The 122,190-nt window shown below is 47.5% G+C and overlaps 4 protein-coding genes and 1 long non-coding RNA gene across 12 annotated transcripts; 3 read left to right on the top strand and 2 right to left on the bottom strand.

Moving 5' to 3' along the window:
* The first annotated feature begins 4,636 nt into the window (after positions 1-4,636).
* Positions 4,637-41,634, top strand: USP45 (ubiquitin specific peptidase 45). Of its 2 annotated transcripts, none has more exons than XM_029047324.2 (19): positions 4,637-4,728; positions 7,874-7,983; positions 8,462-8,478; positions 9,677-9,780; positions 10,181-10,281; positions 14,317-14,465; positions 15,599-15,694; positions 16,711-16,841; positions 20,948-21,035; positions 26,910-26,991; positions 28,527-28,618; positions 29,933-29,989; positions 30,682-30,828; positions 31,945-32,554; positions 34,133-34,230; positions 35,035-35,121; positions 36,830-36,983; positions 38,619-38,786; positions 40,246-41,634. In XM_029047324.2, exons 2-18 carry the CDS (start codon positions 7,884-7,886, stop codon positions 38,747-38,749), a joined length of 2,244 nt encoding a protein of 747 aa, XP_028903157.1. In that variant the 5' UTR covers positions 4,637-4,728; positions 7,874-7,883; the 3' UTR covers positions 38,750-38,786; positions 40,246-41,634. The 2 variants fall into 2 exon arrangements, with proteins under 2 accessions (XP_028903157.1, XP_028903155.1); XM_029047322.2 differs by having other exon boundaries at positions 8,462-8,631.
* A 5,340-nt stretch (positions 41,635-46,974) lies between these two features.
* PNISR (PNN interacting serine and arginine rich protein) lies at positions 46,975-69,071 on the bottom strand. Of its 6 annotated transcripts, XM_029046884.2 has the most exons (14): positions 68,953-69,066; positions 62,771-62,850; positions 62,288-62,353; positions 62,083-62,194; positions 60,720-60,902; positions 58,953-59,176; positions 57,336-57,504; positions 56,121-56,311; positions 53,628-53,765; positions 52,076-52,175; positions 51,286-51,339; positions 49,953-50,123; positions 47,623-48,754; positions 46,975-47,322 (listed from the first exon to the last, which is right to left on the bottom strand). In XM_029046884.2, exons 4-14 carry the CDS (start codon positions 62,168-62,170, stop codon positions 47,292-47,294), a joined length of 2,481 nt encoding a protein of 826 aa, XP_028902717.1. In that variant the 5' UTR covers positions 62,171-62,194; positions 62,288-62,353; positions 62,771-62,850; positions 68,953-69,066; the 3' UTR covers positions 46,975-47,291. The 6 variants fall into 6 exon arrangements, with proteins under 6 accessions (XP_028902717.1, XP_028902716.1, XP_028902718.1 ...); XM_029046883.2 differs by lacking the exon at positions 62,288-62,353 and having other exon boundaries at positions 68,953-69,071; XM_029046885.2 differs by lacking the exon at positions 62,288-62,353 and having other exon boundaries at positions 60,765-60,902; positions 68,953-69,070.
* Positions 69,072-72,851: 3,780 nt separating this feature from the next.
* COQ3 (coenzyme Q3, methyltransferase) lies at positions 72,852-79,980 on the top strand. The gene is made up of 7 exons (XM_001506904.4): positions 72,852-72,975; positions 74,559-74,682; positions 76,014-76,163; positions 77,024-77,123; positions 77,693-77,935; positions 78,865-79,024; positions 79,471-79,980. Exons 1-7 carry the CDS (start codon positions 72,888-72,890, stop codon positions 79,680-79,682), a joined length of 1,077 nt encoding a protein of 358 aa, XP_001506954.3. The 5' UTR covers positions 72,852-72,887; the 3' UTR covers positions 79,683-79,980.
* Positions 79,981-80,992: 1,012 nt separating this feature from the next.
* On the bottom strand, positions 80,993-87,586 carry LOC114805732. 2 transcript variants are annotated; one of them, XR_005661127.1, is made up of 3 exons: positions 87,531-87,586; positions 82,893-82,997; positions 80,993-81,535 (listed from the first exon to the last, which is right to left on the bottom strand). It is a non-coding gene; the product is annotated as an uncharacterized LOC114805732 (long non-coding RNA). The 2 variants fall into 2 exon arrangements; XR_003753760.1 differs by lacking the exon at positions 80,993-81,535 and adding an exon at positions 82,174-82,213.
* A 7,472-nt stretch (positions 87,587-95,058) lies between these two features.
* Positions 95,059-110,540, top strand: FAXC (failed axon connections homolog, metaxin like GST domain containing). Its single transcript, XM_029047626.2, has 6 exons — positions 95,059-95,079; positions 97,638-97,773; positions 100,190-100,386; positions 102,901-103,118; positions 105,340-105,456; positions 109,465-110,540. The coding sequence occupies exons 2-6, from the start codon at positions 97,735-97,737 to the stop codon at positions 109,755-109,757; spliced, it is 864 nt and encodes a 287-aa protein (XP_028903459.1). The 5' UTR covers positions 95,059-95,079; positions 97,638-97,734; the 3' UTR covers positions 109,758-110,540.
* The last annotated feature ends 11,650 nt before the right edge of the window (positions 110,541-122,190 follow it).

Below are 122,190 nucleotides of genomic sequence, written 5' to 3'. Positions count from 1 at the left end.
TCCCTGCCCATTGACGGTTTTACAGTCTAATCGGGGGAGACAGATGGACAAAAACAAGACAACTTAATCACGATAAATAGAATCAAGGGGATGGACACCTCATTAACAAAATAAATAGGGTCATAAAAATATAGACAAATGAACACAGTGCGGAGGGGAGGGGAAGGGAGAGGGGGAGGAGCAGAGGGAAAGGGGGGAAAGGAGGCTTAGCTGAGGGGAGTTGAGGGGGGGCAGAGGGAAAGGGAGGGCTCTGCTGAGGTCTGGGAAGGCCTCCTGGAGGAGGTGAGCTCTCGGCTGCCCTTCTGCCTCTTCCACGTTTTCCCTGGATATCTCCTACCGTTAGTGTCTTCTCCAGAGAATTAGTCCTCCCGATTATGTGTCCAAAATATGCTCATCCAATTCCTTAATTTGCTCTAAAATCCAAGGAAGCAGCATAGCTTGATGAATAGAGAACGGGCCTGGGAGTCAGTGAGTCGTTGGTTCGAATTCTGCTCTGCCACTTGTCTGCTCTGTGGCCTTGGGCAAGTCACTTAACCTCTCTGCCTTGGTTTCCTCATCTGCACAAGGGAGATGAAGACTGTGAACACTATGTGGGACAGGTCCTGTGTTCATCCTTGTTTGCTTGTGCTAGCAAATATCATAATTATTATTGCTCTAAACAAAGGTCATACGATAAAACCATACGCAGGGATCAAAAGATGTAAGATCTATCAAAAGATGTAAGATCCCAACTACGCCTTCATTTTTAGAAAGTTGATGTATTACCAAGGAATAAGTGAAACCCTATGGTCTGAGGAAGCTTTTCTGTGAAGTTCTTAGTCAGTAAGACTGTCTCCTTAATGCCATTTCTGTAGCTTTTGCCTGAATCTGCTTTTTCTCTGAAATTCCATCACCGCCTCCACATGTTCTAGTCCTCTGTCCCTGAAATAGGTACCTCAGTGATAGTTCCATGTCAAATGGAAGAAAGCAGCTGATTTCATTATCGCCGATTTCATTATTTCATTTTTATTTTATTTTTTGCCGTTTCAGACAATGGCAAAGCGGTTGCTCCAAGTGATCAGTTCCAAAATGATTCAGCAGGTTGACGATCCATTTCTACTTAATTCATCTCCATTACCTGATTGTAAACCCCTTGAGGGCAAGGGATCATCTCTACGGACCTTACTATATTCTCCTAAACACTTAGGACAGTGTTTTGCCCACAGTAGGTGCTCAGTAAATATTATTGATTGATTGAAGCAAGTACCGATTGATAAGCGCTTAACAAATACCAACATTATCATTATTACCAGAAAACTATAATTACATGAATTCACCAAACTGGCTTCTATTGCTCTGAATCACATTCAACAGAACTTCAGAAAGGCAAACCCCGATGTGGAAGGCTTTGCGAGTCACTCAAACAATCGTGCTTTATTGAGTGCCTATTCTGTGCAGAGCACTGTACTAAGTACTTGGGAACATAGAATCCGAGCAAAAGACCTTGTCTTTACTCTCAAAGACCTCTCAGTTTAATGGATAAAAATCTCACTGTGCGTAGCATCAGTGTCTGATTTTGAAAGGTGGTTCATACTCTTATTCTCCCGCTCACGTTCTGTCGATTTTTGTCTTTCGTTTTCCATATGTATCCATGAGAATGTAGCCATTCCATTATTTTAGGCACCCGAATTGTAATACACAGGGAGTTTGAGTTTGGCAACACATCTTTAATAATAATAATAATAATAATAATGTTGGTATTTGTTAAGCGCTTACTATGTGCCGAGCACTGTTCTAAGCGCTGGGGTAGACACAGGGGAATCAGGTTGTCCCACATGGGGCTCACAGTCTTAATCCCCATTTTACAGATGAGGGAACTGAGGCACAGAGAAGTTAAGTGACTTGCCCACAGTCACACAGCCGACAAGTGGCAGAGCTGGGATTCGAACTCATGAGCCCTGACTCCAAACCCGTGCTCTTTCCACTGAGCCACGCTGCTTTTTTTAGCAGGTGACTAAGTTGCCGATGATGTACTTGGTGATGAGTGCAGCGTGGCTCAGGGGAAAGATCCCGGGCTTGGGAGTCAGAGGTCATGGGTTCGAATCCCGGCTCTGCCACTTGTCAGCTGTGTGACTGTGGGCAGGTCACTTCACTTCTCTGTGCTTCAGTTCCCTCATCTGTAAAATGGGCTGAAGACTGCGAGCCTCATGTGGGACAACCTGATTACCCTGTATCTACCCCAGCGCTTAGAACAATGCTCTGCATGTAGTAAGAGCTTAACAAATCCCAACATTATTATTATTATTATTATTATTATTATTCTCTGTGCCTCCGTTCCCTCATCTGTAAAATGGGCTGAAGACTGTGAGCCTCATGTGGGACAACCTGATTACCCTGTATCTACCCCAGCGCTTAGAACAGTGCTCTGCACATAGTAAGCGCTTAACAAATACAAACCTTAAAATAGATGACTAGAAAACATGTTCCAAACAGAAGTGCTTAGCGCAGACATGAGGTTTTGGCCCTGTTCACCTGGAAACACCAAATGTGCGTGGAAAATGAAATGCCCCCATCAGTGTACGTTTATTGCCAAATAGGATTGCGTTCTCTGTAGTTTTCCTTAAAGTCACTCAGAGAGCCTGGCAGGAAGGGAAAACGGGAAAGTCAGTGAATATAGATCTTCCTCTTTGATATCTTCCTCTATGTCTTTCATCAAAGTCACATGGGTCCTGCCAGGTCTCATGGCTTTAGAGTTTCTTCTCGATGCGGGGGATCAACGAGTTACCACTGGAGGTTTTTGAGAAGGGTGTCGACACAATATATCAATCAATCAATCAGTAGTATTTATTGAGCGCTTACTATGTGCAGAGCACTGTACTAAGCACTTGGAATGGACAAATCGGTACCAGACAGAGACAGTCCCTGCCCTTTGACGGGCTTACAGTCTAATCAAATCAGTCATATCAAATCTATATCATGTCAAGTCAATCAAATCTAATCGGTCATATTAATTGAACGTTTGCTGTGTGCAGAGCGCTGTACTAAGCGCTTGGGATAGCCCGATATAACAGTAACAGACACAGCTCCATCCCTATTTTACAGATGAGGTAACAGAGGCTTAGAGAAGTGAAATGACTCGCCCAAGGCCACACAGCAGAATAATCATAATACTAATTAAGGTATTTGTGAGGCGCTTACTCCATGCCAAGTTCTGTTCTAAACGGTGGGGTAGACACAAGGTAATCCGGTTGCTCCATGTGGGGCTCACAGTCTTAATTCCCATTTTACAGATGAGGGACCTGAGGCCAGGGAATCATCATCATAATAATAATAGTGGCATTTGTTAAGCGCTTACTCTACGCCAAGCACTGTTCTAAGCGCTGGGGTAGACACAAGGTAATCAGGTTGGCCCACCTGGGGCTCATAACCTTAATTCCTATTTTACAGAGGAGGGAACTGAGGCCCAGAGAAGTGAAGTGACCTGCCCAAAGTCACACAGGAGACAAGTGGCAGAGGCAGGATTAGAACCCATGATCTTCTTACTGCCAGGCCCGGGCTCTTCCCACTACACCATGCTGGGAAGGAAGGAAGGAAGGAAGGAAGGAAGGAAGGAAGGAAGGAAGGAAGGAAGGAAGGAAGGAAGGAAGGAAGGAAGGAAGGAAGGAAGGAAGGAAGGAAGGAAGGAAGGAAGGAACAAACGGACGAATGCGTGAACGAATGAATGAACAAATGAATGCATGAACGGACGAATGAATGAATGAATGATCGAACGAATGAATGCATGAACGGACGAACGAATGAACGAAAGAATGAAAGAATTAACGAATGAATGAATTAACGAATGAATGAATGAATGAACGAATGAATGCATGCATGCATGAACGGACGAATGAATGAACGAACGAATGAATGAACGTATGCATGCATAACGAATGAATGAATGAAGGGACGAATGAATGAGTGAACGAATGAATGCCTGAAGGGACGAATGACTAAGCGAATGAATGAATGCCTGAAGGGACGAATGAATAAGCGAATGAATGAATGCCTGAAGGGACGAATGAATGACCGAATGAATTCATGATCCGATGAATGAATGAACGAATGAATGCCTGAAGGGACGAATGAATGAGTGAGTGAACGAATGAATGAACGAATGAGTGAGTGAACGAATGAAAGAATGAACGGGTGAACGAATGAATGCACGATCCGATGAATGAATGAACGCATGAATGCCTGAAGGGACGAATGAATGAGTGAACGGATGAATGCATGAGCAGATGAACGAATGAACGAAGGAATGCTTGAAGGGACGAACGGACGAATGAACGAATGACGAATGAACGATGGCGGGCGGGCGGGCGCGCAGGCGCGGTCCTCGGCGGCGTGTGCGCAGGCGCGGTCCTCGGCGGCGTGTGCGCAGGCGCGGTCCTCGGCGGCGTGTGCGCAGGCGCGGGGGTCGGGGCGGGGCTGGCGGGGGCGGCGGAGGACGGTGGCCGGCGCGGGCCTTTCCGGCGGGGGGCGCATGCGCGCGGGGAGCATGCGCGCGGGGGGCGGGGCCTCGGGCCCCCCGCCCCGCCCCCTCGGCCCGCCCTCGCCCTGCCCGCGCGCCCTGCGCTCTTCCCGTCCGGGCCCGTCCGCCCTCCGCCGCTCTTCCCGCCGCTCTTCCCGCGCGGAGCCGCCGCCCTCCCTGCCTCCTTGCTCTGCTCTGCTCTGCTCTGCGGCCGAAGCGTGGGGCGCTGGCCGGGGGTAAGGGTCGCCGGAGGAGGTCCTCGCTCCTCTTCCTCCGCCCCCTCTCCTCTCTCCTTCCTTCCCTCTCCCGCCCCCCCCCCCCCCCGCTGCACCCCTTTCCCCTCCCCGATCGCCCGCTGCACCCCTTCCCCTCGCTGGGGTCACCCGCTGCACCCCCTTCCCTTCCTAAGGTCACCGACTGCACCCTTTTCCTTTCCTGGGATCACCGACTGCACCCCCTTCTCCTCCCTGGATCGTCAACAGCACTCCCTCCCCTTCCTGGGGTCACCGGCTGCACCCCCTTTCCTTGCTGGGATCACCCACTGCACCCCCTTTCCTTGCTGGGGTCACCGACTGCACCCCTCCCCTTCCTGGGGTCACCGACTGCACCCCCTTCCCTTCCTGGGGTCACCGACTGCACCCCCTCTCCTTCCTGGGGTCACCGACTGCACCCCCTTCCCTTGCTGGGATCACCCACTGCACCCCCTTTCCTTGCTGGGCTCACCCACTGCACTCCCTCCCCTTCCTGGGATCACCAACTGCACTCCCTCCCCTTCCTGGAGTCACCGGATGCACCCCCTTCCCTTGCTGGGATCACCCACTGCACCCCCTTTCCTTGCTGGGATCACCGACTGCACCCCCCTCCCCTTCCTGGGGTCACCGACTGCACCCCCTTCCCTTGCTGGGATCACCCACTGCACCCCCTTCCCTTCCTGGGGTCACCGACTGCACCCCCTTCCCCTCCCTGGATCATCGACTGCATGTCCTTTCCCGTCCTGGGGTCACCAACTCTACCCCCTTCCTTTCCTAAGGTCACCGACTATACCCGCTTCCCTTCCCGAGGTCACCAACTGCACCCCTTTCCTTTCCTGGGTCACCAACTGCACCCCTTCCCTTGCTGGATTCACCAGCTGCACCCCCTTCCCTTGCTGGGGTCACCAGCTGCACCCCCTTCCCTTGCTGGGTTCACCAACTGCACCCCCTTCCCTTGCTGGGGTCACTAACTGTATCCCCTTTCCTTGCTGAGGTCACCAACTGCACCCCTTTTTCCCTTGTTGGGGTCACTAACTTTATCCCCTTCCTGAGGTCACCAACTGCACCCCTTTCCCTTGCTGGGGTCACCAACTGCACCCCTTTCCCTTCCTGGGGTCACCAACTGTACCCCCTTCCCCGGATGGCCGACTTGCACCCCTTCTCCCCGGGTCGCCAGTTGCACCCGTCTCTTCCGCCCCTAGATCACCAGCTTCACCCCTCATCCCAACCCCAGGATCATCACCTGCACCCCTCTGCCCAACCCTGGGATCAATAATAATAATGATAGTATTTGTTAAGCACTTACTATGTGCCAAGCACTGTTCTAAACACTGGGGAGATACAAGGTAATTAGGTTGTCCCACGCGGGGCTCACAGTCTTCATCCCTCTTTTACAGATGAGGTAACTGAGGCACAGCGAAGTGAAGTGACTTACCCAAAGTCATTCATTCAATAGTATTTATTGAGCGCTTACTATGTGCAGAGCACTGTACTAAGCGCTTGGAATGAACGAGTCGGCAACAGATAGAGACAGTCCCTGCCGTTTGACGGGCTTACAGTCACACAGCTGACAAGTGGCGGAGCCGGGATTAGAACCCAGAACCCCTGACTCCCAAGCCCGGGCTCTTCTCACTGAGCCACGAGATTCCTGGTTAGATTATTTTACCAACAGAAGACATACTTTTTTTTTAAAAATAGTATTTGTTAAGCCCTTACTAATGTGCCAGGCACTGTACTAAGCCCTGGGTTAGATACAAGCTAATCAAGTTGGACATAGACCAGGTCCCACCTGGGGCTCACAGTCTTAATCCCCATTTTACAGATGAGGGAACTGAAACCCAGAGAAGTGATTTGCCCAAGATTACAGAGCAGAAAAGTAGCGGAGTGGGATTAGAACTCAGGTCCTTCTGACTCCCGGGCCCGTGTCCTATCCATTAGGCTCTGCTGCTTCTCCACCTGTACTGATTTCCTACGGTTTCAAAAGTGTAACTTTAACCTAAAACATATTTTTTTTTTTGCGGCAGATGGTAGCCTTCAAAGTACATCCCGAAAGGGGTCGCCGGCCAGCGAGGAGGTGGCCTCTCTGTTAGATCTCCGGGGGCTTAAGGAGTCGTTAATAGCTTAGTCGCTGACCCTATAATTTACGGGCGATAAATCAGTGGAGATACACCCTCGGAAAAAGCGGTGGTACTAGGTGGTGGGATTTAGTGAGGTCGGAACCGATCAGCTGGGAAGATTATCTGTCAGCCTGCACGTAAGAGGTGATAGATGCAATCCCTCCCCTTCAAGGAGTTTATAATCTCAGAAGAGGGAACGTTGCAGTCAGGGCAGTGTACCGTTAAAGTTAGACGCTAGTATTTTTTATTTACCCTATTAGCAGTTGTTGGGTATTTCTAAGGTCAGGATGCTTTCCTGAGGTTTCCTTTCTGGTGACAGTTGAACCTGATGATTGATAAGGGCCCAGTTCTTAGCCCTGGTTAACACTCTCCCCTTGGAATCGAGTGACTTTTGGTCTTTTATTTCAACCACGAAACAGGCCGTGGGTAGCAGCAATAATCTCTGTCGCCTAGACTTCACATTCAGTTGAGAAAAAACACATAGAAAAGTTGTCATTTGAGGACCCCTTGGATTGGTAAATAAAGGTCTGTTCAAGAAGCTGATCATCCTAGTGTACCTTGGGTGAAACTATTGAACATATCTATTAATCAATAGTATTTATTGAGTGCCTACTGTACTAAGTGCTTGGGAGAGTGTAATAGAATGAATATTGGGGTCCTTGCTGTAAAGGATTTTGGAATCTAGCAGGGGAGATAGACATTAAACTCCAGGTGGGAGGAAGTTTGAATGTCCATCTCCCCTTCCAGACTGTATGATTGCTGTGGTCCAGGACTGTCTACCAGCTCCTACTGTAGTCTACCGAGCACTTAGTACAGTGTTTTGCACAGGGTAGGAAGTCCGAAAATACTTTTATTGGTAGATGAATTTACATATCTGCTCTAGGGATTCAAAGAAACATCCAGAAGGTAATAATGATAACTGTGGTACTTGTTAAGTGTTTACTCTGTACTAAACGCTGGGGGAGGTAGAATGCGCTGAGATCGGTTAGTGCCAAGTTTCTGTCCTTTCCCAGTAAATCCCAGATGAGGGTGAAAGCCCCATCCAGAGCTGTCCCTGAGAAGGCCAAGAGGAACAAGAGGCCCAACACACCCCAGGATGAAGACTCCTCCGATGATATTGCAGGTAGAATCCTGGGATTATATTATAAATTATTTATATTCACATCTGTTTCTGTGTCCCCCTCCATCTCCCCTCTGAAACCGCCCCACCCCCCCCAAACGGAAGCTTGTTGTGGGGAGGGAACATGTATGTCAACTCTGTTGCATCTTATTCTCCCAAGCGCTTAGTACAGTGCTCTGCACACAGCGTTCACTAAATACCTTGGATTGGGGTTTTTGGACACCGTAATGAGGGTGGGGAGGAGGAGGCTGGAAGGAGAGGAGGAAAGAATAATATCCACATGACTTGATCCACAGGCCAGAAGCCACTCACAGCCAATGTGGGTGTCACCCTTGTGCCAATCCCACAGTCAGTTGGTGACCCTTCCTCAGACCCTGCAGGCGTTCCTTAGACACGCAAAGACTGCTGAAATAGGGCTTCAGAAAGCAGTTTTTAATGTGCACCCCAAAATGCCAAAACAATACCTCTGTCCCTTTCCTAGGCTTAACCTGTCAACACGTAAGTCAAGCTGTGAACGTGCACCATGTGAAGAGAGCAGTAGCTCAGAGCGTATGGTCAGTTTGTTCAGAATGTTTAAAAGAAAGAAGACTCTCGGATGGGGAGCCGGTAACGCCTTCCGATACTTGGTTATGCCTCAAGTGTGGTTTTCAGGTGAGATGGTGTTTGATGCACAGGTAGAGACCTCTTCTTCCTGTTCTTCCCATGGAAATGAATAAAAGAGGCTGGTTGGGCTTAACCTGCTTATTCCTAATCGTAAGAATAATAATTGTGGCATTTAAGTGCTTCCTGTGTGCCAAGCGTTGTACTAAGCGTTGGGGTAGATAGCAGATAAGTTTGGATCCGGTCCTTCTCCCATGTTGGGGCTCACAGTCTATGTAGGAGGGAGAACAGATATTGAATCCCCATTTTACAGATGAGGAAACTGAGGCCCAGAGAAATGATGTGACTAAGGCCACCTGGCAGGCAAGTGACAGGGCTGGAATTAGAACCCAGATCCTCTGACTCCCAGACCCGTGCCCTTTCCACCAAACCACGCTGCCTCTCTACCCATTCCTCTTGGTAGAACTCGGGCAGTTTGCACAGTGCCGGCAGGTCATTTCCCTGTTTCCTCTTGGGCCTGCTTGGTTAGGGGAAACAGTCTCCCTGAGGTTCAGGAAGCGCGTATGCAGTTAAACCAGGCAGAACTAAACCAGATGACCCGTCTATCCAAGAAAACCCAGAACAAAATGAAAACTTGGATTTGCACAACCGATTCCGCCCCTTGCCAACCAGTCAGCCCGTCTCCCTTCCTAATTCTTAGCAGTCATGTTAGGTGTCTTCTATGCCCACACGGGCCTTCACTAGTCTTTCTAGAGTGGCCAAAAAACTAATCCTGTTGATGGTGAGGTGGGGCTGGGGGGGATGCTTGCCTTCTTTCCCATAGAACTTTGGCCCAAAGGGGTGTGAGAACACAGGGGATAATAAATATAATTGATGCTCAGTGCTAACGCCTTTTAAATGTCACTTCTGATTTCTACTTTAGGTCAGTGCTAAATAACAATCAGCAAATGCCCAATCTGGGCCTGTGTGCTAGAGGGAATTCTGCTTTTTTGAAGTTGACTGCTTTTCTAGAGTATTTTAAATAAAACCTGCCTAACAGGCTTGATTTCAACCTGACTCTTGGTTTCAAGGAAGTGTATTTTGTGTCGCTGCTCAGGGCTGCAGCCAGAACTCAGAGAGCCAGCATTCCCTGAAGCACTCTCGAACTGCACGCGCGGAGCCCCACTGTATTGTCATTAGTCTCAGCACGTGGATTATCTGGTAAGTTAATAATAAAAGTGATAACGATAATCATCATGATGGTGATGAGTTCACCAAGTGCTTACCATGTGCCAAGCACTGGGGTAAGGGCTGAGATAAAATAATCAGATTGGACACAGCTCCTGTCCAACATGAGGCTTGGAATCAAGAGAGGGAGTCCCAGAACTTCATCAGACTCCACAGCTTGCTGGAACTCTTCCCTGAAGTGGAATTTGAACCCAAATTAGTGTGGTGCTATTCTGTTTAGAACCGAAAGGTCGACTGGGTACCTGCATCACGTTTTTCTCTCTTCAGATTACATTACACATATCTGTTTCTGTATCACGCCTTCATTCTAGATACATGCAAACTATTTGGAGGGTCTTTGTTCTGTAATTCTTCCTCCGCTTTAATTTAATAGGTGTTATGAATGTAATGAAGAACTATCCACCCATTGTAATAAGAAGGTTTTGGCTCAGATAGTTGATTTTCTCCAGAAGCATGTTTCTAAGACAGAAGCAAGTAAGTTACCATTCTTATCCATTCTTATTTCAGGAACTGTCTCCCTTCCTTTTTTTTTTCCGATCAATTGTCTGTATAAATCACGTCACATATTTCAGGACAGTTAATCACATGAAACAGTTTGGTCCTAATTGATGTATTTAAGGAGATGTAGAGGATATACTTTCCTGGGTTGTGTCTTCTATCTCTAGTTCTACACTCCTAAGGGTTTAGTAGTCGGACCATTAGTAGTAATAGGATATATTAAGTGCTTACTGTGTGCAGAGCACTGTATTAAGGTACATAGGTGGGAATTTGCCACAGTCCCTTGTCCCTCAAGCTCTGCACACAGTAGGTGAACAAGAAACGCTATTGATTGATCAAACAGAATGAAATAATGCTGAATATTGGGTTTATGCAGCATTTTTCTTTGAAGCAGAGAGATGGGTGGGAGGTGTGGAAGAATGTTAAGAGGATACAGCTATATTTTATAACTTTGTAATTGTGAGGCAGTACAATTATGAGTAATAAAGTCCTTCAGGAGCAATCATCAGTGTTTTATAGTTCTTGTTACCATCTTTTGATTTCAGAGACCAAAATTTAAAGACTGTTTTTCTGTCCTTCTAGTGGGAGACAGTATTCTCTTGAATTTATTTTGCATGATGAAACTAATGTAGCAGATATCTGTCCTAATGACACAACCCTTTGCCAAATGGAAATTCTATCTAGGTGTTGTGTCAAGGTGGACATTAAACATTACAACTGGCTTGCCAATCAAATAAAACCTTTACAAACTAGGGATGGTTGACAAGGGATTAATGCTTCTTGGGAATAATTCAGGCACCTGGGGAATAAAGATCAATGAAATGCTCGTCATGGGCAGCGAGCACGTCTGCCAACTCTGTTGTAGTGTACTCTCTCAGGCACTTAGTACAGTGCTCTGCACACAGTAAGCACTCAGTAAGTACCACTGATTGATTGCTCACTAATGAGATGAACTTGCTGGCTTCAGGATCCCTGCTTGTTGCTCAGCGTCTCCCAAAGCCCCAACTTCACTTCAGCTGCAAATATGTGCAAATGACATTATCACTGCATGACTGGCTTGAGTAATTACATTAAGCAGTCGAGATGAGCCCTGAGTGACGGGTTCCCTAAAGAACGCTTGCAGCTGGGTGGATTTTACATCTGATCCCTGGGTTGGAGGTACTCAAAGGCGGTTGGAAAAAAGAAAAATCCGGCTAGGAGGTTGTGTTGGGCCCGGGCCCGCTGTCTTCCATAGGCCGTCTTTCCGGGGAGAAGGTACCCCGAAGTCGGGATTGTGGAGAGGCCAGAAGGCCATCCACGCTGTCGTTAAGGCAGGTGCACGATTATCACATGGCACACTTGGGAGCTTCTCATGCAAACACAGAGATTGTGCTGAAGCTGTATCCCTAGGGTGGTTTTCTCAGAAACAGGATGCTCACTCCTGTGTCGACTTGCGGTCCTAAGTGGGCCGCTTTTCATAGGAAGAATCAGGCAATCAATCAAGTGGTATTTACTGAGCACTTACTGTGGGCAGAGCAATGTCCTAAGCCTTGGGAGGGTACAATACAGCAGTGTCGGCAGACGTGTTCCCTGCCCACAACGAGCTTAAAGTCTAGAGTGGGAGAAGACATTAATAATATAAACAAATACCTTTCCAGATGCGTATATAAGTGCTGTGGGGCTGAGGGAGAGGCAAATCCCAAATGGCCAAAGGGTAGGGCTCTAAGTGCATAACACCCAGGGCCTGGTTCAAGTGAGGTTTTGAGGACCAGCTACAATGGTTGTTGAGGGATTTTTTTCCTCCATAATTTTTTGAAGACTCTCTTCACGCTTCTCGTGTAAAGGACTGCTGGCTGGGCCAGGGCTTTGGGATACACTTTCAGCTGCCCTTGCACAGGTAAAAAAAAAAAAAAAGGGAATTTAGGGAGGGAAAAATAGAGGAGTGAGGTTTTCCCGGTATACATGCTTCGAGTCTGTTTCAGGCAATTTAAAAGTTGGGGGAGTTGCATGCTCCTGAAAGCGACACCATGCTATGGAATTTATGTGGTGCTCGCTTGAAAATTTTGAAATCCCCTTAACTATATGAAAAGAACCAAAAAAAAAATATTAGCAAGCGTGTGTCATTCGATTAGAAGCGCATAATAGGATTTTGGTTGAAACAAATCAACATCTCCTGCTTGGGTGAACTTTGGTTCTCTCCTCCCCAGGATAGCAGGCTGACCAGGCTGGCTGGCCAGCTATGGCAGCCGGTGGGAGTGTGGATTGTTGAGCCTGCGGGAGCCTGGACACAGCAAGCCCAACCGATCTCCCTCAGCAGCACCAAGAACGAACAAATGTCCCCAGATTGAGGCCTTAGAGTCCTATGATGTCAATTTAGAAATTAACTGCTCTTCTTCCTAGACACCGAAGGCTTTGAGTTGTGAATAGTGGTGATTAGTGATATCGCTCTGACAGGCTTTTCATCTTTCTCTCGGAGTCGTTAAGTAAAGATGAAATGCCTGAACCAGATTTTTTTAAATTTTCGGAAATACCATCTATCAAATGGTAAAGGGCTGAAAAAGAAAACCATTCGATAGATGAAAATCCCGTTTTTGGTCAGGAAGCTGATAGGTACTTTCATTTTGTGACTGTAGTATGCTGTAATTCCGGTACAGACAGAAATTCTTACTGCCGATATCTAAGTAGTATGCAATATGTCTTTGCTGAAGATACATTTATGTCAGGACCCAAAACCAAGTGTTCAGATGTAATTATTCCTAGGCAGATTTGCCCCCAACCCCATCATCTCCCCCTCCACCCCCACCCCCTCCCCATTTCAAATTGACACATGAGAATCAGCAAAGGGAATCTTGCTACTTGTGTGAAGCCGCCATTTAGCCATGAAGCGAAATGCTTTTATCGAGTCTGCCCTGCAGGCATGGACCGCTGTGGAAACGCTGTCCATATTTGGTGGCTCTTCAGAGACAGCCAGGTGGTGCTGCAAAGCATCGCACAGTGAAGCGTGGCCAGATCTAAGTTTGACATTTGTCATCCTAGACTGCTACAGGGAAGAGAAAAATCTGTGTTTCCATATGTTTGTGCTTTCATTTGTGCCCGCAGTTTTGTCCAGATGGCCTTGTGAACATTGTTTACTTTAAGATGCTAGGCCAGATGTTTCCGAATGCCAGTGGATAAATGCCCAATTGTGGTACAGCGGTAGACACATTATTTACCCATTTTAGTTTTTTATACCATCCATTTTCTATTTGCACCCGGTTCTACCTTTTTCTGGTTCTGACAGCGAACAGCACACTGAGCTTACCATTCTACCACTCTTATCTGGGGATTCAATCAGATAATTATCTAAGGCGAAGAATCAAACAGGCGTCGATCGATGGAATGAAATCGGAAAATGCAACGGCAGTTTATTATTAATTCCGTTTAGAAATGGTGTCTGAATTTCCACTGACCCTCAAACTTTACCAGCACCATCTTTGCTGGATCTAGTTTGGTGTTCAACCCTCCCCATTCTCCCCATTTCCCTCCCTTCCACCCCCAGCCTACTCTCAATGAGTGGTATCACATGACCTTTATTTAACCCTTTTTAGAAAAATGTCAGCAAATTTTAGGGAAATGATTATCTTCAAAAATCACAAAAGGAGGTATATTATACTTTATCAGTTCTCTGTCAGTTGGCCTTGAGATCAGGAATGAGGACAGTTGATATTTTGTTTTTAATCCGGCTTGAACCAAATTGGGTGACTAGTTTAATTCCGTGACTTCAAGGTTCTGCTATCTTCTATTGCATTTGGGTTTTTTCCTGTTACATTTGGAAGGTGCCTTACACCTCTGGGTCTGTTTAAGCAGTTTTTAATGTACTGGTGAGGAAGTAGCCACCATAGTTCTGGGGGACTACTGCACAGATTGGCCTGTACAGGGGAATTGCTTCTTTAGTATACTTCAGTATGCTTGCGTTATGGAACAGAGATTCATTGATGTAATAGTTCAGGCTTTACCTATGGTTTCTGGTGGTAATTTAGAGTCTCTCTGCAGGTTCACTGTCTAAAGTAATAAGGCTTCGAGAAGAAAAATGCGAAGCTAGCGAAATCTGGAAAGGAAAATATCTGGTCAACAGTGCGCCGCTTTCTGTGAAAGGAATTAATAATTTGGGAAACACCTGCTTTTTCAATGCAGTCATGCAGGTAAGTAGGAAATAATCACCTGAAAACCCTGCTTCAGTTTTTCACTCAAGAAGGTTTTTCAGATTTTTGTGGCATATTGATCTCTGACTGAAATTGAAAGGGTTTCCTTCTAAAAGAAGGACAATCCAGTTCCTGCACAGAAAAGAGATTGTATTTCTAAATGTAGGTTATCAGCACCTAGATGCGTGCTCAAGGACTGCCTGAGTCCAGGTACCATAAAGTTGTCGAAACGCAGCATGGCCTAGTGGATAAGAGCCTGAGCCTGGGAGTCTGAAGGACGTGGGTCCTAATCCTGGCTCCGCTCCCTGTCTGGTGTGTGACCTTGGACAAGTCACTTCACTTCTCTGTGCCTCAGTTATCTCATCTGGAAAATGGGGATTAAGACTGTGAGCCCTATGTTGGACAGGGAGCGCTTCCAACGTGATGATCTTCTCTCTACCCCAGTGCTTAGAACAGTGCTTGACACATAGTAAGCGCTTAACAAATACAATTATTCAAGGGTCAGGGGATAAAGATGGCTTTAAACCCTGACCCCATCTCAAACATATAATGGGAAGGACTCTTAGGCCTGGGACACTCTTGAGCTCGGACATATTCGAGCAAGATCATTCGACCAAGTGTATAGGCACTTCTCAGCAGGCGCTAAGAGGGTTGTACTTATAGTATGTATTAGGTGTCTGCTCTGTGCAAAGCTGAGCGCTGGGAAAATTACACTGGTGAGAATGACTTGGTCATAGCCCCCAAGAGGCTCACAGTGTAAGAGTAAAGCTGAGATGGGATTAGCATCAGACCAATGAAGAAAGATAAGACACTGGAAACACAGAAATGAAATGAAATACAAGGTCAAAGATGAATAGAATAAGAGTAATAGGGTACTGGTGCTAAGCATGGCCTGAGAATGTAGGAAATTTTAAAAACGTCCAATAGTCCTTTGTATGTATGCTTTTCAATTTTGGTGCAGGTGACAAACATTATGCAAATTATTTGCAAAAATTCAAATACTTTATTAAAAATATGCATTTTAAATCTTTGATTGGAGCAAGAATTTGCCTGAAGAAATGAAGTATCGTTTCAGTTGGTCAAGTTAAATGTAAATTGAGATGTTGTCTTTTACTCTTTCCATTTCCTTTAAGAATTTGGCCCAGACTCACAAGTTAAATGAACTGATGTATGAGATAAAGGAAAAGGGAGCAAAGCTAAAAATATTTCATTCTTCAGACACTGAATCGGTAAGTATATATGAGGAATACAACCTCTAGGTTTTAAAACCCGCATCGGGTAAGCTTCTGTTGAATTCCCGCTAGTCAAAATTGAGTTCTGGGTGGCTCAGTCCGCATCCCAAATTCGCGATCCTTGGACTGCCTCGGACTTTTGGGGCAGTGACCAGCTCTGGCCTGGGATTCAGGGGGTGGGGCAGGGCCGGCCGGCTCAGTCTGACCTGTTCCTCCCAGTTCAAGTGAACCCAGCGGGGGTGGGGTAATTTCCGGGGACCCCGGGGGGGTTCACTAGACCAGAAGTTCCTTGTGGGCAGGAAACCGGTCCCAGGTTCTCTGTTGTAATTTCCCAAGTGCTCAGTACAATGCGCTGCACCCGGGGGCCTGCAATAAATAGCATTATGACCACTTGGCAACCGGAGAGAGTCTGGGTGGAACTGAGACCCCCCCCCCCAGAGTCTGGGTGGAACTGAGACCCCCCCCCCTGGAGTTGTGCTGCTGTTCGGGACCACTGCCTGGGGTCCTGAGGTGGTCCGGGCGTCCTCTGCACCCCCGGGAGCCCTCACGGCTCCAGAACGTCTCCGGGTTAGGAGTGTAGGCTGGGTTCCCTCCCACCGCCCCCTCACTGCTTGGCGATGCTGCAGCGTTTCCCTATGGCAAGTCCCAGCCCCAGGGAGAAGCCTTCTAGGCTGTGAGCCTATCATTGGCAGGGAACATGTCTACCAGCTCTGTCGTATTGTACTCTCCCAAGTGCTTAGTACAGTGTTCTGCACATGGGAAACACTCAGTAAATTGCCAACAAAGCCAGGGGCAGCAGCCACAGATGTATCCATACTGGTGCATCTTTTCCTAAAAGCTGGAAGGTTGGGCTCTCTCCACAGCACAGGGGTAAGGAAGGCAAACGTCCTGGGCTATGCAAACCCTCCCTTAGTCGTAGCGCATGACCAATTCTGACCAGGGCTGCTTTGGGGTTTGTTTCTGACGCTTCCTGTACTCAGATGACTGACACATAGTTTAACTTCTTTTTGAAGGATTCCTTGATGGTGACCCTGTCGAGCCCCGGACCTCTGACTTCAGCTATGTTTTTGTTTCTTCACAGCATGAAGGAGGCTGGAAAAGGACCCCTATCTCCTAAGGCTCTCTTTAGCCAGCTTTGTCAGAAGTAAGTGCCACTGCCTGTTCATTTATTCATTCAATCGTATTTATTGAGCACTCACTGTGTGTAGAGCTCTGTACTAAGCACTTGGAAAGTACATTTCAGCAACAGAGAGAGACACTCCCTGCCCACAACGGGCTCACAGTCTAGAAGTGGGGAGAAATACATCAAAACAAGTAAAACAGGCATCCACAGCATCAATATAAGTAAAAAGAATTATAAATATATATGGATATCAAAATAAGTAAACAGGCATTAATATAAATAAGTAGAATTATAGATATGTACATATATACACAAGTGCTGTGGGGCGGGGGGTAGAGCAGAGGGAGCAAGTCGGGGTAATGGGGAAAGGAGAGGGCCCTGAGGAAAAGAGGGGCTTAGTCGGAGATTTTGTGGGCTTGCTGAGATGTTAACGAGAGCTTAACAGGCCTTCAGGGTTAAACTGTATCTGCCAGCTTACCTGGTAGTGTTCCAGGAGTGGATATGTGTTAAATTTTTAAATCCATCAATCAGTGGTATTTATTGATTGCTTACTGTGTGCAGTGCACTGTTCTCAGGGGGTACAGTTGGTAGATTCTCTGCCCTGAAAGGGCTTACATTCTAGTGGATTTTGTAAATGTTATAAATGTTTACAACTCTAAAGTTCTGTGCTTTCCCAAGCGCTGAGTGCAGTGCTTTGCCTGCAGTAAGTGCTCAATAAATATTGATGGTGGTGATGATGTTTATAAAATGTTGCAGTAAATTTAAAATTTATGGCCTAAAAATCAGTAGTATAGATTTGATATATTTTTCTGTGCAAAGCACTCTACTAAGGGTTTGGGAGAATACAATAGAAGCAAAACATGTCCCCGTCCCTCAAGGAACTTATATTCTAATGGGATGGGGGTGGGGGAGAGAGGCCAAAAGTAATTATTTAGAAATAATGGGAGCTGAAGGAAAAAGAGGAAAACATTCCCTAAGAACGGTTATTGAATTTTAAACTACTGAGGAATTAGCACGATAGGAAAGAATAAGAATATTAGGAATATATCATTGAATAGCTGTGACCCAAAATGTTCATTCTAAGCCTTGATGAGGTGTACTTAACTTTTAAGAACAAGGAGCATTGTTAGCATGTCATATGGCTTCAGACTGAAGAAACCAAGCAAGCCCCAGAGATGCATGTGCTTCTCAAGATGGAAAATGTTCGCAGTGCTGTTCTTTATGTGTGTATCACGTTGTGGCACAGATAGTTTTGTTTTGTACCAGGCAGATTTGAGAACATCTCTTGTTTTCTTCTTTTCCCTGCGATTTGATGATGGTATTTGCTAAGCTCTTCCTATGTGCCAGATACTGTACTAAGTGCTGGGGTGGATACCGGCAAATCAGGTTGGACATAAGCTGCTGTGTGACCTTGGGCAAATCACTTCATTTCTCTGTGCCTCAGTTACCTCATCTCTAAAATGAGGATTGAGACTTTGAGCCCCATGTAGGTTAGGGCCTACATCCAATTTGATTTGCTTGTATCCACCCCAGCACTTAGTACAGTGCCTGGCACGGAGTAAGCGCTTAATAAACAGCACTAATATTATCATTATTATTCCTTGTCCCTGCTAGTCATGTTCCCGCTGGGACATTGAGGCAGCGAGCTGAGTGGGTAGGCGGGTTGAGATGCACCACATTAGCGAGTGTGGAGAACTCTATGTTACCATCTGTCCATTGCTAACTTTAAACCCAAGAGGAGGCCTAAATAATGAGGAAAATGGCAATGTGCTCGCTGCCTGATGTTTATCATCACCTGTGGAACCCCCTTGCATTTTGACATATTTCTGAAGCAACCAGGGTAGGAATGCGTGTCTTTTGAGAAGGGGGTTGGAGAAGGTAAATTAAAGGGAAAGAGAAAGGAAGGGGTGATTGCTTGCCATAGCAACTGCTAAGCGTCTGGTACTAATTCATCCACTGTTAATTTTGTTAGTGTTGCAGCTGTCAAGCGTTTGCTCGGACAGATTGGGAGCATAGCTACAGGGCCCTTCTGTTTGTTTTCCACTATTCTGGATATTAAGACTGCGGACTTCTGACTTCTGGAGACTTTATGACTGATAAAATGTACTAAGAGGATGAACATCTTTTGTTTATTTCAGCCGAGTGGTTGTACCTCAGGCAGCAAGTTGTTGCCACTGCTTTGTCATTGATCAGTCAGTCAGTAGTATTTATCAAGCCCTTCCTGCTTGCTGAGACTGTTTTAAGCACCTGGGACAGTAGAAAAGGCTTTAGATATGATCCCTCTCCTCCAGAAGCGTTCCATCTAGTGGGGAAGATAGACACTTAATAAAGGGTAGGTGGGGGTGGTAATATAGTTGAGAAGATGGCAAGTAAATGTCCGGTAAGAGCAGTAATATAGTGTGGGAGATATATGTACCTAGGGGATATACAGTCGGCTCAGATTACTGAAGTGCTTAGGTGGTACGGTAGGTCTCAGGCAGTCTGTTGGGAAATACAAAGAGAAAAGATTAGAGATTATCCGTGACGACCTCCTTCAGGAGACGTGATCTCAGAGGGGCGATGAAGATGAGAGGAGCAGTGGTTTGTCAGCTATGAAGGGGGAGGACGATAGCTTTGGGAAGCACGAGAATGAGACACGACGCGTAGGTTAGTTTGAGAGGAACGGAGAATGCGAGCTGGGGAGTAGTGGATGAAGGGTGTGGATAATTCGGGAGAGCACCAGTTGAGGGTGTTAAATCCAATGGACAAGAGCTTTTTAAAAAAAACCTTCCCTGGAAAAACCTTTCGAGGAAAAAATCTGAGATTTAAATGTTTAAAACTAAATTGGCAGGCGAATTTTGGCCTTCCTGTGCTCCCCATGAGTCTCTCTCAGTTGTCCTTCACTACTTACGGTCAACCTGTTCCTAGCTCATTATACTGCTGACACAGAACAACAGGTTGTGGTGCTTTGGCACTGGCTCCCATATGGCGACACAGCTGTGAGCGGCCAACTCAACGAACCGTCCAAGAGCCCTCCATCTTTGCCAAGGATCTTGCCCGCAAGCATGTTTTCAAGGAGAGAAGCGCACGTCTTTTAGCCGTCAGATTTGTCCCTGACAAGGGGCATTCATTTTCCTGCTCCCAATTTGGAGGCGAGCTTATGTGAAAAGTTTTTGTGGAGTTCAACAGCCATGAACTACTGGGATCTTTGCTGATGGATGGAAACTGTGGGGAAAAAAAATGTCCTTGAAGAAGAGATAGAATGATAATTCTTTCAGTATTGAGAACTTTGGCTGTGGATACAAGAAAAGTTGTACCTACAGGTCACACTCCATATCAAATGGCAAGACAAGGTCACAAAGTGAAGTTTTGGAACGTAGTCCATCTCCTAGCATTACCCTGCTAACACAGCTACTCTGGGTGGGCTTAAGAGGGAAATGAGCAAAAGTAGGCTCACTCACTCAATTATATTCACTGAGTGCTTACTGTGTGCAGAGCGCTGACCTAAAAGCTTGGGAGAGTATCACACGGCAATATAACAGAGACATTCCCTGCCTACAGTGAGCTTACAGTCTAGAGGGGGAGATTACCCCTTGATGTAAGTGCTGGGATAATACTTCCCGGTTGACAGATGACAGCTACACATATTAGTAAACTTGATTTTAATATACAGGAGGTGATTTTAATGGTTCTGGAAGATTTATTTTTTGCCTGAAGTAGAATTCTCTTGGTATCATTGTGAACTTTTATTGTGACTTGAAGCCAAAGAAACATATTAGATGCTGTTTCAAGGTGTTTTATTGCAGTTGGTCCTCTTGAAAGAAAAGGCATTTCACTTTGTGAGGAAATTGCAAATTGGTTTCTAAGGGGGAATTTGGCAAATACCCTTCAAATGCCACCTGGGATATAAAATGTTGTGATCTCCTCCTTTCAGACTTTTAATCATGTACTAACTGTTCATTTCCTTTTTCTTCCATTTCTTTGGTATGGTGTTGAGATTTTTCCTTTCCTCCTTGTGGAATAATTGGGGAAGTGTTTTAGGATTTGGGAGTGCCTTACTGTATTTCAAAGTGGTTTTGATTCAGAGCAGTGGCAAGTTGGTGAAAAACCTTCAAATAACCACTCAACATTTGTCCTCTCTTTCATAGGGCCCCCCGATTTAAAGGATTCCAGCAGCAGGACAGCCAGGAACTCCTCCACTACCTGCTGGATGCTATGAGAACAGAAGAAACCAAGGTCATATCAATTATCGGTGACAGATTCAAACTATTACATTTATCAGTCCATCAATCAATGGTATTTATTGAGTGCTTACTGTCAGAACAGTGGTCCATCTAACCCTGTCTCTGACAGCAGCAATGGAAGCTTTGAAGAACAGAGTGATAATTGCCCTCCTGGACATCCAGTTGAGTAATTAGAGAGAGAGAGCATCTCTTTAGAACCTGTGGAAACCTCTTGTCCCTGAATTTTTCTAGTCACCTCTTGAATCTATTTAGATTTCTGGCCTGCATCACTTCCAGTAGGAACAAATTCCATTTGTTACCAATCCACTGTACAAAGAAGTGTTTCCTTTTGTATGTTAGGAAACTGCCCCCTTGCCCTATTGCTGTGGAGTTTGGGGATTAATGACCCCCTTTCTATCTTGTCCACAGCCTTCGAGATTTTCATGCTTTGACTGAATCTCCTCTCAGCGTTTCCTTTCCCAGAGTGAAGAGTCTTTCCAGGGTCCCTTCACACAGAAGACTGTCCCCTTCCTGGTTTACCTCTATTCCACTTCTCTGTACGGTCTTCAGCTCCATTATGTCCTTCCTAAAATATAATGACCACTCAATCAATTGGTAGCATTTTAATCAACAGAACAGCACGCAGTGCATGAGGTGTGGGCAGTCCTTGGGTTTGTATAGGGCACAACTCTGCCTTTTGGTTGGTTTTTTTCTGTCCTCTTCCCAATGATGTCAGGATGAGGAGAAACCCATTGGAGTTTGATGATGGTAGATTCAAAACAATCAAAGGGAGACATTGTTTAATGCAGAGTGGTCAGCTAATCAGTCAATCAGTGGTTTTTATTGCATGCTTACTATGTGCAGAACACTATACCAAGTGCTTGGGAGACTACAGTACCACAGAATTAGCTGACACATCACCTGCCCATAATGAGTTTACAATCTAAACCTTATGATAGTCATTGCTACAGGAAGCAGTTCAGGTAGAGAAAATCAGATCCAAGAGAGGTTTGAATAAATCAGTAAGTGAGTGGGAAATAATGAGCTATGAGAGGGAAAGTTAGGAATACATAGGGAAAAGTTAGAGGTGTTAGAGGATATGTCCCTAATTCTGCTATTGGCAGTGCCATTTCATGATTCCTCCAAATATTGTCTGGAACCACTGGAGACTGGATAGACCATTGTGGTCTAACCCAAAAGTGACCTTTCTAATGTTCTATCTCAATGGGAAAAACATCTGTCACACTATCTTTGGCTCTGAAATAAGACTGGAGTCACACTTGAACTTCGTGCTCTATGCAATAACTTAATCCCCCAATAGTGAACGTTTGTAATTTAGGTACCTTAAAGAACCGTTTCTTTGCAAGATACTCTAGTCAGCAGTATTTCTACTATGCCAGCGGTGAGAGTTTAATTTGGAAACAGTTCTCACAGCAATTTACATCGAGCAGAATCTCACAAAGAATGGAAACCAAGTCAACGATTTGAGGAGCCGCATGGCCTATGGATAGAAAATGGGCTTAAGAGTCAGAAGGACCTGGGTTCTAATCCTGGCTCCACCACTTGTTTGTTGTGTGACCTTGGGCAAGTCACCTAACTTCTATATGCCTCAATTACTTCATCTGTTAAATGGAGATTGAGACTGAGAGTCCTATGTGGGACAGGGACTATGTCCAACCTGGTTTGCTTGTATCCACCCCAGCGGTGTATAGTGCCTGGCATATAGTAAGGACTTAACAAATACCATAACAAAACACACACACACACACACACACTCTCCCCCTGCCCACAGTATCCCTAGTGCTAGATGAAGAGAAAAGGCAGGATTTTGTTTGCAGTTTTATTGTGTTGTGAAGGTGTGCCTGGAATTCCTGCCAAAACTGTAGCTGAAAGATGATCCCCAGGAAGGAGAGATGGGCTGTAAAGGGAAAAGAACTAAGTTCATAGTATTCGCCAAGCTACCCAAGAAATGAGAAGTGCTGAGAAAATGGAGATTCTCCTTTCTTGATGCCAAGAGCTTGTTTGCAGTTGGCTTTGCCTGATAATATTCAAAGCTGCATCCTTAGATATCCTTAGTCCATCAGGGCAAAAGACACATTAAAACCTCTTTTCTGATTCAACCGGACCATGTTGAACATGATTAAAGTGAAATAATCCCTTAGCTTCTAAGAAACCTCTAGATAAGAGTCTGCATCGTCTAAACTTTCATGTTCTCTCATTAGGAGTCCCATGTATTTTTAATAGCATCAATAGGTTTTAATAGGTCTGGAGAGATGAAGAAATGAGAATATTACAATCCAAGGCATGCTAATTTGAATTGCAAGATTTCTGCAGGGAGATAGGAGTTTAATGAACTAGTTTGAGATTATCCAAGAATAGTTGATTCGATCAATATTGGAATAATGAGGTTTTAATATACTTAGTTTTTCTGCTCCTTGATGTAAAAAGGTGCTGGGGTAGATAAGAGATAATCAAGTTGGGCACAGTCCCTGTCCCATATGGGACTCACATTCTAAGTAGAAGAGAGTAGGATTAAATCCCCATTTTGCAGGTAAAGAAACTGAGGCACAGAGAAATGAAGTGATTTGCCCAAGGTCACAGAGCAGACAAGCAGTGGTCAGGATTAGAACCCAGGTCCTCTGACTCCCAGACCTCTTTCCACAGGTCATGCTATTTTTGTAGGATAATTGTTCATCTAGAGAACTAAGATTATAAAAATCAAATAAAATGTGTAGTGACCTCCAAAACCGGAAGACTTCCAGTTAGAGTTAGTCATCTGTCCCCTGGCAGGGATGTTACAAGAGTTTGTATTTTGGAATCCCGAAGACATATCAGGAGTGGCAGTCATTCATTTTCCCTTTTAGCTAGTGCAGCATTTACTCTGGGAAAGCATTAACTGATCATATTCATTGAGCACTTACTGTGTGCAGAGCACTGTACTGAGCCCTTGGGAGAGTACAGTATAACAGAGTGGTAAATGCATTTCCTGCCCACAATGAGCTTAGAGTTTAGAGGGGAGCTTACTCTGCTGAAGACTAAATCTGAGAGCAATAGATACAGCTACATTTAACATCTGTCCAGCCAACAATAGGTATTTTAGAGCCACACACAATACCCACCTCCCCAGTCATGACACAGCCCCGGAATGAAAGAAAATCAGAGGAATTCAGATCGCAAACCATTAGAAGAGCTACCTTGTCTTCTGGGTGTAGTTAATTCACATTCTCTGTGGGTTGAAAATACGAGTCTTTCGACTGACCGTTTTCCCCGGTGTTCTACGGTTAAATAAATGTGAAAGCGCTTTCCTGCCACTTTCATTTCAGGCCTAGCGAAGTGCAATCCCACCCTTTGCCTGCGATTAAACCCCTGTTTTGCCATAATGGTGCATTAGTGTGAACAGTGACTTTATCACCTCAGGCTGCACAGCAAGAGACGCAACTAGTAAAAGCCCTTTTTTTCTCTTTCCCCCTTTCAGGGCAATAGATGGTGTGACAGAATTAGAATGTCAGGTCTGTGGATCTATTCAATCTTGTGAGCAATGACAGTTGTGCCAGTCAGATACAGTGAGCAGCCCAGCAGTAGCAGTATTGTCTAGCCTGGGAACCGCACAGCTGTTGATTGGGCTATTGTCATGGAGTGTCACAACCATGTGCTTTTTGATTGAAGAAAGCCCTCAGCAATATGTCTGCCACCAGAATCCTTTAGAAACCATGGCGGTTCCGGGCCTTCCTCTTTCATGCTGTTTTTAAATGTCTCCTTTGGAGGGTAAAGTTTAGGGGCAGCATTGCTGCTGAATGTAAAATTTAAGGGATCGCACCTGCTGACCAGGAATCTGACAGGCTGGCCCTCTCTTAAGCTGAATACTCTTCTTCTTGGAAAAACGGAAACAGAGCCATCAGGTGATTTTGCTACGCTAGCCGTTTGGAGTTTCATACTTCAGGCTCTTCTAACTTCTCCTTGAAATAATACTGAAGTTTTCTGTTAAAAATCTATCAGCCACCTTACTCGTTCTTGGTTTTTTAAAAAAACATTCTGTCTTTTCGGACAAAAGTTGTTGCATGAGGAATTCCAAGTTCCTTGGTTTGCCGGTCCCTTCTTGGTATTGGTAAGACTGATGTCTCCCTTGTTTGGGTCTTCCTGAAATATACCTCCATAGAGGAGAACTTTTATGGAAAATCCCAAACTGTCAATGATGCAGTCAAAATTACACCCCATCAGGACTTTGCAGTGACTGTCAAGGGACTGTTGAACATAGGGATGAAAAGTAGTTGAACCCTGCTGCTAATTGATTAATGTCTGCTGCCATTGTTAGCAATACCCTGACCATTCAAAGACTATGTCTTTCTTTGACCTAAATAAATGGTTCAACGCACAAATCCCAACAAAAGGGCTTGCTGCTTATGGCCCTAAACCCATTTATGGCATTCAACTTGAGTGAATTACCTATTGATTAGCCCTCTTAGTATATTGTCAGCTTTAAGATGAACAAAGGGGAGCTCAAAGCAGACAGTGTTCATTCACAAGCCGGGTCACATATGCAAAAGGTGGGCGTATGACTTAATGTGGGAAATGACACCCCAGAGCTATCTTTCACGATATTTCCTCCGAGAAGGGCCAAAGGGTTTGAGAAGAGCGTGAAATCGAATCGGTAGAGATTTCAAAATATTAACGTTTCCTTTATCTTCGGAGTGGCCATTTAAGCGACTGTTTTCTTGCATAGCAGGCTCAATGAAAAATAACCCCCTCTTGGCATAGGAAAAAGCCTCTAGGAGATGGGATGGCGTGAGGGGCCGTCTTTTTATTATTTGTCATTCTTCAAGTCCCATTAATATAAGTTCACGTCTGTCATTTTAGAATGGGTTGTTTTTCTTCCTCAGGCTTAGCGACAGATTAAAATAATATAGGAATGACTGGAAAAAATCATCCACCTATCATTTTAAGCCCTGCAGTGGGAGGGAGGATAACAAGAAGGTGGCATTTTAGAGGTACATTAAAACTTTCATGCTGTAGAAATAACTTGCAAAATGGTTATTTTGCAGTAGCCCGAAGAAGTCTGGTAGCCCAAAGAAGATCATGCACTCACCAAAAGTGAGCTTCCATCAGAAGAACAAGATTCAACATTTCTTACAGTTCTTTATAATTTTAAATTACAATTGCCGTTATTGAAGAATGGGTCTTTATTCAGTGCAGAGACAATATATTGACATTGAGGCACTCAGTCTGTTCTCTCTCTCTCCTTCTCCCTATCTCCTACTTTACCTTGCTGAGCTCCATTCCAACTCGGTCTGCACACTTGGCTCCTTTATGCCAACCTACTCCCTGTACCTCGATCTCATCTATGCCGCTGCTGACCCTTTGTCCACATCCTTCCTCTGGTCTGGAACTCCCTCTCCCATCATAACAGACAGTCTAAAACTGTCCCCTTCCCCCCCGCCCTCCATCTTCAAAAACCTCCTAACATCACAGCTCCAAGAGGCCTTCCCTGACTGAGCCCTCATTTTCCATACCCGCCCTCGGTGTCATGAGCACTTGATTGTGTATCCCTTAAGCGCTCTGTTGCTGCCTGTAGCCCCACAGCACTTAGGTACATATCCTTATCCTCTTCCATTTCCCCTATCCCTGATAATGTCTGTCTCCCCTTGTAGACAGTAAGCTTCTTGAGGGTGGGGATCATGCAGGGATTTTAATGGTATTTCCCCAAACTCTTAGTAGAATGCAGAGCACACTGCAAGTGCTCAGTAAATACCACTGATCGATCGATTGATGTCTGGGTAAGGGTCACATCTCACTACATTCGATTTTGAAACTGGTTAGGTGCCCCTTTCTGAAAGAGGATTTGAGTTTTTCAGTCTCATTTAAAAATACATTCATTGCCTCTGTTTTGCAGAGAATACAAGCTGGCATCCTAAAAGCATTCAACAACCCCACCACTAAAACTGCAGATGAGGAAACCCGAAAAAAGGTCAAAGGTAGGTTGAGTCTGTCCCCAAGACTGTATTTACAATGTCTAGAAGTTCTGTTTTAAAGGAAAATCCGATTGTCCCTTTCCGGGGGAATTTCTGATCTGTAAAGTTGTGCTTTCTTCAAAACTTGGTATTTTCAGCCTGAAGTGACAGAGTTGGGGTTTGATGTTGTGGTAGTGCCATCTACTGCTAATGGAGGGCAACACACTAGCCTTTCTTTTGTCCCCAAACTGCCCTTCCAACCCTGAATGTGTATAAATTCCCCCGTCTAACCAAGATTTCCTGACTCTAAAACATTTCATGTTGCACTTTCATACCTCCTTGATCCCCACCTAGAAAGTCCAACTGCCTTTTTTTAGGTTATCTTAAGTAACCTCCTTTAACTATATATGGTATCTGTTAAGCACTTACTATGTGCCAGGCAGCATACTAAGTGCTGGGGTAGGTACAAGCCAATCGGGTTGGACACGGTCCCTGTCCCACGTGGGGCTCACAGTCTTATTCCCCACACTTAGTCCAGTGCTCTGCACACAGTAAGCACTCGATAAATACGATTGATTGAATGAAGAAGTTAACTGATGCACAGAGAAGTGAAATGATTTGCCCAAGGTCACCCAGCAGACAAGTGGCAGGCCTTAATTACTAAGGTATCAGCCATCCATTATTCCCCCATTCAGTGGTATTTATTGAGCGCTTACTCTGCAGACCACTGTACTAAGAGCTTCAAAGAATACATTAGACTAAGTAGACACCATTCCATTAACTTGAACAAATCCTGTCCCTAGACTACAATGCCAGAAAAGCCTCAGCCACTCTATTTCCCTAACAGTACTTGCTTAATGTATTGCCTTTTACCATGAGTCAATCAGTGGTATTTATTGAGCATTTATTACATGCAGAGCCCTGTACTGGGACAATACAAATCAGTAGAGTGGGTGGACATGATCCCACTCCACAAGGAGCTTCCATTCTAGTGGAAGAGCTTATTTTCTCAGAACCAAATTTCATTAGTGAAGCCCTCCTTTTGTAATACCCAGAAATACCCTTTGAGTGCCATAGGAAGTTGAGTTTTGTTTGGAAAGGACTCCTGCTCAGACCTTGGTTTCTCAGAGAGTTTGGTTTCAAAAAGTTTCTCCTTGAACACTGACATGCCAACATTTTGAATGTCCATCACAGTAGGATGCTATTTTTAAGCCCATTGTCTGCCATTCTGTATTTCCAAAGATGGGCAGCTCAAGTCATCTTTTAAAGATAACTGCTTATAGATGCTAGCAAAATGAAGCTCACTGATGCTTGTGTGAAATTTTATGAGGATCCAGTTGGAAAGTGGGGGTGGGGGATCTGTTATAAAGAACTATTAAAAGATTATTGCATAATAATGACAATGTATATTTCAGGGTGTGTCTTTTTGGGTGGCTAGCAGACTGTTGAATATTTCCTATATTGTTCAGATCACTTTTGAATAAACTGCAGAAAATATGTTGTACTTTATAGTTAACCTTGGACATATTTTTCACATTAAAAAAGCACTGTTTTTGCAGCATATGGAAGAGAGGGTGTGAAGATGAACTTCATAGATAGGATCTTTGTTGGTGAATTGACTAGCACTGTCATGTGTGAGGAATGTGAAAATGTAGGTATTTTGGAATGCACTTTCCTGTGGAAAAGATCACAATCCCATATTGGTTTGATTGTTTTGTCTTGTTTGAGTTTTACCGTTGCCAAGCATTTCTATTTGATTTCTGCTGGATTTATAATTCCATAGTGGTTGTAAATCCCTTCCAACTGTGATATTCCCCACCGTTGGAGGAAGAAATGTTGTTTCCTTGAGTGTGAGCATGCTAATTTTAGCACGCTGGCTCAAAGTTACTATAGCTTAAACAGAATGTGCTTGCTATGCATTTTATGAATTGGAGGAAGAAAGGGGGTTTTTTTTGCATGAAATATCAGGGCTATGCCATCATGATGTCTTAAACCACACTTTGATATTCTAAGTAAATGTTATCCTCCAATGCAATTTTCCAGCAGTTCCAATCCAATATTGATTTAGAATGTTGACTTGCAAGCTAAATTCTTGATTGGTTGAGCCTGATTAAATGACTTTTCCTGAAGCTTTTCTCTTGAATTCTGTGGCTATCACTCTAAATGCTATCCTTGCTCCAGTCAGCTAGTCAGTGCAAAGAACAGATGCACTGTGCTAATTGCCTTTTGCTTGATGTTATGAGTTTTTCCAAATTTTGAAATACCAATAAGGTACCTGACCCTTGAACGCCTGTCTGTCTGCCCGCCCCTGTCAAGAGGGAAACAGGAAGGAATTCTGTATCACTTCTCCCTTGACCTCTCTGTCTTCTCATCCCATGTCTTCTCTAGTGTGTCTCGAGACAAGCAGCAAATCTTAAATATCCTCTTTGGCCTTTAATCTTTTCCGCCTACTTTGCCGTCAGTTTCTTTGGTGAGCTTCAGCTTAACATTCCCCACCACTACAGTGGTTGTGGCCAAAGAAGCGTTGAGCATTTCTAATCGGGGGCTAGTGGGTTTTATTAAATGTAACTTTTCTCAAGCCAACTTCCATTGTCCCAGGCAAAAATATACTCTAACTGGGTGAGGCACTGCATTTGTTTTGTGTTTTAGTTTGCTCAATCAGACCGCAACATAGAGTCAAACTTAATGAAAGCTAATCCCAGTATTATTGTGAAAATTAGTTATGGTAGCTAATTAATTAACTGTATTAGCGCTTCCATTCATATTTGTTAAGCATTTATATATTTTGTGGTTTAGCATCCTAATATAGAAAACCCAGAGTAAATCATAGCTTGCTCCAGGAAAAATTGGAAATTTTCAATTTTACTATAAGGCCATTTTCTTGGATCATTGAAAATCTTAGCATTAAGTGGTGTTTGTTATTAAGATTCTTGTTCTGGTTTAATCTCTTTCTTTTCTTTCAAAGATATCTACCATGAAGGAACCTTTCCTTGATCTTTCACTTCCGATAATAGAGGAAAGGGTAAGGAAAACAAGTAACAAATGGGATCTTCCAAGTTCTTTCTTAGTATTTCATCAAATGTTGCAGGTTATCATTTCCCCAGCCCTTAGGTTTAATTATAGTGATGGCATTTATTTAGGGCTTACTATGCGCTAAGCCTTGGAGGTAGATGGAAAGTTATCAGATGGGACACACAGTTGATCTTAATCCCATTTTACAGGTGAGGAAACTGAGGTCCCGAGAAGTGAAGTGATTCCCTCAAGGTCACACAAATAGGCCAGCGGTAGAGCTGGCCAGGTCCCCTACCTATTAGTCCCATGTTTTTTCCATTAGATCACGGATTTTATTTAATAAAATATTTTCAGCAATGTGCTAGGTGCTGCCCAAAATGTGAAATTGGCCCCATGCCCATCAGCTGCTTGCCTTTTCCGAGTCAGACTGCAATATAAAGCTTTGCAAATGAAAACACAGGAATTTTTCCTGTTTACTCTGTTGTACTCTCCCAAGCCTTAATATAGTGCTCTGCACATAATAATAATAATAATAATGTTGGTATTTGTTAAGCGCTTACTATGTGCCGAGCACTGTTCTACATAGTAAGTGCTCAATAAATATCATGATTGAAGAAATGCAAGTATCAGGAGTTTCTTGCCAAAGAGATTTTACTTTTTCTTTTCTCCCTTTTTTTGGTGGCTTGTGGGGTGGGTGACTAGGTCTCAAAGCCTGTGACTTGGGGAAGAATGAGTAAATGTAAGACTTTACAAGAGGCGGAGCTTGGTCAATATAGCTGTTCCGCTGTGACTGCTGTCAATCACCAGCAACCAAAAGACCCCAGGAAAAACTCTCTAACAAAAGATAAGGTAAGAGAGTGTGCACTTATTTTATGTCCGTTTTTGGTTAAACCCTGTGTAATTAAAAGTGCATGTCTGTTGTAATTTCTTCACCCAAGTAAGAGTTTTTAAGTACTAAGCGTCACGTCACCTTCCTTAGAGTGGGTGACTGGTAATTTTGGAATACAGTAAATGTAGTTTAGTGGTGGAAACAGGCCAGTGGACTTCTTCTCTTTGCCCTTAACGTTGTTGATGGCCCAAGTCACTGGAATAGGGAAGACAATCCGAGCAACTGAATTCTCTCCAAGCTCCTCTTCAGCTAGCTAACTGAGCCTGCCACCATCCCAACATCTATGATCTATGAAGGGGCTAAATCTGCCCTTAGCAATCAGGCAATTTGGTCTGTTACAGATCTTTGTAAATTCTTATTTTATTTCATTTTTTGCCCTTAGGGTTTATTTCAAAAAATCCTTTTCCAGCCCTAGACTGAAAACTCATTATGGGCAGGGGACATATCTGCTAATTCTGTGGAATAGTATTCTGCCAAGTGCTCAGTACAGTGCTCTGCACATGGTAAATGCTCAATAAATACCATTGATTGGCCAGTCATAAGGTCATGGGTTCTAATCCCGGCTCTGCCACTCTGCTGTGTGACCTTGGGCAAGTCACTTCAGTTCCCTGTGCGTCAGATACCTCATCTGTAAAATGAGGATTGAGGCTGTGAGCAACGTGGGACAGGGACTGTGTCCAATTTGATTTGCTTGTATTCACCCCAGCACGTAGTACAGTGCCTGGCATGTGGTAAGTGCTTAACAAATATCACAGTTATTATTATTGTTAACTCCCAGGGCATGCTAAATAGCCCCTTCCTTCACCTAGCCCCTGGTCTGAGCTGAACCCAGGAGGGGCAAACGATGGGTTTCCCCAGCCTCCCAGAGGGTCTCCGGCCCAAAGTAGGAACATGGATTTCTAAAATTTGGGGATCATCAACAGCCAGAAGAAGGAAGCCACCATTAACGGTTTTATGGCATCATTATGGTATTTATTGTATGCCGAAGCATTACGCTAAGCATAGGGGATGAAACTGGGCCTGGGGCTGCCTGAGTTAAAGAAGACCTTTAATGTGAAAACGATTTCCTATTTCAGAATCAACTAAATCAGGAAAGAAGGCTCACAAGAATACCTTCCTCCGGGGAGGAGAAAATTCCGGCCCTCCTAAACCCGAGAAGAGAGACAGTAGGAATGAACGGTGGCAGTGGCGGCCCTTCCATATTGACCCCCCAGGACGTCCATCGGGCCGAGGCGGCAGCGAACGGAAGTCAGACCGACTGCAGCGAGAGGGAAGTCAGCCATTCCGAGGGCAGCGTCGACGCCGACAGCGAGGCTTCCGAATGGGAGAGCGTCCCCAAGGGGGCCGGCGGCCCCCACCCCCTCGGCGAGGGACGGCTGCATGATAGCGCGGTGGTCGCCGCGGCCCTGTCCCAGCTCAGCCTGGGCGGCTTCGGACCCGGGGGGCGGCCGAGGGACGTGTCCAAGAACTGGCCGGTGGCGGCGGAGAAGGGGGCCCCGCCGCCGGGTCCCCAGCACGCTTTCCAGAGCCTTTCTCAGAGCTACACCCCCGCGTCCAAAGAATGCTCGGTGCAGTCCTGCCTCTATCAGTTCACATCTGTGGAGTTACTGATGGGCAATAACAAGCTCCTGTGCGAAAACTGCACGGAAAAGACACCGGCTGAGCATGCCAAGACCTATTCCTCCGGTGAGTGTGGGCCAGAAAGCGGTCCAGGGGCTCCAAGCCTTTGTGTTTCCCGAACGCTCGTGCTAACGGAGTCAAGGACGTTATCGTTTCTCATTCCTCTCTGACCTCTCTCACGTTTACCAAGCCGCTTCTTTTTAATGGTGTCTGTTAAGCACTTACTGTGTTGCCAAGCACCGTACTAAGCGTTGGAGTAGAAACAGCTAATCAAGTGTCACTCAATCTATGTCCCTCGTGGGACTCCCAGTCTTGATTGCCATTTTACAGATGAGGTAACTGAGGCATAGAGAAGTCAAGTGACTTGCCCCAAGTCCCACAGCAGACCAGTGGCCAGGGTTTAGGACCCACGTCCTCCTGACTTGGAGGTCTGTGCTCTCTCCACTAGGCCATTCCGTTTTAATGTCCTTAGCCAGGCACTTAGTACAGTAAGAATTATTGATCACACAGTAAATGCTCAATGCATCCTACTAATTATTGATTGATTCATGGCTACCAATCCCTGAGAGTGCAGTTACTAAAGACCTGAATCCAGAGTTGAGTGTTTTCTCGGCTCGACATTTTTAGCTTTGGGATTGTGTGAGGTACTCAGCCCAGATAGTAAATGTGGAATCTGTTAAGCGCTTACAGTGTGCCAAGCACTGCACTGAGCCCTGGATTAATACAGGTTAATCAATTCAGACACAGTCCCTGTGCCACTTGGGCTCCACAGTTTAAGTAGGATGGAGAACAGGTACTTAAACCTCATTTTATCAATAAGGAAGCTGAGGAAGTTAAGTGACTTACTCAAGATCATCCACCCGGTAATTGTAGAGGTAGAATTAGAACCCAGGTCCTGTGACTCCCTGGCCCGTGCTCGTTAGAGAGAGAGAGAGCTCTGTCTAAGTTTCAGGAAGGACAGGTATTAAATCCTCATGGTACAATTGAGGGAAACTGAGGCACAGAGAAGTTAAGTAACTCTCCTAAAGTCACACAACAGGCAAGTGGTGGAGCTGGGATTAGAACCTTGGTCCCCTGACTCCCAGGTAATAATAATAATAATAATGTTGGTATTTGTTAAGCGCTTACTATGTGCTGAGCACTGTTCTAAGCGCTGGGGTAGACACAGGGGAATCAGGTTGTCCCACGTGGGGCTCACAGTCTTCATCCCCATTTTACAGATGAGGGAACTGAGGCACCGAGAAGTTAAGTGACTTGCCCAAAGTCACACAGCTGACAAGTGGCAGTCCCAGGTCCCATGCTTTTTCCACTAGGCCATGCTGCTTCCACACTGCATTTGATCCATTAATATCTTTGGTTTCTCTCACGATAATAAGGTTCACTTTTTGCACCTTATTTCTCACAGCAAGTTTCCAGCTGGATTTCTAAAGACTTTCACTCTAAGTGTAATCATTCACTGAGTACACTGTTTAATATGCCTCGAAGGTTTTGTGTTTGCATTGGGATAATGAACAGCATATATCGTGTTCCTTCTGAATCGATCATTCTTGGTGGCAGGCTGCATACTGTATGATAAGGTAATGTAATTTTCAGGGTGCAATCTTGTGAATAAGTTGACCCAGTATGAAATGTGATTCTTTGCAGAAAAGAAACCAGAGGGAGTGTATACCAATGCCAGGAAACAACTGCTCATTTCTGTGGTGCCGGCTGTCCTCATTCTCCATCTTAAACGGTTCCATCAGGTGAAGTCACTGTGGTTGCATCTCCAAGCTGCTATTTTTTGTGGGCACTTCATACCTCACTCACCCCCCCCAGCCTGACTGACACAGCTTTTCCTGGTAGCCAGTCAAACAAGGACTGGTTGAGGCCTGCCAGAGAAAATCCATCTCAGAAAACAAGAGAGCTCTTTCAGACTCTGGGCATTTGCTTAATATTTTTTTTTTAATTAAACCGTAAAATTGGATTTTTAGCTCAAGGGCTAAGATTTTTAAACTTTTTACATCAGATTTTATTGAGTAGTTAATTTCCATGGAGAATTTATATATAAAGTATCATCTGAGGATATCTCTCCTATTGCCATGCCTGCATAAGTAATATTTTTCAATAAACTAATGGATGCCAGCATATTTAGGAATGGGGTCTGTTTTTCTGCTTTGCTGTGGAAAAATGGAATTATCCAATTAGATGTAATAACAATAATAATGGTAATTGTGGTATTTAAGTGCTTACTTTGTGCCAGCCAATCACTGTACTAAGTACTGGGGAAGATACAACATTATGAGGTAGGACAAAGTCTGAGAGGAAGGGAGAACAGGCACTTACTTGCCACTTTACAGGTGAGGAAACTGAGAAGTTAAATGGCTCGCTCAGGGTCACCCAGCAGATAAGAGGCAGATCTGGGATTAGAACCCATGTCTTCTGACTCCCATCCCTGTGCTCTTTCCACTATAGGCCACGCTGCCTTTGTGGTTTTACTGTTTTGTTTTTTAGCAAAACAGGAGACTCTGGTGCTTCTGGAATATGCTTAACTGCTTTCTCTTTTGAAGGCTGGCCTGAGTCTTCGGAAGGTGAACAGACACGTGGATTTCCCCCTGGTTTTGGATTTAGCACCATTCAGTTCTGTTGCCTGCAAGGTACGGCATGCTGTGAGCACTTTTTTATCAGTTTTCCTGGTGGGATTAGTCTTGCAAATTAACATCCAGGTTCATCAGCTTTTCTAGTGGCCAACTATCCATGTGGGGTGTGGGGACAGAGGAGGTGGGCAGGCTCCAGAGAATCAGTAGTCCAGGAAGCCTCCATTTAGGTCTTTTCAGCCTCACTAGGAAACTCTCAGGTGTTTTGGGAGAGCTGGGATGAGCAAGGCAGGAGGGAATCCATCTGAGACAGCAGTTGAAGAGGTATTAGTGTTGGAGGTGGTTATTGGGGGGTCCGGGAAAGACAGTCCCAAAGGAGGGAGAGAGGACAGCGACAGGAACGTCCTCCTGCATGGATGAAGAAGGGGCTTGCTGCAGCTGGATTTGGGCCAGTTCAGGGTCCTGCTACCATCCAGGTTCCCAAGGAGAAGAGTTTGCCACCTCTTGATCAGGAGGGCTGTAGCTCTGTTAGATCCCTGCCCATGTCTCAGCCCAAGAAAGACCCCCATTCTGTGTTCCCACCCTGGGCCCCCGCACCTGAAACAGGTGTTTTTACCTCCAACAAGATGGGAAACTGTACCCCCAGATGCTGGCCACACTCTAATGACTTGAGTGCATGCTCTATCCCTTCAGATAAAGAATGCATTTATGGAAATTTTGCCCAGAGGATCTGCCACTGTGAATTGCTGAATGCTGTTTAGATTGCCATTTTAAAAATTTTACTTTCTTTTTCTTTATTTTTAGTTTTAGTTCATCTGTTTGTCCTCTTTGTGTGGATAATTAGTAAAGTGAAATCAATCAAGTCACTTTAAACACTCATCAATCAATCCATTGTATTTACTGAGGGCTTCCTGTGTGCAAAGCACTGTACTAAGCGCTTGGGAGTGTACAACAGAACAGAGTCAGGAGACACATTTTCTGGCCACAAGGAGCTTTCGGTCTAGAGTGGGGGACAGGCATTAAAGTAAACTTTGGATGTGTACATAAATGTGATGGGGCTGAAGATGGGGTAAACAAATGTGGAACACATTATTGCTCATTCTGGAAAAGTAAATTTTTCCAAACTGGCTAACAGGATAGATATCAAACTTCATAAATGTTGAAAGTGTACTGGCAGAAACTACCCTAGAGATTCCCTCTACCACTCAGTGTTTGAGAGTCAGGCCTCATGGTAGAGGTCACAGGAAAGGCAGACCAGTTGTAAATGCTTGCACTTCCCCAATTATTCCAGCTCCTACAAACACACTCACAAAGTTCTATAATTCACCAGTGGCTTTAAGGCTGAGGGTGGATAATCAGAGTTTACCATGTGAACAGGGGGGTCTGAAAGAAACCACACACCAAGGTCGCGACAGCAGTCAGCAAAAAAGTCTGTTCTCTCTCAAATTTAAAAGCTCTTCCAGGAAATTCCAGTCTCTGCCTGGCTTCTGGGAAATGTAGTCCTCCTGGGTTCTGGAAATGAAGTCTGGGGTAGAGAGAGAGCTGTGCAAATAGGTGTTTTTATCTCCAACAAGATGGGGAAGTTTACCCCCAGACTCTGGCCACACTCTAATGACTTGAGTGCATGCTGTATCCCTTCAGAGAAAGAATACATTAATGGAAATTTTGCCCAGAGGATCTACCACCGTGAAATGCTGATTGCTGTTTAGTTTGCTTTTTTAAAAATTTTACTTCATCTTTATTTTTCTCTTTGTTTCTGGGTGACAAGAATGCCCCCGGCAGCGGGAAGGTTCTGTACACTCTGTATGGGATAGTAGAGCATAGCGGTTCAATGAGAGGGGGCCATTATACAGCTTACGTGAAGGTCCGAGGGCCACCTAAGGCATCGCTGGAGCACGTTGCAGGCATTCAGAATGTCCAAGGTATGTGATGTTGAATGGCTATCTCCTTCCTGGTGGGCAAGATGGAAATCAAACAAGTTAAAGGACTTTACTGATGTGTGCAGTGAGGAATATTGATTTCAGAGAGACAATTTTCCTTGGGGAAGGGAAAGGGAAAGGCTGTGGCTGCCTTTGCTTATTTTTCATTCAGACAGCAGTATTTATCGAGTTCTTAATCTACAGATCATTGTACTGGATATATCAGAGAACAGAATAGAAAGTAGATAGAAACCCTATCCTCAAGGAGTTGACAGTTTAGCAGGGGGACAGATGCTAAAATAAATTCCAGGCAGGGGAAAGAAACCAAGTTTAAAGAAAGGTACTTTCTTGTGTATTGGGCACTGTGAAGGGAAATTCCTAGCTGAATTTGATAGCTCCACAGGTTGAGAGTTGTTTCATTGGTTTGGTGTTCTTAACCCTTTTCGCTTCTCTCAGCTATTCTTGGAAGTCACCTGGTCAGTTGCATTTGCTCTCCCAGGCTAGAAGTACCAGTAAGGGTGGCAATTTAATCACTATTTCTGAAATTCTACTGCAATAGATTTTGTAAAACTGGTTAAAAAGGTATATAAGCAAGTTGAATACAAGCTATATGGCAAGCTGCATAGCCTAGTGGAAAGAGCTTGGGCCTGGAAGTCAGGACCTAGATTTTAATCTCAACTTCACCACTTGTCTGCTGTGTGACCTTGGGGAAGTCATTTTACTTCTCTGTGGGTTGGGGATTCAGACTGTGAGCTCCATGAGGGCCAAAGACAGTGTCCAACCCGATTTGCTTGTATACACCCCACTGCTTAGTACAGTGCCTAGCACACAATAAACACTTAACAAATATCAGAATTATTATTATTATGTGCTGTGGGAGAAAGGGTGAAAAGAATACCACTAAAATCCTTAGGGGTTAAGGATTCAGGTGCATAGATGACACAGTAGAACAGGGGAATAGTCTGGAGAGATGAGAGATTAGTCATGGAAGACTTCCTGGAGGAGAGAAGATTTTAGCAGGGCTTTGAAGATGGGAAGACCAGTGGTCTGCTGGGCGTGAAAGGGGCGAGAGTTCCAGATGAGAAAGAAGCAGTAAGCAAGGAGTTTGGTATTTGGTATTTGGTATTTGTATTTGTTAAGCGCTTACTATGTGCCGAGCACTGTTCTAAGCGCTGGGGTAGACACAGGGGAATCAGGTTGTCCCACGTGGGGCTCACAGTCTTAATCCCCATTTTACAGATGAGGGAACTGAGGCACCGAGAAGTTAAGTGACTTGCCCAAAGTCACACAGCTGACAAGTGGTAGAGCCGGGGTTCGAACCCATGACCTCTGACTCCAAAGCCCATGCTCTTTCCAGTGAGCTACGAGTTGATAGTGAGAGACAAGATGGAGGCACAGTGAGCGGGTTGGTTTTCAAGGAGTGAAATGGGAGGACTGGATTGCTGTAGAAGGGGAGCATCGATAGTTAGGAGGGAGGATAGCTCATCAAGTGCCCTAAAGACAGTGGTGAGGCATTTCTGTTTGGGGCAGTATTGAAGAGGATCTTCTTTAAGCTTTAAAAATTGATTCATTCTTTGAAACGACACCCAGAAGATACACAAAAGGTGAAGGAGGTTCACTGGTTTTTTATTTTTCAAGGTTTAAAGGAAGCCATGGGTGCCTGTGGTGGACAGTGGGTTTATGTCAGCGACACCCATGTGCAGATGGTGCCGGAATCCAGAGCGCTCAGTGCCCAGGCTTACCTGCTGTTCTATGAAAGGATGCTGTGAAAGTGACCCCGCTCACCCCTCTGGCCATTACAGCAAGGTCAGTCACTCAGTCGTATTAACTGCAAGCGGTAAGGGACACTCAGACTACCTAATAGATTATCTCCCTTGCCTTTAGTCTCTCTCTCTAGCATACATCTCGCCTTCTCTCCCAAGGCTGTGGGTGACCCAGTTGAACCCCGGGAAACAAATGATGTCTTTTTAAAACAGGCCTATCACCTGTCCCAAAGATCCAAGTAGTGAAAAGTTTTTGACCCCAGAGATTAAACCAAAAATGACATGAGTGATATTTGGGATCTGATGTGCTTGAGGACCACAGTCACATTAGTAGAGAGTTAGACCCAGGAGTTGGTTTCTAAAGTTTCAACCTAAGTGCTGTTGTGTAAGTTGGGGGGAAAAGCATCCTTCACCAGTTCAAATTCTCAGCAGCTGTCCTCAGGCGACCTTTCCAAAATCCAGGGCCTCAAAGACCACTGTTACATTAAAAATCAGATTTTTTTTTCCAAGCTTAAAGTAGAAGTCTTAGCGGTAGTATTTATTTTCCGCTGAGATATTTGAGATATCACTATGTTCCTGCAAATCCAGATCAATCAAATGAATGGCATTTGAAACTTTACTGTGTGCAGAGTACCGTACTGAGCACTTGGGAGAGTACAGTACCACAGAGTTAGTGGACACATTCCCTGCCCATAATGACCTTACAGTCTAGAGGGGGGAAAACCTTGGCATGGCCCTCAAAGCAAAGGCGACCTAGTCAAGGCTGGTGGAAATTAGGCTGCATGAGGACGGAGCACGTTTTCAGCTGCCCGATGAGCCTCTTCCCCAGCCGCTGGTCTGTTGGCAGTCTCGCTGGCACCTCTCTCCGTCTAAGACTGTGTGCCAGACCTCTGCCCGTCATGCCGCCCAAGTCCCTGGAGAAAGCCACTCTTCATCGCCCAGGCCGAGGGCCCCGAAGGGGCACACTGCCACCCCATTCTCCACAGAAGCGAGTTCAGGAAGTCGAGCCCAGAGATCAGCTCCCCCTTCGGCTCTCCCTTCCCCCTCCAGAACCAGGCAGCACCAGCAGAGTGAGCTTCAGACCTCAGACTTACGGCCTGGCACAGATAATTTTCCAGTCTCCGAAAGAGCACCCCAAAATTTTGTCTAGGGAAGAGCCGAGCGTTTTGAATTGAACCCTTTGCCTCAGGCCCTGTCAGGTGGCCTTTTTGTTACGGTGCAGACATGAAGCACTTTGTAAAACGTCCTAAAGGGGTAAGGAAACAAGGTGGGTAGTTTTAGGGTGACCATGATGGTTTTCAAATAGACTTTGCTCCACCCTGGAATACTGTAGATGTCAGAGAGGGAGGCTTCCCTCGAGGGAATCAAGGTAGGAAAAAGGGAATTCACAGCAAAAGCAACTGAAACCCATCCCAGGGACTCCCCCTTCCCCTTCCTGAGCACGACGGTGTTTGAAATGGAATAACGATTCACAGATCATTTCCTCTCCACAAATCCTACAGGGTTTTTCTGATATCAGCGATGGAGCGAGAGACATAGAAATCCTAAATAGCGAGACCGACCCAGGCAAATGGAGATGGAAAGTGTCATTTCTGAAGCTCTGAACTATCAACGAGATCGTCAAATGACTCATGATGTGCGTTTGCCCTTCCCTTGGCATTCTTGTGGATTCCAGCGTTGTTGGCTATTAGCTGCATGACCCATTTCTTTTACCTAAACACTTGTTAAAAAGCAACAATGGGGTTGATTTTTTTTTAAAAAACATATTTTATGGTTTTTGTTAGGTACCTTGATTCTGTTGATTGGTGATGACTTTCACAGTAGGGAAAAGCATGTGTCTAGACCACAACACCAGCCTGTTATATTTTAAAAATACATATACTCTGAACATTGCCAAAATTAATTAGATTCATTAAAAAAAAAATTGACAAGTCTACAGAGGTGCCCAAAGGAGGTCACTGTAAATATAATAATTTCAAATTGACTTCAAGAAATAGAACAAGTCATTGGGAACATCTCAGGTTCCCCCACATAGCTACTGTGGCTTTTGGAGCTCTGGTGTCAGGGTGGATTTTGTAAACTGAGACAGAGAAGCCTCAGAAGCCAAGGTATGAGACTGCTCCTGGGTGGCTGACACATGCTTAATCATTGATGATTTTCTCAGTTAATGGGTCTAAGTACAATTGGAGAGGTCGAGCACTTCACTGGCTTTTTTCCTGTCAGAGAATCACATCTCTGTCCATTCCCCAGCTTTGGCCATCTAAAACAAAAGCTTTAAATGGTTCTGAAGATATCCTCCTTCAGAACAGGGAAATCAGAGGAGATCAAGAGTGACTAAAGGGAAAGGAGAGACAAGGAAGTATACATTTGGAGTACAGCATTGTGCATATTGAGCAATTTGGGCCAACTTGCCTCTTGTAGTATATATCATAATCATTTAACCTGGTTATTCACTATTCCATTTGTTAACCAGCTATGAGTGGTAATTGACATTAAGCCTCCCTTTCGGCAATGAAACCTGCCCCACTTTTTCTAAAGCTTGATATAAATGCTTTTCTTTGCATGATATTTAGTCAGAGCTAGATTTAAGATTTTGTGCAATTAAAATCGAACCCCCATCAATAAAAAGAACTGTATTTTTAGTCAATTGGAATGTGAACTGTCCCTTGCCAGTGGACATCTATGTATTTATAATTCAGCAGAGATGAAAATATATTTTTTTTCAAAAATAGATTGGTTGTAACTTCCTATCTTCCATTGCATCTGTAATATAAATATTCTGCAGTAAGTATTTTTAGAAGAAAATCATGCACCCTGTTTATAGTTATTTTGATGCCCTTGATGAAATGTATGTAAATTCCTAATTAAATATTGATTTGCTATTTCCCATATGTGCTATTATGACATTTGTCTTGGGGGATAGTTATGGTACTTGTTAAGCACTTACTATGTGCCAAGCACTGTTCTGAGTGCTGAAGGGGATCATCGGATAGAATACAGTTTATTTCCTGACATTTTCCCAGAATTACAGAACTGATCTCATATGACTTGCCCAGATGTCCAAATGAAGCAGGTGAGTCAGGAAACGGATCCTGCCCCATCCCGACCCCCTGGTGGGACCCCGCCAAGATTTCACTCCCTGCCCAAGGTAACAGCAGCTGGAGAGGCAGACAGCAGTGGCAGATTGGGAGAACCATTTGATGCAGCATCCTAAAGGCTATTAGGGCTGGGTCCACCAAGGCCCCTGCTGGCCCCTCCCACCCCTTGGCAGTAAGTGGGTTTCATTTATAAAATTGTGTGCATTTTGCAGTGTGCCGCACCCCTGTCTGGCTACTCGTTGCACTCTGTGCCCCGGCAACATACCATCGGCAGAGACGAGAGTGGGAGCGACACCGGGCAAAGTCCAAGCACTAGAATCGCTCCCTCGGCGCAGGCTCTGATCCTGAAAAGAGGGGTTCCTCCGACTGTTGTCTGATCTTTTGGTTTATCTTTAGAATTTTCTCTCAAGAACAAACCTGGGAAGGAGCAGAGCCAGGTTGGACCTGACCTGCTGGTTTTCCCTCAGTTCCAAGTGGAGGATGCTCAATTAGTACATATTAGTGGTGTAGTTAGCTAGAGACCTGCTTGACAGTGCTGTGTTTGGGTAGCTGCCATTTCCTAGAGTAAAACAGTCCTTAACCAGGTGCCTTCTTTGCCCTTCTGAACCCCAAAGTTGAACCAAAGATGGCCACAACCATAGGCTACAGCATCCCGGAATGGAAGAAATGGAGAACAGAATCCAGCGAGAGTATTTATTGAGCACCCATTGTGTGCAAAAACACTATGCCAGCCCTTGGGAGAGTGCAAGAGTTAGACAACATAATCCTTGCCCTCAAGAAGTGTGCAGACTAGGGACATATAAAAGTGAAGAGATCACGGGGTAGTTGTCACACTTCCTAAAGTGATCTGAAGGAGACAGGGAGCCCAGAACTTGCATTGGCTCTCTAAGCAGTGCATCAGTTTAAGTTGCTTGATCTGCGGTGGTTCTCAAGACGAGTATCTCACATTTTATCACAGCACAAGTTCCAGAATTACTCCAGATCCAGTAAGACAAGATGAGGTATTTGGGACCAGATGATTGTAAACTTGAGGGCAGAGACTTCATCTTTTGCACATGCAGTGCCTGGCACATAGTAAGTACTTAAATACCATTTAAAACAAACAAAACAAAAGGTGCTACCAAGCACCTAATGCAATGTTCCTCAGCCAGTAACTGCTCAATACAACCTACTTCAGTATCATCGTTATAGTGCTGATTCTCCATCCTTGGCCTTTTTGGTACAGGCATGGAGCTTGCACTTACCTCTCCAATTTAGAACACAGGAGAAAAAAATTGCTTGTGGCTAAAAATAAGGTTTAGCACAGTGCTGATAATGACAAACTTTATTTCACCTACTGATCTGGTTTTCCCCTATAAGCTAGTTGGAAAAATAATATTAAGTACTTGCCATTTATGTGCCAAGCACTGTGTTAAGCATTGGGGTTAATCTAAGATTGGACACAGTCCCCGTACCACAAGGTATTCGTGGCCAGGGAGGGGTAACAGTTCACCCTCTTTTTATAGATGAGGAAACTGAGGCAGAGAATAATAATAGTAATTGGGGCATTTGTTAAGCAATTATGTGTCAGGCACTGTACTAAGCCCTGGGATAGATAAAAGATAATCAGGTTGGACACAGAGAAGTTGAGGTGACTTGGCCCAGGCTTCAGAACAGGTAAGTGGCAGAAGTGGAATTATACCCTGGGGTTTGGTGGCTCTCGATCCATTAGGCCCTGCCACCAGACCTTTTCTGTACCTCCTTTCTGTGCTTGAGGGACTTGTTGCTATGACTGCACTCACCGAGCTTCAGCAGACACTGACTGTGACAAGGAAGAGAACGGTAAATTCGTAATTCAAGGGTGTGGAGATTTAGCTGCTGCCCAACCGCTGTTTTGCCACTTTTTTCTAACCTGGCAAGTTTTCTCTTTTGTAAAGTGATTCTCCATCTGCCTACCTTACGTATCGCTGCCAAAACACTACAAAGCAGTCTGCTTATTTTAGCAGCAGGATCTTGAGAGATCTTTACCTTTACGATCTACATCCTGTTGAATCTCAGGATCTGCCTTGCCGCAATATTTACTTCAATCATAGAAAGCTCTGAAATGCCACCACTAAGTTGAAGGGGGATATATTATTCAACCAAATCCACCATACAAAAATTAAGAAAAATGGCTTGAACGGTTAGAGGAGAATTGATTGCATTGCAGAAGCTTGGCGATTCCCCCAGTCCCCTAATCAGTCAACAGTATTAAATATCTACTCTGTGCAGGGCATTGTACTAAATGTACAACAGAATTAGTAGACATGATCCCTGCCCCCAAATTGGGGAAGCAGACACTAAGATAAATCTGGGTTCAATACAACAGTGTGTGTGTGCTTCAGAGCTATTCAACTCTTAACTCAGGCTTTGGTCTGGGATTGGGCAGTAGCTACCTTCTAATCTTTTATGAACACTATTAACCTATTGCAATTTCTCAACATTGGCCACATCCACACTGTATCAACAAGTGCACACGCTTTTAAGGTTCTCTAAAGGAGTGGAAGTTCATTAACTTGTGGGAAGTTCATTAACATGTCTTTTATATTGTACCCTACTAGTGCTTACTACAATGCTTTGCACACAGCAAGCACTCAATAAATGACTGATTTTTCAAAAGGTTCCAGTGACCCAGTCTCACCAGAAACTCCGGAGAACCTCAGCCAAGTGCCCACCACAACAGGCCAGTTTTGTCCAATATCACCTGCATCTCGGTCATGGGACCTGCTCCATGGAGCCCACGGTTTTCAGACTCATTCATCCCAGATCCCCAGTGACATCTAACTTTCCAATCCAGGTGGAAAAAGGCCCAAAATGGTGATTTTCTGACTCATTAGCTCTTGAAAGAAACCTGTTCCCCTTGCTTTCCCACTTTAAAATACCTGCCTCCACACTAAAAATGGATGATTGGTCATGCTGGCCTCAGGCTCAGACCCCCCAAAAGGCTCCTTTCTGTAGCCAAAGTTCAGATTCTGAAGTACATATTTTTCAAAGATTTCCAAGACTGCAGCAGAATTCTAAAATTCAGATAGACTCCCCCAGATTTCCATGGCAGAAAATGTATACACTACTGAGGTTCCATACCAGCTTTTATTTATAAATTTTGGCCCTAAAACAAACCTTTTAACACTCTGATTCCACGTTTTGTTAAAATGATGCAAGTGTACACCGACACAAACCTCTCTCTGAAGAGAACCTCCGACAAACGGGATTCCTATTTTAACTTTTTTTTTTTTTGGACTATTAAGCCAATGACCAAGCCAAGAATTGTTTGAATAGGAAATCCTTGCATTCAAAACTTACTGGCATCATTTAAGCCCAAAATTTGTAACCAAATTCTGTTTTCTCAAATTTTTAGAATGGACATCTTATTTTATATTTTCTCTTCAACAGCAATAGTTATCAGGAACCCTACGATTATTTGATGTGCTGAAAGGCCCAAGGTAAGCTATGTCACCACCAAAGGAGTGATGAAATTTTGGCTATAACAAGCTTAAAAAAATGAATGAAATGTATGAATTTATGAAGCTTAAATGCACAATATCACTGCATATTAAAATCATTATGCATTTATGTACATTTTAAGAAATGTAATTTCTGTAATTACAGCTGAAGAGAAACATTCAAACCATGGCAGAATATTACATTTTTCCATTTTTTTTAGTCTATCTTGCTGAAAAATGTGCAGTGAATTATGGGTAGCTGACACCTTAGAGTTTTTATTCTGAAAATAAACGCTGTTGACAAAAAATTTGATTTATAAGTATCTCCTGTGTGCAGAATACCTAGTGTACACTTGAAGTATGCAAGGCCTGTATAGCTGAGCTATAACAGTTTAACCAGAGAATAATTATTTTTTTAGCAAATTTTTATGTGGATGTTAAGTATTTTCGTACCGTATCAGTTGGATCTCATTATTCCACCCAACAGCTCCAAATATAAAAATGACACTGCACATTTTCCTTCTTTTTGATGTTGGGTGAGAGGAATGGCTTTGCTATGAATATAGCATTTGAAATCACTTTACAATTATATTATGAATTATAAATATGACCCAAAGTGGTCTAAAACAGTCATTCCAATAAACATGCATTTAATCACAGATGTATTCACTTTAGAATAAATGCATTCACTTTTGAGATTTCTTCGAGCCATAAACATTAGAGCACTATATAAATGCACTTCTCACCCGACAATTGATAAAACAATTGACCATGGCAATAATCTGATCTTTCTCTTTAGGTAGACCAAATGCTGACAGAAAACCACTCTTCCAACCCATTCTCTGGATAACCCCTTATCCCCTTTCTTTAGAGGGAAAAATGAAAACAACAATGATAAAAGACTCACTTGAGGAGTGTGCCAGACAAATGGCATCTCAAGAGGAGAGCTGGACTAGGTTGAACGCCCATACATCCCCTTTTGAACACCTCCTGTTCCCATTAACAGGTCCAGGGTTGGGTTTCACTTTGACTGCTCTCCCCGCATCACCGGCCGTGTTTTTTGGACACTGGCCGAAACAGACCATTGTTAAGGCAAACGAGCTGATGTAAATGCCGCTTTCCAAATGTATTCCTGTCCACTCAGGTCTCTGAAAGCGTGGTTATACTGCCAAAACAAAAACAAAAAAACAAAAACACCCCAAAAAACAGCAGCTCCTAGTTCAGCCCGTCTCTGTGATAACCCCAAAGCGTTCCAATTTCGCTTTGGGAAAAGCAGGGGTCTGGCAGAGGACACGGTTCCGAGACCGAATGCTTGTTCCGAAACGGTCGCTTTCTTGCCCGTAAATCCTAGCGGTGCGCCGGCGCGGTTGGCTTCGGCAAATTTCAATTTTCAGAGGGACCCAGGCTTTCTACGTGCACAGGGGATATTCTAAGTGGATCCAACCCGATCCCCCTAAGAGAAAAATCAAGTCTCTCTCTGCTCCTCCCCACACCCAGATCCGGGAGACTCCTCTTGACAGATCCGTGGACACAATTTACAAACTGTGATAAACCACTCGGGTTCAAACTGTTTTGAGTACTTCCTCTAAAACGGTTAGGCACACGCCCGGCTGTACTTTTCAGAAAAGGTACCTTCCTTAAGTTGAAAAACATAAAATTAAGGTACAAGAAGTTAACAAAAATGAACTAAAAAGCTTTATTGACATCACAGTACATTCAATAGTGATTTTTAAGAACATTACAGCTGAAAGAGAGAATGCATATTTATACTCGTAAGTACTATTTTTTGGAAAAAAAAAAAAAGTAATACAAAGAAATCCTATTACGTAACTCGGAGCAGCATTTGGAAAAGATACGTATATTTACAGATTAAAAAAAAAAAATCTGGTTTCACCTACATAGCCACAATGTGCCTCTATAATGAGACAAGCCCTTAAAACTCATGGAATTTTTTTAAACAACATCATGGCATGGGGGCCACATCATTCCTCAGCGTTTACGACGGGGAGGTGTTGTTGATCTGAAAAATAAAGGAAAAAGAAAAAGATTAAGGACCGGAGCCAAACTTCAGGTCAATGAATCTGCAATTAAAAAAAAAATAAATAAAAATATGTAGGTTTTCCCACAGTTAACTTTTTTAAATCTAGGATTATCTTTTATCAAATACTTCATTAATGAGAGAGTGTGTGAGAGAGAGAGAGAGAGAGAGAGAAAGAGAGAGAGAAGGGGACACTTTTATCTCTGGATCAATTCAATCAAGCCCCACCCCCCTCAAAAAAAAGGTTATTATTCAGACAGAGTACTTAAAAAAGTATACTACCTTGATCGGGACTTAGACTTGTGTTTGCGGCTTGCCTTCTTACCAGACCTTTGAGATTTCTCCACGGACTGAGACCGGCTATGCTTAGGCTTCTTAGCCTTCTTTTCTCGGCTACTTCCCGGAGACTCGGAAGTGCTCCTCGGGCTAGACTCGGAGCCTGAGTGTTTTTTACTATCTTTGGTAAAACTCCGCTTACTCTCCTGCCTGGGATCCTGACGCACGATTTTCACCGAGATGGAATCGCTGCGCGAAACGATCCTCTCGCTGTCCCTCTTTCTTTTCAACCTGTCGTCCTGGCTGCCCCCCTTACTCTCCTTGTCCTCCTTCCTCTGCTTCTCTTTCCTCCTGTCCTGCTCTCGCTCCCTCTCTTTCCTCTTCCTCTCTTTGTCTAGGCTCTTACTCCTCTCCTTTTTCCTCTCTTGCTCCTTGCCGTCCCCTTTGGCTCTGTGGCTCCTCCCTCCCAGGCCGGCCCGCTGCTCTCGCGGCTCTCTCTGCTCGTCGCTTTTCCGCTGCTCTCGACTCCGGCTGCGACTCCCCCGCCCGGCTCGCCTGTCCCTCGAGTGACTTCTGCTCCTCCGCCTGTCGCGGGGCGGGCTCCAGTTTCGGCGCCGGTCTCTCTCCAGGCTGTTCCTGGAGGCCCGTCTCCTGTCTCTTACCTTGTCCCTGGCCTGGCTACTCCCCGCCTTGAGCCTACGCCCGTAACTCCTACTCCTGCTGCGCCTCGCCTTGTGAGTGGGGGACCTGCTGGGGCTGGGCCTCTTCTTCCTCCTGGGTGAGGAAGAGAGGGAAGAGCTGCGGCTACTCCCTGAGCTAGAACTGTACGAGGAGCTGGAGTCGCTGCTGCTGCCGCTGCCGCTGCTGCTGCCGCCGGCGCCGCCGCTGCTGCTGCTGCTGCTGCTTCTGCTATTGCTGCTCGTGCTGCTCGAGCTCCCGGACCGACTCCTCCCGAGTCTCTCCTTGGCCTCCTTTTTGGCTTCTACGAGGGGGGCCGCTTCGCTCGGAGGGCGCTTCTTTTCGGCAACCGCCTCGCCCTCCGTCTCTCTGGCTTCCGGGAGCGACAGGCTGCTGTTCTGCTCTTTTGGGACAAATTCGTTCATCTCTCTGATCATCCTTTCGTTCTGTTGCTTCTCTTCTGAAAAGAACGCAGCGAGAAAGCCGGGACAGGGGAAGTCATCAGGACACCACAATATTTCTCACCTTGGGGATCAACAGATCGGGGCGATAAGGTAACGACGACGGCGACGGCCAAGATTCACAAAACGATTTGTCTTTTTGGAAATGATAATATAGTAGGCCACTGTTAATATCTTAGACGGGAAAACATTTTGTTGATCTAGCTCAAAACATCCCAGTCTCATCCTGAATCCTTTGAAGCTTTTCACCATGTAGGGTTTTTTTCCTCCATAAATCCAGCTGGTCCCAGCTCTTCCCTCATAAAAAAAAGAATCACCCCAATAATAACTACGGTATTTGTTAAGTGCTTACTATGTGCCACGCGCTGTTCTGAGCACTAGCGTGGATATAAGATAATCAAGTTGGACACGGTCCCTGTCCCACCCAGGGCTCACCGTCTTAATTCCCACTTAACAGATGGGGGACCTGAGGCCCAGAGAAGTGACTTGCCCAAGGTGACACAGCAGACAGGTGGTGGAGCCGGGACTAGAACCCAGGTCCTTCTGACTCCCTGACCCGGCTCTATCCACTAGGCCACTCTGCTTCTCTAACAAAAACTTGCTTCCATTTTTTGCGGTTGCCAGGCTATCATTGCTACAAACTCCCGATGGAAGGAAAGCTGGAAATCTAAGCAGCCCCAACTCCGGCCCACCTAGACGAACCGCCTCCTACATGTTCCCTAAAAGCCGAGACACAGAGCAGAATTTTATCTGGGGGGGAGGCGTGGGGGGTGGCGGGGAGAGAAGGGTAACTCTTGCTTTTGACCACTGTCTCCAACTGCAATTTTTATGGCATTTTAACTGTTCTTTCACTTTGTTGCCAGCAGACAGTGACGGCTTACAAAAAATAACCCTCGAGTCTCTGCTACCACCAGTCCTCCGGGCTGCTCTCTGCTCAGCGGGAAAGGTGGCACTCGCTCTCCCCCCTGGCCGTCAACGGGGCCAGCTGTGCCAGAAACAATCTTCAAGTTCCTGAACGTCTGCTCCGAGGGAGATTCAGGTACGAGAGTTTAAAATTTGGCAAACACATAAATGTGGGTTGTTCGGCGTGTTAGAGATCCTGGCTCTGAATTCCAGTCTTAAAACTGGTTTTGACCGCCTCGGGGGCCCGACTTTCAAAATCAGCCGATCGACCCCCGAGAGGACTAAAATACGAACCTTCCACCTGTTTGTCATACAACAGCTGCTGTTCCCTTTCTTTCCTCCAAAAGGCTTCCTGTTTTTGCCTGATCCGGTGGTGGAGCTCCTCGTCGTCGGTATCGGACGATTCGGAGCCTCTGTCGCTCCTCTCGTCTTCACTGTCTCCTGATCCATAACCACCCAGTCCACCTGCGTGCATAAAGCCCAGTCTATCACAGGGAAAGGCCATGTCTTCGTCTTAAGAAAAAAAAAATGTTCCTGGACAGTGCCCAGAGGAAAGTTTCCACTTTCCTCTCACTGCCTCTTTGATAGAAGCTGCATACTGGGGGTGGGGAGGCGTGGGCGGGATACTGCTGGAGGATCCCAGCCGGTGGAGAGAGTCAGGCCTCGGGATCCTGTTTTACCTAGGCCTTCGGGGCCATTTCGCCTATTTCTCAGCGCTCACGCCTGGCGATAATGGCACCGTTTCACTGTCCGTTATGGCCACGGCAGCTCTCCAGGGAGCCGGTGACAGTCAGTGCCGTACCCAAACTCGGCCTTCTCAAAGATCTCAAGATGCTCGGGGCCGCAGGCCCTGAAAACATCCCCCACAGGATGCTTTCCTCCTCCAAGCCCGAGAAATCCCATCATGCTAACTTTTCCGGAAATTTGGAAAACACTGGACTTCAGAGGTCCAGAGGTGACACTTGGAATGGGCCCACTCCCCATCTCTTGGTTCGTATCATCCAACCATCAATCAGCGTGACATGGGCACGCGGTCTCGAGACACTTCTCGCAACCTTTTCCGAGATCACTTTCAAGTGTGGATAGTTGATGGAAGAGAATGTGAAGGTCGGTGGCCACTGCCACCTTGTCATGCAAACAGCGCGATTCATTATCGGCATATCATGCTAACTAGAGGCTAGCAACGACAGTGTCTCTTTCCTACTGTGTCAAAATAATTCACGGCCTATATTCTAAGAGGCTTAGAAAAGTTCTTCCCTACTGAACAAATCAATCCACTTATTTTGGTTATTTTTTTTTTCAGCTGTTAAAAACAAAACAAAACAAAAAACTAAATGAACCTCGCACCAAAATAACTTCAGAGATAGGCTTTCTTTCTCACAGCTTCCCTCCGGATCTATATTATCCCAACAGGTTAAGGCTATTTGGCATATGTAAATTTTGCTCCAAAATGGAAAAACGGAAACCAAAAATGGAAACAAGACTTTCGCGGCTGCTGCAAAAATCTCTGAGCCTAGTTTCATAGACTGGATCTCTACAGCACAGTTTCAAAACAGAACATGTAGAAAAGCAAGAATGGTGAGCTTTTTCCCCTCTGAACCCTCTCCAGAAGAAGCGAAACACTTACCGAGTCCAGTAAGGGAAGCCAGTGCACTGGACTGTGCCAGCTGTTTTGCAGGAGCTTTGTATCACATCAACAACGGGAACAACATGTTAACACAAATAGCCACGATTTCATAGTCATGAGAGTCTATGGTATTGTTAAATCTACTACTATTGCTGCTTGGTGGGGAGAGAAGAAACATTAAAAACACAACATTCATTTAAAAAAACCAGTCTTAGAAGGTCTGGCTTTGAAACTTTAGCATTTTTCAATGTCAACTAACATAGGGTGACAGAGAGACAGACACCACACACACGATTCTATGCTATACCCGGAAATTTGTTTCGCTGCTAGGTCGTATTTAAAACTTTCAACCCATCTAATACGTTGTTGTTTCATACTTCTAACAAAAACCCAGGAGAGGGGAGAAAGGGGTGTCACCTTACGTTGGAAGGGTAGTAACTTGGAAAGAATGAAAGCACTATCGCCGAGTCACATTTCAGTTTTCATCAGTGCAGGATAAAAACACGATAAATGAGCACATCTCAATGATAGCTATGTATTACCGAGTGACAAATACACCCGTACCATCAGAGCTACGCAAGAAAGAGTTAGGTCCACAGCTCAAACAATGGGAATTTTCCACAATTCGTTGCACAGGACAATGGTATGTAATTTGTGCTCTAACAATTCTAGGAAACCAATTTAGACTGCCTTTAAAAAGTTGCTACAAATTTAAAATAAGAAAAAAAGGAGACATGCGAGAGTGTTCTCCAACAGCAACAATAATCCGATTTAAAACAACCACTTATACCTTTTGTTGCTTTCCGATGTGCATCTTTGGCAACATAATAAATTTCTTCATTTGTGACATCGAGGAGAATTTCAGTCAGTAGCGTTTTCGTCAACAACATCTATGGAAGACAATTTTGAATAATATACATGAGTTATCTCCATTTATTATTGATGAAAGCAACATTCTTCAAGCACATTTAAACAGTTGGCAGGGCAGACTTTCGTTTACTGAACGAAGAATAGATTTCAGTCGAATCACATTGCTTCAAACCGTCATTTCTACTTGCACTCTCAAAAGGTTCAATTTCCAGTAAAACACGGCAGTGGTGAACATTAAACCTTACAATTAGTCCCCCATACAACAGGAGTGTTTCTGATACAGAAATGCAATTCGATTCTGTTGGGGCCCCTATGCACAGTCCCAGTGCATCGTGGCCAATTCCAGGCCACGCCAGGGTACCTCTACCCAAACTGTGCTCAAAAATGCCAAGCTCTGGCTTGCGCGGACCCACGTTTCCAAACAACTGTGGATTCAGATTAGCTATTTGGGCAGCAGCTGGCGGCCTCGTTCAGACTGGTGGGTAGCCCGCTGGAGACTGGCTGCAGGCTAGATGTCTGGGCAACCTCCTCCTAGGCTCCCCTCTCCCCACTTCATAGAGAAGCAGCGTGGCTCAGTGGAAAGAGCACGGGCTTTGGAGTCAGAGGCCATGGGTTCGAATCCCTGCTCGGCCACATGTCAGCTGTGTGACTTTGGGCAAGTCACTTAACTTCTCCGTGCCTCAGTTACCTCATCTGTAAAATGGGGATTAAGACTGTGAGCCCCACGTGGGACAACCTGATTCCCCTGTGTCTACCCCAGCGCTTAGAACAGTGCTCGGCACATAGTAAGCGCTTAACAAATACCAACATTATTATTATTATCACTTCCTCCCACTTGCCCATGGCTTAAGAGATAGGCCCCTGGGGCCATTTGCTGGAGTTCTTGGGATTCACGTCCTGCCTCTGCAGCCTCCCATTCATTCAAACGTATTTATTCAGGCCTTACCGAGCACCGTATTAAGTGCTTGGGAAAGAGCAGTTCAACAGTGAACAGTGACCTTCCCTGTCCATAACGAGCTCACAGCCTAGAGTCACCAACCTGGCTGCTGAGTCCCCTTGCCTGAATGCAGAGGAAGGTTGGCAGGAACACAGCTTTTTGGCCTCAGGGACCACTGGGCGACACAGACAGTATACACTTCGACAGAGGCACTGTCAAACGCTTTAGGAGCACGGCATTCTATTCGGCTGCATATACGGCAGTTGGCCTTAAACCCCGACACGATAAAGACGCAGCACTGAACGGTGAACGGTATCTGAGCTTTGCTTTTGGCTGTTCTAAGCTGTAACCCTGAAGAATGAGCTGATTCAAACAAGATCCTCTTTTCTCCTACGAACAGAAGGCTGCAATGTAGAATTCAACTATTGATTCGTTTCATGTCATTGTGTAATAAGGTCACGACTGCAAAGCAACAGAGTGTTTTTCTCAAATAATACAAAAATCCATAAGGGGTAAGTAACTGTACGATCGATACCATCTGATACTCCTTCTCTTCTTCTGTCATCTCTGGTTCACTCTGCTCTTCTTGAGGAACCGGAGATGGACTTCTGGTCATTTTCCCACTGCTGGTCGCCTCAGCATTTTCCACGTCTTCATCTTCCTCATCACTGTCCTAAAAGAGAATGGCTTTCAGATTTCATTTACATCAGTCAAATGTAATGATTTGGGCGAGGGCCCTAATGTGTCCCCCTGGCTCCGGAGGGGCAAAAACACCCCTCTCTGAGCTTCCTCCCAGACGCTCCACTGCGGCTAAGCTTCCTATCTAGGAGTGATGCTGGGAACCGCCCGGTCACCACTGGAAGCTGCCACCCAACAGCCCATTTGGCGGAAGGCTGCAGGAAAGCAGGGGCAAAGGACTGCCTAAAACTTAGTTTCTTCTCCCCCCCAATCCCATCTTGGTGGAGGGGGGAGAGAGAAGAGAGAGGAAAATGAACCCAAAACCCTTTTGGGAGTGCACCAAAACCAAAACGCTAGAATTAAAATAGCAACAGAGAAGTGCAGATCCTTTTTCTGTCCTTTTGACAACCGTCACCTCCTCCTCGTCCCAGTTGGCTCCTACTCCTTCCACTGCTGCTGTCTACGCCTCCTCTTCCCTCTGGCACCATTGGAAGAAGAGCCAGTGGGAATGGAAAGGAGCAAGAGGAGGAGGAATAATTGAACTGCAGCAGCTTTGACTGGGACAGGAGGAATGGGAGCTGGTAGAAAACACAGTGGGGGAAAAAATCCTCCTTGCCCAACTCGGTAAACTACCCTTCAAATACTATAATAAATATTTATAGCCATGGTATTTATTAAACTCTTCATCATGTGCCAAGTTTGGGGATAGATACAAGGTTACAATATTGGACACAGAGGCCCAGAAAGGTTAAATGACTTGCCCAGGGTCACGTGGCAGGACAGTGGCAGAGCTGGGATTAAAACCTGGATTTCCTGACTTCCCATACTTTTCCCACTATGCCAAGCTGTCTCCCTATACCTGGAGGTTGGGGGTAGGTGTGGGGAAGTTGGGGGGAGAGGGAGAGAGAGAAAGAACGAGAGAGAAAGAGAGACAGACAGAATAGATTGTGCCTGACTGGGTGTTTGCAACTTCTTCAGCAGCAAAACAAACAAATGACTCAGATTTACAAGATCTACTGGCTTCAAAGCTAACAAACTTTTCTATTGAATTTCCAGCCAGTGCACCCATGTCTCACTTGAATGAGAGCAAATTGTTGGGGAATAGGCTATCTCGCTACCTGGCTGTGAATATTAACCCCCATTTTGACAGGTTGGGAAACAGGTCCAGAAGAAACAGCAAGGCCTAAAGGAAAGACCAGAGACCTGGGAGTCAGAGGACCTGGGCTCTAATCCTGGCTCCGTCACTCGTCTACCCTGTGACTGCGACCTTAGGTGAGTCACTTCATTTCTCTGTGCCTCAATTTCCTCATCTGTACAATGTGGATCAAACACTTGTAATCCCTACTTGGACTGTGAGCCCCTCTGTTGTAGTGTACTCTCCCAAGAATGGCTCACTGGGCGCTATAAGTGCTTATTAAATACCACTGATTGATTGTGGCCAAATTGATTATTCTGTACCCACCCCAGCACTTAGTACAGTGTTTGGTACACAGAAAGGACTTAATAACTCTTGTTACTATTAGTATCATTAGACCAAGTAGCCCAGAGAAAAATGTGCCAGACCTGCATGGCCCTGGAAGTTCAGGAAGTCAATTCCGATTTCCCTGACAGTCTTTTATGCAAAGCTCTTGAAATGTTTACCATGTCTACCTTGAAATGTCACAGGAACGTTTGTCCCGGATGTGGTGTGGCAGGAAGCGACTCTCTCCTTCCACCTAGCTCTGTTCAGCCCAACCTGTCCCCTCCGTCTCTGGAGGTGATCCATGGGAACCACTGCCTAGCCAGAATGGTTCTTAGGCTGAAAACTGTGTGGATACTGATCGACAGCAAAACAGAAGTCTCCACTGGGTCCTGTCGGCCCACCTTCTTGAAGCATCCCTGCCCCCAACCCTTTCTATTTGAAATGCTTAAACCTTGACTTCCAGAGCCCTCTCAAACGCCTCACCTACTTCTTCAATGCCAGCAGTGCCGCCCCTCAAGCCTACTCCCTGGCTCCGTGGCCCACACGGTTCACCCCTCACCAGCTACATCTCGTTACTTTCTTCTCTCTTGCTACTCGGAGGCACGTAATCATCCCACGCTGCCGGTAGCTAGGAAAACCTCCGAGGATGTACAACAGCGAGCTTTAGGAAACTCGAAGTTCATAAACATTTCTTCGTTTAGGAGGGCTTTTCTTCTTCCCTTCATCAGCTCCTGCAAATGATTCCTCTCTGGGCTGAGACAAATCAATGTTGGTACCAGGCTTTCCCTAATGCTTTCCCTAGGATGTGGGAGGGCTAAAGTGTCTGTCATCATTTAAATGACATTCTAGCCAAGTGAGTCATTTAACTGAAAAGGAGGACATACTTACAAATTTACTCTTCTGTGGTAACCGAGGGCCATCTCCTCCTTCAGCTTCCTCAATTGCCCTCTTCTCTTTTTTGGACAACTGGGAACGCTGATGTTCCATTCTCTCCTTCTCCAATTTCTTCTGCTTTTCCCGTTCCATCTTTTCCAGTCCTTCTCGAATCCAAGCAGGAAGGGTTCTGCGTTTCACCGCATCTACATTTCAAGAGGAAAATTTTTAAATTCTATCAAGAAAAGGATAACAACCCCCCAAACCAAAATAAACCCCATGCCTCACTGTGTTCCCCCTTTCCAGAAAATAATCTGTGACAGCAGCACTTACGGGTTTCGATATTTTGGGAATGACTATCGAAGGGCAAAAACAAGGAAAGCCTGAAAAGTCTAACTCTTTACGGTCTAGCTTAGTTATTCTTTTCCCCCACTATTAGATCCTTTTATGCTGCTACATTATCGAATGGAATTGGAAGAATGATCTAGAGTTGGTATTTTTTCCTCTGTGATTTCGACTAATGAAAGACTCAGTTGTACTGAGGGTGCAAGTAAGATCTCTCAACTTTCAAAATTTGGAATGGCTTAAAGTAATATGGAAGGGGAGAAACTGCACTCAAGGAGTTGTCGTTGAGAAAGATTTCCCCTGTGGGTTTTACTTTTTGGTGGGGCAAGACTGATTTTAAGTCTTTAGTATACGATTAAAGCTCAATGACCCCCTGAGAGGGGCTTTTAGAATTGGAGGTTATCATTCGCCACTTGTGAAGCTTTCACTGGGAAAGTTATCAGCGAGGGCCTAAATCGCATTGCTCCTTTTAGTGGGCATCACCAGGCAATGAATATCTTTCATATCAAGGTACAAACATCAGGTGACAAGTCATGCATATTTGTTTTATATGATAAAGCATTTTTCCAGGGGTTCAGGAAACCGAGGGGTGTGTGTGTATTATCTTCCTAAAAGGTAGCACAGAGGCTCTAGTACACCGTTCTCTCACTGGATAATTTGAAAACTAGCATGCTGTCAGGGCCAACCGTTTAGTCTGGCCAGCTCCCTTATCGTTAGCCTTACCCCAACCGAGCAACGAGTAAACCGTGAAAAGTGAAGGGACGGAGAAGGTTAAGCTACGGCTGAGGGCCCCATCTCAACGACACGGTAAATGGCGAAAGAAGACGTTTAGGCAGCGAACCAATCCCACTGATGGGGATGTGCTAAAATACAAGTGATATCTACCAATCGGAGGCGGCTCCTGCTTCACGGGCAAAGCTATAGGCGAGCGCTGCCGGTCCCTGAACGACGGCCTTTCTCTTCGACTCTGGGGAGGCGCTGGAGGTCCCGGCGGTCCTGGTTGCCAATAAGGAGGATGAAATCCACCTTGCGGCGGACCGAAAGCAGCCCCATGCTGAAAGAGTATTGCAGTTTATTTTTCTTCACATTAATATGACACACTCTCTTGGACACATGCGGGTTACGAATGGGGGTAGGAGAAATCCATGCGGGCAGCATTTCCGCGAGTTCCAAAGGGCTACCGCCCACCGATATTTCTGGGCCCTCTAGAACCTAAATTCCCTGCCCCCTTCATGGCAAATTGTCCACCGATTACTCTGTTCGGTAGATTCTGGAAAATGAAATGTGAAGCCTCCTCCAGACCTATCGGACGTTGATTCTGAGTCCATGTATGGACTCACCCTGCTCCAGGTCACAGAAGGACCAAGTTTCCCGTCCCTGTAACCGCGGGCGTAATGGCGGGATTCTACGGCTAATGGGCACACGCATTTCTAGGAGCTCAACATCAAGAACAGTGCAGGTGAAAGAAGAGGAGAGAGCAGGGATCTGATTGGAAAATGCATGGGCTCCAGCATTCGAATTCCTGGCCAGCTACAGCTAAGGTGGATCTTCAGAGGGGGTGCGGAAGCCCCACCACCTTACTGAAAGGGGCTCTATGTGCTCATAAGCGAACCTTTCACTTTCGATAGACATCTATCGGAGAGGTCAATTTGGAGTGCCCATGCAGCTAAGAGATCGGATACGCTTTCTGTGACTGAGATGTGCAATTTCAATAACGGTGAATGCTGTGTACACCAATGTCCACTGGAAGGCCCCTGGGGTTCTACAGAATTTGGTGAGTTCGCACTAAAAGGTAACTGAATTTCCAGGAACCCCCACTGGATCAGCTCATTCCTGTGAAATGATTTATTTTATCTGGTAAAGGTGCCTGGCATGAAACTAACAGAGCATAAGCCAAGAAGAGTAGAAAACGCTATATCCCTGCAGGCTTTGCCTCTATTCTCGGCAGAATTTTATCTCTCTGATTATGACCTGTGGGCTACGACAGGGTGGGGAAATGCCTCCCCCCCCCACCTCCCCAAACCAACCTACGTCTACATTAACACCTACGTTGGACCTTTTATGATTTATATCTTTCTGGTGCTTGAGGGGTCCTAACTACATAGTCTCCACTATCATCAAGAGTGTATTCAACTACCCTGCCTTATTTTCCAAGTTATTCGAAGCTTACTATGCCATGGTCGAAGCAGAACTATGAAAAGTGAGGCTGGCCTTTTTAATTAGGGATTTCTGCACTTCAATATTCATAGTTCCAAAGACCTATTCCAGGAAGGATCTCTGCACTGTGGAAAACTGGACTGAATGAATTTCCTCCACTAGAAAACATACTAGTTCTAAAAAGGAACAAGAGTGACCTGGACAACGTCTTTAGAAATGAGCTCGGTGGTTAGCAGAGGAGAGCTGAAAAGTGACATACACGATTGAGATATTTGCCGATGGAATAATTCCGGGGAATGGATTATGTGCACGTCTACAACATGAAAATAACAAAATATCTTTCACCTGATAGTCAAACTGGTTCACGGGCCCCACTGCAAAATTATCGGGTGGTCCACCAAAGTTGTGATTGTTCTGGTTAAATATATGCCTGTTGTCGGGGGCAAACTCCCCACTGTCCTGACTGTTGCTGTCTTCGGAAGGAGGAACAATGTCCATGGGGCCTGGTGTTGGTGGCATCCACTGCTGATCTGGAGGGGGGTGTGGGGGCTGATGGTGCATTCCCCATTCTATTCAGGATTTAGGTATAAAAACATTCAACACGGGGTTATAATAATATCAGGAAACATCAGCTTACGCATCTTTCAAGATCTCAAGAAACCAAGATTTTTTTTTTTTTTTTAAAGAATAGAATGAAAGCTCTAGGCAAAGCACAATCTTCCACTTCTCGGCCACAAGTCTCCCCGTTCTGGCAATTAAACAACTGAAAACGTACTCAACTTCAACTTTTTGATGAGCCTAAGACAACAATTCAAAGGCCTGGGAAAATGGACTTCCAGATCCTTCGAATCATAGCTTCGGGAGGGGATGGGATTAACTTCATCCACCTAAATTCGGGAGTATCACTTGTGTGATACTCTTCGGAATGGAAATATTAACTCTCAAATGATCTCGTCTTTCTCCCCGATGAAGCTTTCCACAACGGCTCTATTCAGGGATGGCACCCCATAAAAATAATGATGGACAGAAAACACAGCTTTCCCCAGGGAACAGATTTCTCCTCAGTTCTCTAGGAGGTGCACGAGGGGCCAAGGATCACTACATCTGTATTTCAGGCAGGGAAATCTGAGGCACATAGCAATTTTTATTGTTTTTAAAGGTTCATTCAATAGTATTTATTGAGCGCTTACTATGTGCAGGTGACCACATTCCAGTGGCAGAAAGAAAATTAACGCTAGAACCGACAAGAGAGACCCAGTCTCTTCTGGCTTAATGTTGGTCTCCCTGGTACCCAGTTCAGGGCTCTTTCCCAGAGAACACTCTGCCTGTAAAGTACAGCAGGCAGGGAATAAATGCATTTTGGGGGAGTCTGGATTTAAGGTTGAGACACCCTACACTTGGCTTCGGTGTTATAATCCAAGTGGGTCTGACTGGGACACTTTGGAAGAACTCCCTGAAGCATCCAGTCCGAATGCCAAAATACTAGAGGGGTTGATGCAATCAGCCGACTAGTTTTTCCCTGCACAAACCACTGAAATTAAAATGGGAGAACTATCAACCCCAAATCTTATTAAAAACAGACAGACTTGAGTGAGGCAAGAGATGGGAGGGTACGAATGACTCTCTTTAATTTGAAAAAAGAAAAAAAGGGAAAAAAAGAAAAACGCAGAGTATATTTTGACAAAGCAGGTTTCTTTCTCTCACAGTGTCCCCATGTTTTTCACTAAAGCTGGACATGACTCGCTCTGAAGCTTGCTAGTGCTGCTTCGGTAAAAGCCAGAGGTTGCTACAGAGAGTCACTAAGTGCTCTCGTCCCTAGATGCCAAGTGACGTTTCCAGCGTTCCCAGCCCTGTCAGCCTAGGAATGAAGAACCAAGAAAAGAATCAAATTCGGAGGGCCAGAGAGCAGCACGCGATGTACAGAGAGAGACTTTTTACCCCCCTCCCCACCACAAGTGCCAAACCCAAGCCAAAGGAAACTGACTCATTTACTTTTGAGAAATCCAAAGTCTAATTTAATGGAAGATATTGAAAGGGAAAAGTTACCTTTTAAAAAACAAATTTCTCAAAAGCCACCAAACGGAAAGATTTTCATTGGGGGAAAGTACAAACCTGGCTGCCACATTCGGTTAAAGTTTGGATCCCCTGGAAAATTACCATGGTTGTTTGGGCCTGGTTCTAGTTCAGGCAGCTCTTGTCCGTTGGGCAGGACTCCCGGCTGCTCTGCCACTTGCTGTCCCGAGGCTTCTCGCTGGGCGATCCACGCTTGGGCTAATGCGGCCCAGTCGATCTGGCCTGCAGAAAATTCAATCGGGAACCTTGAGCTTCCACGGAATGGGTCCGCTAGCCAGCTCCAACCCGGGGAGGGCAGGGGAAGAGGACAATGAAGGAATCTGGATCCAGGCCCCACACTGCGGAGGAGCATCTCTGCTTTGGAAAACTGGATTTTTGCCGGGGAACTTCAAACGCCCTGCTGCTCCCGACCTCTCCTGTCCTGGTCGACCTGGTAACCACGCTCTTGGGCCTCTTCTTCCCAAACCGGGTTGGGGGCGGCTTCAACTTCACTTGACGGTCAGACCAACAGGTAAGGACTCACACCGAGGAGGAGGCAATGATACGGGCTTCGTCTCCTTTGGTGCGCCGCCCTTGCCCCCACACCTACCTCTATTTTGGGGGCAGGGTGGACAGCCGTTACCAGCCCTCTGTCCAGCTCCCACAGCCCCTTGGGCTGGCAAGGGGCCAGAGGTGGAGCTTTCTCCCCCTCCAGAGGGTTTCTCTAGCCCTCGTACGACCCTCTGGGGCTGAGGACGAGAGCGGCCTCTGGTGCGGAACCAGAGGCCAAAGAAGGTGGCAGAAATCCCTGCAGTGGACCAGGAGACTTTACAAAAGGAGGTCAAGGTGGGCATAACATGTTTATCTCCTCTCTCCCTTGTTTCCCCTTCCTCATTCCCTACCCACCTTCTCATTCTCCCTCCCTCTCCATCTCCTTTCTGCCCCGCCCCACACTCCCTCCTGATCTCAAAATGAAAACTGGTACCCTCGAGCCTGCCCTCTGCAAATGAGGAGCAGTAGGCTCAGCGCACCCCTCAGAGAATTAAGGTGTTAGTTAACAGAATGACGATCCAGTCATTCACATACAAGACTTTTTGTTCCAGTATCCCAGAGGCTGAGAATCGGTAAGCCGTCAGCAGTACCGAGTTTACGTTGCCGAAAGGAGATATGGCCCCTCCAATTCATTTCTACTATACTACAAATGTCCTGAATAGGGGAATTTCTTTGGTGGGGGGCGGCGCAGGGGATGCTATTTAACCTAGTTCCCTGACTTGTCCCTCAAAGTCACTCCAAAATGCGCAGTGCCAACACGTGGTCTGACAGAACGGGAGGCATTTGAAAATACACTGACAAAAACGTTCAAGTCAAGACGACGAGCGGACCCGGTCGGCCCCGTCATCGGCCGCGGCCCCCCGGCCCTTACTTGGATCCTGTTGGTGTTGGAATGACTGCATCCACTGCTGCTGATTCAGAGGCCACTGCTGCCATGGCTGCCCGCCTTGATCCCACATCTTGCTTCTGGTAAACTCTGTTTCCTACCACCAACAGGTGAAACCGAATCTTAAGAGTGGAGCCCACTTTTAAACCAAAAGGCATTTAACTTTTACCTATTTCCAACCAATACATACAAAGATATCATTGTGAGAATGGAATTCGAAAGTCACCGCTTGGTTATACTGGTTACCGTTTATCTCCTAAGGGGGAAAGAAATTTGGTTTTTAGGAAACTAGAAACTCAAGGCAGAGCTTTGGTAGCTTTGCCCTACTTGGGACAACCCAGGTTTGAAAAAACCCAGCAGGGCAGCGGACACAACTGCGGTCCCTGAGTGTGTGTGTGGGTCCCGGGCTCCCCATAAATGGCTGCGTATGGGCTTTCTACCGTGAAAATTGTGACTGGCCCATCCCCCAAATTATCCTGTGGCCTAAAACTGGCGCTTCAAACCCAGTATGTGAGTTCTGGCTTGGGTTCTGCAAAGCCCAAGCCCCTGAGGTCGTCCAGCTAGGCCCCCCTCCCTCCACCCCGGTCTTCTAACCCAGGCGCAATCTGCTCTGCCAAGCTGAAAAGGAACCACTGCCGATGCAGAAGCCCCCCTCCCTCCCATTTTCACTCACCGTACAAATGTGCCTTTCCTTTATTACTTGGACTGCTTCAAACTGCAGCACAGGAGCAAAGTAGCTAGCGGATTCTCATTCTGAAAAAGCAAAGAAGCGAATTGTTATTCTTGGCTCTTCGATGACCATCCTCGGCATTTAGGCATATGTTCATTCAACTGAACAACCAAATACTTATCTCAGTTTACTCTAGTTGTCGGTATTTTTATGTCTGTCTTCCCCAAGAAGAGTGTAAGCTACTTGTGAACAGGGAATGTGACACATTTCTATCTCCAACGCTTAAGTACTTAGAACTAGAACTGTGTTTCCAAGAACACTACTTCCTTGGCAAAGGAAGAGTCTAACTGGAGTATCAACACTCCAGCACCAACTTCCCTAATCGAGAAGATACTGAAAATAGAATCTTTTAACCGGAGAACAGGCAAAAGTTAGTAACGAATATCTGAGAGCACAGCTGTTAATCTGGCAAAAGCTCTCCTTTCCCTTTCCCCGATCCCTTTGAAGCATGGGGCAAAGTAACAGATGGGCAGCTGTCGAGCTGAGTCGCTTCCTAGAAAAGGACACTTGGGTAAGGATGAAAGAGGGAAGAGTCAGAGGGAGGCCGGGATCCTGGGTCCTTCCGCAGCTTCGAGCAGAACCGGTAGGATATGGAGACTCTGGGGGGGATCCCTACTGCCCTCAAGACCACCCGCCTCAATCATAACTATGAAAACTGTTAAGCCACGGCACTCGAAGTCATCTTTTCGTTCCCCAAGAAGCTGAGATTTGGGGATAACGGTTCTTGTGAGCAAAACTCGCCAAAATAATCAAATAACATTAAGTGTTCTGACTGAAAATTTTCAGTTTTTTTTTTTAAATAGTGGCCTGTGGTGTCATGAGGGCAAAGATATTATCTCTGCCTTCACAGCAACCAGCTGGGCTGCCTGGCCCCTTTGAACCAAGACGGTGACTCGTCCTCATTCCCCTCAGCAGGCAGAGGCTCCTCAGTCAAGACCCAGAGCCTCGCGTTGTCTCTGACGTGAGACACGGGTCCATCATGGCCCCGGCCCAGATGTATTTTGGGCACTTCATGGGCTCCTCTCCTCCGCCCTCCCTGCCCCAGCCCCCACGACAGAGCTCGTTAGATCGGGTCACCTTAGGCCATAGGCCAAATCTGAATTAGCAGCCAGCCGTTCTCCCTAGTTAGAAACAGTTAATAGGCGCTTATGATGTCGATAGAGTGCTCGAAGCCTAGAAGATCATGGATGTGCCCAATCTTGCCACCCATGGAGGGAATGTCCTTTGAAACTAAACTGCGATACGTCCGACGAAGAAAAGCAAATAGCAGCCGGTGAATGAAGGCAGCTGGTAATCCGAGGGTTTGTGCAGGCCCAAAATTTCAGTGGGTCCAAGGGATCTGGCCAAATTCATGGACGAAAAGCTCATAAGTGAGCAGCCAGGGGGATGGAGAGGAAAGCATAAAGGATGCTAAAAGCTATAGCCTTTAGCTCTATGGACGACTGTAAATAGGACAACCATCTTGCTGTTTCTCCAAGCGTTCTTTGGTGACAACATCAGAGACAGAGAGGTTGGACCAATGGGCACTGTTTGCAGTCTTAACCATATGTCTGTTTTCATTCTGCCACTTCCAGCTACAAACGGCAGCTGCAGCAAATCAATATTTCAGATGACGGAGAGGACACTTGGAAGCCTACTTCCCTATTTATGCCTATCAACTTACTACCCTGAATTTTTACTTTGGCCACTGCCAACAAGAAAAACCAAAGTGGAAATAGCGAGCGACGCCCACAAATGTTTCTGCTTGATGCATAATTCTGAACGGTCAACCGGACGCATTACGTATTTTGCCCACTGAGTCTGTAAATTGGAATACCGTTGCTTACAATATACCATTATTCTGTACAGTCAAGGAAGACTGATGCAGGTAAGTGACCCCTTCCCACACAGAGCTGAAATGACTGTTATACACTACTATATACTCTAGCGAACCTTCTTTTTGCATTTTTCCAGGAGGTGACATTTCAAATTTTTGTAATAACAACTGTATTGTTAAGCGCTTACCAAGTGCCAGGCACTGTACTATGCGCTGGGGTAGTTACAAGATTGGGTCGGAGCCCACAGGGGGCTCAGTCTTAATCTTCATTTGACAGATGAGGAAACTGAGGCACTGAGAAATTAAGTGATTTGCCCAAGGTCACACAGCAGACAGGTGGAGGAACCGGAGTTAGAACCCAGGTCCTCTGACTCCCAAGCCGTGCTCTTTCCACTAGGCCACGCTGCTTCTCATGGGAATAACAATACCGTTTGGCCGACAGACCTTTCAAATCCAAGTTTAGGTAGCCCGAGAGGACATTACAAAGAAGTCTTTCTGTTCTGGTCACAAAACTGCTTTTCACTTGTTTGTGAGCAGGCACAAAGAAGTACCATAATGGGTGCTGAGACCTGCATTCACTCTGGATCTACTACGGAGTTCCTGCATTGACCTCCATAAAGCTGCTTAGCATCTCAGTGACAGTTTCCATGGCTCTGGGGTAAGGAGCAATAATACTGGTGGCTGCCCGGTGGGTTCTAGTGTTGTAAACCTTAAATAATGCCCTCAGAATGGTGCATCTGTAGCTTGGAAGGGGGACGTGCTACAAATCCTTACCCCTTTTTTTCAAAAATAAAATATCCAAAACTAGGCTTCACAAAATTCTGAGCCTTTAAATAATTTAGAGAAGCTTTTTTTTTTTAATCATCTACAGGGTGAGGGCACTGTATGAAGCAGTTGGGAGAGTACCCTATGTTGAGTAGGCATGATCTCTGTCCCTCAACCAGTGGGGCAGACAGACCTAGTCCCCAAGAGTTGCTTTAAATAGCTATGAAGGCATAAGAACTGATTAGTCACTACGTGAACCCTGCTGTTGGTCCAGGGGAAAAAACTCTGCTTTGGGAATCATGAGATCTAGGTCCTAATTCTGGCTCTGCCACTTGCCTACCGCCTGGCTTAGTCACTTAACTTCTGTGTGCCTCAGTTTCCTCGATTATAAAATGGAGATTAAATACCGGTCACCTTCCCCCTTGAGACTCTGAGTCTTTACACGGTACGCGGGCTGTGTGCGATCTGATGACATTAACCCCAGTGCTCAGCATAGTGCAGGACATATAGATTTGGGTGGAGGTCTACTCCACTGACAGCACTAGAATTTCCTGGATACGAACCACAGTTTCGCATCCTATGCTTGCCCAGTAAAGCTTTCTCGTGACCACGGTAAAAAGGGCCCATAAATAGCCCTTCGGCACCTCCAGAATTAGCCGGCTGCTAAAGACAGGGCAGTAGCGATGCATGAAAGAGCATCTCTCCTTCGTTAGCATTCGATTCACTGCCTCAGCAACTCATTAGCTTGGAATCCGGATGCTGGGGCACTCTGAAACCAACATGCGTCCTCCTGGGCAGCATTTAAAGTGTTACCCCCAGAAGCTTCACGCCACCATGTCAGGCACGCTTAATTATAATAACAGCAACAATCATCACTGGCCTTTGTTAAACCCTTCCTTATGGGTGAGGCGCAGCTCTAAATGCTGGTTACATACAAGTCCCTGTTCCGTAAAGCGGAGGGAGAACAAGTATTTAATTAATCCCATTTCAAAAGACTAGAGTATAAGAAAACTCCCCACGCCGAGAGCACTCAGACGACAGAAATTACAGATGGATATGTGCCTATCTCCTCGTCTAGTCTGTAAGTTCCTTACTTACAGACTAGAAACTTCCTTGTGGGCAGGTATAGTTTCTATTGGGCACTCACTATTGTGCTCTCCCAAAGTACTTAGGGCCACTTCGCTACGACTCTGGTAAATACTTTCTTTTTAAACTACTTTTTAAGCGGACTGTGTTCTCTTGGAGGAATCAATCAACAGCACATATTGAGCACTTATTGGGTGCGGAGCACTGAACTAAGCACTGGGGAGAAACCAAGAGTCGGTAGACATGCTCCCTGCCAACAACAATCGTAGAGCCTAGAGGGAAGACAATAATAAACTCAGGATTTATACTGGGCGGCTGTGGTTGGGGTGAATATTGGGTGCTTGAGGGGTACAGATCATGGGTGAAGAGTACTTTGCTCTTATTGATGTTCTTTAGGCCACATGGAAAGGTATCTTGTATCTACCTCAGTGCTTAGAACAGTACTGAGAAGCAGCGTGTCTTAGTGGAAAGACTTGGGAGTCAGAGGTCACGGGTTCTAATCCCCACCCCGCCGCTTGTCAGCTGTGTGACCATGGGCAAGTCACTTCACTTCTCTGGGCCTCAGTGACCCTCATCTGTAAAATGGGGATGAAGTCTGTGAGCCCCACGTGGGACAACCTGATCACCTTGTTTCCCTCCTAGCACTTAGAACAGTGCTTTGCACACAGTAAGCGCTTAACAAATACCATCGTTATTACGATGATGATGCTGATGATTACGGTATTTGTTATGCACTTATTATGTGCGAAGCATGGTTCTAAGTGCTGGGGTGGGGGGGTGGTACAAGGTGATCAGGTTGTCCCACGTGGGGCTCACAGAAGAAAGAAAGAAGGTAGAAGAAGAGAGAAGAATGAAGAAAGAAGGAGTAGGAAGAAAAAAGAAGAAAAAGGGAATTAGAAGGAAGAATGAATAAGAAGAAGGAAGAAGGAAGAAGGAAAAGGAAAGAAGGAAGGAAGGAGAAGGAATAAGGAAGAAGGAAGGAGAAGAATGAAGAAGAAAGGAATAAGAGGAAGGAAGAAGAGAGACGGAAGGAGAAAAAAGAAGGAAATGAAAAAAGGAATGAGGAAGGAAGAAGAGGAAGGAGAAGAAGAAGGAAGGAAGAAGATGAAAAAAGGGATGAGGAAGGAAGAGGAAAGAAGGAAGGAGAAAGGAGAAGGAAGGAAGATGAAAAAAGGAATAAGAGAAAGGAAGAAGAAAAAAGGAAGGAGGCGAAAGAAGGAGGAAGCAAGAAAGAAGATTTAAAAAAGGAATAAGAGGAAGGCAGAAAGAAGGAGGAGAAGAAAGGAGAAGGAAGGGGAAGGAAGATGAAAAAAGGAATAAGAGGAAGGAAAAAGAAAAAAGGAAGGAGAAGAAAGCAGAAGGGAGCAAGAAAGGAGATTTAAAATAAGGAATAAGAGGAAGGCAGGAAGGAGGAGGAGAAGAAAGGAGAAGGCAGAAGAAGAAAGGAATAAGAGGGAGGAGGAAGAAAAAGAAAGAAGAAGGAAGGAAGATGAAAAAACGAATGAGGAAGGAAAAAGAAAAAAGGAAGGAGAAGAAAGCAGAAGGGAGCAAGAAAGAAGATTTAAAAAAAGGAGTAAGAGGAAGGCAGGGAGGAGGAGGAGAAGAAAGGAGAAGGCAGAAGAAGAAAGGAATAAGAGGGAGGAGGAAGAAAAAGAAAGAAGAAGGAAGGAAGATGAAAAAACGAATGAGGAAGGAAAAAGAAAAAAGGAAGGAGAAGAAAGCAGAAGGGAGCAAGAAAGAAGATTTAAAAAAAGGAGTAAGAGGAAGGCAGGGAGGAGGAGGAGAAGAAAGGAGAAGGCAGAAGAAGAAAGGAATAAGAGGGAGGAGGAAGAAAAAGAAAGAAGAAGGAAGGAAGATGAAAAAACGAATGAGGAAGGAAAAAGAAAAAAGGAAGGAGAAGAAAGCAGAAGGGAGCAAGAAAGAAGATTTAAAAAAAGGAGTAAGAGGAAGGCAGGGAGGAGGAGGAGAAGGCAGAAGAAGAAAGGAAGAAGAGGGGGGAAGAAGAAGAAGAAGAAAGGCGGAGGGGGGAGCGGTGTTGGGGTCGGGTCGGGCCGGGCCGGGCCTTTCTTTCCCAGGCAGGAGGGCGCCTGCGCAGTAGGAGTCCCGCGCTCGGCCTCCCCGCCGCCGCCCCCCCCCTCCCCCCCCGCCACGCATGCGCGCTGCCCAACGGCCAGTCCGCAAGCGGTCAATGAGTTTCCGCCTATGGGCTGCTCGGCGGGGCCCCGGCCGGGCGCTTAAAAGCAGGGCGAGGGGCAGCGGGGGCGGCCGGCGGGCCGCGGGGCTCCCTCTCGCCCTCCGTCGCCGAGGGGGGCGCTTCGTGCCCGGGCCGGGCTGCACGGCCCCCGCCCGGGCCCAGCCTCCTCCTCCTCCTCCTCCTCCCGGGGTAAGCGGGCCGAGCGGCCAGACGACGGCGGCCCTTGCCCCAGCGCCTCCCCGGCCGACGGCCCGCGGCACTCACCTCCTCCCGGGCGCCGCCGCGCCGCCACCTTCGCCTCCCGCTCCCCTCGGAGCCCTTCTTCGCGGACCCAGCAAGATGGCGCCGGCGCCGTCGCCCCCGGAAGTGAAAGCCCCCGACATCCGCCCGGAAGCCGCGGGGCGCGGCCGCGCGCCGCGGACCACGTGACGGGGGGCGCGGACCACGTGACGGGGGGCCCTCGGACCACGTGACGGGGGCCCGTCCCCTCAGGCTGCCCCCCCCCCCCCCTGGTTTTTTTTTTGGCAGTAATAATAATAATGTTGATATCTGTTAAGCGCTCACTCTGTGCCAAGCACTGTTCTAAGCGCTGGGGGAGAGACAGGGTCATCAGATTGTCCCACTTGAGGCTCACAGTCTTCATTCCCATTTTACAGATGAGGGAACTGAGGCCCAGAGAAGTGAAGTGACTTGCCCACAGTCACACAGCTGACAATAATAATAATGTCGGTATTTGTTAAGCGCTTACTACGTGCCAAGCACTGTTCTAAGCGCTGGGGGGGGGGAAGACAGGGTCATCAGATTGTCCCACTTGAGGCTCACAGTCTTGATTCCCATTTTACAGATGAGGGAAGTGAGGCCCAGAGAAGTGAAGTGACTTGCCCACAGTCACACAGCTGACTATAATAATAATGTTGGTATTTGTTAAGCGCTTACTATGTGCAGAGCACTGTTCTAAGCGCTGGGCAGGGAGACAGGGTCATCAGATTGTCCCACTTGAGGCTCACAGCCTTCATTCCCATTTTACAGATGAGGGAAGTGAGGCCCAGAGAAGTGAAGTGACTTGCCCACAGTCACACAGCTGACAATAATAATAATGTTGGTATTTGTTAAGCGCCTTACTACATGCAGAGCACTGTTCTAAGCGCTGGGGGAGACCCAGGGGAATCAGGTGGTCCCATGTGGGGCTCCCAGTCTTCATCCCCATTTGACAGATGAGGTCACTGAGGCACCGAGAAGTGAAGTGACTTGCCCACAGTCACACAGCTGACAAGGGGCAGAGCCGGGAGTCGAACCCATGACCTCTGACTCCCAAGCCCAGGCTCTTTCCACTGAGCCACGCTGCTTCCCAATAATAATAATAATAAAAAAATAATGTTGGTATTTAAGTGCTCACTCTGTGCCAAGCACTGCTTTAAGCGCTGCGGGGGATACAAGGTGATCAGGTTGTCCCACAGAATAATGTTGCTATTTGCTAAGCGCTTACTATGTGCAGAGCACAGTTCTAAGCGCCGGGGGAGATACAGGGTCATCAGGGGCTCACAGTCTTTCATCCCCATTTTCCAGATGAGGGAACTGAGGCCCAGAGAAGTGAAGGGACGTGCCCAAAATCACACAGCTGACAAGTGGTGGAGCAGGGATTCGAACCTATGACCTCTGACTCCCAAGCCCGGGCTCTTTCAGATGAGACTCTTTACTATGTGCCGAGCGCTGTTCTAAGCGCTGGGGTAATTACGAGGTGATCAAGTTGGCCCAGGTGAGGCGCACAGTCTTAATCCCCATTTTACAGAGGAGGTAATCGAGGCACAGAGAAATGAAGTGGTTTGCCCAGAGTCACACAGCTGAGAAGTGGCAGAGCCGGGGATTAAAACCCACGACCTCTGGCTCCCAAGCCCGGGCTCTTTCCCCTAAGCCATGCTGCCTCTCAGCCCAGGTGGGACAACTGATTACCCTGTATCTTCCTCAGGCCTTGGAACAGTGCTTAGCACATAGTAAGTGCTTAACAAATACCACTATTATTATTCTTCCTCCTCCCTCCCCCACGGAACATATGGATATATTTTATTTACGATGTCTGTCTCCCCCGAGATGAATAAGGAACGTGTCTGATGTTCTCTTGTACTCTCCCAAGTGCTCAGTGCAGTGCTTTGCACACAGTAGGTGCTCAATAAATACAATTAATAATAATAAAAAGCCTGATTATGGCACGCCAAGAGGGGCCATGGGAGAGGCTCCCCACCCTGGACGGTTCCCGGCCCTCCTTTTCCATTCCCTTGGGAAGCGGCACAACGCGGCCACCTTTCTGCTTCGGAGGAGCCGGGCCGTGGCCTTGGGTGACCCTGGACCCTTCCAAGACAGGATCGTGTCGTCTCGCTCTATCGTACTCCCCCAGGCGCTTAGTACAGTGCTCCGCGTGCAGCTGGGGCTCAGTAAATGGTATCGTTTGGGCAGCGGAGGCTGCCCAATCAATGGCGTCCTCTCGACTGAAAGCTGGTGGTGGGCGGGGAATGTGTCCGTTGTTGATTGTACTCTCCCGAGCGCTTAGTACAGTGCCTTGCACCCGATACAATTGACTGACCTCCCCACCCCGCGTTGCACTCCCCTTCCGAGAGCAGGAGAGCTCCGGCTGGGGGCGAAGCTCTAGGCCCGACTTCCTCTGTGTGACCTTGGGTAATAATAATGTTGGTATTTGCTAAGCGCTTACTATGCGCAGAGCACTGTTCTAAGCGCTGGGGGAGATCCAGGGCCATCAGGTGGTCCCACGTGAGGCTCCCAGTCTTCATCCCCATTTTCCAGACGAGGGAACTGAGGCCCAGAGAAGGCAAGTGACTTAATAATGTATTTGTTTGAACAAATACCAACATTATTATTATTATTCTCTGGGCCTCAGTTACCTCCTCCGTAAAATGGGGATTAAAAGGGTGAGCCCAAGGTGGGACAACCTGATGACCCTGTATCCACCCCAGCGCTTAGAAAAGTGCGCGGCGCAGAGTCAGCGCTTAACCAATACCATCATTATTATTATCGTTGTTGTTTTGCTGTCTGTCTCATTCATTCAACAGTATTTATTGAGCGCTGACTCTGCGCCGCGCCCTGTACTGAGCGCTTGGACTGGAGAAATCGGTAACAGCTAGAGACCGTCCCTGCCCTTGGACGGGCTTACAGTCTAAACGGGGGAGAAAGACAAAAACAAGAGCAAGAAAGAGAATCGAGGGGAAGCACATCTCATTAAAATAATTGTAAATAAGTAGAATCAAGGTGATGCGCATCTCATTAACGAAATCATAATAATAATAATAATAATAATGTTGGTATTGGTTAAGCGCTTACTATGTGCAGCGCACTGCTCTAAGCGCTGGGGGAGATCCAGGGTCATCAGGTGGTCCCCCGTGAGACTCCCAGTCTTCATCCCCATTTGACAGATGAGGTCACTGAGGCCCAGAGAAGCGAAGTGACTTGCCCACAGTCACCCAGCTGACAAGGGGCCGGGCCGGGATTCGCACTCATGACCTCGGACTCCCAAGCCCGGGCTCTTGCCACTGAGCCATCCAGTCCCCCCCCCCCCCCCCGTTTAAGCGGGGAGGCCGTTGTGGGCCAAATGGTCCATTCCAAGCGCTCAGCACAGTGCTCTGCACAGAGTAAGCGCTCAAGAAATACTGCTGAATGAATGAAGGAAGGAAGGAAGGAAGGAATGAATGAATGAGCAAATGCCTGAATGAGGCAGAACGGGGCAGGGGGCGGGGCTCGCGCTGGTGGGCGTGGCCTGCAGCAGGGACGTCAGCAGCGTCAACGGGCGGGGTCAGCAGCGGGGGGGACGTAAGAGCGTCGGTGGGCGTGGCCAGCAGCAGGGGACGTAAGCAGCGTCAACGGGCGAGGGCTGCAGCAGGGGACGTAACCAGCGTCAGTGGGCGTGGCCAGCAGCAGGGGACGTAAGCAGCGTCAACGGGCGTGGTCAGCATCGGGGGGACGTAAGTAGCGTCGGTGGGCGTGGTCGGCAGCAGGGGACGTAAGTAGCGTCTGTGGGCGTGGTCAGCAGCTGGGGATGTAAACAGCGTCAACGGGCGAGGGCTGCAGTAGGGGACGTAATCAGCGTCAGTGGGCGTGGCCAGCAACAGGGGACGTAAGCAGCGTCAACGGGCGTGGCCAACGTCAGGGGGCGGGGGAGTCCCGCGTCGTTGGGCGGAGCGGGCTGGGCCGCCATGGGGAGCGTCGCCCGTCGGGGGATCCCCGCGGGCCGGTGCTGGGGAGCCGTCGGGGCCCCCCTGCCGGCGCGAACCGCGCCGGGAGGTGAGCGGCCTCCCCGTCTTCCTCCCTCCGTCCCCCTTCCGCCGCTGGGCGCCGGGGGGCGCGGCCGGGGCGGGGGGCGCAGTGCGCAGGCGCGGGGGCCGGGCCCGGGGGGGGGGAGTGGGGCGAGGCCGGGGCGGGGGGCGCAGTGCGCAGGCGCCGGGCCGGACCTGGGGGGGCCGCAGTGCGCAGGCGCGGGGCCGGGGGGGGGGGGCCGCGGTGGCACGGCGCAGTGCGCAGGCGCGGGAGCCTCCTCCCGGCCCCCCCCCCCCCCCAGGGCTGTCAGAGGGTCACATTCATTCATTCTATTCATCCATTCATTCATCACTTCATCCATCCATTCCATAGCATTTTTTGAGCGCTTACTAATAACGTTAGCATTTGTTAAGCGCTTACTATGCGCAAAGCACGGTTCTAAGCGCTGGGGGGGAAACAGGGTGATCGGGTGGTCCCACGTGGGGCTCACAGTTTTAATCCCCATTTTACAGATGAGGTCACTGAGGCACAGAGAAGTTAAGTGACTCGCCCAAAGTCACACAGCGCGGAGTCGGGAGATCCAGGGTCATCGGGTTGTCCCACGTGAGGCGCACAGTCTTCAACCCCATTTTCCAGATGAGGTCACTGAGGCCCCGAGAAGCAAAGTGACTCGCCCACAGTCACCCAGCTGACAAGCGGCGGAGCCGGGATTCGAACCCATGACCTCCGACTCCCAAGCCCGGGCTCTTTCCACTGAGCCACGCTGCCTACTATGTGCAGAGCACTGTACGAAGCGCTTGGAATGCCCCGTGTCTAGAACCCAGAGCCCGGGCTTGGCGGTCCGAGGTCATGGGTTCGAATCTCCCCCCACCCCCTCGTCTGCTGTGCGACCCTGGGCCAGTCACTGGGCTTCCCAGGGCCTCATCTGGAAAATGGGGATTGAGACTGTGAGCTCCAGGTGGGGCAGGTACCGGCCACCCCCCTTTGCGTGGATCTCCCTCCCCACTTAGAGCAATGTCTGGCACCTAGGAAGGGCTTAAAAATAATAATGTTGGTATTTGTTAAGCGCTTACTACGTGCAGAACACTGTTCTAAGCGCTGGGGGAGATACAGGGTCATCAGGTGGTCCCACGGGAGGCTCACAGTCCTAATCCCCATTTTCCAGATGAGGTCACGGAGGCCCAGAGTAGTGAAATGACTCGCCCACAGTCACACAGCTGACAAGTGGCAGAGCCGGGATTCGAACCCGTGACCCCTGACTCCCAACCCCAGGCTCGTTCCACTGAGCCACGCTCCTTCCCTATTGCCACAGTCGTCTGTCATTATCTATTGAGCGTTTACTGGGTGGAGAGCCCCTCACTGGGTGCTCAGCACTGTGCGTTGGCGATTTTAACACGTGCCACCTGCAAACCCCGTTTCTCGACGGTAAATTTAGGGTGGTGGTTTGGAAAACGCTTGAAGACCGGTGGTCTTGTCCGAATGAAGAGGGATGAATGGCCGTTTTGATCGCTTTAAAGAAGATCGACATGGAAATGAGAGACTAGAACTAAGGGAATCTCAAGAAAGGTTTCCTAATGGATTTCAGGGTATTTTTCTTCCTGTTTTTACAGGGAAGCCCCTCCGTCACATTCTTCGGATGAAATCTTGGGGTTGCACTGGTAGTCATCATCGGCCTGCGTGGCTAAAGAGCAGTTTTGTGACTTTCCTTGGCCTGAGTGGAACGAGAAAGCCGAGGTATGCTAAGCATGCGATAGAATTAATCTGTATCAGAGAAAGTCTGTCTTGTGGAGGGAAACAAACTTTGTCTTGGGAGCTCAGTAGCGATGGCCTTTGAGTTGTCAGCCTGGAGTATCAAGTGGTTTTATTTTTAGCTATTTAAAAATTCATGATTCCTGTCCAACCCTTGTGTAAATCACCTTTTCACTTCATGAATCGCTTCTGGAGGCAGCTGCTGGGACCGCTAATGATTGTAGACGAAGAAATGACATCGAGAGCGCCGTCCTGAGCGGCAAAATGAAAGCAAAGGAAGGATTTTCCTAGGTTTTGTTAATCCCGGCTCTGCCCCTTGTCAGCTGTGTGACTGTGGGCAAGTCACTTCACTTTTCTGTGCCTCAGTTCCCTCATCTGTAAAATGGGGATTAACTGGGAGCCTCACGTGGGACAACCTGATGACCCTGTATCTACCCCAGCGCTTAGAACAGTGCTCTGCACATAGTAAGCACTTAGCAAATACCAACGTTATTATTAATTCTACGAAATAGGTTTCCTTGAAGCAGCATGGCCTAGTGGATAGAGCACGGGGCTGGGAGCCAGGAGGATCTGGGTTCTAATCCCAGCCCTTCCATTCATCTGCTCTGTGACCTTGGGCAAATCACTTAACTTCTCCGTGACTGTTATCTCATCTGTAAAATGGGGATTAAGATTGTGAGTCCAGTGGGGGAGGTGGACTGTATCCACCCCAACACTTAGCATAGTATCTGGCGATAGTAAGCGCTTAACAAATAACAAAACGTGCCCCTCTTGCTGCTTTTCCTTCAACAATGGCAGTGAGAGAAGAGATAATAACCGTGAGGTCTTCTTCAGGGTTCCGTCACAAATCTATATAATCAGGAAAGGTGCACTTCACTTGCCAACCCAACCAATTTCACGAGAGGTAATACGGTAACTCCCAAAGTCATTACCTATAAATAATATGGAATCACGAAACAGTGAGACCGTAAGGGAACTGTGGCCTAAAGACTTTGAAAAGAACTCCAGAATAAAGAAAGGAATCTAAGAGCTGTAAGACTGCATGCCCCTCTGTTCTGTTCAGGTGAAGAAACCGAGACACCGAGAAGTTAAGTGTCTTTCCCAAGGTCACGTCGCAGAAGAGTGGCGGAATTGGGATTAGAACCCAGATCTCCTGACTCGGGAGGGTGCAGTTTCCACTAGGTCATGCTGCTTCCCTCTTAAATAAGGTCTGAATATGTGCTGTTGTTATCGATATTATTAATCATAAGAGTATCTCTTGTCTTTACCGTGGCCACGGCCCAGATTTCCCACAGAGTGTATTCTGATTGTTTTAGGCATGAGGCCAAAGGAACGTTCGCCACTTCGACAACGGTGGATTCCAACGAAATGAAAAAATTCCAGATACTGGCCCACAAATGGTGGGATGAACAAGGAGCCTATTCACCTCTTCACTCTCTGAATGACCTGAGAGTGCCCTTTATCAGGTACGGCTCGGGAAGTCTCTCAGCCCTCGTTACCCAAAGCTCATTTCCAGTCCAGCTGCTTTGTACTGTGCGTCGTTCGGTTAGAGTTGGCCCAATTTGACACGCGCAGCCCTCCCTTGGGATCCTGCAGTGGCGTTGTCGAGGGGTAGCTTGGCCCAGGGCACTGAGCAGTGCAGATCTGGATCAAATGAACCTACCATTTGTGCAGCACCCACTCCTGAGAGCGTGCAGGGGACCGCAAGCTCTTTTCATCACAATTGGTCATTCGACAGTACTTACTGAGTGCCTGTGAGGCACGGCACTGTATTAAGTATTTGGGAGGTCACAATCATGGTAGAGGCTATGACCCTCTCCCTCAAAGTGCGTGCAGCCTAGTGGGGGATGTCGGACACGAAATGATTTGCCGGTAGTTAGAGCCTCCCTGATTCTCCTCTTGAAGCCGACTCACGTTGCCAAATGATTGGGAGTCTTCTCCATTCCGTGACGGTGTAGTACTTGGATTTACTGAGCGCCCACTTGGTGACCTGGACTAGATGCTTAGGAAGTACCCAATAAAGAAGCGACACATTCCCTGCCTACAAAGAGCTAATACTGTAGCAGGGGCGACAGATATAAAAATATTTACAAGCAGAGAAGTCAAAATAAAGAGGACATACATAAGTGAATGCTAAGGAGTAGGGCAAGATTTGGCTGAAGAGATCTGGCTTAGGATGCTGGAAAATTAATCGGTGGAAGCTTGTTGGGATTTGAATGTGGGGAGGGGAAAAAGCCACTACACACGATTGTGAAAGTGGAGATTTCAAGACGTCAAGGTTTTTTCGGTTCGCTTATCATCCAGCTTTACATGTTTGGTGTTTTAGAGATAATCTCTTGAAAACGACTGCCAGCCATCATTTGGGAAGTCCTTTGTCCGGAATGAAGATTCTAGACGTTGGCTGTGGTGGCGGATTATTAAGCGAAGTAAGAGAAATGCCGTGTGTACCTGGGGCAAGAGAAGGACCAGAACAGGGATGGGGGATGTTTTGTTTCCTCACCCTGCTCTCCTCCCAGTAGAAGGGAGAGGGAGAAGTCCCGTGTTGTGACTGGCAGCTCGTGCGGCAGTCAATCAGTGGTATTTATCGAGCACTTACTGCATGAAGAGCACTGAACTCAGTGCTTGGGTGAGTACGATACAACAGAGTTGGGAGGCTCGTTCCCCGCCCACAGGGAGCTCACAGTCTAGAGGGGAAAGACAGCCATTAAAATAAATTACGGCTACGGATACGTGTGTTGTGAGGCTGAGGGTGGGGTGACTGTGGAGCTTCAGAGGTGGAGGAGGAGGAAAAAAGGAAGAGCAATACCCTCGGTTCCGCCAGACCTAAACTTATGGTGGTGTCATGTAGCATTCCTACCTAGGCGTCCACGGCCAGGGACTGGGGAAACCGTTTTATCGTCTTCCCGCTGCTGGTTTTGTCTCATTAATATATTTTTGCAGGTATGCGCCCGTCTCTTTTCCCGCCCAGCAAACCAACCGGTCTTTTTCTCATTAGCCACTAGGACGACTGGGAGCCCTGGTTACGGGCATCGATCCTCTGGAAGACAATGTGAAAACAGCCCAACAGCATAAACGATTTGATCCGGCCCTAGACCAAAAAATACAATACAGAGCGTGTTCATTGGAGGAGATCGCCGAAGAGTCCGCCGAAGCGTTCGACGCCGTCGTGGCGTCGGAAGTTGTGGAGCACGTGATTGATTTAGAAACCTTTATAAAGTGCTGCCACCGTGTTTTGAAGGTGAGAATTTTTCTCTTACCGAGAAGAAGTGATTTTCTTTGGCGATATATTGTATAAGGGCTCTGGTTTTCTTTGGCATCACATTAAAATTATGACCTGAGACGGGCAGATTCTAAAAGGAAATATAAATGGAAATTCTGAATCATTTCGGACTTCCATTTCCGGAGGAAAATCGATGACCTTTTTCAGCTCGTGCTCGCGCTGCCTCTCTCTCTCTCTGTCATTCTTATTCATGGAACCAACGGGGGAAGCAGCAGGATTTAGTGAAGAGATTAGAGGATTGGGAGTCAGGAGACCTGGATTCTAATCCCGTCTCTCCCACTTGCCCACTGCGTGTCCTAGGGCATGTCATTTAACTTCTCTGTACCTCGGTTTCCTCACCTGTAAAATGGGGATTCAGCACACGTTCTCCCTCCCCCTCTGTGGGACAGAGGTCGTGTCTCACCTGATCTAGTATATACAGAGCTTGGCAATATCGCTTGGCAGATAGTGCTTAGCAGATACCATTATTATTAGGAAAAGTGAGAGGACAGTCTCGTGTGCACCCGTTGCTGACCAAACAATCCATTTCGTATTAGGTGTACTTGGGGATTGTCCACGGCCATGCTGGGTTGGCCTGTAGCTGCACCCGGTGCTGGTTTGAAATCTGCTCATTGGTATCCATCCCTCCCTAGGCTGCCGGTAGAGGATTAGCCCCCAGCCCGTATTAACTCCCGCCAGCTCCGAAAGGCCCTAGTGCCATTCCACATTGAGAAATGGAGATCTGGGGGATCAAGGCCCTGGTCAAGCTGCAGGAAAAACCCGTTCCGCGGAATGGGATTTGCATCTTCCACAATTCACTTGAGCGAAGCAGCCTGGCAGCCGGGACCTCTCCCTCCATGCCGGGGCCATACGAGCTTCTAACCCAATATTCTTTCTGTCCGTTGCAGCCTCGGGGCTCACTCTTCATTACTACCATCAACAAAACGCCCCTCTCCTATGTCCTGGGCATCATTTTCGCAGAGCAGATCGCGGGCATCGTGCCTAAGGGTACTCACGACTGGGAAAAGTTCGTTTCGCCTGAAGAATTAGAGAGTCTCCTGGAAGCCAGTAAGTGTCCCCTAGAGCGGTGGGGCCCAGTGGAGAGCCTTCAGGGCTTTAAGTGCAAAGGAGGGAGCCAGAGCCGCCTTAGAAATGGGGGCTCACACATTTCCCTGAAGGATACAGTCAGCTCGGAGAGAAATAATCAGCAACAGAAGGCCTTGCAGTTTGGATTCGGTGTTGGCCTGACCCTTGGCCTGGCCTCCCCCAGCTGACCCGGGGCTACGTCGAGCTGTAGGGCAGGTCCCTGCCTGGATTCTTGTCGAGCCAGAAGGTTCATCGGTGTCGCAGCAAAAGAAATCACAGGTCCGAGATTTCCCTGCGTAATTATTGCCCACTCAAGATACCACAGGTTTCAAGCTTGCCACTCTCAGATCTCTGAAAACCTTCCACTTTCAGCGTGTGTGTGGGTGCGCGCTGATGTGCAAATGTGTGTATTTTGTTCTCATTTTCAGATGGGCTGATGGTCCAGAGGGTAAGGGGAATGTTATTTAACCCGCTGTCGGGCTACTGGAATTGGACTGAGAACACCAGCCTGAACTACGCAGCTCACGCCGTCAAGTCGGAGACTCGGGACTCGTCTGGATCTCCCTCGGAGATGGAGGCAAAAGAGCACCAAGGGAGAACTGCCTCTAGCACAGATGGCCATGGAGAGCCCCAGACCTAAAGGAACACCCTTGGAGGTCTTTAAAAGACGACTACTTGCAAGGCACCGATTTACAGATCTACCTCCCAGATGTCTTTTTTGTCTTCCTAGGAAGCGTCCTGTTTAAAGAGAAAGCTGAAGAACTGGGATTTTAAAAATCGAATCGAGTCAAGATGTCATCTGGGAGGCTCTGCAGTAATACGTCGTCTAAAACTATAGTCTTTATTTCAAGACATTTGATTCCGAGTTTGCAAATGACGCATACTCCAGTGTGATCTTTGACTTACTATTTTAAGAACTATTGCCTTCTCTACACTGAGTGTATGTATGTGTGTTTCTTTCCATTTGGTTTCACTTAGCGGGATGTCAGTATTGTGGCAGAGAAAGAGTTGGCAAAAGTCTTTCATTCAGCTCTTTTACGCTGTGGTTTATGAGACGATGGTGGTTTTTTAGTCCTCTGTCCTACGTCACCGAACGATAAGGTCGAGATGAGATTTCACAGAACAAGAAGCTGAGTTTTTATAGGAGTAAAGACACGGTGGTTCTGGGGACCAAGTGATAGATTTCCGAGGTGCTTATTACAGTGCCCGGCACGTAGCGTTTAACAGACAGAAAATGGTGGACTAAGAAATCATCATCTTTTTTTCCCCCCCACCTTTAAAGCATTTAACACCATTTTAGTGCCCACTGGCCCTGCTATCGACTGTCCCGCTTCTAAGCTTTTCCCCCTGACCTGGAACTCTCCCCTCACTCTTTCCCCCCCTCGCCACCCCATTCTTATCATTCCACTAGGCCATTGCTGTCTTCGTCTACAAAGCCTTCCTGAAATCCCGCCTCACGAGGAAGCTTTCCCCAGTCAATTTCCAACATCCCAAGCTGCACCAACCCAACCGGCCACCTCAGCACAGATGTATTTAGGGCAGTAGATCCACGGCATTTATTGAGCATTTACTTTACGCACAGCACTGTACAAAGCGCCTGGGAGAGTACAAGGCAATAGAGTTGACAGACGTGTTCCTAGAAGCAGCGTGGCCTAATGGATAGAGAATGGGCCCGGGAGTCAGAGGTGGTGGGTTCTAATGCCGGCACTGCCGCTTGTCTGCTGTGTGACCTCGGGCAAGTGAGTTCACTGCTCTGTGCCTCAGTTTCCTCATCTAGAAGATGGGGATGAAGATTGTGAGCCCCAGGGAGCACAGGCACTCTGTCCAACCTGATTTGGATCCACCCCAGTGCTTAGTACAGGGCCCGGCCCATAGTAAGTGCTTAATAATAATAATAATGATATTTAAGTACAGGGCCTTGCACTCGGTAAGTGCTTAAATATTCCAATTATTATTATTATTACTGCCCACAATGAGCTCACAGTCTAGAGCAGGAAAGACAGACAATATAAATAATTTACACTATGTCCCGTGATACTACATTTAGGACCATCCTCAGCACTTTATGTATAATAGGTAGTTTAAAAGTGATCGGCAGGGTCTTCTTTGCCATACAGACCAAGTACATCAATGCAATTAGGATAGTACATTGACAATGGTTGGGCATAACGTCAGCCTCCCAGGCAGGCAGAGGAGTAAGAGCGAAGCATTAGAGTCGGCGTGGACGATCAGTGGCGCGCGGCAAGTGAGATCATGGAAAGTGAGGGAAGGGCTCACATCCCAGTCGTCTGTGAGAGCCGTGAAACGGCCGAGCCCAAGTATCCACGCTGTGCCTTAAGCATCCAGCGCGGCACGATGCCATCCACAAAGCTGTACGTGCTGGCGTCGACCTCAGTCGCTGACACACGGTGCTCGGCGTCTTAACGGCTGCGGTACGGAGACGGGCGCCGGCCCATCCGTCCCGCAGCCTCGCCCGGACCAACTCCACCCCACCTAGGAGAAAAATACCATTTTACCGGGAGAAGATCTGGGAACCGAAGGTGCTGGGAGACGGGCGCCATCCTCAACGCCACGGGCAAGACGAGACGAACCCCGTCGGTCCCCTCGCGTCGACGTTCGGCTCACTTCGAATCAGCCTTGCCGGGTCGGGTGGATGGATGGCAGTAGGGTCCCGGACAGCGGCTAAACGGTGAAATTGGGAAGTAGAAAGGGAGGACGGGGAAACCCTTTTCTGCTCAAAGTCCCAGGCAAAACCGGGAGACGACCGAGGCGGATGGACGGCTAGGGCCACCGCGGTCAAGAAAGGAAAATTGGATTTATACCCACCGAAGCAGAGGCGAAAGCATCCTCCGGTACTGTAGACGAACACGTCGGCACGCCAAAGGGATGGGCTTGGGGTGTGGTTGGCTTTGGGCCCCTGTATTGACCATTTCAGCCGGACGCGCGCCCGGAAGTAGATCTCACAATCGGTGGTATTTCTTGAGCGTTGAGTACGGGCAGAGGGCTGTACTAGATGCTTGGGCGAGTAAAACAGTGCTCTGCACCGTGGCTCAGTGGAAAGAGCACGGGCTTTGGAGGCAGAGGTCATGAGTTCAAATCCCGGCTCTGCCCCTTGCCAGCTGTGTGACTGTGGGCAAGTCACTTCACTTCTCTGGGCCTCAGTTCCCTCATCTGTAAAATGGGAATTAAGACTGTGAGCCCCACGGGGGGGCAACCTGATGACCCTGTGTCTACCCCAGCGCTTAGAACAGTGCTCGGCACATAATAAGCGCTTAACAGATACCAGATACAAATACCAACATTGTTGTCTGCACATAGTAAGCGCTCGATAAATACTACTGAACGAATAAAATGCAACCACGGGGCAAATGGACCCCAGGCCAGCAGAAAAAGGTGGTCACCTAGTAACCGGCACTATTCTTTTCCACCGTTTGAATGGAGATTACTTGAGATTTACTAATAAAATGCCAGTGGCATATAGGATTTTCCACTATCAGAAAACAGCCTGGCCCAAGTCCTGATGAAAATTCAACAGAAGGAATTCATTATCAGACAGACATCTTGAATCGCAGGGGGGAGAAGACTGTAGTGGGTATCAAAAGAACTACTGTCTGGGAGCCACAGAGCTTTAGTAGGGAAGAAAAAGATGCACTTAATACCGTACGATGACAGAATTGAGGAAAGGAAATTGTCTGATGCCTCTGAAATGTGGAATGCTGCCATTTCTGGGCAGCGCGTCTCTTGAGCTGATGGAATTTGTCCCAGGGTCAGACAAGTTAACGGGTAAAAATAACGGACGCAGCTTTCTGATGCTGAAATTTTGAGATGCGAAGAAAATAAGCGTCGTTACCTATTGACTTGATCGTAGCGGGAGTTTTTCGTAAATGACCTCGGGCTTCATCCAAAGTGCTAAGAGACTGAGGTGGGTGATTTCCTTTTCGTTTTTGATTTGGACCTAGAAAAGTGAGGAAGGGATCTGGGATGAATTATTTGGACTGAGTCTGGAAAACCTGGCCTAATTTAATTTGATCTGCAACCTCAAATTCGGGGAATGAATTTCTGGAAACCAATTTTTTTTTCTCCTCTCTTATAACCACCAATGGCTTGGAGGCCATTTTCAGTCCTCTATTTTTTTTTTTTTTAATACTGAAGTGACAGGAGACAGAGGCTACTGTTGACCACTAGTTGTAATAATTGAATGTTCTTAGCAAGTCTATCTGAAACGGACATGTTTCATGCCCACAGGGAGCTTATATTTGAATGGCAACAGGCTGCCTTCCAGAGAAAGCTGACTTGTAATGCTCTTTGGCTACATTTCATTTTAATTTAAACACAGCGTAGCCTAAGAGAAGCAGCGTGGCTCAGTGGAAAGAGCACGGGCTTGGGAGTCAGAGGACATGGGTTCTAATCCCCCTCCCCCCCCCCCGCTTGTCTATCCCGAATTGTCTATCTTTGTCTAACTTGTCTATCTAGTTCGAATCCCGGCTCTGCCACTTGTCAGCTGTGTGACTGTGGGCAAGTCACTTAACTTCTCTGGGCCTCAGTTACCTCATCTGTAAAATGGGGATTAAGATTGTGAGCCCCATGTGGGACAACCTGATTCCCCCGTGTCTCCCCCAGCGCTTAGAACAGTGCTCTGCACCTAGTAAGCGCTTAACAAATACCAACATTATTATTGTCTGCTGTGTGGCCTTGGGGAAGCCACTTAACTTCTCTGTGCCTCAGTGACCTCATCTGTTACATGTGGATTAAGACGCTGAGCCCCAAATGGGACAACTGATTACCTTGCATCTACCCCAATGCTTTGAACCTAGTTACCTTGCATCTACCCCAGCGCTTAGACTAGTGTTTGGCGCATAGTAAGCGCTTAACAAATACCATCGTCATCATCAAATAGCTGGTCTTGGGAGTCGGAGGACGTGGGTTCTAATCCCGCCTCCTGCGCTTGTCTGCTGCGTGGCCTGGGGCAAGTGCTCTGCACATAGTAAGCGCTTAACAAATACCAAATACCAAGCCACGTCACGTCTCCGTACCTCAGTGACCTCATCTGTAAAATGGGGGATGAAGACTTGTGAGCCCCAAATGGGACAACCCGATGACCTCCTATCTACCCCAACGCTTTGAACCTGATTACCTTGCATCTACCCCAGCGCTTCGACTAGCGCTTGGCGCATAGTAAGCGCTTAACAAAGACCATCGTCATCATCAAATAGCTGGTCTTGGGAGTCGGGGGACGTGGGTTCTAATCCCGCCGCCTCCGCTTGTCTGCTGCGTGGCCTGGGGCAAGCCACGTCACGTCTCCGTACCTCAGTGACCTCATCTGTAAAATGGGGGATGAAGACTGTGAGCCCTAACCTGATGACCTCGCATCTACCCCGACGCTTCGAACCTGATTTCCTTGTATCTCCCCCAGCGCTTAGAATAGTGCTTGGCTCACGGTAAGCGCTCAACAAATACCATCATTCTTATCAAATAGCAGGTCTGTGCAACGGGTTCGTGCAGCCCCCAGGAGAGCTCCCGCTCGTCCAACGAAAGGCCTAAAACCCCCACCGGATGGGAAAAGTCATTCATTCGATAGTATTTATTGAGCGCTTACTATGTGCAGAGCACTGTACTAAGCGCTCGGGATGAACAAGTCGGCAACAGATAGAGAAAAGTCCCGAAAGGCCGACGGAGCGAAGCCGTATCCAGGCGGTCAAGGATGATAATGTTGGTATTTGTTAAGCGCTTACTACGTGCAGAGCACTGTTCTAAGCGCTGGGGGAGATACAGGGTCATCAGTTTGTCCTACGGGAGGCTCGCAGTTAGTCCCCATTTTCCAGATGAGGTCACTGAGGCACCGAGAAGTGAAGTGACTCGCCCACAGCCTCAGACCCCGGAGACAAAATGAGAAGAAACGGATTCTGAAAATCGATTTGAAATCCCGAAATCTCAATATTCCACTCTGCTGTCCGGATGGTGGTTGCTTTTTCTCTACAAAATCGCTTCCCCCCCTCCTCAAGAAACTCCAGGAGTTGCCCATCCACTGCCAGGTTAAATAAAAACACCTCGCCGTTGGCTTCAAAGCAAATCCCCTTGCCCCTTCCTACCGCACCTGGCTAAACCCCTGTCGGGCAGGGATGGTCTCTCTCTCTCTCTCTCTCTCTCGCCGAGTTGTACTTTCCAAGCGCTTAGTACAGTGCTCCGCGCCCGCTGAGCGCTCAATAAATCCGCCTGAAGGAGAAGCAGCGTGGCTTTAGTGGAAAGAGCCCGGGCCTGCGGGTCCGAGGTCGTGGGTTCTAATCCCCGCTCCGCCCCTGGTCTGCTGCGCGACCTCGGGCCAGCCACCTCACTTCTCTGGGCCTCGGTTCCCTCATCTGTAAAATGGGCACGAAGACTGTGAGCCCCGGGTGGGACAACCTGATCGCCTCACATCTACTCCGGCGCTTGGCACATAGAGAAGCAGCGTGGCTCAGTGGAAAGAGCACGGGCTTGGGAGTCAGAGGTCATGGGTTCGACTCCCGGCTCCGCCCCTTGTCAGCTGTGTGACTGTGGGCGAGTCACTTCACTTCTCTGGGCCTCAGTGACCTCATCTGTCAAATGGGGATGAAGACCGGGAGCCCCACGGGGGACAACCTGATGACCCTGTGTCTACCCCAGCGCTTAGAACAGTGCTCGGCACATAGTAAGCGCTTAACAAATACCAACATTATTAAGCGCTTAAATGCCACCGTTAATAGTAGGAGAAATGGCGTGGCTGAGTGGAAAGAGCCCGGGCTTGGGAGTCAGAGGTCGTGGGTTCTAATCCTGGCTCTGCCGCTGGTCTGCTGTGTGACCTTGGGCCAGCCACTTCACCTCTCTGGGCCTCAGTTCCCTCACCTGTAAAATGGGGGTGAAGACTGTGAGCCCCACGGGGGACAACCTGACCCCCTCCTATCTACCCCAGCGCTTGGCACATAGTAAGCGCTTAATAAATACCATCATTCTTATTAGGAGAAGTGGTGTGGCTTAGTGGCTTAGTGCCTAGAGCCCCGCCCCCTTGCCTACAGGCCCCGCCCCCGCCCCATAACCCGATCCCATTGGGCGGCGCCCTCTCCCCCTTCCGCAGGCCCCGCCCCCTTGCCACAGGCCCCGCCCCGCTCCCTATCATCTTATCCCATTGGTCCGCGACCTCGCCCCCTGCCCGCAGGCCCCGCCCCCTCTCCCTCTAACCTTATCCCCTTGGCCGGCGCCCTCTCCCCCTTCCGCGGGCCCCGCCCCCTCTCCCTCTAACCCGCTCCCATTGGGCGGCGCCCCGTCCCCGCCCCCCGAAGCCCCGCCCCTCGCTCCCTCTAACCCGCTCCCATTGGGCGGCTCCCCGCCCCTCCCACCTAAGCCCCGCCCCCTTACCGCAGGCCCCGCCCCCTCATCCCATTGGCCGGCGACCTCTCTCCCTGGCCTCAGGCCCCGCCCCCTCTCCCTCTCCCCCGCTCCCATTGGCCCGTGCCCCGTCCCCTCCCTCCGGCCCCGCCCCCTTCCCTCCGGCCCCGCCCCCTCTCCCTCTCCCCTTGGCAGGCGCCCTCTCCCCCTGGCCGCAGGCCCCGCCCCTCGCTCCCTCTCTCCCGCTCCCATTGGGCGGCTCCCCGCCCCTCCCACCTAAGCCCCGCCCCCTTGCCGCAGGCCCCGCCCCTCATCCCATTGGCCGGCGACCTCTCTCCCTGGCCTCAGGCCCCGCCCCCTCTCCCTCTCCCCCGCTCCCATTGGCCCGTGCCCCGTCCCCCTCCCTCCGGCCCCGCCCCCTTCCCGCAGGCCCCGCCCCCTCTCCCCTTATCCCCTTGGCCGGCGCCCTCTCCCCCTGGCCGCAGGCCCCGCCCCTCGCTCCCTCCCTCCCGCTCCCATTGGGCGGCTCCCCGCCCCTCCCACCTAAGCCCCGCCCCCTCGCCGCAGACCCCGCCCCCTCATCCCATTGGCCGGCGACCTCTCTCCCTGGCCTCAGGCCCCGCCCCCCGCTCCCTCTCCCCCGCTCCCATTGGCCGGCGCCCCGTCCCCCTTCCCTCCGGCCCCGCCCCCTTCCCTCCGGCCCCGCCCCCTGGCCGCCGGCCCCGCCCCCGCTCCCTCTCCCCCGCTCCCATTGGGCGTCGGCGCGTCCCCCTCCGGGCTCCCGGGGCTGGTGCGGTGCCGTCCGGTCCCGGCTCCCGGCTCCCGGGTCCCGGGGATGATGGCGTGGGGGGTGTGGTTTCCGGGGTGGCTGGGCGGGGGCTGCGGCTGCGGGGGCTGCGGGGCGGCGCGGCGGGAGCCCTTCCCCCGGCCCCTGCCGCTGCGGCTGCAGCTCCGCCTGGACCCCGCCGCCTCCGCCTCCGCCGCCTCCGCCGCCTCCGCCGCCTCCTCCTCCTGGTCCGCGTCGTCGGGCGTGCTGGTGGCCTTCCCGCTGCGGGAGCCCGGGCCCGCCATGGCCGGCCTGGGCCCCGACTCCTGGTGGAAGAAAACCCTCTACCTGACCGGGGGCGCCCTGCTGGCCGCCGCCGCCTACCTGCTGCACGAGCTGCTGGCCGTCAGGTCAGCCAACGCCCGCCCCCGGACCCCGACTCGCGCCCCCGGACAGCTGGACCGGGGCTACGCCCCTCCTCCTCCTCCTCCTCCTCCTCCTCCTCCTCCTCCTCCTCCTTCCCCTCTTCTTCCTCTCCCTCCTCCCCTGCAGGCAGCCCAGCTCCTCTCCCCCCTCCCCACACCCGCAGAAACCCTCCATGCAGCTGGCCCAGAGCTACCCCCCCCCCCCCCTGCCGGCAGCCCAGATCTCCCCCTCCCAAAACCCCCGGCGACCCTCCGTGCAGCTAGTCCGAGGCTACCCCCCTTTTCCTCCCCCCCCCAGGTAGCCCAGATCCCCCCCAAACCCCCGACCTGATGCCCCCGGCGACCCTCCGTGCAGCTAGTCCAGGCTACCCCCCTTTTCCTCCCTCCCCAGGTAGCCCGGATCCCCCCCCAAACCTCCGACCTGATGCCCCCGGCGACCCTCCGTGCAGCTAGTCCGAGGCTACCCCCCTTTTCCTCCCCCCCTCCCCAGGTAGCCCGGATCCCCCCCAAACCCCCGACCTGATGCCCCCGGCGACCCTCCGTGCAGCTAGTCCGAGGCTACCCCCCTTTTCCTCCCCCCCCCCCAGGTAGCCCGGATCCCCCCCAAACCCCCGACCTGATGCCCCCAGAGACCCTCCGTGCAGCTAGTCCAGGCTACCCCCCCTCTTCCGATACCCCCAGAGACCCTCCTTGCCCAGGGCCCCCCTCCCCCTTTCCAATCGGTGGTGCTAATCAGCCTTCCTGCAGCCAGCCCCCCTTCCCCCCTCCCCCCGGCCCATGCAGGGAGCCCAGATCCCCCTTTCCAGCCGGGGGGGTGGGGGGCCTAACCAGCCTTTCTGCAGCCAGCCCGGCTCCCCTTCCCCCAACCGATACCCCACACCCCCCTCCAGGTAGCTGGGCCCCCTCCCCACCCTTTCCGGTGGGTGTTCCTAACCGGCCTAGCTTCCCTCCCTCAGACCGTTACCCCCCTCCCAGATGACCCTCCACGCCCTGGGTTTCACCCCATCCTTTGCAGCGGGTCAGGCCTCACCAGCCTTTCCGCAGGCAGCTCCCCTCCCCACAAAACCGTACCCCCCCCCCCCAGTGCCCGCCCCTCCCCAAGGGACATGGGTGACGGTTGCTGGAGGAAAGATGCAGAGGAGGGAGTAGATAGGCTGCCCCCCCACCCTGTGATCCCTCAAACGCTCTGGCCTGGCTGGGAGACGTCTTGGTAAACAAGCAAAACCTGCTCGTGTGTCCCTCATCGCCCCTCTTCTGGGGGGGGGGGGGTCCAAGAGACACGCTTCCCCACAGTCAGCCAGTTTTAGGTCCCCCACGATGGACGGGACCGGGGCACGGCCAGTGTCCCTTCCCCTACCCGCCCCGTGCCCAGGCGGGACCTAGGGGCCGGAGACGAGCCGGGCCCAGCGGACGGGCAGGGCGATGGGTTCGGGACTGGCCGACGTCCAGGCCCCTTGGAAAGCCTTTTGCAGGATTAGCCCCCTCTCCTCGGCCTCCGAGAGGACCGACCGGTGGCTGTGGGGTTGGGGTTCTGACCCCCCCCCCCCCAAGGCCACCCTTAAATAGGTTGATCCTGCGGGCATCTTTGGGCCCCGAGGGCGAGCGTGCCATCATCCGCGCCCTCTGCCCGGTGGCGGGAGGCCGCTGCGGTTTATTTACCGGCACAGGACTGAGCGAGGCAGAAAATGGTGGCCTGCCCAGCCGTCAACACAGGCCCCAGGAAAGAAAGAAAGGAAAGAAAGAAAGAAAGAAAGAAAGAAAGAAAGAAAGAAAGAAAGAAAGAAAGAAAGAAAGAAAGAAAGAAAGAAAGGAGGGAGCCGCGCTCTGGGACCCTGCGCATTTGGAGCTCAGCATCCTTTCACTCGAGGATGCTGGAAAATGACGCTTTAGGAAGGTCATTCCTGTTAGGCCAGTTGCGGGGGCCTGGTGGTCCCCATCAGAACAATGGAAGGTTTTTTAAAAAGCTAAACAAAAGTCGTAATCCCCCCCCCCCTTCTTCTAAGCGGGAGAGGGAATCTCCATTCAGTCGACACAGTGTTGTTCTTGTCATTCTTATCCTGACCTTTAACGCGCCTCCGTTAGTGTTGGTGAAAAGAGTGTTTCTTCTGGTCGCCCATGTGGGTATTTCCGCTCACTCGGTTTGCAGGTGATTTTTGCTCAAGATCACGTTGGAAAAACACTTTAAAGAGCTCTTTTTCAGCTGTGAAATTTGGGCCGTTGGCCGGCCTTTTTTTTTTTGTCTGCTTTGTCTCCCCTCAGTCCCTTCTGCTTTGCGTTCTCCCCAGGGCTTCTTAATTCGGCGAAAGTGGTTACTCAGCTACTTGCCGTGAGCAAATTAGTAAATCGTGTGCGCAGAATTGAGAGGCTTGAAACTCGGAGCTTATTTCTTTTTATTCTCTTTTTTGCTTTCGTTGTCAGGCTCTCCCTTCGTACGAGGTGATCACGGATGGCATTCATTTTCAGCCCTGCCCTGTAAAGTTTCGCTTGTTTTGGGCCAGGTTTTCGGCGTTTGGCTAGAATAAGGGACTTAAATCAGCCAATGAGCCTTCAGTTATCTGGATAACTAAGGCAAAAGGGCTTAATTAACTAGGAGATGGATGGGTGGGGGAGGGAGGGGGAGTCTTTTTTAATGCCCCAATTCCTTGGATATTCATCTCCCTCATGACTTCTCTTGAATTTAGCCTTCGGTCTGGTGAGTAACCCTAAATTCTTCTAGGTCTTCCCCCCCATCGCTTAGTACAGCTATCTGCACATAGTAAAGTGTTCCGGTAATGCTACTGACTGACGAAAGCCGTGTTGCCTTTTAATATTAGCATTTAGAAATGTATTTACTGGGTTTAACCCTATTTTGGACAATTTTAGCTCTGGCTCCACTTGGCTGGTGATGAGGGACGATATCCCGTACACTTGTGAGCGTGGCTCAGCTGGCTTCTGCTGGATTTGCCCAAGTGCTCTGAACAGTGTGTGATGCACTCAGCAGGTGCCCTCCCCAATAAACATCACTCCTCCTCCAGGACTAAACGTGAAATGGGGCCTGCTTGGCGGGACGGTTGTCCCAACGTTTGCCCCGTACTAAGTGGCTTTCTCACCTTAGCCCACTGGGCTTGGTGATGCAGGACAAAACCCCTTTTGCTTGCTCCGTGTTGTTTCCTGATCGCATCCAATTGGTAGCCTCCAGCCCCCCTTCACTCGGACGCAGCTACCACGGTGAATTTCTTGTGGTTTTGTGTGTTTTTTTTGCCACTGACATTGGCACAGTCGTTGCAGGTTGAAGGATAGTAGGAAATGAGAACCAGCCCACCCTGAATCGGTCCGGGAAAGGGATTGACAGAGGTTACAGTTCGTGGTGGAGGGACAGTAGGCTCTCCCTAGAGCAGGTGAGGCAGACGACCTCCCTCTGCCCTTCCATAATAATAATAATGTTGGTATTTGTGAAGCGCTTACTAGGTGCAGAGCACTGTTCTAAGCGCTGGGGTAGACCCGGGGGAATCAGGTTGTCCCCCGTGGGGCTCCCAGTCTTCATCCCCATTTGACAGATGAGGTCACTGAGGCCCAGAGAACAATGATAATAATGATGTTGGTATTTGTTAAGCACTTGCTAGGGGCAGAGCACTGTTCTAAGCGCTGGGGCAGACCCGGGGGAATCAGGTTGTCCCCCGTGGGGCTCCCAGTCTTCATCCCCATTTGACAGATGAGGTCACTGAGGCCCAGAGAACAATGATAATAATGATGTTGGTATTTGTTAAGCACTTGCTAGGGGCAGAGCACTGTTCTAAGCGCTGGGGCAGACCCGGGGGAATCAGGTTGTCCCCCGTGGGGTTCCCAGTCTTCATCCCTATTTTACAGATGAGGTCACTGAGGCCCAGAGAAGTTTAGTGACTTGCCCACAGTCACACAGCTGACAAGTGGCAGAGCTGGGATTCGAACTCATGACCCCCGACTCCAAGGCCCGTGCTCTTTCCACTGAGCCACGCTGGATTGTGGCCCCAACTAAGTCTTTGGTGCGTGTTCCTTCAGCTGGTGAAGACACTTTTAGTTTGTCTTCAAAAGTGGCTCTACTGTAGAAATGAACTGGCAAGCTGGTCTGACAGAGTACCATTTATTCAATCATATTTATTGAGCGCTTACTGTGTGCAGAGCACTGTACTAAGCACTTGGGAGAGGACAATACACTAATGAACAGACACATTCCCTGCCTGCCGCAAGCTTACAGTTCAATTGATATTTACTGAGGACTTACTGGGTGCAGAGCACTGTCATAGTGCTTCTCCCCACCCCCAGATTATAAGCTTGTTGTGGGCAGGGAATGTGTCTATTATTGTGTTCTACTCTCCCCAACACTTAGAACAGTGCTCTGCACACTGTAAGTGCTATGCTTGATTGATTTAATGCAGTCAATACAAGGAATTATTGTACTCTCCCCAGCACTTAGTACACTGCACACTGAAATTGCTCAGTAAGTATGCTTGATTGATTTAATGCAGTCAATACAATGTATTATATTGTACTCTCCCCAGCACTTAGTACACTGCACACTGAAAGTGCTCAATAAGTATGCTTGATTGATTTAATGCAGTCAATACGATGTATTATTGTACTCTCCCCAGCACTTAGTACACTGCACACTGAAAGTGCTCAATAAATATGCTTGATTGATTTAATGCAGTCAATACAACGTATTATTGTACTCTCCCCAGCACTTAGGACACTGCACACTGAAAGTGCTCAATAAGTATGCTTGATTGATTTAATGCAGTCAATACGATGTATTATTGTACTCTCCCCAGCACTTAGGACACTAAACACTGAAAGTGCTCAATAAATATGCTTGATTTAATGCAGTCAGTACAATGTATTATTGTACTCTCCCCAGCACTTAGGACACTGCACACTGAAAGTGCTCAATAAATATGCTTGATTGATTTAATGCAGGCAATACAATGTATGATTGTACTCTCCCCAGCACTTAGTACACTGCACACTGAAAGTGCTCAATAAATATGCTTGATTGATGGATTGGGAGGTTTCAGTAGAGTAAGAGACCCGAATCCTGACCTCAACGGGTTCAAAGGCCCAGGGGGAGGCTGGCAGAGATAAGCTATTCAAAACCGGTGGGTGAAAGCAAAGTAATAAACAGATTAAAGTTCGATAAAGTCTGAGACTGTGCCTCAGTGCTCTGGGGTGTGAACATCATTGTTAAGAGTGGCTCTTTGACCGGAAGCAGCTGGGAAGGGGAGGCTTAATCAGGGAAGGCCTCCTGGAGGAGGTGGGTTTTCAGGAGGGCTTTGAAGATGGGGAGAGCTGGGGTGGGGCAGACGTGAAGTGGGAGGGAGTTGCAGACAGGAAAGCAAGGGGATTGAAGTGGGAGAGTTAAGGAAAAAGGCAGACTGATAATGCTCCTTGAGGAGGAGGAAGGAGTATGAACTGGAGAGTAGTGGGAGGAGGAGGAGGAGGTGAGGGAGAGCGTGCCGATGGACTGCATTAAAGCCCCCGTCTCCCAAGTTCTGCTTGATCTGATGTGGAGAGGAGTGGGTGACCACGGAAGGTTTTTCGAGAACTGGAGAGATGGGTGCAATATGTCATCTTAATAACAACAACAACTGATCCTGGCAGCAGAGAATGACGTGACGACTGGAGAGGGAAGAGGCTGGAGCCAGGGAAATAAGGGAGGAGGCCGTTTTATAGGTTGTCCTCCGTGACTCCTACTTTGTCTCTTCCTGAATTCTGCCCCATTTTAGGATTTGGCTAGTCCCGGCTCTGCCGTTTGCCTGCTGTGTGACCTTGGGAAGGTCTCTTAGTTGCTCTGTGCCTTCGTTTCCTCATCTATAAAATAAGGATTAAGTAACTGTCCTCCCCACATGTGGATCAGGGATTGGGTCTGATCTGATTGTCTTTTATCTACCTCAGTTCGGCGCTTGCCACATAGTAAGCCCTTAGCAAATGCTACCGTTATTATCATTCGTTCCCTGACACCTCAGGTCGGGGTGGAAGTAGACTGGCTCTTCTTTTTTTCCTACCAGTATACACCAAGTAGGCTGTTTCTCCCCTCTTGTGGGGGTTGAATGGGACTGGTTAAAAAAATCCCCTAGGTTTATTCATTCAATAGTATTTATTGAGCGCTTACTAGGTGCAGAGCACTGTAATAAGCGCTTGGATTGTACAAATCGGCAACAGATAGAGACAGTCCCTGCCCATTGACGGGCTTACAGTCTAACCTTTGTTTCCTTTAATGCTTTGGGCTCCTTTCAGGTGTATCTTCTCATCTTCTCCACATCCCAGGTACAGTATACAGAGGCAGGAAGATCATTCTCATACAGAGCTGGAGAAAACAAACCACAGTTTTAATATTGATCATCATCGTGGTATTTGTTAGCACTTACTAGGTGTTAAACACTGTTTTAAGGGCTGGAGAAGATAGAAGATGATCAGGTCAGACACAGTGCCCGTCCCTCAAAGGCTCACAATCAAAGTAGGAGGGGGAACAGATACTGCATCCCCATTTTACAGATGAGGTAACAGCACAGAGAAGTTAAGTGACTTGCTCAAGGTCACACAGCAGACATTGGCAGAGGCAGGATTGCTATTGTTTTAATGAGATGTTCTTCCCCTTGATTCTGTTTATTGCCATTGTTCTTGTCTGTCTGTCTCCCCCCATTAGACTGTAAGCCCGTCAAAGGGCAGGGACTATCTCTGTTACTGATTTATATACTCCAAGCGCTTTGTATATTCCAAGCGCTTAGTACAGTGCTCTGCATGTAGTAAGCGCTCAATAAATGCTATTGAATGAATGAATGAATGAGTGAACTCAGGTCCTCTCACTCCCAGGCAGTGCTCTTTCCACTAGGCCACCCTGCTCGCCCCACAAACCTTTATCGAGCATCAGTGGAAGTAAGGCGCTGACTTAGGAGCAAAGTGAGGTGAAAGGAACCTCAGGCAGCATTAGCGCAGGGGCTTGGACCTACTTTCTTCATTCACAAGCCACTATTCTTTCCATTACATTTTTCTGCCTTTAAAGATTTCAGCCAAGTTTCCCCCTTCTAAATCGGATCGTCCTCTTCCTTTTAGGAGGGGTTCAAGATTCTCGTAGGATTTTCATCTTTCCCTATCAGTCAGTCAGTAGTATTTATTGAGCACCTGATGTGTGCGGTCCGGACCACTTGTGAGAGTACAGGAGAATGAGTAGATGTAATCTCTGCCCTCGAGGAGTGTACAATCAGATTTTCCCACAGAAAAAGGTACTGAAATGAAACAACTGGAATAAAGTAGGGCCAGTTCAAAATGCCAAGTATTGGCTACCTGTTTTAAAAGAGCTCCTGATATTCCCCATCAAAGCACCTAATGGATGCTTCGTACGGGACTCTGCGCACCGTGAACACTCGATAAATGTGATGGATTAGTTCTATGAAAACTGAGAAGCAGCATGGCTTAGTGGAAACATCATGGGCTTGGGAGTCACAGCACCTGAGTTCTAATCCCGGCTCTGCCCCTTGTCTGCTCTGTGACCTTGGGTAAGTCACTTCACTTGGTCTGGGCTTCGGTTACCTCATCAGTAAAACGGGGATTGAGACTGTGAACCCCACGTGGGACAGGGACTGTGTCCAACCCGATTTGCTTGTATCCATCCCAGCGCTTAAGTACAGCGATGGGTACGCTATAAGCGCTTAACAAATACAAGAAATTATTATTAAATAGACTGAAAGCCTTGCTGTGGGCAGGGAATGTGTCTGTTGTTATTTGGTATTCTCCAAAGAGCACAGTAAGCACTCAAAAAATACGATCCAATGAATGAATGAAGTTTCAAGATGCTTTTTCAAGAGCAGTATCATAGAGAAGCAGCGTGGCTTAGTGGAAGGAGCCTGGGCTTGGGAGTCAGAGGTCATGAGTTCGAATCCCAGCTCTGCCACTTGTCAGCTGTGTGACTGTGGGCAAGTCACTTAACTTCTCTGTGCCTCAGTTACCTCATCTGTAAAATGGGGGTTAACTGTGAGCCTCACGTGGGACAACCTGATGATCCTGTATCTCCCCCAACACTTACAACAGTGCTCTGCACATAGTCAGTGCTTAACAAATACCAACATTATTATTATTACAGGATCCAGAAGTCCAGACAAACCAGGAGCACCATAAGATATCAGTCAGTCAGTTTGCATTCACTGAGCGCTTATTGTGTGCAGAGCACTGAGCTAAGTGCTTGGGAGAGTACAATACAACAAGAAACAGACATATTCCCTGCCCTCAGTGAGGTGTAAGCCAAGAAGAAGCACCGATGAGCTGATTGTCCCTGTGTGGTGAAACGGTGGGGATGGGCAGAAAGAGACTGGCAGGCAGAGCCGGGGGCAGGAAACAGAAAGAACATTCAGGCTGGAGGGGAAAAAAAAAAAATCTAGCGAAAGATTGAACCGGAGAGCAATTTTGACTCGGCTCCCGCCGTGATTGGGAGGCTGGCAGAGATGAGCTGGCGGTACCTCTTCGAGAAGGTGAGCTGTTCCGGAGCGGTCCGCACATCCCTCGTCCTCGAAAGCAGCAGTCTGAGGGATGTGCCTAGACAGGCGGGATGGCGGCACTGAAGCGAGGTGGGTGAGGCTGGAGGCGGGCCCGTGGAGCTGGAGTTGGTTGGACTCGCTCAGGAACGAGAAGGGACGTTGAAGCCCATTGCTGGGTAGCGATTGTCTCTATCTGTTGCCGAATTGTACTTTCCAAGCGCTTAGTACAGTGCTCTGCACACAGCACGATTGAATGAATGGAGGAGATGCAAGATGAAAGTTCAGAAGCAAAATCTGCTCTAAGGTTATGGACTCTGATAGTGGTGGGAGTAGGCACTATTCCAGTCAATCCAGCAAACAGTGGTATTTACTGAGCGCTAACAGTGTGCAGAGCACTGTACTAAGAGCTTGGAAGAGTAGAGAAGCAGTGTGGCTCAGTGGAAAGAGCCCGGGCTTGGGAGTCAGGGGTCATGGGTTCGAATTCCGGCTCTGCCACTTGTCAGCTGTGTGACCTTGGGCAAGTCACTTCACTTCTCTGTGCCTCAGTTCCCTCATCTGCAAAATGGGGATGAAGACTGTGAGCCCCACGTGGGACAACCTGATGACCCTGTATCTCCCCCAGCACTTAGAACAGTGCTCTGCACGTAGTAAGCGCTTAACAAATACCAACATTATTATTATTATTACAGTGCAACAGATGGGGTAGACTCGTATCCTAAGTCACTAGTAGGAGGGGAATACTCAGTGACTATAGAATCAATCAATCATATTTATTGAATGCTTACAGTATAAGAGCTCTGTACTAAGCTCTTGGGGGAGTACAATATAACAGAGTTGGCAGGCACATTTCCTTCCCACAACCATCTTACAGCCTAGAAACAGACAGTAGTATAAAAAAATTACAGCTATGTACATAATAATAATTATTATGGTACTTGTTAAGTGCTTACTATGCGCCAAGCACTGTTCTAATTGCTGGGGTAGATACAAGTTAAATAGGTTGGACATAGTCCCCGTTCCACATGGGGCTCACACTCTTATCTCCATTTTACAGATGAGGTAACTGAGGCACAGAAAGGTTAATTGACCTACCCAAGGTCACACTGCAGACCAGTGGCAGGGCAGGGATTGGGACCCAGGTCCTTCTGATTCCCAGGCTCGTGCTCTATCCAAGTGTTGTGGGGTTGAGGGGGTGGATAAAGGGAGCAAATCCAAGTGTAAGGGTGGTGCAGAAGGGAGTGGGAGAAGAAGAAAAGAGGAAATACATCAAATGAGGATCTAGATCATCTGGAAATCTATTTCTTACCTCTAAACCATGGTTTGGCCTTGAAACATTCAACGTCTTTTCTGCTCCCGAAATCTTCCAGTTTACTAGTAAGCATTTGCAAGATTTTCAACTCCGTTTTGTTATATTGGCTCAGCTTGCTTTCTGAAAGCGAGACCTTTCTTGAGTGAGTCAGGACATGACAAATGAAATCAATTCGCCCTCTTATTATAGAGAAACTAAGAGCTGTTGCTTTGCAGTTGCTTCTGAATGTGTAATATGGATTCTGTTGTTTTTTCATTTGTTTTGATATCGACAGGAAGGAGCAAGAGGTTGACTCCAAAGATGCGATTATTTTACATCAGTTTTCCAGACCAAATAATGGCGTTCCTAGTTTGTCTCCCTTCTGTTTGAAAATGGAAACGTATTTGAGAATGGCTGACTTACCTTACCAGGTATTTCCAAGGATGGTCTATCTCCCTTTCAATATTTGGTCTTCCAAAGGTGATGCGGAGGAGAGAGGGGAGGTTATCCGAGGTCCTCCACCTCCACCACTGGCCTGTTGCCAGGCGAGGCTGGACCAGCAGCTTTCAGCTGGGGACCAGGAAGCATCTGGCTGATCGCGGGATCTGTTTTTGATTCTTTCACTGGCGAAGACCCAGTCATGGTAACATTTGGTTCTGGGGGAATTTGGGCCAAGAGGTGAAGCCATGAGTTAGATTTCAAAGGCAACATTGCTAAAGTCTGTTGGGATAAATGCAAATTATGTTTTCTTCCTGCCACTCTTCCTCCTGCTCAGTCAATCAATCAGTTAATGGTATTTATTGAGCGGCGAGATGGAGGTAGATGCCATTGATTGATTATTATAATAATAATCAAAGTATTTAAGTGCTTACTATATGGCAAGAACTGTACTGAGTGATGCAGTAGATACAGGGCAATCAGATACAGTCCCCATTGCACAAGTGGCAGAGCTGGGATTAGAACTTAGGTCCTCTGACTCCCAAGCCTCTGCTTTTTCTTCTAGGCCCTGCTGCGGCTACAGGAAACTCTCCAATGGCATGAAATTTTTGTTCTTAGAAAACCTCGTGTTAGGGAATCATCATCTTTAATCACCGCAGATGCAATGGGGGTAGACGGTTCAGAGATGATGAAACTGAGGCCCAGAGAGGTTAAGTGACTTGCCGAAGGTCACCTGGCAGTCTTGGATCAAATCTGGGCCTCATAATTCCCGGTCCCTTTCTCTTTCTGCTGGGCCATGCCGCTTCCTCCGTTGGATAAAATGACTCCCTGTGAGTACTGGCAACAGCCGATGGTCAAATCCGGAGAAGGAACATACATTTCACTGGATTTCCGGTGGTCTTGACCTTCGCTCTGATGGGCTTTTCCCAGGAGACGCTTGGATAAATGTTTAATGAGCCAATTCAAGTGATGGGAGGCAGAAAAATATCTGACGGGAGGGGAGGATAATGTAGTATAAATCTATCCAAGGAGACTGAATTTCCTTGATGGGGCCATGGGCTGGTCTAGTAGGTGACTTATGGGACTGGGAACTTAGATTATGTTCCTGGGTGTGAGTTAAGGGCCTTGGTTTCTCCACCTGCGAAATGGTCGTGCAGATATTTTTTTTTCCAAATCACGATGATTTTTCAACTTTTTCGAGGTCCTTGGAAGATGTTTCATCGTAGCACAAAGGTGTTGTTCAGCCAGTCAGTCGTATTTATTGAATGCTTATTGTGTGCGCGGCACCATGCTTGGGAAAGAAAGTACAATTCAACAGAATCGGTCCAAATTGTTATGTCCTTCATTTGCTAAAAAAATCAGTAATAGGAGAATTGATCTATAATTGATTTTACCCATGCTAACATAATTTCAGTTCCAGTAACAAAAGTTTTCAGCTTTACTTGTCCCTAAACTTCCCTGCCACTTCTTTCCCCACCCCCTATCCAAAAATAGACTATATACAATTATCTTCATAAGCCACCTTCCCACAAAACTCATCAACAGTATTTATTGGTTCCTATTGTATGCGGAGAGCTGTACTGGGTTCCTACTATTAAGAACCCTCTACTGGGCACCTATTCCTGCAGAGCACTGCACTAGGTGCCTACTCTGGAGGAGCGCTGTACTAGGTGCCTGTTTTGTGTGAAGCACTGTACCGAACACTCGAGAACTTACCAATGCAAGTAATAATAGGGGTATTTATTAAGTGCTTATTATGTGCCAGGCACTGTAATAAGTGCTGGGGAAGATACAAGTAAATTGGATCAGTCAAAGTCCCTGCCCGACTTGGGGTTCACGGTCTCAATCCCCATTTTACAGATGAGGCCCAGAGGAGGGAAGTGACTTGCTCATGGTCACAAACCAGTCAAGTGGCAGAGCTGGGATTAAAACCTAGGTCCTTCTGACACGCTCTACGCTCTAACCACTATGCCATGCTGCTTCTCATAGGAGACATGGTCCTTCTCCTCAAGGAGCTTCCACATCTGACCGGGGAAGACCTTTTAAAAAGTGATGACCTTCCCCTTTGGCTTCAGTTTCCACTTGCACCCAGCTCCTAGGGTTTGAGGGACATGATCTTGCCAAAGCTTGCACTAAGGAAAACTACCCCTGGATTCTCACTGTCTCTGACACCACTCACAAACCATTTCTTCCGGCACCGTGGCACATTGCATCCAAACAGGATTCCCCAGTTCCCTAGCCGCTAGCCAAACTGTGCAGTGAGAAAGCCGCCTTTTGGCAGAGCTGAATGGACGCGGTGTCCACCTTAGATCAGTTCGAGGATCGTTTTGGATAATGCGATCCCACTTGTTTTCTCTCATCCGGAAGTCTCAGGTTTAAAACCCGTTTCTTTCCGTCCATTTGACTTAGAATTATTTTGATGGAAAACTTTCGCCTCAAGGGAAGATGCCCTGGATCGAATACAACCGGGAAAAAGTGTCTGGCACGGAGTTCATTATTGACTTTCTGGAAGAGAAGCTTGGCGTGAATCTCAACAAGAACCTGGGCCCACATGAGCGTGCCGTCTCCAGAGCCGTGACCAAGATGGTGGAGGAACATTTCCACTGGTGAGTGGACTGGGAGGTGAGATTCCCTCCAACCCATGCTCCTGGACTGTCGCTGAAGATGGTGGCCTTGAGCTCTCTCTCTCTCTCACTGTCTTTTTTTAATGTCATTTGCTAAGCTGTGGGAAAGATACAGGTTAATCAGGTTGGACTCCGTTCATGTCCCACTTGGGGCTCACAGAAGCAGCAAGGCGTCCCCGAAGCAGCATGGCATAGTCAGTAGAGCGTGGGCCTGGGAGTCAGAAGGTCATAGGTTCTTATCCCAGCTCCCCCACTTGTCAGCTATGTGACCTTGGGCAAGTCATTTCAGTTTTCTGGGCCTCAGTTACCCCATCTGTAAAATGGGGATTAAAACTCTGAGCCCCACATGGGACAGGGACTGTGTCCAACCCTAGTTGCTTGTCCACCCCAGTGTTTAGAACAGTGTCTGGCATATAGTAAGTGCTTAATAAATATCCTGATTGTTATGCTAGTACAAATTTTGTAGAGAAGTGGCGGAGCTGGAATTAAAACTCAGGTCCTCTGAATCCCAGGCCTGTGCCCTTTCCATTAGGCTATGCTGCTTCCCAGCAGCATGTCATGATATTATTGTCATAATAATAATAAGAATACAATAACGATGACATTAGGATTTGTTAAACCCCTACTAGGTGCTAGGCGCTGGGGTAGATACGAGATAAACAGGTCGGACTCAGTTACTGTTCCACGTGGGGCTCACAGTTTACGTAGAAGGAAGCATTGTATTTTGGGGAATACTATACCTGTTTGCCTTTTCTCTCTCCGGTCTCCATATTGCCTGCCTTTTTCAATTCTTCTCGTCATGTTTTCCGGGTCAGCGCTGGTGATAATCAGCCAATCGACAGTACTTAGGAAGCGCTTCTTCTGTGCACAGGCACAGTAAAGTGTCAATGGAGGAAGGCCAGGGGATTTGGGGGAGCCTTACTCGGCCTCCACTGAATCTCTGTGGTGTGGCCAATGGGCCTATGTCACTCGGTTCCCACACTGCTAGTCTTGTATTTTGGGTTTTTCATTTCTGGTCCTGGCTCCGGGCTGCCCTCCTTCATCGCTGAGCTCTGCAGCCGCCGTTCAGGTGGAGATGGGGAGGGCTGGGGGAGGGTGAGCTGTTTCAGAGAAGCAGATTAAGGGGCTCAGCCGGAGGCGTCGGACGGCCGACTGCCCGGAGCCACTCGCGCGGCTCAGACGCCGTTCCCCACATGGGAGAGAGCGAGAACGCTACGGGGAGGAGATTGGGAAACCGGACGGGTACAAGAAGCTGGCAAGTTCCCGCCCTAAATGGGTTCTGGCCATTCCTCAGAAAGCCGACGGAAAACCACTGTAAGGAACCTGGAGCAAAGGCAGCCAAGGAGTGACTCATTAGGACACAGGCGGCTTCTGAGAGAAGCCCTGGAGCTATTTCTGCCCTCTCTGCTGGACTGAGTTCAGCTCTCCACTTTTCCAGGATGCGAAGCAAGAGAAAAATACCAACAACGCGTTGCCCTCTCCAGAGGCCTTAGGCCGCCCTCAGATCAATCAATCAGTGGGATCTATTGAGCCCTTACTTTGTGCGGAGCACTGAACTAAGAGCTTGGTGGCATGCAATACAACAGAATTAGTGGACATACACCCTGCCCATAACGAGCTGATTCCTTCATTCACTGAATCACATTTATTGAGCGCTTAACTGCGTGCGGAACACTGTACTAAGCACGTGGGAGAGGACAGTACCACAGCATTAGCATGCCTCTTCCCTGCCCACAACGAGCTTACGGTCTAGAGAGGCAGACAGATGGTAATGTGAATAAATAATTTATAGTATATAATGTAATATTTACATATTATGATTATTATCAGAGAATAGTTGGGATGCTGTGAGGGTATCAAGGCTCATGCCCCATACTGTGAGTTTCCCATAATGTGCTGTTGGTTGGAGCAGAGTGGCCTAGGGGAAAATCAGAGAACCTGGGTTCTAAACCCAGCTCCTGTGCTTGCCTCCTGGTGACTTTGGGCAAGTCGCTTTATTTCTCTGTGGCTCAGTTTCCTCATCTATAAAATGGGGATTTTAATAATACCTGTTCTCCCTCCGACTGAGACTGTGAGCCCCATGTGGGTGAGGGACTGTGTCTGAGCTGACCCGAGAAGCAGTGTGACCTAGCGGATAGAGCTCGGGCCTGGGAGTCAGAAGGACCTAATCCCAGCTCCACCACTTGTCTGCTGTGTGACCTTGGGCAAGTCACCTTCACTTCTCCATGCCTCCGTTAGCTCATGTATGAAATGGGGATTGAGACTATGAACCCCATATGGGACAGGGGCTGCGTCCAACCCGATTCGCTTGAATCCACCTCTGCCCTTAGGTGTTCCTGGCACCTAGTAAGTGCTTAACAAGTATCCCTATTATAGCCACTATAATAATAATGCCAATTATAATTATTGCTGTTACTATCAGTCCTGTGCTCTAGAACGGTGCGTACTAGGCGGCAGCACACCCTTAGTGATCTGTTTTCTCACCGGTGGTTCCAGGACGCTGGCGTATTGCCAGTGGGTGGACAACCTGCACGAGACCCAGAAGATGCTGTCTTTCAGCGGTCCCCTGAGCAACCTGCTCAAGTGGATTCTGTGCCACCTGACGAAAGGCATCGTGAAGCGGGAAATGTACGGCCACGGCATCGGCCGCTTCTCCGAGGAGGAGATGTACCTGCTGATGGAGAAGGACATGCGTTCCCTAGCAGGACTCTTGGGTAACGTGCATCAACCTCGGCCCTTCATCCCCACTGCCCGGGCCCTTCCCTGGGGCGGCCACCCCCCTGGTTCCTGCTGTAGAGCGCCACGGACCATGAGGGGAGCGGAATGGCTCGGGAGCAAGGTTCTGCCCAGAGAAAAATTCTGGGTTGAGGTTGGGGCAACTCGGCAAATTTCGTTGGGATGTCGTTATGTGCCCAAAATAACTCACGCAGCATCCGGTGTGTCTCGGAGATCTTGGCCTGGGGAGGTGTAGGGCAGACCAAAGAGAGGCCGGCTATGCTAGGGAGATGTCGGGCGAGATGTCCGATGACCTTGGAGAACATGTTTTTTTTTTTAATTGTATTTACTATGTGCCAGACACTATACTAAGCGCTGGAGTAGATACAACCTTATCAGTTTGGACACAGTCCATGTCCCGCATGGGGCCCCGCAGTCTTATTCCCCAGTTTGAAGATGAGGTAACCGAGGCACAGAGAAGTGATGTGACTTGCCTGAGGTCGCACAACAGACAAATGGCAGAGCCGGGATTAGAACTTGGGTCCTTCTGACTCTCGAGTCTGTGCTCTATTCTCGAAGCCATGCTCCTTCCAAGATAATCAACTTCTTTGTTCCTCAGCTTCCCTACGTGTGGACCGGGGGTCATCAGTCCTGTCTAGGTGGGCATCCTGAGGATGGCTTGTGAATCCCTTGACTGTCTGGGCACCCAGGGTTTGACAGAAATGGCCCCCGTTTTGTTGCTAATTATCATTCCACGGTCCAGCCGGGAAGAATGGAGCCCTTGTATGCTTTCTGTCTCTTGTTTTCTGATGGCTCCATTGAACCATTGTTGGGGAAAGGGCAGACGGGGCCTGCTTTAACTCTGTCTGCCAGGCTGAGGGCATGTGCTTCACTGGATGGTGCAGATGGGGCTGGAGTTGACAGACTAGGTGGCCAAGTAGGAATGAGACTGTGAAGTGGCCCCTACCCCAGGTGTTTCCTAACAGCTTCATACACCCTAGAAAGGCTTTTCCACCTAGCAGTGGTGTTTACTGAGTGCCCACTGTGTGCAGAACGCTGTACTGAGAGCTTGGGAGAATTTTCATTCGTTTATTCTCTTGCATTTATTGAGCGCTTATGGTGTGCAAAGCACTGAATTAAGCGCTTGGGAGACTTCATTACAGCAGCAAACACACTCCTGGCCCACACTGAGCTCACAGTTTAGAATATAATACACAATGTTACGATAAAGTTAGAAGATGCGATCTCTGCCCTCCAGGAGTGTACATTCTCACGGCATTTCTGTTCTTGCCAAGCTGATCCCGAAGGATTCATTGGTTCTCTCAGGGGCCAATGAGAGCGAGGCTGAAGGTGACCTTCAGAGACGACAGCATTTGTCTTTCCAGGGACTCTTCATGCATTTACGGGATAGTGAAAATAGAGACCAGATGCAGTGTGCATGGCTGGCTATGAGTGAAAATCCATTGGCTACTGGGACTTGAATGGCAACAAAACGTGAAATAAGTTATAACAATAATAATAATCATATTTGTTAAATGCTTGCTATGTGCCAAGCACTGTATTAAGCCCTGGACTAGGTACAATAAGGTAGAACAGACACAGTCCCTGTCCCAGTCAGGTAGAGAGAACAGATAATGAATTCCCATTTAATAGATGAGGAGGCAGACACAGAGAGGCTAATCAATCAATCGGTGGTATTTATAAAGTGGTATGTGCAGAACACTGTTCAGTCATTTTTGTTGAGCACTTGCTGTGTGCAGAGCACTGTACTACATGCTTGAGAGAGTACCATAAAACAGTAAACAGACTCATTCCTTGCCCACAATGAGCTCACAATATCTAAGCACTTGGGAGAGTACATACGGTACGAGAGAAATTAGCAGAAACGTTCTCTGTCCATTACGAGCTTCCTTTGCCCAAGATCACACACGATTCTGATGATCAAAATGATAATTGTGGGATTTGTTAAGCACTTACTATGTGCCAAGCACTGTTCTAAGCACTGGCATGAGAGGCTGTCCACTGTCGTGTTGTTGTATTTGCTGCTTGCAGCGCTCGGTTCCGTGGTCCCCACTGCCTCCCTGCCTCTCACTTGACTTTTTACAGAGCTTCTGCTCCAACAGAGCCGCAGCGTATCACGCTGGTCTGCCTGCAGTCGGTGACTCCCAGATTTGAGCTGGGATGCGGTCTCCTCTAAAGCTTTGCTCTGTCCTTATCCAGGTGATAAGAAATACATCATGGGACCCAAACTGTCCACTCTCGACGCCACCGTCTTCGGACACCTGGCCCAGGCCATGTGGACGTTACCGGGAACGAGGCCTGAGAGGTTGATCAAAGGTAAGGTGGCAAAATGCTTTCCCGTGGTGGGGTGGGGAGGGAATGTGGGGAGAGAAGTTCAATCCTGTTAGTCAGTTGTATTTACTGAGCGCTTACTGTGTGCAGAGCACTGTAGTAAGCTCTTGGGAGAGTGCAGTATAACAATATAACAGTCTAGAGGGGGAGACAGACATTAATATAAATATAAATAAAATTACAGATATGTACATAAGTGCTGTGGGGCTGGGTGAGGGGGATGAATAAAGGGAGTAAGTCAAGATGGGAGAAGGGGAAAGGGGGGCTTAGGGAAGGTTTCTTGGAGGAGCTGTGCCTTTAATAAGGTTTTGAAGGTGGGGAGAGTAGTAATTTTCTGATGGACATGCAGAGGGAGGGTGTTTCAGGCCAGAGGCAGGATGTGGGCGAGAGGTCAGCGACAAGATACATGAGATTGAGGTGCAGTGAGAAGGTTGGCATTAGAGGAGGGAAACATGCGAGCTCCCTGCTGACTGTATGCTAGAAGGACCCTGTGCTGGGGTCGAGGTCTTGGACCTACTCTCCCGTCAGTCAAACAGTTATATTTATTGAGCACTCACTCTGTGTAGAGTACTGTATTAAGCTCTTGGGAGAGCACAGTATAACAGAGAGGGTAGACCTGTTCCCTGACCACTAGGAGCTTATGGTCTCCAAAATTCAGAGATAAGGGGGAGTTGTGAAATTAAAGGTGGGAAGGGGAGGATAACAAGAGATGTGGACTTGGGAATCATCTCACTTCACCGCTTCCCCTGTCAAACAGCTGTACCTCTGGGTAGGGATTTCTTAATACCAGTCAATCAATGATATTTCTTGAGTACTTAATGAGTGCAAGTGAATCAATGTATGACGCACTCAGGGGAATAACCCAAAGCGAGATGTATGATCCCTGCTCTCAAGGAACTTGCAGTCTAATGGGGACTGACAAACTTGATTTACAGATAATGGGAGCAGTAATAATAATTGTGGTATTCATTAAAAATGTTGGTATTTGTTAAGCACTTACTAGGTGCACAGCACTGTTCTAAGCGCTGGGGGAGATGCAGGGTCATCAGGTTGTCCCTCGTGGGGCTCACAGTCTTCATCCCTATTTTACAGATGAGGGAACTGAGGCACAGAGAAGTTAAGTGACTTGCCCACAGTCACACAGCTGACAAGTGGCGGAGCTGGGATTCGAACCCATGACCTCTGACTCCCAAGCCCGGGCTCTTTCCACCTGAGCCATGCTGCTTCTTCCTTAAGCAGTTACTATGTACAGTGCTCTGTGCTTAGTAAGCGCTCAATAAGTACTATTTATGGGGGGGACAGGCAGGTACTTTCACTCTTCAGAAGCTCCCTCTCCTGTGGGATTTACAGTTTTATACCTGGGGAGAGCAAGTGAGCAAAGCAAACCTCTTTGTCCCTGGGCTTGTGCGTGCTGAATCTCCAGGCCTGTTGAGAATATCAGCGAGGGATAAGGCATCACCGGAAACCTGACCCAGTTCACACACAGATCATTATGAGCCTGGATTTATATTTTATGTTTGTCGTCATCCGGTAGCGGTAAGGCAGCCTACAGGAAAAGTTTGGGTCTGGGAGTCAGGAGGCCTGAATTCTAGTTCCAGCTCTGCCACTGGCTTGCTGAGTGTCCTTGGGCACTTAACTTCTCTGAGCCTCAGTTTCCTTGCCTGTAAAATGGGGGTAATAATAATACAACCTCTCCTTTTCTCAGAAGGGGGTATGTTGTAAGGAAAAAAAAATGCGATCCCTGAGGTGAAAGTGCTTTGGGAAAATAAGAGGGCTGTAAAAAAACCACCAAGGTGCTATTATTCTAATGTAAATATTCCACTGATTTATTAATTTGAGACTACAAAATCCCTAGCAATGTTGTGTGTTAAAGTATCTTTCCCACCAAATTATCTGTGGTGTTTGTGCAGAATAGCAATCATTCTAGCAAGCGTGATGGCATGGCCTAGTGGCAAGAGCACAGGCTTGGGAGTCAGAGGACGTGGGTTCTAATCCCGGCTTCTCCACTTGTCTGCTGTGTGACCTTGGGCAAGTCACTTAACTTCTCTGGGCCTCAGTTACCTCGTCTGTAAAATGGGGAATAAGAACCCCACGTGGGCCAACCTGATTACCTTGTATCTACCCCAGTGTTTAGAACAGTGCTTGGCACATAGTAGGTGCTAAGAAATACCATAATAATAATAATAATTATTTATTTATTTATACTTGCTGCACAACGTTTTCACATCTCCCCATTTCCTCCCACCCCAACTGCTACCACCTTTGCCCCCACCATATCAGGGCTGGACCATTCTGTCAGCCTCCTCACTGGTCTCCCTGCCTCCAGCCTCTCTCCCCCTCCGGTTTGTGCTCTATGCTGCTGGTAGGCTCATCTTATTGCCAAGTCACTCAACTCACTCCTCCCTATTCCTAGATTCCTCCAGTGACTTCCCGTTTCCCCTCCTTCCAGCTTAGTCCAACAGACCAGAGCTCTACCCACCCTCAAATCCCTTCTCCTCCACCAAACCTTCTCTGATTAACTCCTCAAACCCCTCAGCCACCACTAGCATTGATATATTTATTTAGGGCCTCCCTCAGCACTTAGATACATATGCGTGATCAATTGTACAGTCAATTTATTTATTCTGATTATCCTCTAGACAGGCCTCTAGGCTGTGAGCTAGTTGTGGACAGGGAACGTGTTTACCAACTCTGGTGTACTGCACTCTCCCAGGAGCTTAGTGCCATGCTCTGCCCACGGTAAGCACTCAATAAATGCCACTGATCAATTGATCCTATTTGAAAATAATTTTTTGTCTGCCTCCCCGGTTAAGAGTGTAAGATCCTTGTGGACAGGACAGTCTCATGCTTCTACTGTACTTCCCAGTGCTCAGTACAGTGCACTGTGAAGTGGGTGCTCAATAAATAGCTTTACTGTTACTACTACTTCAATTACTACTAGCAATAAACAGGAAAATTCTTTGTGTAGACGACTTATTTTTGTAAGCAATACTGCCATCTGGAGAAAAGAAAAGGTAATTTACTAAATTTTTTTTTCACCTGAGGCTCAGAGATGGAGCTACACTTGTGAGCTTCCTTTCTGATGAACCAATTGATCAATCAGTGGTATTTATTGAGTGCTTATTCTACAAAGCATGGTGCTAAGCACTTGGGAGCATACAGTGGAGAAAGCAAACACCATCCCCGCTCCCAAAGAGTTTACAGTCTAGTGGTCCGGGCAGACACTAAAATAAATTGTAGGAAGGGGAAGCAACCGAGTAAACCGAGTATAAGGATATATACCAAAATGCTGAGGGAATGGGTGGGGTGGGTACCTAAGTGCTTAGAGAAGCAGCGTGGCCTAGAGAAAAAAGCATGGGACTGGAAGTCAGAGGTCCTCGGCTCTAATCTCAGCTTCTCCGTGTGTCTGCTGTGCGACCATGGGCAAGTCATTTCTCTGTGCCTCAGTTTCCACATCTATAAAAAATGGGGGTGAAATCCTACCCCTTCCTACTTAGACTGTGAACCCCATGCTTTACAGCTCCCCCTCCTTTCTGCGTCACCTCGACTTGCTCCCTTTGCTCTCCCTCCCTTCTCTCTGCCCCACAGCACTTATGTATATATATATATATATATGTAAATATATATATATATATATAATTCTACTTATTTATACTGATGCCTGTTTACTTGTTTTGATGTCTCTCTCCTCCCCTCTAGACTGTAAGCCCGTTGTGGGCAGGGATAATCTCTCTTTATTGCTGTATTGTACTTTTCAAGCGCTTAGTACAGTGCTCTGCACACACGTAAGCGCTCAATAAATACGATTGAATAAATAAATGAATGCAGGTACTGTGTCCAAATGGAAACCTTGTAGATACCCCAGTGCTTAGAGGACTGTAAGCGTGTTGTGGGTAGGGAACCAATGTCTACCAACTCTGTGGTACTGTACTCACCCAAGTGCTTAGAACAGTGCTCTAAGTGCTCGATAAATGATTGATTGACTGATTGCAGGGGAGCTGATTAACCTGGCCATGTACTGCGAGAGGATCCGGAGGAAATTCTGGCCAGAGTGGCACCACGATGACGACAACACCACGTACGAGTCTGAGGAGAGCAGTGATGGCAGCAAGATGGGCAGCTCCCTGCTGCGGGACCTCAGCTTTTACTCGAGGACAGAGACATTTGACGACGAAGGGGCAGAGAACAGTGTCTCCCGGACGCCCGACACGGACTTCACGGGCCAGTCGCTCTTTGACTCGGACGTGGACATGGATGACTGTACGGACCACGAACAGTGCAAGTGAGGCCTGGGTGGGCAGACCCTCTCCATGCCCGAGCCACCCCTTGGGGGTCCTTTCTGGTCTCCCCGCTCGCTCTTCCGGTCCGCTGGGGAAGAGGTCATTGTGTTGGGCACAGTTTTCCCACCCTAACTGAACTCCGTCACCCTTACTTCATTTTGTAAAAAAAAAAAACAACCCATTTGGAGTCGTGTGTGTTGGGGGGCCGGGGGGAAAGGGTCTGAGGTCAACAGTCAAAATACAGACAGGTCAAAGGTCGGCATGATTCACCAACCACCTTCGCCAGAAAACCGATTCCAGAGAGAACAGAACGGATTGGAAGAGTCGTGAGATGCTCGTTGGAAAGAGTGGAAGCTTGTTTGGAACACTGAGTCTTAAACTTCCTCCATCTATCCTGGGTCTGAGGTGATGGACAGATGCCAATGAAAAATCAAATGAGACAGTCTTCCTGGGTGGTTTACAGAGTGCAAGTGTGGACATGGATGGGTTATGTTCAAAGCAGTGTAGCCCTACTTCCAGTTCTGCCCCTGGCTTAGGCCTCCGTGTGCCTCAGTCCCCCCACCTGTAAAATGGGGAGAAGGACACCTTCCACATACCTACCTCACAGGGTTGTTGTGAGGGTCCATAAGATCAACCTGTGAAGCTCTTTGAGCCCTTAGGAAGAAAATCTCTTTGTAGACTTGATGTATTATTTGTGGTTGTGCATCTCACGGGTATAACTGTGAATGTGTACAGGCGGGAACCAGAACTTCATGAGCTCAGGAGCAGAAAGACAAAAATCACACGCCATCCCCTTGAGGTTGGTCATTACTCTTCAAGACCCTGCTGAAATCTTTCTTGGAAAGGATGCTACCAATCTCTCTCGGACCCTGAAGAGCACTGCTAGGATTACAAAGTTTTCCTTCCTTGCTCGGGAACTCAAGCTGCCCGTGATTTCCATTCAGCTGCTGTAACTGGTACATCCTTGGTGAGGATGAAGCTCAGGCTTGTTGGTGTTTGACTGAGGGCTGTGGGGGGGTGGCAGGAAGGGAGGGAAGAAGAGGGATGATGAAGGAGTTGGTAGGATTTTGTAATCAGGCTTAGGGAAGTAGGGTCTTCTCTGTAACTGACCCCCCTCCAACACACCTTAATGAAGTGGCTTTCAGGAAGAGGTTAGTTGGAAAAGGTTTCTGAAGGAAGAAGGATCCGCAATTGTTAGCTAAACATCTGGCTTCTCTGGTACTGGCCTGGAACAGCTTGACTGATGCTCCTGGAGCAAATTGTTTTCTGGCCACTTAAACTGGGGAGCCTAAGAGTTTACCACTGAATTTTTAATTCTCCACTTCATGTAGACCAAGGCCAGAATTTTCTTTCATACTCTCTCTGCCTCTGTTTTTCCACATGAATAAGTGCTTAGTACAGTGCTTTGCACTCAGTAAGTGTTCAATAAATTCAGTTGCATGAATGAATCAATCAGTGGTATTTACTGATTGCTTACTTTGTGTAGAACACTGTTCTAAGCACTGGGGAGTGTATAGTACAATTGTGTTGGTAGACACAATCTGTCTCTTTCCTCCCTTATTTTTGCATCTCTGCCTCTCTCCTCTTCCCTATTTCTCCATCTCTTGTGTCTCTTCCTCTTCTCCCCTATCTCTCTCCATCTTTCCTCCTCTATTGGTCTCAGCCTTTTTTAAATGGTATTTGTGGTAAATGGTATTAAATGGCACTTTCTATGTGCCAGGCACTGTACTATGCGCTGGGATAGATACACACTAGTCAGGTTGGATGCAGTCCATGTCCCCCATGGGGCTCACAGGCGTAATCCCTAATTTACAGTTGAGGTAACTGAGGCACAGAGATGTAGAGAGACTTGCCCAAGGACATTCAGCAGAGAAGTGGAGGAGGTAGGATTAGAACACAGGTCTTTCTGACTCCCAGGCCTGTGCTCTATCCACTAGGCCACACGGCTTCTCTTTCTTAGTTTTTGAAGATTTGAAGGACTATTTTAACAATACTTAGGAATGGGCATGAAGGACACTGGCTGATGGCTGTAGGTTTGAGCCAGAAGATAAAGCAATCAATCAGTGGTTTTAAGATAAAGCAACATTTCACTGTCTACAACTGAGAGTCACAAATTCATGGACAGAGCTGATTGGAAAGGCTGTGATTTCCAAACTTTTCTCAAAACTTCTGATGTAGTATACCAGTCCTTTCAAAATGATTTTTTTTTTTGAGTTAAATTGAGTCTCAGCTGGAATAGAGGCGGCACTATTGAAAGGAAACAGGAGCATGGGTTGGGCTCAGGTCATTGGTGCTCAGCAAGAGGCTGGATCAGTGTATGTATTTCACAGATCAGGCACTGCTCTTTGTGGGGCAAAACCAGGTAAAATGCTGTTGTTTCAATTTCAAGTGACAAGTGAGCAGAAGAGGGGAAGACTTGCTTCAGGATCTTTGTGTCGCTTTCCATTTCACCTTCGTAGTTGGTCACTGCTGGCAAAAGGCCCATTGGACTGTGAGAGATAAATGTCTGGAAAATACCAAAGTACTGAATCGGCATCCTCAGCAGCGGTGTCTCTCGAAGATGCTCTCTGTGGCAGTAGCGGGTAGTAATAGCATTAATTGAGCCACCACTGGCTTGGGGAGTACCAAATAATTAGGTGACACATTCCCTGCCACAAGGAACTTCCCTGCTAAGGAAGTAAACCTGTGGCCCTGACCAATTTAGTCGAGTGAGGACACGCCGCCTTGCTGGAATCTAGGATGATATCGGTAGGATGGAGGGATGGCTTAGGGAGTTGGTCTTGATTGGCTGCCATTTTGCCTTCTGAATTGTGCCAGGTGGATTATGTGTGTGTGTGTGTGTGTGTTTGCATTTGCATTTGCATTTTCTTGTGTCTCGGTGTTTTCCCACCTTATGTCTTCCTTCCCTACCATTCTGGCCCCACCTCTTCTCCCATTACGAGCTCCCCTAAATATGTTCGCTTCAGGCTCCTTGGCAGAGGAAGCTTTGACTCAGGAGATACAGAAGGGGCACCCCTTGGGCTTCTGCATCCCATCCCTCCCCCATACCTGAACACCTCTCCCAAGCTGTTGGGCGTTGGGTTCCGCCTTTGCCTTCTTCAGTCACAACCCTCGGACCAGGGACTAGCCCACAGCCATAATAAACCCAGGACTTTCTCGGGGGCTCAGGAGGCACACTGAGCTACCATAATAGGCCTCCCAGGAATGACTTCTTTCCTGGTCAGCCTCATCTCTCGTTATTATAACACTTTTGGAGAGGTGGGAAGGGAAGGGAAAGAATTTTCCTCCCCAAATAATTATGGTACTTGTTAAGGGCTTACGGTGTGCCAAGCACTGTACTAAGCACTGGGGTAGGTAGAAATTAATCAGGTTGGGCACACAGTTCCCCTATTCCACAAGGAGCTCACAGTCAAAGTAGGAAGAAATAGGATTTAATCTCCATTTTACAGATGAGGTAACTGGTCACACAGCAGACACAGGTAAGTGGTCACACAGGTCACACAGCAGACAAGTGGTGGAACTGGGATTAGAACACAGGTCCTCTGACTCCCAGGCCTATGCTCTTTCCACTAGACCACGCTGCTTCTGTGTTCCAAAAAACTCTAAAGAAAAACAAATTAACTTGACAATTTGCGAAGCAGCGTGGCCTAGTGGAAAAGAACATGGACCGGCTTCTAATTCCAGCTCCACCACTTGTCTGCCGTGTGACCATGGACAAGTCACTTAACTTCTTTATTACTCAGTTATCTGTAAAAATGGGATTAAATCCTATTTCTTCCTACTTACACTGTGAGCTCCATGTGGGACAGGGATTGTGTGCCAACCTGATTAACTTGTCCTTACCCTAGTGCTTAGAATAGTGCTTGGCACGTAATAAGTGCTCAACAAGTATCGTAATTATTTTGAGAGGGAAATTTTTTCCCTTCATGCACCCTCTCCCGCCCCCACAACCCAAAGTGTTATGGTAGGGCGATTGGAACGATGGTTACCCAAATTGCATAGGTGGTGGGAAGTGTTGAAATGGCTGTTGGGGGAATATAAGGTGGAGGGATGAATAATGAATTGAGGCACTCCATAAGTCCTGATGATTGATAGATACAGTCTATATTGCCTGCCTGACTCAGTTTGATAATTTAAAGGCATTCTTTAGTGCTAAAGAGACCAAGAGAATGTGTCTGCCTTTGGTGAAAATATAGTTAGGGGCTGTCTAGAAGGTAGCTCTGGATCAGAATAGTGAAGCAGCGGTGTGTATTTCCCCCGGGAGTCTATTTTAGTCGCTGCATTTAATTTTAGGTTCTAAAGTGTGACTCTCAGCAAAGATAAAGAAAGAGAAACTGTTTAGGTTATCTTTTTCAAGAGACCACTTCTGGGCTGTATTTTCTATGCTGTGATATCAGGTGAGTCTTAATCATGGTTAAAGGTTGGGTGAGTCTTTTCAAAAAGAAAACAGGCAGATAGCCTGAAACTGCTCCACCTGACACCTAAAATATCAGGCTTTTAAACTTCCTTTCTTTAAAGGGAATCGCAACCTTTAATCTTCACTGGGCGAGCAATCTTCTCACAGAAAGCTGTGGCCATGTTTGCTCTACTGAGCCTTTTGTTCCAAGTTTGCTCTACTGACCAAGTGTTTAATATGGTGCTGTAGATACTCAGTGATATTTTCAAGCTCTTTCTGTGTGTTGTGCACTGTACTAAGCTTGGGAGATCACACTAAAACAGAGTTGTGTACCCTGCCCACAAGGAGGTTACATTTTAGAGGAGTAGCTGAGATAAATACTATCGATTGATTCCTCTGTTCTTTTTGTGACCTTTTATGTCCTAGTCCTGAGGTGTAGTGTAAGTTCTTCTTGAGCAGGAAATGTGTCCCTTCTTTGTATTGAACTTTCCAAACGTTTAGTACAGTGCATCACACTTAGTGGCACTTGGTCAATGCTATTATTATAATGCTATCTTGGTTTAATTTCCAGGACCTTTAAGCTGAAGCAGGATGGTCACTTTCTCCTCTGAGTTCTAGTTTGGGCATAGAGAGGAAGTTGTATAGACAAGTTGAACAACTGACTAGAAGCTGTGATTTTTTTTTTAAATGGTGTTTAAGTGCTTACTGTGTCAAACACTGTTCTAAGGACTGGGTAGATATAAGTTAAGTTGGGCACAGTCCCTCTCCCCCATGGGATTCTCACAGTCTAAGTAGGAGGGAGAACAGGAGAACTGAGGCACAGAGAAGTTAAGTGACTTTCCCAAGGTCGTACAGCAAGCATTTTGCAGAGTCAGAATTAGAATCCAGGACCTCGGACTTCCAGGCCTGTGCTCTTTCCACTAGGCCATGCTTGCTACTCAAACTCAAGGAACAGTGAATCTCTGATCGAGGACTGTAGTCTGTTTCTGGGCCTGTAGGAGACATATGTTATTTTAGCACTGTTACTATTACTAGTTTCTAAAGCCATATTTGAACTTGTACACTTGATTGTAAGATAGATTTGAATTGTGCACTATGTTGATCACTGTATATAAATGTTAAAATCTGTATATTTGGTCTCAATGCTCCATGTAGTTGATGTGTAAAAGATATCAAATGGATATAAAATACCTTTCTGGGAATGTCTTGATTCCATATGCACATAATAATAATGATGCTGCTGCTGATGGTGTTTATTAAGCGCTTACTATGTACCAACTACTCTCTTTACAAATGCAGGTGGTTTAACTCTATGCTAAGGGAGATATCTGAAACTTCTGCCTGGTTTGTTTACCACCCAACCCCATTTTCCTTCCCCTTGTCGTTGTGCTGTTTTTGCACCTGGGAATCAGGTGAAAAAACGAAAACAACTCCCTTATCTTCAAGGCCCTGTGAGGACTTCTGTCTATGGAGCTCAAAGGACTTGAACATTGTTGAGGGTCACGGACACCTTCTCCATTACCGAGGTAGGGAAACTGAGGCAGAGAGAGGACAAAAGACACCATGAGTCAGCAGAGAAACTGGACCTGAATCTTGATTCACCAGCTCCTGCCGAAAAGCTGCTTTGGAAGGTCAGAGGTGTAAGGGGGGGACTGTAGGCAATCCTACATTTAGCTCCGGGCAACTTATGGACAACTTACATTCGCTGACTGACACATTTATTGCTCTGAAGACTTCTGCTGAGCTGCTTGCAGCTGAGAAAAAGTTGGGTTTGTAACTGGTGGGTTCATCTGTTAACGGGTCCTGTGTTGGAGTCTCTATCTCTCCCTCTCTCTGGGGCTCTACCTCTCCTTTTTCTTTCAGTTTGTCTTTCCCTTTCCCTCTCTCTGGATCTCTCTCTCTCTTTCTGGGTCTCTTTCTCTCCCCCCCCCCAATCTCTTTTTTTCTGGGTCTCTGTCACTTCTTCCCCCTCTCTCTGGGTTTCTGTTTCTCCTTCCCTCTCTTTATAGGTCTTCATTTCTTCCTCACATTCCTCTGGGTGGTCTTGGTATCTCGCTCCCACAGATCTCTATATCTTTCCACCCCAATGTGTGTGTGTGTGTGTGAGAGAGACCCTTTCTGCCTTCTTCCTGCCATCACCCGTTTCTCCCCGTCCAGTGAAGACTTAATTTCCAGATACTATTGCTTTCTGTGTTACGCCAAGCTTAATTAGTACCTTGATACATGGTCTTTCTCTGAGAATGTCATATTTGGTTTGGATTTATCTTTTATCCCAACCCTGAGCAAACGGGGCCCTGAAGGCATTCCAGACTGTGCCACCCATGAAGACAGGCACCAGAGAGCACTCCCCCACTCGTTTCCTACAGATACCAACTCATTCAAGCATCATCCAGGAGCTGGATGGAGAAGAGCCACCCTGAAGGTTGATCAGCTAAAGAAGAGGTGCTGGGGTGGGGATGATGGTATATACTTGTAGCCCAGCCTTAGTCTGAGCCACTTTTGTTGGCGGGGGGACGGGGGTTATCTTGGACCCTGGGAAGATATGGACTGAGGGCAGTGGTGGTGGCAGTAATGGTTCTTAATGAGCCATTTTCCTTGATTTTCCTGCGGGCCTGGGATGTCCCGAGCTTGGTGCTGGGCAGCCTGGACCAGTCACTCAGTGCTGCAGAGTGGATCTATCTGCCCAAGTCCACCTAGACAGTTCCTTCCTGAAGTTCACTGGGAGCAGGGAACGTGTCTACCAACTCTGTTATATTGTACTTTCCCAAGTGTTCAGTGCAGTGCTCGGCACATAGTAAGCACTCAATAAATACCATTGATTGTTTGAAAGGGCCTCTAAAATGAGAGCAGGCAAGGAGCATCCTTGTCTCTAGTCTCTCAACCTCCCACACCCCATTCCAGAATTAGGGAGGTCCTGAGGAAACAGGATGGTCTTTTGAGCCTGGGTGTTTGAGCTGGAGTCCCCTAAGGTCAAGCTTCGCTAGAAATCCAACTCTGAAAATGACTCAGGTGTCAGGGGTAAGGGCTGTTCCCCTGAATCTTCTAGAACAGTTTGGATTTCAGCCCTGCAGTCTGGAGAGGGGAGGAGGGAGTGTGGTGCCCACCCAGGGCTGGGAGGGTCAACTCCAAGTTTCCTCCCAAAGAGCTGGGAAAGGGATGTCTTAACCTTTGGAGGGCTGAGGGTGAGTGAGGGGCTGCCTCCTGATCCACCCTCTCCTTTTCCAAGAACTGTTCCGCCCAAGAGCCTTCTTACTTTTTAGGGGGAACTGGAAAAGATTCCCGCCTTGGAACACAAGAGGGCAGCAGGTGAACTTGTTATGCCGCATTTAAAAGGAAAAAAAGAAAGTGTGCTGAGAATTCAATCACTCAATCGTATTTATGGAGCTTTTACTGTGCGCGAAGCACTGTACTAAGTGCAGTGTAACAAAGGTCACATTGCTGCCCACAACAAACTCACAGCCTAGAGATGAGCTCCATAGTCTAGAGAAATGAAATGGAGACCAGTGTGACTCTTACAGGAGGTAGTGAGCTTTGCCCTCGAGGAGTTTACAGATTTCTAAAATGTTAGATTCTGTGCTAATGTCCCCAGTGTTGTAGGGAATAATATAGAGTGAGCGAGACCTATTTCCTATCTTTAAAATGCTTGCTGTTTAATGGGGGCTATGGGAGGCCCTCCTTGATGAATCTCTCATCTCCACCCTGTTTCCTCCATCTACTGCCATTTCAGCACTTCCCCTAGGATCTAAGCACTTAAATACACATCTTAATTCTCTGTTGCTTCCTCATAGCTCTAATTTCGTTTTAATAACCAAATAATAAAGCACTACGTGCCAAGTACTGGGATAGATACAAGATAATCAGGCCGGCAGTCTCTGTTCCACATGAGGCTCACAGTCTGAGGGAGGAAGGACAGGAATTGAAACCCCATTTTGCAAATGCAGAAACGGAGGCATAGAGATATTAAGGGACTAGCCTAAGGTCACAGGCAGGCAAATGCAGTGTGGCCTAAGGGAAGTAGCGTGGCCTAGTGGAAAAAGCACGGGTTTGGAAGTCAGAGGACCTGGGTTCTAATTTCTGCTCCACTTCTCTGCTGTGTGACTCTGGGCAAGTCACTTAACTTCTCTGTGCCTGTTACCTCATCTGTAAAATGGGGATTAAGACTCTTAGGCCTAAGTGGGACAGAGACTGTGTCCAATCTGACCTCGTTGTATCTACCCCAGGGTTTAGTACTTAACTCCTCTGTGCTTCAGTTACCAGATCTGTAAAATGGGGATGAAGACTCCGAGCCCTACGTGGAACAACCTGATTACCTGTATCTACCCCAGCGCTTAGAAGAGTGCTTGGCACATAGTAAATGTTTAACAAATACCAACATTATTATTATTATTACATGCCTGGCACATAAGTGTTTAAAAAAATACTATTTAAAAAAAATCGACAGGTTCTCTGACTCCCCAAGCCATGCTTTTCCCCTTAGACCATGCTGCTTCTCCAATAGCATTTATTAAACACTGTGTGTAAATCACTGTACTAAGCACAGAGGATGAATACACAGGTCCTCGGCCCTTGAGGGGCTCACAACCTAAGTTCAGTTTAGTGTCTGTCTCTCCTGCTACCCTGTAAGAACCTGAAGGCACATCTCCTCCAAGAAGCCTTCCCTGACTAGGCCCTCATTTCCTCTTCTCCCACTCCCTTCTGCTTCTCCCTTGCATTTGGATTTGCCCTTTATTCACCCCTCCCTCAGGCCCAGCACTTATGAAAATATCCATAATTTCTTTATATTAATGTTTGTCTCCCCTTCTAGTCTGTAAACTCGTGGTAGGCAGGGAACGTGTTCACCAACTCTGTTATATTGTACTCTCCCAAGTATTTAATACTGTGTTCTGCTCACAATAAGTGCTCAATAAATATCACTGATTAATTGAGGGCAGGAATCAGGTCCATTAACTTTATTGTACTCTCCCAAGAGCTTAATACAGTGCTCTGTGCTCAGTGTGTGCTCAGTAAGAGCCACTGGTTGATTGGTAGTTCGATTCCCATGCTACATCAAATCTCAAGTACTCGCTGGCAAAATCATGCTCTCATTTTTTCTTCCAATAGAGCGATCCATTCTGTTTTGCATTCTCTCTTTGAAGGATGAGTGCCTTTGTGCTCTTCGGCAAGTCTACAGATGTGCTTTTTAGCTTAGGCTAAGATGATAAAATGTTCTAGTTTGCAATTATTTTGGGAATGGATTTTATGGGATGCCGGCTCATGCTGAGAAACTAATTCATCCTTCTGTTAAAAACAAATATCCTCCAAAATATCCCCCCCCACATGCCAACATGGGTCTGCTGACAGATATTGGATATGAGAAAGCAGTATGTTTACTAAGTGCCGGAATTGCATTCTATCACACCAGTACGTCCGATTTTTATGAGGGAAATCCATTGGGGTTTAGGTTCTTGTCGTAGATCATAACAGAGAATATTGTACTAGATTGCAGTATTGCGAAGAGACTTGTTACTGGTGCTGAGAAGCAGTGTGGCCTACTGGAAAGAGCCTGGGCCTGGGAGTACGAGGATCTGGGTTCTAATTCTGGTTCCACCATTTTTTTTTAAAGGTATTTGTTAAGCACTTATTATGAGCCTGGCACTGTACTATGTCCATGTCCTACATGGAGCTCACAGTCTTAATCCCCATTTACAGATGAGGTAACTGAGGCACAGAAAATTTAAGTGACTTGCCCAAGGTCACACAGCAGACAAGTGGCAGTGCCGGGATTAGAACCCACAACTCTGACTCCCAAGCCCGGGCTCTTTCCATTAAGCCATGCTGCTTCCCAGATGCAAGATCCATTCCCCTGTAGTGAAAACTTTTTCCCTCTCGTCCATCCCTGGCCTTTCCCCCTTTCACACTGGAAAGAGCACAGTGGAGTAATGGTTAGCGATCAGAAGGAAGCCAATAATTCATTATTTAATGTTAATGAATCTAGGGTGTAATTCTAAGAGGGAAGGGAAACAGAAACTGGTCTTGATGGGCTTCTTTAAAAAACCAGTGTGTTTAATCTGCTTGAAGTATGTGAGGGCCAACACAGAAAAGGAGAGAGGGCTCGAGGAGCCTTGCATCAGATCTACATTTCTTGTTCTAGATTTAGATTTCCAGAACAAGTATGATGAAATATTACCTTGTTGTGCTGCCTGCCCCTAATTGAAATCTATAATTCTATTACAGATGCGTTTAGACATATTTAATCAAACCATATCCTGTTGTGAAAATTGAGATCCAAGTTCACAGCTCATTGCTAAACAAATTACACACAGTGTGCACGTCCGGGCCCTGAATAGGGACCTTGTAATGAGTGTACTAGAGCCGTCAGGACAAGTGGAATAAAAAATGTACTGTTTCCGAGTCCAGATAGGTTTATTTTCCAAACTACCTGGAAGCTTCTTGGAAACTTGTCGGGAGGTGACAAAAGGGGCCAACATCTAAAAGGGGAAGCAGCATGGCCTAGTGGAAAGAGCACAGGCCTGAGACTCAGAGGACCTGGGTTCTAATGTCTACTCTGACTCTTTGCTGTGTGACCTTGGGTAAATCTCTTAACTGCTTTGTGCCTCAATTATCTGTCAAATGGGATTAAATCCTACTCCTTCACTTAGACTGTGGACCCCATGTGGGACAGGGACTGTTTAATCTAAGTTTTATCTACCCCAGGGCTTATAATAGTGCTTTGCACACAGTAAGTGTTTAACTGTTATCATTATTAATATTATTAGTTATAGTAGTAGCGGTAGTAGTATTCTTACATTATACACTGAATGCAATGCACTGTACTAACTGCTCCAGAAGTATGAAACAAAGAAGTGACACATTCCGTGCCCTCAAGAAGTTTACACTAATGGAAGAGATGGATCTAAAAATATTTACAGAATATTCAAAATATGTAATTGAATTGAGATGCAATATAGCCTAGTGGAAAGAGCCCAAATGTGGGAGTCAAGAGACCAGGGTTTTACTCCCAGCTCAGTCACTTGCCTCCTGGGTGACCTTAGAGAAGTCACATCATTTTTCTGTGCCTCAGTTTCCTCATCTGTAAAATGGGAATTAAATACCTGTTCTCCCTCTCCTTTAGTGATAGGATAGGGATTGTTTCTGATCTGATTGTACTTACTCCAGTGTTTAATAGAATGCCTGGCAAATAGCATTTAGCAATTGCCACAATTATTACAAACGAACAGACTTGTGTGGGTATTTGTATACAACTACATATATTGAGTTAATAATATCTATGCATAATGCATAAGAGGGCTGAGGATGGGTATAAATACTGCTTAAGTGCTAGAGATGACTGATGGGTTTATAAAACTTGGTATGCTGGGAATTAAGCAGGGAAGGCTCACTGAAGGAGGTGGGATATCAGAAAGGCATGGGAAGGGCTATGATGTTGGATTTGGGAAGAGAGGGACTTCCAAGGTGGGAGAAAAGCATGAACTAGTGAATGGAGGTGGAGGTATTGGAAGCAAAACACCAATACAAACATTGGTCTTGGAGTCCACTCTCTCCCAATCTCTCTCAGACCCTGTTTTTCTCTACCTTTGAAAGAGACATTAATTGTGTTAATGAAACCTTGTATTGTGTTCATCCCAGCCCCTTTTTTGTCATCTTTTTCACCTTTTCTGCTGCCTCCAGATTCCCAGCCTTCCCTAACCTTCTCCTCTTTTTGAGTATTTCCTGATACCCAGGATATGGAGAAGCTGAGCAGCAGCCTCTCACTAGGATGGAATGCAGAGATGTGTTTAGGGCTGGTAGGTGTACCCTGGCACAGAGCAGCCATCTTATGAGTGAATAGGGCACGAGTGAGAGAGGGAATGAGGCAATGAACTTATTATGATCTTTAGCAACCGAAGCCTTGGATGGAGAACAGGCAGTTAAATCTGTGACCAAAGGTCTCCTTGGGGTGGCAGAGAGAATGGGACTCGGGTTAATTAATTTTGCTCCCGGTGTTAAAATAAGATGGATGTTCTCCTGTGGGCAGGAAGAAGTGCTCTGCACATAGTAAGCACT

The sequence above is a fragment of the Ornithorhynchus anatinus genome, chromosome 19 (genome assembly GCF_004115215.2).
Source record: "Ornithorhynchus anatinus isolate Pmale09 chromosome 19, mOrnAna1.pri.v4, whole genome shotgun sequence".
Lineage (NCBI taxonomy): Eukaryota > Metazoa > Chordata > Mammalia > Monotremata > Ornithorhynchidae > Ornithorhynchus > Ornithorhynchus anatinus.
The sequence above is the reverse complement of the archived record's forward strand: the minus strand, read 5'-3'. Positions and strand labels throughout refer to the sequence as shown.

What these genes read in the sequence shown, in the direction of transcription:
- USP45 (XM_029047322.2), top strand. Translation starts at nt 7,884, where the DNA reads ATGAGGGTGAAAGCCCCATCCAGAGCTGTCCCTGAGAAGGCCAAGAGG. An exon ending in CTCAGCACGTGGATTATCTG is followed by an intron (nt 9,781 to 10,180) that starts GTAAGTTAATAA and finishes TTAATTTAATAG; the next exon opens with GTGTTATGAATGTAATGAAG. An exon ending in ATCTTAAACGGTTCCATCAG is followed by an intron (nt 34,231 to 35,034) that starts GTGAAGTCACTG and finishes TCTCTTTTGAAG; the next exon opens with GCTGGCCTGAGTCTTCGGAA.
- PNISR (XM_029046883.2), bottom strand. Translation starts at nt 62,170, where the DNA reads ATGTGGGATCAAGGCGGGCAGCCATGGCAGCAGTGGCCTCTGAATCAG. An exon ending in AAGAGAAGGAGTATCAGATG is followed by an intron (nt 52,176 to 53,627) that starts GTATCGATCGTA and finishes TGTCTTCCATAG; the next exon opens with ATGTTGTTGACGAAAACGCT. An exon ending in GTATGACAAACAGGTGGAAG is followed by an intron (nt 48,755 to 49,952) that starts GTTCGTATTTTA and finishes CGTTCTTTTCAG; the next exon opens with AAGAGAAGCAACAGAACGAA.
- COQ3 (XM_001506904.4), top strand. Translation starts at nt 72,888, where the DNA reads ATGGGGAGCGTCGCCCGTCGGGGGATCCCCGCGGGCCGGTGCTGGGGA. An exon ending in GCTGCCACCGTGTTTTGAAG is followed by an intron (nt 77,936 to 78,864) that starts GTGAGAATTTTT and finishes TGTCCGTTGCAG; the next exon opens with CCTCGGGGCTCACTCTTCAT. An exon ending in AGAGAGTCTCCTGGAAGCCA is followed by an intron (nt 79,025 to 79,470) that starts GTAAGTGTCCCC and finishes TCTCATTTTCAG; the next exon opens with ATGGGCTGATGGTCCAGAGG.
- FAXC (XM_029047626.2), top strand. Translation starts at nt 97,735, where the DNA reads ATGGAAACGTATTTGAGAATGGCTGACTTACCTTACCAG. An exon ending in GTGGAGGAACATTTCCACTG is followed by an intron (nt 100,387 to 102,900) that starts GTGAGTGGACTG and finishes CGGTGGTTCCAG; the next exon opens with GACGCTGGCGTATTGCCAGT. An exon ending in TTCCCTAGCAGGACTCTTGG is followed by an intron (nt 103,119 to 105,339) that starts GTAACGTGCATC and finishes GTCCTTATCCAG; the next exon opens with GTGATAAGAAATACATCATG.